Source organism: Lissotriton helveticus, chromosome 3_1 (assembly GCF_964261635.1).
Source record: "Lissotriton helveticus chromosome 3_1, aLisHel1.1, whole genome shotgun sequence".
Taxonomy (NCBI): Eukaryota; Metazoa; Chordata; class Amphibia; order Caudata; family Salamandridae; genus Lissotriton; species Lissotriton helveticus.
Genome location: NC_136061.1, coordinates 668,492,996 through 668,637,174, shown reverse-complemented (window position 1 = coordinate 668,637,174; position 144,179 = coordinate 668,492,996). Strand labels below are relative to the sequence as shown.

Sequence of the window (144,179 nt, the reverse complement as noted above, 5' to 3'; positions counted from 1 at the left end):
GCGGCTATAGATATATAAATTTTTTTGAACATAAATTACTCAAAATCCTCTGGAGCACATATCTTAAGACATAGCAAAGGCACATCGGGCTACCAGTCCCTACAATTTTGCCAAGTTTGGTGAAAATCCATTCAGCCGTTCGAGCTAAAAGTGCGACCGACCGCCCTATGGAAATTAACATGGGGAAAACACGTTTTGGGACCCCCCTTTTATCTCGGCCCCCGCTTGACGAATCCCCCCCAAACTTTCAGGGAAGGACTGGAGCGCCGCGAGGCAAAGTTGAGGAAAACTTCAGGCAGATTCCTCAACCGGCGCTAAAGTTATTCCCAATAGAATGTTGCGATTTCCCTATGGAAATCAATCCTAACTATAACTACCTACTGGCGACCGCCAGTAGGTAATATATATATATATGTATATATATATGTGTATATATATATATATATATATATATATATATATATATATATATATGTATATATATATATATATTTGCTCCAAAAGCCAACAGCCTGCTGCACTCGCGGGCGGGTGCTCTTTAAGGCGGGGGTGTACCCGCCGAAAAAATTACTGCTCCCAAATTTCTCCACGTTCCTTCCGAACAAGAAATAGCACTCTCAGGGGGGGTGTCAGTACCAACAAATCTTTATTGGTTAACCAGCACGGACATGACGCGTTTCGGCACTTAGCCTTTGTCAATTGCAAAATACGAACGCGCCGCCATTTCTTTTAAATCACATTGCTTTCGTCACAGCATGCATGGCATGAACACAAAGAGAGGACCAAACCAAAAAGCAAATATATCGCCATCTTTGAATGGATAATCCACACATGAAAAGAAAGTATATACATTTCATAACTCATGCTCGTATGTGGTGGAATAGGGATAGTAACAAAACACTACCCTAACTCCTCTATTTGCAATATATACAATATTGACAATACTCCAATAAAGCCCTTGATGGGCTAAACCTCTGTATGATATATCATGCCCACAGATGGGCAAAACCAATTACATGTCATGCTGTGTAAGATAAACAATGTACTTTTCCAAGTTTCAGTTCCAAAAGCATAATTTTCATAGATAAGAGATAATAAATCAAAAACGACAAATCCTGAATCAAACAAAATCTCTCCGTTGCAGTAAATTCTTAATATCCCAAATGAACAGCTAATTCCTCATGTGTATTGAGCCCAGCCGGGCTCTTACTCTGTAAGTCTATGATGTAACGTGACTCTAAACGTCACGTTACACGTCGTAATTTCTGTAGACGATCTCCTCCTCGTGGGAGTGGTGGAACACTATCCAGACAGAAATAGGCCAGCAGATCCCTGTTGTGCCTACGTGGTAAAAACTAATGAATCTAATAAAATACCACTCAATGGTTTCTACCCATGTGGTCGATGCAAGGCCTGCAAAATCAGCAAAAGGACCCTTACATATCCCTGTTGTGCCCATGTAGTTTGTTGAAATGTCTGGCCACGGGGTAAGATTCATCGGTATTATTGATAGCACGCATGTGCTCCAATATCCGCAATTTAACAGGATTGATCGTACTACCGATGTATCTTAGTCCGCATGGACATACCAAACAGTAAATAGCATACGGTGTAGTACATGTCAGAAATTTGGTTATTTTCTTAGGGAATTTCAGACCTGGGATGACATATGTAAGGGTCCTTTTGTTTGATTCAGGATTTGTCGTTTTTGATTTATTATCTCTTATCTATGAAAATTATGCTTTTGGAACTGAAACTTGGAAAAGTACATTGTTTATCTTACACAGCATGACATGTAATTGGTTTTGGGCATGATATATCATACAGAGGTTTAGCCCATCCAGGGCTTTATTGGAGTATTGTCAATATTGTATATATTGCAAATAGAGGAGTTAGGGTAGTGTTTTGTTACTATCCCTATTCCACCACATACGAGCATGAGTTATGAAATGTATATACTTTCTTTTCATGTGTGGATTATCCATTCAAAGATGGCGATATATTTGCTTTTTGGTTTGGTCCTCTCTTTGTGTTCATGCCATGCATGCTGTGACGAAAGCAATGTGATTTAAAAGAAATGGCGGCGCGTTCGTATTTTGCAATTGACAAAGGCTAAGTGCCGAAACGCGTCTTGTCCGTGCTGGTTAACCAATAAAGATTTGTTGGTACTGACACCCCCCCTGAGAGTGCTATTTCTTGTTCGGAAGGAACGTGGAGAAATTTGGGAGCAGTAATATATATATATATATATATATATAAAAACACATTCCCATTAATCCAAGAATTCAGGAACACAGGTACGGACCACCGCATGCTGTTGATAGAATCAGTGCAATTTTATTTCGTGAGGATCGGCATGACTCGTTTTGGCCGTGTTGCCACGGCCTTGATCACATGACAAGCTCAGAACCATTTTTTCAAAATATAGCATTTTCAAATTACCCTCCTCCCTTCTGAGCCAATGGTAAAGTACAATATGTATAACATATTATAGATATATATTACATATTGTAAATATATATATATATATATATATATATATATATATATATATATATATATATATATACACATATTTATATGTGTGTGTATATATATATATATATACTCACACATACACATTTTACTGGCGATTGCCAGGAGGTAGTTATAGTTAGAACTAAAGTTTCCATAGGAAAATTGTTTTTGTTTTGCCAATAACTTTGGCACCGCTTAATGAATCTTCATGAATTTTTTAAAAAATATCCCCTTTTTGGTTAAGCTGCTGTACTCAAAGTTTCAGGGATCAAGTGGTGGTCGAGAAAGAAGGGGGACCCTAAAACATGTTTTCCCCAAGTTATGTCTTTGCTGATTTTTTTATTTTTTTAACATGACTACAGCCCAAACCGCTGAGTGGAATTACATGAAATTTGGCAGAAAGCTAGATGTTGATCCAAAAAGCGTGTTTTTAGGATTTGGTCCATTCAGTAGTTTCAGAGATATTTAAGTAAAAAAAATATAGGTATCTGGGGACACAAGTCTTTGCAGTGGACTCTCGGATCCTATTAAAATTTGATTGGCTGCCAACACTTCAAACAGGAAGTGTTGGCAGTCATCTTGGGACTTGACTTGAAGGCAAGTCCCACGAAAAAGTAAAAGATTGAGAAAAGGGAGCAGGGTAGGTGTCCCCTGACCGCCCAGAAATTATGGGAGGGAGGCTCCCACAGAGACCCAGCTGTGGTTTTAAAAGCTTTTATCTTTTTATTTTGACACAAACTTGCGGGTGGTCCGGGGACCCGCATCAAAATGTAACAAAAAAGACATGCGGGCTCTCGCACGTCTTTTCTAAGGTCCAGAGACAAAATATTGGGTACAAAATATCGAATTGCACAAATATCAAGTAATTAATATTGTGGGTCAGGGATATCGACAGCAAGAATATTGTGGTCAAGAATATTGACTTAAGGTAAGAAATATCATTTCTTTAAATATCAAAGTGTCTAATATCGTTTGCAAAAATATCGTTGTTGAAAATATCTTTTTTATTATTGTTATGTATTTTAGTATATATTTTATATGTATGTGATGTATGTTTTTTGTATACGATTTGTTTGCATTTTGAATTTATGTGTTACATTTTTAGTAGTTATTAAAAAAAATTATTTTAATTTTGCGCATTTAGCCCAGTAGGGGGTTGTGGGTGTTTAGGGGAATAGGGTGGGAAGTAATTTAATTATATTAAATATATTATTTTTTATTTGAATTTTGCGTTTTAAGTTCTGTAGCGGGTTGTGGGTTTATAGGGGAATAGGGTGGGAAGTAATTTAATTATATTTAATTTATTGATTAATTTTTATTGAGTAATATTTGTTTAATTGCGATGTTACAGTGTTAGATGTGTAAATTAATTTTGTATTAATTAATTCATAAATGGTTGTTAATTAATTTTAATAAATTAATTGGTAATCAATTATGGTTATTGTGTAATTAATTTTAGGTGTGTGTTGTGGCGTTTATAGGAGTAAAGGGTGGGAAGTAATTTCGGTTTAACTAATTAGTAATTTGTGTTTAATCAATTAATATATAGTTGTTAATTATTTGATATGTATTTTGGGTAAATGTTTATTTTTGTGTTTTGTTTTTACTTTTAAAGGGGTAAAGGTTGTGTATTAAATAACATTTTGTTATTTAATTATTAGTTGTTAGTAGTAATAGTTTTTCTTTAAAAATAATATATAATTGTGTTTAATTATTTTATAGTTTAATTTAGGTGTGTGTTGTGGATATTAGAGTGTTAAAGCTTGTGTACTCAATTAATGTTTATTTAAATGATTTGATAAATAAGAAGTTTTTTTGTTGATTATCAATTATGTTATTGTTGGAAATAAATGTAATAAATTTTTTTGAAGTGTTTTGTTATTGGTGTTGTGTTATAGGTTATGAAATAAAATTAATACATTTATGTTTTACATTTTTTAGTTTGTTAATACGTGCTACTTTAAAATAAATATTGTTTATAAATGTATTTATTTATGTATTTATTATATTAATTGTCGTTTTTTATATGTAATTAATAGTATGTGTGTTATTTTTAATTTTTTAATATATTTAAATTCATAATATTTTATATAGTTTTATTATTATTTTTTCTTTAAACTGTTTGTGGTATTAGTAATTTTTGTTTCTCCGCTATCCAACACTTTCCCTAATGTTACACTCACTGGAGTGGGAATAGTAATTTGTATTCCCTCCACAATCCAACACTTTGCCTACTTTTGCACTCTTTGGATTGTAAATAGTAATTTTTGTCCCTCCGCTATCCAACACTTTCCCTACTATTGCACTTACTGGAGTGGGAATAGCGATTTATACCCCTCCGCTTTCCAGCATTTCCCTACTGTTGCAATCACTGGAGTGGGAATAGTAATTGTTACCCCTCCGCTGTCCAACACTTTTCCCTACTGTTGCACTCTTTGGAGTGGGAATAGTCATTTTTCCCCCTCCGATATCCAAGACTTTCCCTACTGTTGCTATCACTGAAGTAGGAATAGTAATTACGCTTCTACTATCTAACACGTTCCCTACTGTTGCACTCACTGGAGTTGGAATAGTATATTTAATTATTCCACTATCCAACACTTTCCCTACTGTTGCACTTATTATATTGGCAAATGTTAGTTCAATTTGTTTTAAATAGTTTAATGTTTTAATTTATTATAGAATTTTTTTCTATTTTAAATTATTGAGATATATATATATGTATATTTTATTTTCATATAATTTTAAAGTTTAAAAATTAAATAAAGAATAGTTTATTTTCAATTAAATATAGGTATATGTATAAATTATTATGTGTATGTGTTTATATTTTCTAAATGACGTTTATTTATTATATTTAGTTAAAAGGTATATTAAATGTAATTTATTTTGTTAAAATAATATTCGTTTTTAATATATTTAATATGTATTATTTTATTTTATAGAGATTTTTAAATTGATATTTTTTCATCTATATTTTTACCTCGATATTTTTGTACTTACCTGTTAAGGTATGGGAGTCGATAGTTTTTTCTTGATATTTTTTTCACGATATTTAGAACATTGATGTTTGTGACATTGATATTCTATCAGTGAACCTTTTCTACGAACCCCCCGGGTGAGCCAAATACCAGGGGCAGTTTTTTATAATAATGTGGGGATGACCGTGCGGCCCCCCCGTGCCCCAGGGGCACATTCTCATGGCAAACAAGCAAAGTCAGGCAAGGGTCCACATGGCCCTCGCATTCCCAGACACCGCCACCTCCCTGAGGCTATTGATTTAAATTAGTGCAGGGAGGCCCGTATGACCTCTTCCGCACCCCCGACAATGGCCACCTCCCCTGGGTTAATGTTCTATTAATGTGGCGGGCCTGCTAGGCCACACTACTGCCCCGGGACTGCCACCTCCCCGGTGCAATAAATGATAAATGGAAATGCCGGGACCCGCGCTGCCCCCCTGCAGCCCAGGGGCCGCCACGTCCTGGGGCAATGAAGAATAGAAATGTGGGGGAGGACCCACAGATCACCACCTCCCTGGGGCTAAAGTGAAGATTGGAGGTGGGCCGCGTGGCCCCCCTCCAGGAGCCAAAGATGGTCATGGGGCCCAGCATTCCCCAGGCCAGCCTGCTATGTTTTGGGGTGCCCAGCCGAGTCCAAATGTCCTGGGGTGCCCAGCCTAGCCCAAAACTCACCCAAGTTTAATATAATTTTGTAACGTTCCCTAAAATTAACTTTCCTTTAAAATGTTACCTCTAATTTTCAATTTATTTGTATTTCCTTAAAATTGTCTTTTCTTAAAACTGGCTTTCTATGATTTTGTTTCCTCCAATGTGGTTACTCAGTTTTCTTTTTCCATTAATTCACACACATCAATTATGGTGAGGGACCGTACTGTTTAAAATGAGCGTGTTACCTCAGATGCTGCATGTTTTGTATAACTATCCCTCTGCTCCCCCTGATAAATCCCTTACTGTGTTGCAATTTGGCATCATTAGTTAGCTATAAGATGGGGGTACTCCAAGACTTGTTTTCGGTAAATGTGTACAGTCACCCTATGATGGCAGTTTAGGTATTGCTGGCATCAGGCTTTATTACTGGCTTGCTCGGCTACTCCCTATAGATGGATGGCTGTTTGCTGATAGAGCAGACCCTTCTATAAGCTTAAAATTACTACCCTAAGGGGTCGATTCTGATCCGGTAAAAAGCGCTCCGAATCGTCGTACGGAGCGTTTTTTCCCCATACGAATCGTACCTGTAAACGTCCCGTACGTACGTCGAAGTATGATTCGTACCAGGAGCCGTACTCCGTACGAGTCATACAAGACACCGTACGACTCTAATCTCCGTACGATTCTCCTTCGGAACCCGCTGTACGCAACATCTGTACGGTTCACGGCTGGTTTTTACGACCCAGCAAGTACGTGTCGGGTACGCACCGTACGACCCTTTTTGTACGGGAGCTGAAAACAGCCGTAAAAGCAGAGTTCGTGCCGAAACGGGGACGGAACGGCCCCCCCGTACGGTGCGTACCCCCCATGATCGCAGGGGTACGCACCGTACCCCTGCGATCATGGGGTGTACGAGCCGTACCCCCATTGTACGATCGGTGTACGAGCCGTACCCTATGTACGATCGGTGTACGAGCCGTACCTCCATTGTACGATAGGTGTATGAGCCGTACCCCATGTACGATGGGTGTACGAGCCGTACCCCCATTGTACGATTGGTGTACGAGCCGTACCCCCATTGTATCTCCAAGGTGGGGAGTGTCTTGGAAACTACTCACCTGAAGTACTTTGATCAACTGAAGGAAGAGTTTGAACTTCATCACTCCTAGTTTGTCCACTACTTACAATAGGGCACACTTTAGAGACACACAAAGATGGCCTTATGTCAGCTCCTGACTTTAGCCCACTTGAGTCAAAGCTAATAGGGGGTAGGATGGAAGACAAAGATATATCCAGAATTTATTAGGCTTCTCTTAATACTTCTGATCCCCTCAAAGTATTACGAGAAAAACTGGAGTGGGATCTGAGTCTCTTGGGGGAGGAAGATGGCCGCCTGTCAACAGGTTATATTGGTATGACTCATTTCCTTCAGTTTAAATATTTCCACCGAATTACTACACACCCATTAGGCTTTATAAGATGGATTGAAGTCTAGACAGTACTTGCCTTAGATGTCAATCGGCCAAGGGTACCTTTCTGCATGTGTAGTTTGGGAATACCATGAGATTCACTCCTATCAATGGCATAGGAGCGTCGCCCCACTGGCTCAGCCAGCAGCTGAAAAAAGCAAGTGAAAAATAAAACAATATTGTTTTATTTTTCAGCTGCTGGCTGAGCCTGAGTGTGTGGTGATGGGCGGAGTGGGCAATGGGACAGGGGCGGAGTGATGTGCACTGCTAAGTGTGCATGTCTGTTTGGCCGGCCAAACAGGCATGCACAGTTAGGTTTCTCCAACCCAGCTTTATTACACAGCCAGGTTGGAGAAACAGCACACACGCCCTGTGCCTGAGCGAGAGTTAAACAAGCCCGCTCAGGCCAATTCCTGTGCTGCTCTCATGCAGCTTGAGAGCAGTGCGGGGATTACACAGGGAGTCTCTGAGGCTGTCCCAAGGGCTACTGGGACCAGGAAGAAGAGGAGCTCCGCGGCGGCAGAAGCAGCATCAGGTACGTTTTTTTATTCTTTTTTTATTATACCACCCCCACACTCCTCCCCACACACCCTTCACCCGTCTTACCCCTGTTTATATGCATCGGCCGCCACTGACTCTTATTGATCTAAGGTACATAACACATTGGAACAAGTGAGCGGGAGACCATTGATTCAGGATCCCCAGGTCGTTTTTCTGGAAATAATGTGGAATGCGGGTGGAGACTGGGAGTGAAGGAATCTGGCATTCATTGGCTAACTGATTACAAAAAAAATATATAGCACGACGTTGGAGGACAGTGATGGCTTGCCATTGGACGACCGATACAAATGCATGGACATTTCCGCAGTGGAAGAGGAAATGATGTAAAGAGCTGGGGGGTGCCCCGGGAGGCATATCAAGATTTGGTCCAGGTGGTGGAATCAATTCCATAGGATCCGACCAACTGTGTAATGGGGGTAGGTGGTTTGAATCACATCGTTTGTAACACTAAATACAATCGGTAATTGTTCCTTTTTGTTCTCCTGTGAAGAAAAAGAAGGGCTACAAATACTGCCTAAGAGCCTGCCATAGTTTAACATTATTTTATTTTCATTTCTGTTTGCATTACATATGTAATGAAATAACAAAGCGACTTAAAAGAAATAAATACTTTTCTAGGAAGCATGAACATGTCACCCAGCATCCTGCCATGGGATAAGGAAGCTGTTGCTGCCAATGCCAGGCGTCGGAGCTGAAGATACCTCTTACCGCTGAAGGGCAAGCACCTTATTTTTTAAATTTCAAATCATTTTTATTGGGTATTTTTTTTACAAGACAAACAAAAGAGAAACAATAATGCTAATACGTTGAAAAATATGCAGGAACTATGAACAGTTCTCATTTACAAGATTAGTTGATGAGTAATGAGCAGCAGGGAAAACAAAAGGGAAGAAAGAAGAAAACCATAATAGAAATAAAGACACATCCTAGTGTTGAATAACAGTTTAAGGAGAAATGGGCTCAAGAATTTGCCAGCAGTGGGCACGTCAAACTTGCTATTTAGTGCATATTACAGGTTCATATCCTCTAAAAATACATAATTTCAAAGTTTTGAGATACATCTCAAAAAATTAAAAAAATTAAAGTACACTTTTAGTAGGGCAACAGCCTTGCATAGGTAAAAAAAAGGGGTGCAGTATAGGTAGTGAAAAAGAGATCTCCTTGTGATCACTTAGTTGCCTTATGGCAGTGACTTGGTAGTGGCAAAATAGTTGTGTTTTCCAAGCAGAGCAGTTTTGCGATCTCCAGGGAGAGCTTATTGGCTCTCCTTAAGTAAGCAACCCAATTCACCCAGGTCGAAACGAGGTGGCAACTGCATTTTTCCAGTTAGCTAGCACAGAATTACAGCCCCAGATAACAGAATGTCTGCCAGGAGGCTATCATTATGTGACTTGGGTTGCAGCGGTCTAGGAATCCCTGTACTGGGGAAAGAAAGTCCCTTTCCAGATGGACTCCAAGTAGATTGTGAGGATGAGGTCGAATATGGAGTCCAAGAATGGGGAGACCGGGCTGCAGTGGAATAGTAAGTAGAGGAGGTCCCCGTGGTTTTACAGAAAGTCCTATGTAGGAGCCAGTATTACATTTGGAAGAGAGAGGGAGAGATTTTATGGGACACCACTGATTTCCAGATTAGATACCAAGAATCTGGAGACATAGTCCCCAGGGTATCCCAATTCTTTTGATGTTAAGGTCAGGTATGTAGATTTTGGCTTTAAAAGGTTAAGGAATTTAGAGAATTGGTGACTTGTTTAATTGAAGGACTTATGATCTTGAGAAGAGATGGATCTCTTTTGGGGCGCATAATTCTAGATACATTTTCTTTGAGTTTAAGGTAGTAGTATAGATCTATGACTCATAGACTGTATTGATGTTGCAGTTCTCTGATGGAGAGAGGAGCTTGTAGGGGAGTCCAGTTATTTTGGGAAATGAATGCCTTTAGACGCCAAGGAGCACCAAAACATGAGTTCCCCATGAATTTTCATTGTAGGGTTGTTCCAGAGGAAGATCATGTTAGAGTGGGAGATTGGGGTCTTTGGGAGTCTATTGATCTTCAGGGGGCCCCTTTTTGTATTGTTGAGGATGTGTTTGGCCGAAGAGGAGATTTTTGTCTCGCTAGTTAACAGTGTTATGGGGTGCAGATCTCCTAGGATTTCTTTTTCAATTAGTAGCCTTGTGGAGGTATTGTACAGAGTTTGGGAGAACCAAAGTGAACCTTGTTTGGTTAAAAAAGCAGTTTGGTCGTTTTTGAAATCTGCTAGATTAACTCCTCCCAATTTTACAGGCAGGTGTAGTTTTTTAATGGAAATTCTAGGGAGTTTATTTTGACAAATGAACTTGTTTAGCAACCTGTCTAGTTTCTGGGTGAATTTGTCGGATAATATGTAGGGTGACATATGTATGGGGTAATTTACTATCGGGTGACCATCTTCTTGATAGTCTCAATGTGGACCCATCAAGTGAGGAATTTGGGGTTCCAGCCATCTAATAGGTTCTTGATTTTTGTCGAAGTTAGACTTTCATTGTGGTGGAGTGGCTCTAATAAGTCTGAGTTAAACTCAAGACCCAAATATTTTATGAAGTGGGGTTGCGAAGACAGCCTTGTAGCTTTAAAAACAATGCTGGTACAGAGATTAATCAGGCCCATGATTTTGGATTTCTCCCTATTAAGTTTATAGCCTGCAACCCAAGCGTATCTGTCAATTGTCTGCAGTAGGTGGCGATAGACTGGCCTGCATCTTGGGTCATAATTAAAATATCGTCAGCGTAGGTGGCTACCCTTATAGTGGTTTTGTTAAAGGAAATGCCGGTAAAGGAGAAGTTAGTTTGTGATAGGTTTTGATTTCCCGCCCCTCAATTCACCCGACATGATGACGTATAAGTTAGCATAGTGTGTCTAACCGAATGATGTATTGTATATGTATTTAGGACTAATTGGTTATTTTCGTGTTTCAGTTAGCAATTTCTTAGCTTAGCTTTTGTGCCGCCATCTTGGGAACATGTCTCCGCGACCAGACTGTAATGCCCCCTCCCTTATGAGCAGAAAAATCCCTGGTTTCAGCGTTTCTCGTCTTGAGTTAGTATCGGCAGAAAACTAACAACGAAATGTGTTTCTTTGCTATCAGTAATGTTCCCATGCCCGGGAGGAGCGGAGTCTCAGCTCCGTGGCCTTGGGGGTGATAACAGAGTCATCCTCCCGCAGGTGCAGGGGCCTCATGTGTGCGCTCATTGTTCACCATTTCTCCAGTCCTGTACTTTTCTATTAGGGGCGTGACTAATGTTGCTGTAACGTGTTATAATGTATTGTCATTTTGAGAACCGTTAGTCCTCTCGGTGCACTTCTTGGAGTGCAGTCCTGACGGGGCCTCTCTATAGAGAAACTAATGGCCTATTAAATATTTTCTAATTCTTCTCCACTGTCTGGCTGGCTTATTTTATGGGAATGATATCTGAGTGAGGTAAGTTTGCTCAGGTGGTTTTGAGCCACGCTTATCCGTTTGTATCTTATGGAGTAAAGGCACCAAGCTCAGGATCAATAGGGAAGGGAATAGGGGCAACCCTGTCGAGTGCCTCTTTCTATATTAAAGGCAAAGGACAGTAGACCACAGGTTTCACCTTGGCAGAGGGACCACTATAAAGAGCCATGACCATTTTGGTAAATGTCTTTCCTAAATTATATCTCAATAAGTACTCACGAAGGAATGACCAGTAGACCCTGTTAAATTCTTTTTCAGCATCTAGGGTAACTACAACAATGTCTGAGTTTGCTGATTTGGCTCTCTCAATGATGTGGCATAGGACGCGAGTGTTGTCTTTTGATAGTCTGCTCATCATGAATCCCACTTATGTTTCAGTCAGTCAAGCGCTGTAATAGTGGCTTGAGCCTCTTACAGAGGATTTTTGCTTAAATTTGCTCTTCTAGGTTTATTAATGAAATTGGTCTGTAATTTTTCACCCGGGACAATTTCTTGCCTTCTTTTACAATTACCACTATAGTGGCCTCGCAGGCCGTGCCAGATATGATACCTGGGTCTGCAAAATAGTGAAAAAGGGACAGTAGTGTAGGAATAAGGATAGAAGCAAATGTTTTATAAACGTTATCTGAAAAGTCATCAGGGACTGGGGCCTTATGTGGTTTAGGGATTTGATATCCGCATCGAGTTCTTCAGTGGCAACAGGGGAGCTAAGGGCCATCTTCTCTTTGTCAGTGATTGAGGTGCATTGGGGTCATTTTTGTAAAGGGATTGGTAAAAGTCTCAGAGGATATCTTAGCGTTTTGGGGGATTTGTATGGGTGACATTTGTTTTATCTTTGTGTGAATTAATACCTTTGTGGTTCTGTTTGTGTTTTAAATATGATGCCAAAATTTTACCAGCGTTGTTTGCCTCACACAGTTTTAGGCTTTAATAATTATTAATCTTGACCCCAGCCCTCTTGCTCAGGATGCTGTTGTATTCACATTTTTATTGGTGAGGATGTAGAGAGTTTTGATGTCTGTACTAGAAACATGAACAGCCTCTAGTGATGTAATCTCACTTTCCAATTGTAAGAGGCCCTTATTATGGGATTGGTTTATTTTAGATTGTATGTCGAATAGGGTACCTCTGACAGTGGCTTTCACGGTGTTCTAGTGCATGGAAGGAGAGGTATCAGAGGCCAGATTTTCTTTCATGTAATTTAGCATGGTCTTTTTGATAGTGTCTCTGGACAAAGCGTCTCTACCCGACTCATCACTGAATCTCAAATTGTTACGAAGAATTCTTGCACTGGAATCGATGAGAGATAGGGTAATAGTAGAGTGATCCGAAACTAGTCTTGATAATATATCTGTCTAGTAGTCAATCCTGGAGCAGGATTTGTGCGGGTTGGAGAAGAAGGTATAATCCCTAGTGTCAGGTTGTTGTAATCTCCAGGTGTCATGTAGACTGATTCTAGCGCATAGAGAGAAGCAATTTGTGTGGCCAAGAGCGCAGTAGTGGAAACCTGGATTGTCTGTCAATGGTCACATCCATGGGGAGATAGAGATCAATGCCCATGATAATGAGGCCATCATCAATTCCTGGCTTAAAGGAAGGATCCAGGAGTCCCAAAATTCTGGGTCATCAGAGTTTGAACCATACATGTTAGGGAAGTGGAAGGACTTGACATTTTTTTACATTTTTGACTGTATTTCCTTATTGTTTGTTATGTGCGAATCGATGGACATGCCAGAGGATTAGCTGTGTATGTTGGTATCTAAAAGGGCGGCAGACAATCTAGTGTGTTGTTTTCTTATTGTCCAGGTTGAATGAAGGCACTTGATGTGCTCTTACCCGGTTCAAAGTCTTTATTGAAGAACAGGCCTGTCATTTGAGGAATCTACGTTTCTAGAAAGGCGATGCAAGAGTCGGATGAATCCTCCGACCCCTCGGGCAAACCAAAAATGTCAGGTTCCCCCTGTGCTTTCTATCTTCTAACTCAGCTACATCCTTCTGCAAGGTCTTGGTAGTGATTTTCATTTTCTGGATATTCCTGTTAGCGAGGACAATATTGTCCTTTAGAGAGCTGATTCGTGCCTCTGCCTCCAACACTCTGGTGTTGATAGAATTGATGTCAGACTTGATAGAACACAGTTCCTGCTGCATCATATCTGCGCTGAGTTTGGTAGATTTAGCCAGGTCATGCACCTCTGCTAGTTTATTAAGTATCATGCCCATGGTGATGTTCATTTTGTCTTCTCTTTGGTGGGTGAATCAGGGAGCATAGTTTCGACTTGGTACACTTACTGCCTGGTTTGAAATCTTTGTAAGTCATGGTTTTGCCAGGAGGGAGACGATTCAACTTGCATGCCAGATTTGCACACTGTGGTGTTTAGGGTCGTTGATATCAGGTCACAGCTCTACCGTAAGTCGGGGTAGCACATATGTAGGATGCAGCATAGAGCTGAGGTAAAGGCCCTAGATGTGGTCAAGTGATGCTGGTGGGAGAATCCTCTAAATGCCGCACCTCCTAGCAGGAAAGGGTACAGAGCACAGAAAGAAGCAGAGCACAGGATGCCATAGGCAAACGCTCCAGATGTGGTAGTGGTAAGACTCTCAGCCAGAGAAGACCAAATCCGGCTAGAGCCTCCACGAGACTGATCAGTGCTGCCGTAGCAGGGGCTAGCAGAGGCATCAGAGCCAGAAAAGAATTAGATAGGGGTGCTCTTTGGGTGACAGTGTCAGAACTTAAGGATCCTCAAGTGCCCATGCGATCAGCTAGTTCATTCAGCGCTATATAATATAGTACTGAAATATCGCCTCAGAGGTGGTGTTTTACACTAGAGTAGCACCTCATTGCAGTACTTGCTATATTTTGCTTACACTTCAATTATTTGACATGTTATTATTGCAGTCTAAAGTGTACTATTTATTGCTGTGCCTTATAGGTAGAAAACTCTAGTGACTGTAGCTCTGTAAATTCCAACTGAAAAGAACAAGTCGAGTTTCTCAATATTTTCACTGTGCCTCGTGGTCGGCTGCCATTTTAAGGTCAGGCAGAGTAGGGGATTGCCTTGGAGGAATCATTGAAGCAGTCAGACCCCCGACCAGACACTCATGGGTCGCTAGATGCAGGGCACTAGACAGCGACAGCCACCATAAACGAAGGGTGGAGGGGTGGGTGGGGTCGCGCCAGAGGCGTCAAGTGGGAGGGGGATTGAATATACATTTTTTTAAATGTAAAAGTACCTTTTGTCACCCGCCGCTCCAGCGCTGTGTCTCTTCGCGCCACCTCTCCTCTTCCTGTCTGCTGGTCCCAGCAGCCCCTGGGACAGACTCCATGTCCAGTCCCCGCGCTGCAGAGCAGTGCGGGGATTGGTCTGAGCAGGCCGAAAAGTCGCCCTGCTCAGACCATGGAGTCTGTGGGGTTTCTCCAGCCTGGCAGCTCAAGGCAGCTGGGCAGGAGAAAACCTAAATGCGCATGTGTGTTTTGGTTGGTATGAGATGGCCGGCCAAAACACATACGCGCACATAGGGAGTGGAGTGCATGTCGCACTCCTCCTCTAGCCTCTCATACATTGGCCTCTCCCAACAGCGCTGGCTAAGAACCGGCAAATGTAAATTAAAACGATGTAAGAACATTGTTTTAATTTACATTTGCTGGCTATTTGCCAGGCAGTGAGGCGACGCTCCACCTCCATTGCGGAGGACCCGCCACTGGCATTAGTCAATCACATGAGGAGCAAAGGGGCTATTCAAAGAGGCTTACTTAAGTGATGCGGCACAGATTGTCCCCACATTCACGCCTGGTCTAGTCCGGGAAGGTGGATATTTTGCCAGTCATTACACACTTCTCACACGGAGACCGGCCTTGACAGAAAGCGCTGGTAATTCAGCTGAAGACTATGCTTCCTGGGTGCCTGCGGTGTTCCGATACATGGATTTATAGTACCTTTTGTGTGAGTGGCTGCAGGTCGCATTAGGCAGTCATGGCCGATCGCGATGGAGGAAGCAGCAAAGTTAAGCCGCCATACACCATGGCGTCCAAGGCATGACCTCCCCCCCCACCCCTGCTGAAGTAGAAGCACTGAATGGCCCAGAGGCCGCCACTGCTAAAGGCACATAAAACAAGCATGTTTCAATGGAATCGGTCTCACCTTTGGGATTTTACATGTTTTTAGCTATGCAGCACATTAGCCTGGGTGGTGAAACATCTACTTCTACTGTTCTTTAACATGGAGGGAAAGTAAGCACCAAACTGTGTGACACACCAGGTATAGGACCACATGGAGAGAAATATTGCCTTTCAGCGGGAAATGGTAGAATCCAAAGCTCTGTTTTTAATATAAAATCGGGGCATTCAGTGGTCATATCACTGAAAATACAAGATTTGAAAAAATTATTTTCTTTTTTTTTTTAGAGTTTAATAGAGCGCAAACTAGACCCGAAGATATTGTGAATCAGAGCGCTTTACTTAGCACCAGTTTTGTTACATGAGGACATATTCATTTTTGTTAGGCATGTCTACAGGTGCTCATGGAAGACAATTTATACCGACCCCCGGGACCACGCACACAATTCAGCGAGGACATCGCCGACTTCGTCAGCCCGCATGCCCTCCTCTCCACTGACTACATCCTCCTCGGGGACATCAACTTCCACCTGGAAAACAACAACGACCGCAACACCACCACCCTGCTCGACAACCTCGCCAACCTCGGACTCAAGCAGCTGGTGTCCACCCCCACCCACCTCGCCGGACACACACTCAACGCCGTCTTCTCATCCAGCAAAGACATCACCTTCAGCCACGCCACCGGACTCCACTGGACGGACCACAGCTGCGTCCACTTCACCTTCAGAAGAACGACGATCCACCACCACCAGCAACCGGTTGCTCGAAGAAGCTGGAACAAGATCACAGCCGACCAGCTCGCCGCTTCCCTGAGCCAGCACCCCCCGCCAGCTCAGCGAACCCCAGCCAGGCCGCCGACAACCTCACGAAGTGGATCAGCAACTGCGCGGACGAACTCGCCCCACTGAGGACCCCGCCCAGCAGACCCGGCAGCAAGAAGGCCCCATGGTTCACCGACGAACTCAAGAACTCCAAGAAGAACTGCCGAGCCCTCGAGAAAGCCTGGAGAAGGGAACCAACACCGGACAACACGACCGCCCTCAAGCTTGCCACCCGGAAGCACCACCAACTGATCCGCGCCACTAAGAAAACTGCATTCAAGGACCGGCTGGACAACAACGCACACAATTGCAAGGAACTCTTCAACATCGTCAAAGAGCTCTCCAACCCCAACGCCGGAAACAACGACATCACCCCATCACAAGACCTCTGCAACTCCCTCGCCTCCTACTTCCACAACAAGATCGCAGACATACACAACAGCTTCAACTTCAGCACGCAACCGACGCACGCCACAACCAAACCACCGCCCCCCACCACCACCCTCCGCGCCTGGAATCCGATCAGCACCGAAGACACCATCCGCATGATGAACTCCATCCACTCCGGATCTCCAACTGCCCCCTGCCCTCACCACGTCTTCAACAAGGCCGACGCTGTCATCGCACCCCACCTGCGGGACATCATCAACACCTCCTTCAACACCGCCACCTTCCCGGAGAGCTGGAAGCACGCCGAACTCAGCGCTCTACTAAAGAAACCAACAGCGGACCCCACCGAACTCAAGAATTACCGCCCCATCTCGCTCCTCCCGTTTCCAGCCAAAGTCATCGAGAAGACCGTCAACAAGCAGCTGGCCGCCTTCCTCGAGACAAATGGATCCCTCGACCCCTCACAGTCTGGCTTCCGAGCCAACCACAGCACCGAGACCGCCCTCATCGCTGCCACCGATGACATCCGAACCCTGATGGACAACGGAGAAACAGCGGCCCTCATCCTCCTAGACCTCTCCGCAGCATTCGACACTGTCTGCCACCGCACCCTAGTGCAGCGCCTCAGCAGCGTCGGAATCCGGGAGAAGGCACTGGAATGGATCATCTCCTTCCTCGACGGAAGAACACAGAGAGTCCGTCTACCACCGTACAAGTCAGAGGCCACCGAAGTCATCTGCGGCGTCCCTCAGGGATCCTCGCTGAGCCCCACCCTCTTCAACATCTACATGAGCCCCCTCGCGGCCATCGCACGCCAACACAACCTCAACATCATCTCCTACGCTGACGACACCCAGCTGATCCTCTCCCTGACCAACGACCCCGCCGTCGCCAGAGCCAACCTCCACGAAGGGATGAAAGACGTAGCCGAGTGGATGACGACCAGCCGCCTGAAACTGAACTCAGACAAGACGGAAGTCCTCATCCTGGGTTTCTCGCCCTCCGCCTGGGACGACTCCTGGTGGCCCCCCGCCCTGGGCAGCGCACCCAAACCGACAGACCACGCACGCAACCTGGGCTTCATCCTGGACTCCTCCCTCACCATGACCAGACAAGTCAACGCCGTCTCCTCGTCATGCTTCAACATCCTGCGCATGCTACGGAAGATCTTCCGGTGGATCCCCACCGAGATCAGGAAGACGGTCACCCAGGCACTCGTCACCAGCCGACTGGACTACGGCAACGCCCTCTACGCCGGAACCACCGCCATGCTCCAGAAGAGACTCCAGCGGATCCAGAACGCCTCAGCCAGACTCATCCTCGACATCCCACGACACAGCCACATCTCCAGACATCTGAGAGACCTGCATTGGCTCCCCGTCAACAAAAGAATCACCTTCCGCCTCCTCACCCACGCACACAAAGCCCTACACGATCAAGGCCCGAGCTACCTCATCAACCGCATCAACTTCTACGCTCCCAAACGACATCTCCGTTCAGCTAGCCACGCCCTCGCCGCCGTCCCCCGCATCCGAAGAACGACAACAGGAGGAAGGTCCTTCTCCTACCTGGCCGCCAAGACCTGGAACTCCCTCCCGACCGACCTGCGCCTGACCCAGGACCACCTCTCCTTCAGGAAGAAGCTCAAGACCTGGCTATTCGAGCAGTAGCAGCACTCCCCCCCCCGCCCCCCCAGCGCCTTGAGACCCTCCGGGTGAGTAGTGCGCTATATAAATGTCTGTGATTGATTGATTGATTGATTGACTGGAATCTAGAGAATGCTAAAGTGATGCTGGTATTTCACTAACCTCTGCTGGTCGTTTTCTATCAAAAAAGTTAAATAGTGACAGGTACCCGAAAAATCAAAAAAAGAAAGTCCCTCAGCAGAAAGCAATTCTGGTATTTTACAGACCGCTACTGGTTGTTTTCTTTCAAGACAGTTAAAAAGAGGCATTTGAACAGAAAAAAAAAGTCCCTCAGTGGAAGCAGACAAGTCCTAGAGCTGATCTCCAGAGCCTACAAAGTACATACAGATATAAATATATACTGAAGTATATAAGTATGTACTAAAGTATATAGGTATATACTAAATTATATACAAGAGGTCTCAAATGCTCGACCTAAAAATGAATGTGACCTTGTGTAACATAACTGGTGCTCATGTAAAGCGCTCCAATACCTTTGGGTCTGTTTGCGCTATATAAATCTGCAAAAATAATAATAATAAAATAATGTCCATCAACTCTAGAAAGGTGCAGCTGTTGTGACTTAACACCCGTCTGCACCCTGCCTGGAAGGGTGCAAGTGTATTGTCCAAGCACCTATCCGAACTGGGCTGGGAGACCAGATGGGCCAAAGACAAGTGCCCACCGTCCAGGTCTGGCCAGGCATCATTGCTCTTGTATCAAAAAATGGTATCACCTCAGGTGCAAGCCCACAAAATGCGCCTATTGGTGCCACCCGAACTGCATCTGTGTTGAGCAAATGAAGAGGACCTAGCTGTGATCAGCACAAGAGACTCAAAGAAAAGAGAAATGTGGCAAATGAGCTTAAGACTTTTGCCCGACTGAACTCAAGTTGGCATAAGCCATTGCATTTATTTACGCTTCTAACCAATGGGGTAATCCAGAAGTGAACTGCATTACTTAGACAGAAGACTATGCCCATTCCATCCGAGTGACTGTAGACATTACGAAACGCCTACAGTGGGGAGAGTGACCCGGAGGCACGTATAGCATCACACTGAATATCCTTGATGAAATTATAACCCTGTACCTGAAATCTCTACTGAATTGTGTGGTTTTTATTTTTTCTGTGAGATTAAAGTACTTTGTTTTTACTAAAAGATAAGCACTGGGCTGGACAATGCCTTATTCTGCCTGTTGGTTGCCTGTTGAGTTCTGAGCTCTTGCTTGCCACACTGCCTCCCTGAGAAGCCTTTGACTGCTCACCCTCGCCATCCTGAGCATCAAGCATGGAAAGGGTTCACTTGGCCCAGGTTGTAGAGCCAAAGCAAGACTAACCCCAAGTCCCCAGAGTCAAACTACCTCCACCACCATAGTTGGGGTCCAGTAGTCCTGTGCAACACTGTCGAGCCTGGCGAGGCCCATAACTTCTGACAGAGGGGTTCTGCCCTTCTTCCTGTGCCTCGCCCTCACTTTTAGGTTTTTCTGGTCTGCTTTCAATGTGTTGGCCCTAGTTGGAGCCTGAGAAGGGACTGCAGAGGACCTTTCTATTGAAGCTGGTGTGTGACTCGCCTACACTGAGGGGTTCAGGCATAACAGTTTCTAGTCAGTTGCATTCCTTTAGCATCCTAATATATTCTCTGAGTTGAAGTCTTCATGTTAACGCTTCAATTGCAGCAATTCACTAGCACATTGCAAAATTATGCAGAATAAAAGGAAAGCCTAGGACCGGAACATGGTGTGTCTTGGGACATGCAGCCCCCGATACACCCAGCCCACGTCGTGTCCCGATGGATGGTGGTGAGAGGACGGGTTGGAGCTGGAGTTGCAGGTGGGGTGGGATGGGAGGTTGTTGGATAGGGTTAAAGATGGAGCCGAAACGTGGGTTGCAAGGTCGGGGTTTGACATTCTGGGGGATCGGAGAGAGTTTGATGGTGATGGGGTGGAGGATGGAAGGTGTGGGGGGGTGCCTCATTACTGAGCTCTGAAGCAAAAGCCGCCAGCAGCCCACCCCATCACCCCTTTCCCACCCGCCTCTGCAGAGCCAGCCAAACAGTTTCCATGGAAACGCCTCCCATGTGTTTCTGAAATAATTTCCTTTTTTTATCCGCAGTTCTGGTCTTCTCTGAAAAACATGCTCTGGGGGCTTGTGGCGCCCCCTCCGCTCCCCCTCCCCCAACACACGCACACATGCCCACCCCCAACCCCCCACCCCTATCCTTAGGAGATTCCCTTTTGTTAGGCAGGGAGGGCATTCCCTGTCATCCGTGTAAAGGCAGTGCCCGCATTCTCGTGTGCGCGTCTTAGGAGAGACAGCCCCGGTGCTGTGACCTACAATTAGACATGTTTCGTGTATTTCTTTTCTTTGTTCCTGCAGATTCGCGGGACGCGCGGGGGCTTCTCGACTGACAGTTCGCATTTGCCCTTTTTTTGACCCAAAATGCAATTTTTTCAAGGTTCCAATGACTTAAGATGTAATACTGCATTGAGGGTTCCAAGGCAATCTTCCTATAAACACCTGGTTACCAATACTGCATTGCGCCAGTGCTTTATAGTAACTATAACACATTGGGGTGCTCCGGACTGGACCCGCTCCCCCAGGGACACGGTGGAGAGCAGGTGCGGTCAGTTGAGTTTTCGTCTCCTTTCACATTATTTTCAATTTACTGAGAGTAAAAGTTATTATTGTTTTTTTTTCCCAATCTTGGTCTCCCTCTCCATTAACCTCTAAATGTCCAGACGGCATCTGGAATACTGCACCATCTTTAATAGTGTGCCTTTTAGGTATACCTCATCCTGAATACTGCAACTTGTTATGGAATATTCTTTATTTCCGTTTTCTATAGCAAGGACCACATCATGTCGACATTAGAGCTCTTTAACTCAGGGTAAAGAATGCGCTCATGGAAAATAGCAACTTTACAATCAACATGCGTTCATGCGTACATCAGCAAAATGTAGAGTTCGTTTCAAAAATCAATCGTCCCAGAAAATGGGTCACACAGTAATTCAGCTAAAATCCTATAAACACATATGTGCATGTTTATAACGGAGTGCTTGGTTTTCAGATAGTTCTAGAGGACACACGTGGATCTCTCATCTGGAACGGTGAGCCTTGTCCAGGGTGCCTCATCTGGAATACCAATCGTAAACTCAATTTACAATTCTTAATTTTGAGCTAAAATTAATTCACGCTCTTCATAAGGACCAATACTTCAACTTAAGAATTTTTACAATGAAAAAAGGGATGTGCAGGAACTGAACTTCATATTAAACAAAACGGATTTATTTTCATTAATAGAGTTAAATCACTGTACATTTGTGAAGGTTGCTCCAGAAGGGAACGTGCAAAGAAGGGGGGGGGGGGGTGCTCGAAAGTTGGTGGGTGGGGAAATTATTCCCAGAGTAAAGAAAAAGTAGAAAGGTTCGGTGAGAGATTGATCAACCGTATCAATCCTAGTGTCCTGTCCCAATACTATTTTACATGGTCTATTTACATTAATTTGTACAATCACAGACTGTAATCATTTGTGGCACATAGTAGGGATAGGCTGGGTGGGTCCAGGTACAAGGGTGTATGATCATCGACGTTTCGACTCGACTTGTGGCATGTAGGACGGTTAAACCTTTGCCTGCGAGTCTTCCTCAGGACGGGATATGTGGGGATAATTGGAGGCAACCAATTTGTGGTTTAAGCACCTCATCTGGAGGGGAGAAATGGAGGCTATCAGTACAGTATCCAAAATAGCACATCCTCTGGCCATCAAATTATGTAGGCTTACCCGCACACAGTTCTTTGTGGGAATGGTATAGCTGTATCCTGGCTGCAAGACAAAACAGTTGGATGCCCCTCCAGGGTCAATCCGGTGGGCTACACATTTGCACAATTTCTACATGAGAAAAGAAGTCTTGGTATATCAATCTGTAATAAATATAGCCGGCCCTCTAAGTTAAGTGCAATCCTTTTCACAGGCCTAATGCCTAAACCAAATATTATTCACAATCCTCTCTTGGAGCTAATTGTGAGGATCATGTTCTTTCATAATTCATGGTACATAATTGACCCCTTCATTAATCATTGCCCTCGAATGGACCAGCGCACACATGTAATCATACCCATGAAGAACTGTGCATAATACTTTCCACATAGCACCGGGCCGCGTGGAGCACCCATAGAAAGTCTTACTTCCATGTTTACTCATGACGCGCCCTGCATGAGACTGACACGGGCGCAAATAACTAGAGACGCGTCAGTCAGACGCTGTCTCTATTACCGCGAGGACGCACCGGCAAACTTCCGGTAAGCGGACGTGCCGCAATTAGCCCCGACCCTTATTCACCTAGGAGATATTTTTTCCTTTAGCAGCCCCGAACTTCTGCCCCGACCCTTAAGTAACTAGGAGTGGGTATTGTGTTAGCAGCGCTCATTTTTTCGGCCCAATACGAGGGCAATGCCATTGCGTAATGTTAGAAATTTTAGAACACAAAAGTCTTGCCCCACGGAGACCGTTATATCACTGCAGGAATCATGACCATGCAGGGCACTCACGGCATTGGTTGAGGCCCTGATGACCCAAGGGAGGCGGATCTCTTCACTACGGAGACCGGTTTAGAATACAATTGTGGATATTCCACGCATTGGAGACTAGGCCTCCAATAAGGGTGAATTAAGCACTCATGAATTATGTAAGAACATGATCCTCACGATTAGCTCCAAGAGAGGATCGTGAATAATATTTGGTTTAGGCATTAGGCCTGTGAAAAGTGTTGCACTTAACTTAGAGGACGGCTATATTTATTATAGATTGATATACCCAGACTTCTTTTCTCATATAGAAATTGTGCAATTGTGTTGCCCACCGGATTGACCCTGGAGGGGCATCTGATTGTTTTGTCTTGGAGCCAGGATACACCTATAACATTCCCGCAAAGAACTGCATGCGGGTAAGTCTACATAATTTGATGGCCATAGGATGTGCTGTATAGGATGTGCTATTTTGGATACTGTACTGATAGCCGCCATTTCTTCCCTCCAGATGAGGTGCTTAAACCACGAATTGGTTGCCTCCAATTTTCCCCACATATCCAGTCCTGAGGAAGACTCGCAGGCAAAGGCTCAACCGTCCTACATGCCACAAGTCGAGTCGAAACGTTGATGATCATATACGCTTGTACCTGGACCCACCCAGACCATCCCTACTACGTGCCACAGATGATTACAATCTGTGATTGTACAAATTAATGTAAGTAGACCATGTAAAATAGTATTGGGACAGGACACTAGAATTGATACGGTTGATCAATCTCTCACCGAACCTTTCTACTTTTTCTTTAGTCTGGGAATAATTTCCCCACCCACCAACTTTTGAGCACCCCGCCTTCTTTGCACGTTACCTTCTGGAGCAACCTTTTCAAATGTACAGTGATTTAACTCTATTAATGAAAATAAATCCGTTTTGTTTCATATGAAGTTCAGTTCCTGCACATCCCTTTTTTCATTGTAAAATTTCTTATGTTGAAGTATTGTTCCTTATGAAGAGGGTGAATTAATTTTAACTCAAAATTAAGAATTGTAAATTGAGTTTACAATTGTGATTGATTGGTTGGCTGACCATTGTTTTTCTATATTGAACGTTACCCAGGTCCACAAACTTGTTTCGGGTCACTCCTTACCTGTAATGGCTCATCTGGAATACAGTGCCTTATTCTGGGTGCCTCTTCTGGAATACTGAGCCTTGTTCTGGGTGCCCATTGTTCTGGGTGCCTCAATGGGCATCCGAATCATTGTTATAAGTGCCTCAATGGGCATACTAAGCCTTGTTCTAAGATCCTCAATGGGCATACTAAGCCTTGTTCTGGGTGCCTTAATGGGCACCCTAAGCCTTGTTCTGGGTGCCTCAATAAGCATACTAAGGCAAAATATGTAGCGTAATGCAGCACATTATGCAATCCTCTTACCTCATTATTCTGTCATTTACAAGTTAACTCTGACTGGGCGGTGTCTGACCTCCTAAGTGTCAATGTAACACAAAAATTTGGAAATAAGCAACTGAAAAATGACTAGTCAACCATTGCAAAGGGCCTTTCACGGCGCAGCAACATGTTTCGCTAAATGTTTAGAAACGTTTGATCTGTTTGAGCTAAAAACAGGTTTTTCTTGTTAAAATTTGCAAATTATGCAGTAGATGAAGGTTTATATGGCAAAAGCGCCTAATCTATAATCTTGCAGAAAAAGCAGTGGCCATGGTATCACATAGTTCCAGTGGCCCTGAATTTAACTGTAAACATGCATAGGGTTCTGTGCTTTGCTGCTCGTGTGCATGAGGTTATCTTTCTCGAGTTTATACTGACAATCGAAAAGCTGTTATTTGTATGCCTATTTGTAGAATAGTGGAGAGTGGGGGGAGGACATGGTCGGGGTTTGCCTTAGACTGTATAGACAAATATTAATGCCTTTTTGTTTTCTTCTATTATGTTTTGTAAAACCTAAATAAATGTGTTTTGAAATGTTGAATATATTGAGTGGAGCATAGCACCGCAAGAATGCTGAGAGATAAATATAGTCAAAGGCCACTGGATTTATGCGACGGGGACACCAACTTATCCCATCCTCGTCGCCAATGTAAAGATTCAGCCAACAGAGTAAATTAAAGAAAGACACTTTATTAAGTGTATAAGTAAAAGACCCACTGGAGACACAGGGAAAGCGTCTGAGCTGTCCCAAGTGCAACCGTCTTCAAACAGAATACATAAAATTCACCATTCTACCATTACATCATAGTGTTCCATAAATGACATACATAAATTCTACAAAGCAAAACTACATGAACCATCAGAGATGGAAACTAAGAAAAGACTATATTACCACATAGAGTTTACTAATTTGTGCAGCAAGAAAAGGTAAAATATGCGACATAATGTGGCACAATTTGAAATTGAATTAGTTCATTGTATTGCAATATACGTATATTAACACTGTCATGGCAAATGTTTCACCTCAATTGTGCCAGTTTAACTCCAAAATATAACAATAACCAACTGCAAGATGACCAGTTAAACTTTTCCAAGGGCCTCCAGTGCATGGCAACACGTAACACAGCATTTTCAGTAACTTTCGATCATTTGAGCTAAAAACATCTTTTGTGTAGATTATACCGCAGGTGATGAATTATGTGGCAAAATGCAGCAAGTACATAGCTATACAGAAAACGCCACGACTGAGGAACCTCATAATGCCAGTGTCCCTTATTATAGGACTGCAAGAATGCTGATAGCTACTGTGTGCATTTTCTTTTGCTATGTGTGGGTGATGTAGGTTGCAGTGAGAGTGTTGAGAGGTGCAGTGTGAGTTAAGTAGAATTTTTAATTTGTGGTGTACACTAACTTGCAAACTGACTCAACACTTCTGCATACACATACACACCAGCTGACAAACCAATGCACATTAACAAAACCTCAAATGTGCAAGCACTGCAACTTCTACACCTGCCTGTGCACAGACTGTCATATGCTCACCTGCTGACAAACTCACTATGACAAGAAAAAACGTGATGGGTGGGACTCTTGAATTGATCTCAGCCACTGGTAATCACTTTGGAACACATTGCAGTCCAATGTTTTGCTTTTCTGTATACAAAAGAGTATGGATGAGATTCTTGAATAAATCTCAACCACTGGTTATTATTTGAGGCCGCATCCCAATCCATCATTGTTTTGCACACCATGCCACCTCACTTTGGGATCAGCTATAGGCTATTCAGTCTTGACCCTGCGTTAGTGGGAATAGTCCAGCCTGAACTGTCAAGCCAAGTCATCCCTGAACCGGAACACAGACAGACCAAGGACCGGTTTTGCCAAATGTAGGTCCTGTGCACACTATGTCCCTGGAACCAAACTATACCAGCAACATCAAGGCTAACTTAGACAACTGCATGACAGACGTCACCAGCTGGATGAAGGATAACTGTCTGAAGCTTGTAGTACTCAGGGCTTAGGGTGTTCGCCACATTATACTGTGATGTCATGCTGTGATGTGCTTTTAGAATGATGTTGATGCTGGATTCTACCAGAGTCAGTTACTCCGTGGCTGGCGAAGGGAGAATCACGCTACGTCTCTTGTGCTCATTAATAAAGGTGTGTTATACCTCACAAATGTGTGGAGGTGTCACTTCAACATTTTGGTGCTGATTGCCAGCCACACAATGTGACACTGAGACCAGACTTTGAGGGTTGTTGCTTTTAGGCCTCCAGCAGCCTCTCGATGCATAATGAGCGAACAAGGCCTATGACGCAACGTCTACATGACTCCCTGGCTTATTGGGAGAAAGTAGTGTGCGCGGTGAGTAAAGTGAGCAGTGTACAAAGACTTGTGTCCCGCCGTGTACGCCCATTGAACCCTGCGCATGTTGAGGCCTGTCATTGTTCTGAGGGCCCGTTGCCTCTCGTGCTGACGGCCACCTTAAACAAAAGACTGCGCGCCCACCCAGGTTGGCGCACTCTGTGCTGCTTGTCATTTTCTTTCCATTTTTGGCCCATTTCAGAGGAGTGTGGGGCGTGTTTATCATACAAGGCCAGATACTGGCAGGAGGGGATAGCGCTCCTGAAATGGCTTGAATGGAGGAGTGTCACGCCCCGAATGACACATTAGAGGAAAGGTTCACAGGTGCTGAAGCGGGTCCTAACATACTATAAAGGAGGAGTTTCATGCCTCATGTAACATGTTAGAGGAAAGGCTATAAGCTGGTTTCTTTCCTCACCTGTATTTGCTGTGGTGACTTTATTTTAAAGGAAAATACCTTGGGAATTTAACCCTTTGTTAGCTCTTCTTGTATTGAACTATGGCAGTTTCTTCAATTTTAATTCCACCCCCATTTTTGGCACAGCAAGGTCAACCATCCATTCAGTGAGAGGAGTGTATAGACCTTTTTGAGAATTACATTGTAGCACTAGATGGACTGGAATTCCCTCCTGAGAGAAAGAAAGCGTTAAGAGGCACCATTGGAAAGGAGGCTAATCACATCTTTTAATACTTACCCCAGATGCTGGGGAGTGACTATCAGCCTGTTGAGGATTTTTCAAGGAGACCAAGTTGAGTTTTGAGAAATGATTTGCCAAGGAGGAGAAAATTGTAATGTCTCTGTACAAGTTTTATACCAGACCTCAAAATCTGGCAAATCATTGGATGACATTGTCTCAGGCTTAAGTTATCTGTCAATAAAACATAGGTTCGGTCAAATGACGGACGAGTTGATCAGAGACCATCTCAATGTCTAGTGCCACAGTAAAAAAATGCAAGAGCGCCTCTGGGCTGCAAAAAAAGAATCCTTGAATGACGCCATCTATATTGCCAAGGCAGTACAAGAATCTGAGAAATGTATGAAGGAGATGGGTAAGAAACAGGTGATGGAAGGGAAGGTTGCAGCTGTTGGAAAAAAATAAGAAGTCCACGAAAGGAACCAACCTTGATCCCATCAAGCTGCACAGCCTAACATCATTTGAATCAAATAAATCAAATGTATATATATCTTTCTGTATTTTACTCCTTTTTCTTTTCATTGCCTTTTCATCCATTATTCTTGTCTATTTTTTCGATTCATTTTACTCAATTTCTGTTCAACATTCAAACAGGTGCAGGAGTCGACAATGGGTTCCACATGCCATGCTTTATTATCTACAGCCCAATGCAGTTCGGGAACATTTTCCCTTCATCAGGGGCATCTATAAATGCAAACATAATTATATGTTTATGTTAACCATCCTGAATGACATTACGTGATTTCAAATATAAATATAAAAAACATTGGCTCAACATTTCATATACACGAATTCCTATTAAAATCTGAACATTGCGTGTCAAACTCAAAAAGGTTACAACACTGCTTGCTGCAATCTGTACTTTCCCTACCCTCTTCCATCATCGTTACCAATCCTGGTCCAACAGTTCTACATACGGCCGTCCCCTCTAAAGTAGCAAGGATAGTTAAGTGTTTTAAAAAAAACAACAACAGAAATACTAGCCATCCCCTTTCAGTGGCAGAGATAGTTACACTTTATTTAAAACTCAACATAGACGCTAATAATAACAACCATGCGCTTACCATGGCATGTCTATATTTTTGTGTCCATTTCAAACTGCATCAAGGGTGCTAGTACAGTGTTCACATGTTTCTAACTTACTGGACAATCTTCAATCCTCTGTGAAAACCGTTTCCGTGTATTCCTGCCCTTCTTATTCACTATCCCCCAATGATTCTTTCCACCTGGATGTGTCTGTGTAACCGTATTCTGAAGTAAACATAAATGAAGGAAAAAAATAAGAGGCAGCTAAAGGATCAACCAGTAAGTTCAATACCAGAGCACAAAAGGGGGCTAAAGCTAAGAGTTGCTCAAGGTGTGGGAGTGTGTGTCATAGCTGTGAGTCCATGTGGTGTTTTGTTTCAAACAAGGAATGCAGAAGATGCAGGCGTAAAGGCCCTTATGACCAGGTTTGCAATGAGTCTGCCAAATCCCGTGTGGCGGTTACAAAAGACTTCAGCTGGGAGGATGATAATGAAGGATCGTGTATTGATGGCCCTCCCTGGAAGTGAAGAAAGTGACAGAAAGGTTCGACCAAAAGCATCCTTTGGAATTTGAGGCAGACTGTTTGAACTGATGGTGGACTCCGGTTCCTTAAACATGATCTTACCAAAGCGGATGTGGAAGAAAGAGAGGCCACAAGTTCGTCTCTTGCCTAAAGACATTATTCCTAGGAGTTACCAGAAAGAGAATACAGACATGTTGTGATATTTTTTGTCTCCCATTGAGTTCAAATCACAACAGATCATGGGAAAACTCTACGGTCTGAAGATGGACCACCTATTTTGGGATGCGGGCATCAATTTGATCTGCATATTGGTATTGATCCCCATGCCCTAGTCAGATGTTGTCTGTGACTAATGTTTCCACAGGAGAGGTGTTGGGTGAGATGAAAAACATGTTCAGTGAGAAGCTAGGAGAAATGAAGGGGGCCACCCAGAGACTGTGTTGGAAAAGGGTACCATCCCAGTTAAACACAAATTGAGCAAAGTGCCTGTGGTTGTGAGGGGCGAAGTAAAAAAACCAATTAGATAATATGCTGAGAGAAGGGGTTATTGAGCATGTTGAGGCTTCTGAATTGGTATCTCCGGTGGTTATTGCCAAAAAGAGTAATGGCAAGCTTAGGTTCTGCGTGGACCTTCACAGCTTAAACCATCATGTGGTAATAGACACCTTTTCTCTCCTCATATAAACGAGTGGTTGCTGTTGCTAAAAGGGTGTAAGTACTTTTCTAAGCTTGACCTGAAAAGTGCTTACCACCAGATCAGGCTACATGACAATTCTGTAAATCTTACAGCTTTTATCAACATTGAGGGAACTTTCAGTTTGGGATGATGCTTTTAGGTTCTACTCTGCAGCAAGCGTTTTTCAGTGGATCATGCCTGAGGTTTTCAGGGGTTGGACAATGTAAAACATTTTCAGAATGATATTCTGGTGTTTGGCAGGTCAATTCAGGAACATAACAACATCTTGAGATCTGTGTTGGGTAGGCTGAGGGTAGCAGGCATTACCTTGAGCAAGGATAAATTTAGGCTCCTGGTGGAAGAAATAGAATACGCCTTTCATACTATTTCGGAGCAGGGTGTCTGACCCAAAGTTAACTTGTTGGAGGCTATCAGCACTGCACCTGTTCCTCGTGGTAAAGGCCAGTTATGTTTTTTATGGGCTTGATTGAGTATTATACAAAATGTGTTAACAAATTTGCGGCCAAGACTGAAGACCTCAGAATGTTGTTGAGAAAGGGGTGTACGTTTGTTTGGAGCGATGTTCAGCAGGGGGCATTTGATTTGGTAAGGAAGGACATTTGTGAGGCAGGTATTCTTGCACCATTTGACACTCAACTCAAAACATTTTTGACAGTGGATGCCAGTGCATGTGGTTTGAGGACAGTCTTATCCCAGGTAAATGCGGGTACTGAAAAAAAACATAGCTTTCAACTTGCGTTTTTAACAGAACGTCAGAGAAACTATTCTGTTATTGAGGCATGAAGCCCAGTGGCAGCTGGTCTGTCGAGCATTTTAGGATCTTTTTATGCGGTCTAAATTTTTTCATTTCACAGACCATAAACCGTTGGTCGAAGTTTTGAGTCCTGGTAGAACTGATGAAGGCTTGGCCAGGCTGGCTGGATTGGCTTTCAGACTTCAGCAGTATTGTTGCCGGGTTGCTCACATACCGGGATGGAGAAACGCGTAGTCTGACTGCCTTTCATGTGTGTCTTTGGAATGTTCAGGGGGAAATAGACACAGTGTTTCGGCGCAGGATCAGGAAAGGGCTGTGGCTTCATTGTGCGATGTGGAGGTATGCATTGGTAGTTCATTCTTGGCAGATGAGCGGTACAAGTTTATAGATCAGGATTTAGGCCTTCGGAGTCTTGAGCGGAGGGAGGGAATAGTAGCTCCATCAGTCAGACCATTTGTCAAGATTCTTGATGAGTTGACTTTGAGTGACACAAACGTTCTTATGAGGAATGACAAATTTGTACAACTTGAGGGATTGAGGTGCAAGATCACTAGATTAACCCATGAGGGCTACTTATTGTGAGCCAAAAAAAAGAAACGGGTGAGGGAGTATTTTCGGTGGCCTTGTATGATGATCAGATCACATTGTGGGTGGTGGATTGTGAGGTCTATAGGTAGAGTGAAAAAACTCTCAAGACCAGTGTCCACATAGCACAAGGACATATCGAGGACCATGCACACCATGGAGTATGGGGTGCTTGGATTTTATCAGGCCTATTCAAATTCTGGATAATGGAATAAAGGTGCCATGTTTATGCCATGTCAACACGGACAAGACAGAGGTAATGATCTTCGGAAACAAAATCTCGCCATGGGGAGAATCCTAGTGGCCCACAGAACTCAGACGAATTCCTACCCCAACTGACCATGCTAAGAACCTAGGCATCATTCTGGACAACAAGCTAACCATGATGACTCAGGCCAACTCCGTATCCTCCTCCTGTTTCTTCATCCTCTGCATGCTTCGTAAGATATTCAATTGCCTACTCCAAAGCTCAAGCCGCACCGTCACCCAGCCCCTCCTCACCAGCTGACTGAACTATGGCAACGCTCTCTACACAGGAATCATAGCTCATCTCCTCCGATGACTACAGACCATGAAGAAGACTGCAGCCAGGCTCGTCCTGGATCTCCCAAGATGAACCCACATCACCCACTAACTCAGGAACTCCACTAGATCAGTGTACAGAAAAGATGCAAGTTCAAGCTCCTGACCCATGCATACATTGCCCTACGCAGCTGCGGACCCGCCTGCTTGAACCACCGCCTGAACTTCCATCAGCTCTCCAGACACCTCTGCTCCATTTCCCTTTCATTAACACTCACCACCCTATCCAATGTAACAGATGAGGAGATCGCTTCTTCTCTTCGCTAGCAGCAAAGACAAGGAACTAGCTTCCCTTACATCTCCCGACCACCCCATCTCTTCCAGCGTTCCAAACATACCTGAATACCTTACTCTTCGGCTAATTACGTGACCATGCCAGTGCCTGGATACCCTGACAGGTGAGAAGGAGTGCTCCACAAATCTACTGATTGATTGATGAGCCCTAACTGGGGTTAGACCGGACCTGGGTTACTTGTGTTTCGGTTCAGGGAGGACCTGGCCTGGCAGTTCAGGCTGGAGTGTTCTCATTAGAGAAGAGTCAAGACTGATTTGCGTATAGCTGGGTCCAAACTAAGGTGACATGGTGTGCAAATCAATGATGGACTGGGAGACTGCCCCAAGTACTTACCAGTGGCAGAGCTTATTTCAAGCATTCCATCCACCAATTTTTTGTATACTTTATTGTGTTGCCCTGAGTGATACGGGGATGCCCAGATGTGGGCCCTTTGCACACTATGTCACTAGCACCAAGCTATACCTGGCTGATGAGACCTAACTAGGGCAAAACTGGTCATGGTTGCTTGTGTTGTGATTCAGGAAGCACATGGCTGAACTGTTCCCACTGGAACAGGGTCAAACCTGATTTGCACATGGCTGGGCTCAAACTGAGGATGCATGGTGAGCAAAATAACAAAGGAGGGGGGTGCCTCGGTTATTACCAGTGACCGACATCAATTCAGGCATTCCATCCATCACTTTTTGTATGCTTTATTTGACTATCTGTACCATAACAGTCAGGAACCAACCTTAATCGGTTTTAGTTCCGCAGAAGACGGTCCGGACCAAACTGCCAGGCAGATCCCCTATGAAAGACAATAGAGGCCCTATGTACGGGTTTCGTCCTTGTTTGACCCCCTAAATGAGATGCGGGTTGAGTCCGATGGTTCAGCTAGCTTGCCGCTCATGTCTGGGCATACACCTTCGACTGCGGGTGGCTCATTTAGCAGAAGAGACAAAGGATGGAGCGCCTGAATGATTGTCATCCATTGTTAATCTGGCCAGGCCGTGTTCGAGGCAATCGTTTTTAGCTCGTCTTCTGTCATTGCAGGAACGGATCGACTTCAGGCTCATGAACCTGCGCATACACACCAGTTCACACTCGACAGTTCGCTCCTTGCAGGAAACTGTGCTATTTTCGATTTGCAGCGCAATAAATAAACAGATGATTCTATTTTTCCAGGAAACAGGTCACTTATTCAGATGTGAAGAAGGATAAAACAGAGCAGGTGTTTGTTCTGTATTGCAGAATGGCGCGTTGTGCTGCATAATTTGTTATGTTCAGTGCCCCTTTGTGCTCCTCCCTGGTGTCTTCTTGCTGTTCATGCCTGCGTATGTAGTGACTGTGTGCGTGCTATGTGATGTGCTTTATCTGCTATGCGTTGTTAGTTGTGCGCTGAGGAATAGGCATGTGGATGTGTTTTTTCTGGGTAAAACCTGTATCGGTCATTCTTTTAGTTTTGGTACGCGTGTGTTGTCTGTTAGAGCGTGTATCCGTGGGGTACCGCTTCCACCTTAGTGTTTTACGTTTCTACTGGGTGTATGACATAATTCATGTGTCGTCTGTTACTTGTGAGCGAATTTGGAGGTCGAGTGTTGGTCGCTTGAAATGAAATATCATTAACGTTTGAAGCATGAAAGCAGGGGTAGAGTCCCGACCAGAATTTCGATGAGACGTTTCGATTCTCCTTGAGATGCCTTTAGCAAGATAAGGACAGAAACAAGGGCAGGTATGCAGCAGTCGGCGCTCGCTTGTGCCCTGGTGCGTCTCACTCATTGTCGCCCACTTGCCCCCCTGGGAGCTTCGTTTGACCCCAGAGTGACAATAGCACTGTAGGATGGCACGACTGGAAGACTGCTTGAAAAATGAAGGGGGTGCCCTAGGCCTTCGCCATACGGCACCTGCGCACCCCTCCAACTACAGAGGGCACGTGCGCTGCTGCTAGGGGCCGAGCGCGGCGCGAGCGCGCTGCACGCGCACACTCTTCACAGGAGACGCGCGAGCGGCGGCAGCAGCAGCAGCAGGAGGAGCGGCGGGTCCTGCGCGAGCTAGCGAGGTGTTGAGGGTGCAGGCAGCGAGGTGCAGAAGAGCTAGGCATAGAGGCTGCAGTGTGGGCGCGCGCAGGCTGAGGCATCGAGACGCAGGAGGCTCAAGGGTACAGGGCGCTCTGGTTGAGGCGTAGAGCTGAAGTGCTGCAGCGAAGGCAGAGTTAGAGAGGCGCAGAGGTTGTCAGGTGCAGAGGCGAGTCACAGAGCGCGAGCTGCAGAGACTGTCAGGTGCGGGAGCCGCGAGGCGTCGAGGCATAGAGATCCTGCGGCACAGAGGCATTGAGGCGCCGAGGCACCGAGGCACGGCCACGTCGAGGCTGAAAGAGAGTGAGGCGTCGAGCAGGTGCGACCCCCTGGGGGGCCCACACCCCGTGCGCACGGAGCGGAGAGCCTGAGCATACATTACAGGAGAGAGGATCAAGGTAAGAGGTCTGTGGTCACCTGCCTTCCACCCACCCTTGCTGCTCCATCTGCTATATGCCACCCTCCTCGGCCCCTGACCCCTCCCCGACGGTCCCTGTGTCTACTGATTTCACTTCGCAGCTATTGCCCCTTTGCTTTAACTACCCCATGGCCACTGCTCATTTTCTTTACTTGACCCTCGTCTCTCCTCGTTTACTTCTGACCCCCCATTAACTGCCCTTCCCATTACCCACTCAACCAGTGTGTCCGTGCCCCCCTCCACGACCACCCCCTCAATTTACCGCCCCCCTCCCGATCATAGGACCTATTCTCGCCCCGCCACCCCTTCCACATACACGTTCTCCCTTCCACAATAATTGTCACTAACCATCAACTACCAATTCACTGCCCACCCTGCCCGTCCCCTGCCTTTACAGACCTTCCAGTCCCGCCGCATTCACTGATTCCCTCTCCTACCCGCATTCCACATGTTCTGCCCTCCCCCATACACTAACACGCTCTTCTCCATCCATTGCCCTTAACTCTCGACCCCACTGCTTCGTGTTAGTAACTGGCCTTCACTTCTTCCTTTTATTGCCCTGGCACTCCACTGGTCCCCTGCCCCCAGCCTTGCTGAGGTAACGCTTGTTGACGCTCTGTTCCATAGCATGCACCACCCACACTACATGGGAGGAACCATTCTTACTTATAGAAGAACGCATGTTTTTGAGCGATTTGGGGGTCTTCCAGAGATTTTCCGCCCCCAGTATGGAAAAAAGAGCGGAGACAGAGGTCTTCCTTATTTCGAGAAGGAAATGATTTCACAGTTTGGGGGGAATGATGGGTACACAGACAGCATTAATTGCATCTTGTAAGGGTGCCCTCTGCAGTAGGCCAGCGTGTTTTCAGTTGCTAGGAGATGGAGGCTGGCAGTCATTTTGCTGACTGGTTCCAGATCACAGTTCTAGCCCATCCTGCCCCCGTTTGAATACATGCATTGCTCATAGGCAGATTATCACTTTCTGATCCACTTTACAGGTCTACCAAAACACTGTAGTGCTCAGAAGTTCGCTCAGTGCCAGGTGCTATGTAAACAGCCGTAGATTAGTGCAAGGAAGGTGAGTGAAATGCAGGTTGTCCTATTGTGAACAAATTGTATTTGTCTTGTAAAAAACAAAAGTCCGCTGTTTAGAATTAATCAGTTGAGATTTCTGGTTAAAGAAAAATTCAGTTTACATTTGTCACGGGAGCATAATAGGAAACTTGCATTAATGTGTGTCCTAGATTTTTTCCGCAGCTTTTGCATTGCCTGGTGGTTGGGGGCTGGTGGCACCACGATGATGAAAGAGTTTCCGGTTGGGAGACATGACATCAGTTCTCCTCAGTTTAAATTAATATGCACTGCAATATTTTGACTTAATCGGTATTCTGTTACTTCATGTATTGCAATTCCCTTTATAAACTGCCCTCAATCGTGTCTTTCACGCTGTTTTTGATTTTGCAACAGAGGACTCTCACCAACTAGTGTGTTTGTCTTGCAATTGTTGCTGCACCCGTTCACGTTTTTTCTTTTTTTCTGAGCGTCACATCGGTTTCATCAACCTAGAAAAAGCTATCGAGCATTCGGCGCGCACACTTAAAGGAACCGCATTGATGGCTGTTGCAGATAAATGAAACAGGATTTTGAGATTGTATCTTTCTGTGGCATGCTGTTTTTGCCAGAATGCAGACTTTTAATGGCAGTCACGTAGCTTATTCTGTGGCTTGTTAGTCTGCTTTTAATAATCATTTGTTTCAAGTTGTTTGAAAGTCAGAGGAGTTTTTTTGAGGACTGAGAGTTTCTTAGGAGATGGGTTGGCGATTTAAAGCTTTATTGTGCAGGACTTGTAGGTGAGGGCAGTCGGTGACCACCAGAGGGACATGATCATTGACCTATGACCTTCGTGTTTGGGAACCCAGATATTGCTGTAGGACGGCGGTTATTAATCGTTTGTCTTATGTGGACCCCCCTTGAATCACGGTTGAAAGCTCGTGACCCCTGCCAAAGCCACTTCTACGACTTGAACCTAAAAAAATCCCCCAAACTAAAAAAACAAGCATTCACCAAGTAAGCATGCAAATTATGAGAATTAAAAAAAAAAATTACAAGCAAAAAAATATACACAAATCGATATTTTCATGTATAAATTGGACCTTTTCAAAATGTGGTTCTATTTCTGAAAGACAAAGCGATAGGCTAGACTTTAACATATCACTTTGTCTTTTTATGTTCCTAATGAACCCTCTCTTTTTTTCCCTGCACATCCTAGTGCTTCAGTTGAGGCCGCCAATCACATTTACTGCAGTTTGCTATTCTTGAGCTGCTCCCACAAATCAAGTTAAGGAAACCAATTTGATTTTTACCCTTCAATTTCAGATTCTATAACATTTACAGAGCGTTTTAAAATTACATTTAGCTTTTTACTTTGTTATTCTACTTATATTATTTAGTTTTCTAAACAGTCACGAACCCCTTGCTGTAGGATATTCGCTCTGTTTTAGGCTCCCACAATCCTGTGGTTGTTACACTTTTGAGAACAACGTTCCCTTTGGTTGAAATGTGTTTTTTTACTGGAGACACCCTAGTTTACTTGGTTAAGGCAGAGGATTTCCCAGAGTGGGTTGCTGAGGCGGTCTGTGTGGGGTTGCAGAATATTACTGCTTGGATATGTCCTTCTTTTATGGTGATGGAGGTGTCCAATAAATTAATTGGGCGTATATGTGTTTGAAGTTGACTGCTGGATGAAATTCCTTGTAGTTTTTATGATGCTAGTAAAGGCAATGCACATTTGCAGTCCACACTAGTATTATAACGTCAATGTAACAGTAACATTAGAGGTCAGGTTTGGCAGGTACCCGACAGGGGTCATGCTACCTTACATGGCACACCCCATGATTTTGGCTGATATCTAGTTATTTTCAGATGAAAGCAGCTGGTCCTGTTTCCGAATGACTGCATTTTCGCTCTTTGGACATAGAACTCCTGTGCCAGGACACATTGCTGAAATAAGGTCAGAAATGGTCTTCAAGCAGAAACCTGACCTCTGAGGGTCTGCCCTAGTTCGAGAAGAGTAAAGCGCAGAGTATCTGTTGAACCTTATTTGTAACATTCTGCCAGATACAGTGCAGATGTGTAGCTTATAGTAAGATGCATCTGCCCTGTGTCCTAGTTTCTCAGACCCTCTGGGTGCAAATAGGGCAATTCAGTGGGTTGGAACACATGTAACTGAGAATCTACCAACAATTTGACACTAAACATAAATTGTTTTAAGCACCTAAATACCCACCACCCAAATGTGAACTGGATTCCATCCCACATAAAGCTGATGTGATTTTCTGGGGTGTCCAAAGGGACTAGACCAGTTTCATAGGTCTGGTGCCCTAGCAACTGGGCTATGGCGGCTCCTTTGGATGGTGACAAAAAATGCATTGACTACAATTCAGTTTGAAACCTCTTACTTCCCCAGCTGTTTTTCAAGGTCAGAGGTTAAACGGGGGTACTGCTGGGAAAAAGTTACAGTGATATTTGGTATGCTGTTTATGTAGGTAGAATCTTTGTATGTCGATCGCTGTTGAAATCTTCATATGGCGAGGGACCTCAGAAACGTGGGACAATCTTTGAATAGATGGGTCATTTCCCAGGAACAAGTAGGGTACGAATTTTAGGGTTAGTATCCAGTTTTTCTTTAGAAAATAACTCCACCCTGGATTTTCCCAGAGAGGCAGTCAAACTTCTTTCAAAGAAAATATCTTTCAGTCAGTTTCGTCCAGGTGGCTAACAAAGTCTTTGTGGCTCAGGTGCAGTTCTCTTCTGTGAGGAGGCCTCCTCACAGACTTCAGTCAACTGGGCTTGGTTCCTTGTTATCCTCACCCGGGGTTAGCTCACTGTGGAAGAAGAAGCTGCTAAGCAGATCAGAGCATCGAGTTTCCTCCAGGGTCCTAGGCTTGTTCTCAGCCCTGGGTAAGACCGCAGCTTACAGAGTCTTTATCCTGGGCGAGTGTACATCCGTGCTGGAGCAGCAAAGGTACTCCCTGAGTCACAATTACACTGGGACTTGGAGTCTGCATTCCCACGTCCAATCAAGTTTTGTTGTAAGGGTCAAAACTCATAACCCAGACTGCAAAGGCTTTCACAAGAGAGGGTCAATACAGGCACAATTGGTCAAAATATAGCCTGACAGTGTCAGGGGCATGCAACGGATAGCACAAGATGAGGATTGTACCCAACACTAGTCGGACACCCTGAGCAGGGGGATCTGTAGCTAGGCTGATCTGGGAGCAGATCTGCTCGGATTGTTCTGTCACTTTAGGTCAGTCCTTAGTGCTGAGTGAGGAATCGGGGCTGAAAGTGTTATATATTTCAGCCTGAAACCAAACCAGTGAACTGCCATGGTATCTCCAAGGCGCCACCCAGGGCAGGAGCCCTGAAGGTCAAAAGATGCAGGAATTGCCTTATGCTTTGCATGAAACTCCTACCTTATGCATGCAGTATGTCCTTGCAAAGGGTACCATACCTGCAGGTTCTGACCTCCAGACACATAATACAGTACATCTGTGTAGAGGAAAGTGAAGGGCCCAGTTAGTGGGGAGTGAATAGATTTTATATGTAAAGAATTGGTGAACTCCGTCACCAGGAGGTACAGGTAAAAAGGAGTGCCCCCCTTGTTAGACTCTCAAGTGTCACAAGTGTCCCCAGAGCCTGGTACTAGGGGGCAGTTCAGCTGTCGCTCCATCATATGTGGGCGTACTCTCTCAGCGACTTCCTGACCAGCAAACGCTGGTGCTTTGCTAGTGGTACCTATAAAACTATTGTGCTCTCTCATCAACTTGCATGGCAAGAACAGCGAGGGGCAACATAGAACATGCTGGAAAAATGTTGACTAGGGGGAGCAAATCGTAGTTTTTCGTATTATGCAAAGACCTTCAGCCTTAAACCCGGTCACTGTACCAGAGTGATTGTTAGTCCAATTTGTTAGAGAAGACAGATGTGCTATCTTACGAGGTTAAGTGCATACATGCGAAGAGATGTCCATCAAAGAGCTCGCTTGAAAAAAATGAACTTGGCCTCGGGCAAAGTGGCTGTAGAAAGAAAAATGAATTAAGGACTAGGGACATGACAAAGGAAAACACACGGAGGCGAAAGAGCAATGAGGATCACATCTAGGAGGGCTATCTGTGACACCGGAATCTATATGCTAGGCAAAGCTAAACTGGACTTTTTATGAGCAGCTAAATGCAAAGATATACAAGGCATAGGACTGAAACTAACATTTCAACTAATACGAAACTGAAGTCATGAAAAGGGTATCCATAAAACAAAGTTCAAATGAAGTGCTTCTTAAATGGCCACCTTGCCCATATATGTTGCATGCATCAAAAGAGAGAGAGAGAGAAAATGATCATGCAAACATGGAGGCTTCCAGTGCCAACCTGTCTGACAGATTCCAACTGAAGCAATCCTTGTCTGCCTCCAGAGTATATTACTTGTTTAGCTGACAACTGCAAGAGTCAGAATTTTTTGTGGCACAGTATGGAAATGGATTGTCAGTGCCTTTGATTCTGGAATTCAACAGATTATTTTAAAGGCATATTAATAAGGTACACTAAGAGGTTTGGATCAAAAGGGGCTAAAAGAATAGTACTGCATGTTCACTGAAACACTATAGTAGCAGTTGGAATACTTGCAAAAGTTTTAGCTACTGACAATCATTTGAGCTGCCTTTCAATCCATCACTATTTTACCCTCTATGCCTCTACAGAGAGAATTCCACCCTAATCAGTCTTGGTCCGGCTTCAGTTGGATCAGCTCTATCAGAATTGACATTCCAGGTTCCCTTTGGATAGCAACCAAGCAACCCAGACCAGTTTGAACTTAATTGGATCCCATCAGTGAGATGCAGCGTGTTGCACAACATACACTGGACCTATGCCTGGACATACCCTCCTTCTTGTTTATGTATGTATCTATGTAGGCATCAATTTATTTATTTTGTTTCTTTAGTGTGCTGTGAATAACCCTTAGCTTACTTTAAAGCACAAAGTGTTTATGGGTAATGTTCAATTTGAAGAATCAGTGATCTAGAGACAGAAGGCATCCAGTCAGGCAATGTGTGCCCATATGGATGTTTTTCAGTCGTTGGTTCCTGAAAGTTCTGAAGGACCATTTAAGAGCAACTTTAAGTAGTTCCGTTTTTATGAGTTTTCTGAAGACGATGTGATTTGTTTTAGATCTCATTGTGGGGCTGACAACATTCCGAAGTGTTGGACCTTGTATTCCTAGCCACCTTTCTCCGTGTGTTATACACTTGAAGGAATGATGCAGGTTCAAGTTAGCAGATATACAAATGTCTTCGTCCTTCTTCCTTGTGGGCTTTCTGGATGGCCCAGACAACATTGAGTTTGAGTTTGATCCTTGCTTCGACTTGTAGCTAATTAAGTGCTTAAATGCCCCACCACCCTCACTTACATACATTTAGTTACATTAAGGCTGCCTGGTTTTGTAATCTGCATAGTCTAGTAGCCTGGGGGGAGGCCTGTGTAAATGATAATATAGTATTCCAGGATGGAAATGTCGGGGGCTCTGTTCCGTTCCCCACGGTGTTCACTATGGAGTAATGGGAGTATTTTGCAGAGTAGGGAGAGCTTGAAATTGATCTCTTTCACTGCTTTGTTAGGTTTTGAGCAGAATGACAATTCTGAGACGAAGAGTACCCTCTAGTTCCAGGCTTTGGGAGTGGTGGAAGGTTTGGTCCCAAAACTTGAAAGCCAGATTGTAGTGAGATAGGCTTTCTTTTTTTACCATAACTATGATCTCAGTTTTGGTTCTGTTCAAGCAGGGTAGATTTCCTTTAACCAGTGGGGCACATGTTCCAAGTACAAGGCGATGTAAGTATTGTTATTGATCTGGAAGTGAATTTGGGTGGTCTATACATTAATTTGTAAGTTTACTTGATAGTAATTGAGAGACTGAGTTTGTGGGTGTACGTAGATATTGAATACGAGGCAGTAAAGGTATAACCTTTGGGGGACACCACAATGTGCATTGCTAGTGTAAAATGCAGCTGTTCCGATTCTGACTCATTAACTACAGTTGGATGTGACCATTTCTATTTTGGATAGGGTGGTACCCATTGTTCTGCTGTATTTTTCCCATTTTTCTAGCACAACATTGTCAGCAGTTTCCTATCTATTGACAGAAGGACCAGGCACACCGGGGAACCAGCTCAGAAATCTGGCACTATCTGAAGTGCCATGTATCCAAAGAATCACTAAGTCAGTTAAAAAAGTGATGGGTGGAATTCATGAATTATTTTCAGCCATTGGTAATTATTTTGGTCAGCAATCCAATCCATAATTTTCTAGCTCGTTGTTGCTATTAAATGGGTTTCTTTTGTTTACTTTTCAGAACTAGAACCAAATATATATTTCCTCCCCCTTCATCTGACCTGAAACTAAACTTGTTCCTCTTAACCAGAACCAAACTTTGCAAATCGGATCTGGTTCTGGCAGAGGCAATTCCTGTAAATAATTAACAGTTGTTGCATTTTATATAAAGAGTCTTGGCATTACTAAATTCAGGAATTGTTTTAAGCAGACAATGAATCGCATCAAAAGGTCTACTAGATTATTTGCTCACTAGGACATACTGCAGGCGCAGACGTTTCCACAACGAAGGTGGCTGGCAGCACAGTAAAGTTCTGCGACTTTGGCAGATTCATTTTTGCTGCAAAACATTCAAGCACCAGGCACATTAGCCCACAGTTCTCCTTGTTCAAGGGCAGATGTACTCACAGTCAGGCAAAAAGCATGTCCTCACTAGCAAAGTGCAAGGGGCACTTGAGCAGGGTGTCGCCTAGATTTGCAGTATCATTTAGGAATGCTGTCTCCTTATAAGTCGGTGTTACTTGTTCAATGTGCCCCCCCGGAGTGGAGGCATTAATGTGCAGGGATTACTAAGCATGCTAGCTGCCACTTGGTCCCTTTAGTTACTCAGGGAGACCACCCACTCCCAGAAGATGGAAGAATACTGATACTGCTGCGTTGCAGGCAGAACGATTATTCGCAGATGTAACGCAATGTGTGAAAATGCTCCATGTCTGTCTGTCAGAACAGCACCATATTTCTGGTGTTTTAATTCCACCATACATTTCCTCAGTCAATATCCAATCTCTACCACTTTTTTGATTTGTCTTATATAGTACTTTAAGGAGAGACCATTCTCTGCCATTTTATCACTAGCTTTGATGGTTCTTTGAGATGTTCCGTGTCTCTGCCTCTGTTTTAATTCTGGGTCAGATAGCTCCTCACACTGTGCTGTGTCTCCTGTGCTGTCAGGTGCCCCAGGTTTGATTTTGGATAAGATGGTTCCTCATGTTGATTCTGGTCTCTACATTTCTAATTCTGGCTCAGACCATTCCTCGCGCTGTGCCTGATCTCTGCAGTTCTAATTCATAAATGGTTCCCCGTATTGTGCCTGGTCTCTGTCGTTCTAATTCTGGCTGAGAAGGTTCTCCCAGTGATATTCAGTGCCCATAGCTCAGATTCACGCTGGGATGGTTCCTCTTTTGGCACCACAGCTCTCCAGATCTGATCTGCCTTAGGAACCATCTCAATCAGTGTCCAGGCTGGGCTGTTCGAGGTCTGGAAAAGATGGTCCCATAAGTGGTTTCCCATCTCTGTACTTTGGATTCCGGCTCTGCATGTCCCTCAGGTGGTTCATAGTTGCAACTTTCCCTTTTTCTGGTTCAGATATTAATTAAGTTGTATCCAGTCTCTGCCAGCTTTGATGGTTCCTTTAATGGCTCCTGATGTCTTCTATTCCGATTCTTCCAAAGTTATTTCCTTAGACAGAACACCCTGTTTGCTCTTGAGCTCTGAATGAGATGTTTCTTTAGGTGGTGCCTAGTCTTTTAGTTCCAAGTCTAGAAGAGAAGCTTCTTCCATCTTTGCGGTTCCTAATCAAGATGAGGTGGTACCCAGTCTTTGCCATTTTTTTCTGTTTTTTCTAGTTCCTTGTAATGTCCAGTCCCTGCAGTTCAGGTTCTTGCTAAAATGGTTCCTCATTCAAATGACCGGCCATTGAAGTTCTGAGTCTGACATGTTCTTTAAGCAGTGTCCCTATCTCTGTTGCTGTGCGACTTCCTCAAACAATTCATCAGAAGGGGGCAGTCGCAGCTGTTCTTTTTTCTTTTTTACTGAGATGGTTCCTCAGATGCTGCCTGATCTCTGCCTTCTTTCTTAATCTTACTGAGGTGGTTCTTTTTATGGTATCTGTCTGCAGTTTCCTCATTCCTGCTGAGGTGGTTGTCACTGAGCCATCTGGTAACCTTGAGTGTGCTACAAACGCTCCTGTGCCTTTGACCACGTGGTAGATTTTGCTTTACTTACAATTCATACTGCACACAAGATATCTTAAGTTTTTTAGGGGAATTTCTTCTTCGTAAACCTTTTCACTTCTACTACAAATGTAGTAATGTTACATCTCCATCATGTTAACCCATACAAATCAAGTAAATACGTCTGAGCAGTGCCTTACCTGGTTACATATAACCATGACAGAGACCGTAAAAACATAGACTTGAAAAGATAGTCAATATTATGACATCCTTTCAACAGTCCAAAATACATCCATTCCTCTTCTCACTTTTTGTATGTGTTGATTGGTTTCTTATGCTAAACCGTATCTTAGGGCAGTTAGGGACAATAGCTTGGTAAAGCTTGACAGTGGGTTAGGTGCATAGCGACATTTTTGTGGGGCACTATGTGCTAAATATTTTGCAAGTCGGTGTGTTTGTAGACTTTCTTAAAATCTGTTTTCCCGTGCCACCAAATAAATGTTAGCAAAACACACAAGGTGATGGACGTAATGTTGCACATTGGCAAAACATTCTCCCTCAGTCACAGATCTGGGTTTAATCCATCTTTATTTTGCTCACCACGCCACCACAGTTCAGAAATAAATGTTGGCATAATGGGGCATAGTATATTTCATGCTGGGCACTCCTACCCGTAGAAACTGTACACTGGACCCAGATGTGCATGGGTTCCAGAGCCTCAATAACCTAGATGGTACACAAATAAAGCAAGTCCCTTGTCTGCTCACGCCATTCACGAGTGCAGAAAAAATAGACCTGTTGTAAATCTTCCTACATATTATGAACTTTCTCCAAGGACTTCCCAGAGTTTACCCTATTTATGTGCATTCCTATGTAGTGGTGTATTGGCCCCTTCTCCTTGACTCTTATGTCCATTCCGAAAATGCCACTGAAAACAGAAAATGAAACTGTATTTTCCCAGTGTGCACCTGAAGATTACAGGGTCAATAGACATGGTCAGAACCCAATCCTTATCAGTTATTCCTTCAAAGGGTTCCAGAGTGCAAGATAATGGAACCTAATGGGACCAAGGGAGCAAAGCTAGAGGCTATGAGGGTAAGCCATCCATAGTTAAAACTCGTTCTTGTGTGATCCGTTCCCAACCCATGCATAATAAATACTCTAGCATGCACATTTTGATTACAAACCCACAGACATGCATTAAATTGACAATGACGTAGGTATATGAATGTTTCCAATTCACCCACCTTGGTCGCTACTGCCCAGCACTCCTAGGTCAAAAACCACCACATATACAAGAAAGGATTATTCTGGGTCTTTGGGGGAGCCATCACGTGAAAACTAAAGGGCTTGTGTCAGAGCTCTGCTCGCAATTTCTGCTGCTCCAAGTAGAACCCAGGGAACCTCTCCTATGGCTATTGTGAAGATACGCATGCCGGTCATGCAGACATGGCTTTGAAATTTGCTTAACAAATTTCAAATTAAAATGACCTTTAATATGTCCACACAAATCCACCTCACTGAGTGCAGTTTTGTACTTTTATGCCTTGATGGGCAGCTCTATCTTTCTAATCCTGCAAAGAACTGGCCTGCAGTGTTCATGTTGGGTGGGCTTCCCAGGCCTGGCTGTATAGGGGTGTACAGCCAGGATCGGGCTGCAAAGATTTGTTCATCCTCATTAGCACCATGGTCTTCAGGCTGGACCTATAGGTGTAGTGTATAAGGATACCAGGAGGCAAGGCGCAATGTCCAGAGTTTATTCTTGACACCCTTCGAACAGCAGCTACACTCCAAGTGCTCCAAAGCTAACAGGCAGCAATATTGGAAGAATGCCAATGTGATCTTGAATCAAAACACACTTAACAAGCACGCACAGAGTCCACATTACAGGCATCTGCGCAAGCAGAAATTGTCCCTACACATTGCTCCCTCATTACACTTAAGGCCGCAAATAGTATGAACAATTACAGAGAACCAACAACAGAAAAAAATTGTGATAACACAAGAACATAAAAGGTAATTATACAAATTTTGGAGGGCAGAAACAAGTGCATCACTCAATGAAATACTCTTTAAACATTTTTGGGACTGATACCCCTCGCCTTAATTTAATGACGCACATTCCTGTGTTTTCATGCAAACAAGCATTCTCCAATTTGGTGGACTCCAACAGTGTGCTCACCTGCTTCAGAGACACTTGCATCACAACTTGGTTCTCCACTTGCAGTGACTAGATCATTCTGACAAGAATCATCTTCAGGCACACCCTCCCACAACATCCAGCCACCACCATAGGACATCACAAATCTCTGCATGCTCCTCCCAATCATATCACCAGAACATCTAGACAACTTGCTAAAGCACCACACCCTACCATCACTCAGCTTAGTAAATTAGAATTGCGATCCACAATTCTGTCTGTACTGATCTTGAGCTTCCTTGATGTCATTCCTTGCCACATCATTAGGCCATTATTTGTCTGTCAGTAGACATTCAACTAATGTCTTTAATGAAAGGTTCCTGTCATTTCATATTTTCAAGGGATTGAGCCCAGTTAAAGTGGTAGTCACATGATACGCCCAATTCATTCTTTTTTTAACTTTCCAGTACCCAACATTTCCTTTTTGATAGCCCTCTGTATCACACCCATTGTCACCCTGTTGAAAAACTCACAGCACTAGTTCCAGAATGGTCAAAAAAAGAAGTGCTCCTGCGTAATATACCAATGAGCGAAAAAACAAAAACAAATTTTCAACACTCCCGACTTGAATTGAACCTCACTGTCACTGAGAATAGACTTGGGGAGCCCTTCCTTTTGAAAAACACCATCCATGAGTTTCATACATCATTGGAATCTACAGTGTTTTGCTACACAAATCTTGGGCCATTTAAAAAACAAATCCAATAGGGCAATCACATATTTAGACACACTTCCCTTTCAGAAATGGGACCTAAATATCAATCCCCAAAGACTCCCAAGGTGAATCAGGATGTGGTATGGGAATCAATGGGGTCGAAAGAGAACTTGTGACTTGTCTGCACCGGAGCACTCATAAAACGGACATACAAACCTGCCACACATTATGGTCAATTCTGAGGATGAACTCAGAACTCCACTAGTATTCCCTGAAGTGCTCCATTCCCCAGATGCACGCTAGCATTTCTCGTTTGGTGACAGAGTAATGCCCTTCAGAGGGAGAGAGAAAACACGAGAGAGAGGGCGAAAAGCAAAAGTTACACTGACTTCATTACCATTGAGTTCACCTTGTGATAACATAGTTCAGAGACTTCTCCCACCGGTGTCCATGGCCAACACTTACATAGCATCAGGATCAAAACCCTGAAGCAGTGTTGGCCTACACATATCTTCTTCTATTCACTCAAAGCCAATCTTGAAGAATATGTCTCCACTAAAACATTTATTATTGTTTTAACAGTAGTACTAATACATTCGTTTTTCTGGAGAACCCTTGTACAAATGTTTAATAAAATTCTGACTGTCCAAAGAAGAATCCTACACCATCCTTGGGCTGGATCATCCCTAGCAGCATCCACCAATTCTTTCTTGGACATGATCGCTTCTTCACCCACCTCCTTTCCCAAGTAGGAAACAGATTGCACAGTAAATTTACATTTTGCAGTTATCCCTTTTTTCCTGTTAATCACAACACCGTCCTTAACCATACACCATGCTCTTGCCTTGTCTTCTATGACAACAATTTGATCTTGAAAAAAACAATGCCCTTACAATTTCTTAGCAACGGGTACATGAGTCTTTAAAAATACAGCTGCTGCAGAGGTCAAACCAAAGCGAATGCAGACCAATGATAGCACCGTGAGGGGGTAATGAAAGTACCTAAATATTTGCTGTTTTATTGTAAAGGTACCTGGTGATACTCTGTAGATGGTGGAAAACGTCTTGATCTATTTGGTCATGGCCAGAATCTCATGAATCTTAGGTGATGGAAATGTATCAATTGAAATATTTGTATTCAAATCTCTTAAATCCTTGCACAATCTAATGCTGCCATTGCCCTGTCTGGCCACAACCAAAGAAGAAAGGCAATCCGTAGTTTTCATAACTTCAAGGGTGCTGGCTTTTATCAGTTTTCCAGTTCCCTCTCAACTTTATGCTTAATGCTTATCAAAATATTTCTTGGCTGGAGAGCAACTGATGTAGCTACTTCAATAAGTGTGAAATTGTTTGAGAACCCTATCAATCTTCGAACAGCTCCCAAATACATTATTCGCAAATCCTCCATCAACTCTCATGGGCAAAACTTAATCATTGCTATTTGGATCCAAGGTAATGTCAAGTAATCGTGCTCAAGCCATTCAAGAACAGTTGGTCCATTTTTTGCTCATGCAGTTTCCTCTGTGCCTCCCTTTCTTTGACTTCAAAAGAAGTCCCATATCCCTGTAGTGTAATCAGTTCACCAGTGAAACTTTCAGGATGTATATCTGAGACTCTAATTCCTCCTCAATCACATCCTTAAATTTCTCCTCCCACATTGTCCTGTCAGTTACAGTAAACGGTGAGCCCAAGTCCGTTACAATACTGAGAAGTACACCACCAATTCTCATCTCATAAATTGACTAGTCTCTGGAGTTCAGATTTAAACTTAATACATCGTCATTAATACTCAGAAGACCATCACCACTATTGACAAACAACATGAAAGGGGAGTTCCCAATGATAAAAGTAGGGAAAAATCTCCACTACAAGGAACGCCCACAGAACAGCTAAGTGATATCAAATATTTCTTTTTATTCGCATAAAAACATTTTTTTTTTAATTATCAAAAATAGTTAATGCACAATATATTTCTTTCTCATATTTTTGTATACATTTTTCTTAGAAGAACATTTATCAAGATTCGCAGGAGCTTTTATACTCAATATATTTCAGCTAGCAATGTATCATGAACCCAGAGACACAAAAAGAAAACCTGAAAAAACAACGGGATGACAGAATAAGTTATGCTGCTTCTTGCCTGTATTGTCAACTCAAAAATCACCACTGGGTCTGGGCCCCCAACAGTAAGGCTGAGCCACGAAATACCAATTAACAACAAAGTGCCAGTACTGTCAAAAATTATACTTCCTAAATTGACAAACCATAGGATTTATACACCATGGCGAATTGACACCCAAATGTCTGATTGAATCTGTTTTTTTATTATTAAATTTTTTTTAACAAGGATTATTGGTTATTATTTCACCAATTCATCTTACATAAACAAGACCTCATAAACATGTATGTGTTTACACAATATTCACAAAATATATACAATATCAACGATGTCAACAATTTTAAAGTTATCAAAATTATCAAAACAATCACACCCATTCACAAACATTCACATCTTCATTCACACCACCTGGAATAAAAATATTCACAGTAAGCCATATACATTTAATTTTTTATCAATGAAAGATATTTTGGTAAACTGCTCCTTTATTTTAGATGGCGTATATTGTCTACGCGTTTCGAGCTCACACTGTTCTAGGAGCTCTCATCAGGACAAAAAGGAAGCTCAGCAATTTCAAGAGCTGTCTAGGATATGGAGGAAACACCCGTCGATACAACAAATAGATCCAATCTAAACTTCAATCTGGTATACACCCGTTACAACGGATCTTTTACTCCGCACTACCATTACAACGCGACCATTACTCCGCATACCATTACAACGCATTGCGCTGGGGGGCGCTCTAGGATAGGGAATAAGTATAATTTACTATCCAACACCTTCCCTAGGGTCCACGGGGACTGGAGTTAGAATAGTAAATTATACTTACCACTATCCAGCGCCCCAAGGCGCTATGCGTTGTAACGGTATGCGGAGTAAAAGTCGCGTTGTAATGGTCTGCGGAGTAATAGTATGCGTTATAACGTCATACATCCCTTCAATCTTTGTATTGCAAGATGAGGTCACTGGGGGAAGAGGAAGCCCAAGCGCAGCCACTCTTGTTAGCGTGTTTCAGCTGACCTCACCAGTTGTGAACCGGAAGCGGGTACTCGCTGTTTGGGTCTAGCGGTTAGCCTTCCCGCTTCATTCTAAATGTTTATTTTCGTTGGATTGCCGGTGACTTGACTTGGTTCACCTGGACCGCGGGGCCACTGTCCTCACGGAGCGGCAGGTCTCCGCATTAGTCGGAGCCCAGTTGTTGATTCCGTGCTGCAATCCTTTCCTGCGTCGGTCCCGTACCACACTTCCGGTTCCGCAAGGGTTCCGACGCAGGAAAGGGGAGGCTAACCGCTAGACCCAAACAGCGAGTACCCGCTTCCGGTTCACAACTGGTGAGGCCAGCTGAAACACGCTAACAAGAGTGGCCGCACTTGGGCTTCCTCTTCCCCCAGTGAGCTTCCTTTTTGTCCTGATGAGAGCTCCTAGAACAGTGTGAGCTCGAAACGCGTAGACAATATACGCCATCTAAAATAAAGGAGCAGTTTACCAAAATATCTTTCATTGATAAAAAATTTAATGTATATGGCTTACTGTGAATATTTTTATTCCAGGTGGTGTGAATGAAGATGTGAATGTTTGTGAATGGGTATGATTGTTTTGATAATTTTGATAACTTTAAAATTGTTGACGTTGTTGATATTGTATATATTTTGTGAATATTGTGTAAACACATACATGTTTATGAGGTCTTGTTTATGTAAGATGAATTGGTGAAATAATAACCAATAATCCTTGTTAAAAAAATTTAATAATAAAAAAACAGATTCAATCAGACATTTGGGTGTCAATTCGCCATGGTGTATAAATCCTATGGTTTGTCAATTTAGGAAGTATAATTTTTGACAGTACTGGCACTTTGTTGTTAATTTGTATTGTCAACTCAGCAATCTGGTAACATGCTTATGGGTTACAATATGTAAATAATACTATATCACAATTGCATAACGGTATCCAGTCAACTTAGTGTTTGCGGCTTATCTGACCATGTCTAGTCCTTCTATACAAATAGACCATATTCATCCATTTCATAATAACATAGTATTGCACCCTGTTTAGGGTGAGCTAGGTATCTGACTTCCCTTCAATCTTATCCAAATATACATCCCACATTGTATATCTAGCACCCTGCTCTCCCTTACTTTGAGGACCAGAGATCATAGCTATCTCTGCGTATGCCCAAATCCTTACATCATTCAATCAGTCAAGGATAAATGGTGTTGATGCTTTCCAATGCATTGCAAAGCATCCTAAGCAAGGATTAACACTAAATCTATAAATTTACACACAGCTTTTGTTTTCTTCGATCTGGTCAGTACTCCCAGTTAGCATATCCGCACGTCTTGTGGTCTGAGTCTACCTGTCAACTCAGTCAGACAGGTAAAGACTTCATCCCAATAGTGTGAAATCACTGCACAGTGCATTCCATGTTTACAAAGTCAGCTTTCTGAGGGGCGCATCTGGAACACCTGTTGATGCTTCTGTGTATAGTCAGTTAATTTGTTTTTGTGTTAGGTAAGTGTGGTGCATGTCACTGGATTGTGCATATTTGAATCTAGAATATCGACTATGCACTCCCCAGACATCGCTGCAGGCCATTTCACTTGGGAAGTCATGTGCCTCCTTCTGCACACTCTTGCAAAATCTCCCGCCACCTCCCAATTGAAACACTTTTCTTTTTAATGAAGACAAGATTTCTCACTGTCCAAATGTTATTTATTTCCATATTTGCAACAGCTCGTACTCATTTTTCTGGACTTGGTGAATTTGTTCCCTGAAAATCCACTATCTGTGTCCTTCCTTCTATTTGGGACAAACATTTTGGGGTCGATTAGGATCGCGGTTTTTCCGCATCCTCGGGGCCGGCGGAAGGCACCGCCGGCCCAGAGGATGCGGAAAACCGCAGCGGACTGACCAAAGACCCACCGCCACATTAGGATGGCTGGTGGGTCCTGGTTTCCGTCCGCAGCTTTTCCGCCGCGGCTGGCTTACAACCGCGGCGGAAAAGCTCTAATATGGTGATGGTGTCTGTCAGACACCGTCCACCATATTAGGATGGCCTGTAAAGTATGCCTTTCCGCGGCGGGTTTTCCGCCGTGGAAAAACATACGGAACTTCACTGCGGGGGCCCGTTGCGGGCCCCCTAGGTGAAGGGGGGGTGGGGGGTGCACATGGGGGGTACCTATGGTACCCCCCTGCATTTGCATGCAGAAAGCGGCAGGCACCGCGCGGTGCCTGCCTCTTACTGCATGCAAATGCAATGCGTGCATTTTTAACATTGCGGCGGGTGCAGCTTGAAGCTCCACCCGCCGCAATGTTAAAAATAGAGGATGTGACCGCAACCCTTGCGGTCACATCCTAATTGCACAGGAGGGAACTCCGCATGCCATGCGGAGGTTCCCTCCTGCTCTGGGGTCGCGGACGGACGCAAGTCCGTCCGCGATCCTAATGACCCCCTTTGTCTTTATTCCTCTCAGAAAGTTTCCCTTGTGAAATATTATTGACTTACTCATTACCTACTGTTCTACCTCTGCACATTGTGTTAAAAAAAGTTCTGCTTTTTAATTATAGGAATAATAGTCTTTAAAGAAGAGTCTCAATTGACTCACAGTCTCTGCTCCCCATGTGAGCATTATTTGAGTGCATAACAATTCGGCCACTAATCAATTTGTCGTGTACCAGACTAAACTTACAAGTGATCTCCAGTTGTTTCCGAGTGGAAACCTATTCCTGCGCAGACACTGAAAGACCCGATTTCCGCTGAAAAAATGTACCTGTCTGTGGCAGCTCCCACAGAAACCACAGAATGTGTCCAATCATGTAAAGCATTCTTAAAACTATTTGTCTGTTCTGCAGGTCTTCTGTTTTTTCCATGTTGTTGTACAGTCTGAGGGCTTCCAGTCCTATGATTTACAAAAAGATTTTCTTTTTTCTTAACGGTCGGGAGTGAAGTGAATTCCTTATCCTCTAAGCTGGAAATATAGCTAATAAAATACTCTCTGCACTCCTCCCATTTCATTATCGGTTCCCCGGGGGCAGGCAGAAATGCGTGGAGAGCTGTCACCATAAAGGCTTCTGAGGAACTCACAGTTATGCAAGCACTGGCAATGCCAACAGGTCTGGCCTGTAAGGAATGTTGTATGGTAATATAAAACATCAGAGGTTGCTAGCATGAGAATACATATATATACATGTGTTTAGAAACAAAGGGGCACAAGCATCATTCCAAATACTGGTCGCAAAGGAGCAGATTTGCTGATTCTTCCTATTTACAACTGATATTTTTGCATTTGGGATACATCAACCCAAATGCTAATTCGCATTTTATTTCATCGCAAAATTTGCGATTAATTAAATTGCTAATGCATTTAGGGAATTGCAAATTGCAATTCCCTAAATGCAATGCATGATGCAATTTTAAATTGCGATTTCGCAATTAGGGATTGCAAATTACCATCAATTTGAACTTTGAAAAATGCACTAAAATGCATTTTTCAAAGTTCCATGTGACACACACAAATGCTCTTGGGGCATGTGTGCTCGCAACATGTGGTCACATGGCAATTTCAGGGGTGCATGAGGGTGTCCTTTTGGCACCCTTGCACCCTTGAAATTGCATGCGCAATTTGGGAGTACCTATTTGGTACTCGCAAATTACACATGCAATTCCCATTCATTCCTATAGGCCTCTAGGCCCATAGAAGTGAATGGGAAGCTATTCCTTAATTGCAATTCCCAATTTGCGAGCCGTAATTAAGGAATGTGTAGGAATCACAATTTTTTTGCGATTCCTACATGCATAAGGAATTGCGATTCCTCAATTGCGATTCCTTAAAAATCGTCATTTAGGAATCGCAATTACTTACTTTGATGCATGTGGCCCAAAGAATTGTGGAATAGTATTGGTGTAGGTTGGAAGGTCAGATGATAGTTGTAAAAACCCATGTAGGTTAATGACTGCCATCTTCCTATCTGTGCTGCTGCTAGAGAAAAGCAGCATACATTATCTAGTTGTTACAACACTTTAATAGCATTCCAGTGACATGTATGTCCCCCGAAAGTTCAATGTTAGGCAACTGCCTAAATAAACAAAATAATCACAGCTGAATGGAGGGAAGAACCTTTTTTGGTGGAAGCACACATCTTATGCCCAATCAAAACAAGTACTCCTGGCTTCCAACATGTGGGTGTTCCAAAGCCCATCTCTGGAGATGCTCATATAATTGTCTAGCGACAGCTGCACTGTCAAGCCAGACCATAAAAACAAAATGGGACGTACTTCAGATGCGCAGAGTTGCCATCCGGCCCAGCAAACAGCACAAGGAGCTATTGACATCTAGCACAAGTGATTGGTACACCCCCTATGAAATTATGTTGTTCAGAATGCAACTATAGATAATAAAACTGAATATAACATCAACAAGTCGTCTGCAGCCCCCTCTTAGTTCTTTAAGGATCTGATTTCTGAGTGTGCAATGATAAACTAGAAGGCTGCTGGGGTAATGCACCATAACCTGAGTGAGGACACTTGAATGCCGACTTTGCAATCTTTCCTGAAGCAGCGTTGAGGATGGTGTGTTACAATTCCTCCCTGGAGTAACATGTTGCAGGTGCTTTCAGGAGACTTGCTTTGCACTAGCACGTCAGCTGGACAACCATATGAACTGACCGTTGCGGTAATTGTTTGACCTCCAGTCGGATGACATCTTTGCAGATTCCAAGTCCTTTTTTAGGTTTGGATTGATAATGCACATTTCACCATACCTTGTGTGATCAACTTAAAAAAAGAGTTTTGAGCAATACTACTGAGGGGCTTTGGCTCCACCCACATGCTGGTGAAAAGAAATGCTTGTTTTGATTGGGCAGAAGTTGTGTGCGTCCTGTAAAAAAATGCTTCCCCTCCATGCAGCTGTAATTATTTTGTTTGTTTATCCAGCTGCCTGAGCCAGCAACATGGCTTTTTAAGGAGGATTTACAAATCAATCAATCAGCATTGGTAGAGCGTGGCACTGTCACCCTATGGGCTATCTGGGCGCTGGGTGGAAACAGCAGAAAGAGGAAAGAAACGAGCAAAAAAAGGCAAAACAATGCTGCAGGCCATTTCACTTGGGAAGCCATGTGCCTCCTTCTGCACACTCTTGCAAAATCTCCCGCTACCTCACAATTGAAACACTTTTCTTTTTAATCGAGCAGAAAAACAACCAGAAAACACAAAACAGAGCAAAAGAGGGCAAAACAGAGGGCAGAAAAATTAGCAGAAACAGCCAGAGGCAGAAAAACAAGAAGAAAAGGCAAAACCGAGGGCAGAAAAATGAGCAGAAAAGGCAAAACAAAGTAGAAAACTAGCAGAAAATGCAAAACAGAGCATAAGAGGGCAACACAGAGGGTAGAAAAACAAACAGAAAAGGCACAGCATGGGTAGAAAAACAAGCAGAAAAAGGCAAACCCGAGGGCAGAGAAATGAGCAGAAAAGACAAAGCAGAGGGCAGAAAAACAAGCAGAAAAGGCAAGACAGAGCCAGGAACTTGCACAGGAGGCACAGGTAAACAAGCACTAAAGGCAAGTGGACTGAGGGCAAGTTGGGCAGGCGAACTGTTGTAGGGCTAGTTGGCATGAGGATCTGGGCAGGGTGGGGTGCTGGATGTTGAGGGGAGGGAACCGGCGGGAAGATGGAAGAAGCAAGCAGAAAAAGACAAAACAGAGGACAGAAAAACTAGCAGAAAAGGCACAACAGAGCAGAAGAGGGTAAAACAGGGGCAGAAAATTTGCAGAAAAAGCAATACAGAGCAGAAGAGGGCAAAACAGAGGGTAGAAAAAGGAGCACCAAATGTCAAATAGAGGGCAGAACAACGTACAGAAAAAGGCAAAACAGAGGGCAGAAAAACGAGCAGAAAAGGCAATACAGAGAAGAAAAGGGCAAAACAGGGCAGAAAAACAAGCAGAAAAAGGCAAACCAGGGCAGAAAAAAGAGCAGAAAAGGCAAAACAAAGCAAGAAACGAGCAGAGGAGGCATAAACACTGCGGGCAAGCTGGACTGGAGAACTGGTGTACAGGTAGCTGGCATGAGGACCTGCAAGAAGTATCACACTTACAGCAGGAGTGGGTTTGACTTTTCAGGGGCATACATGGCACTCTAGTGCTGTTAAAGTGTCTTATATACGTAGATCATTTATGGTGTTTATTATTCCCTGGTAGCAGCACAGATGGGAGGAGAACAGGCATGAGGAATGCATTGCTGTTCTCCTGTCCCAGCACCCACCCCTTTCCTTTCCATCATTAACTTTAGACTTCAGAGTGCAGTTATGTGTTTCAGAGCAGTATGGGGTGCCCAGAGCGATACTAATATACATTCATTTTTAGGTCTGGCTTAACACCTCAGCGAAGGATTTAGGCTCCACCCACATGTTCGTTCCTTTGAGTATGGGATTTGCTTGGATTGAGTTTGTGTACTTCCACTAAAAGAAGCGCTTATATTTGACTTTTTGGCTTAGGCAGAACTGAGTTGGTTATGGTGACAAGCCAATGATCATCGCTATATGCCTGATCTGTTTATTATAGGATGTTACGATAGAGGCAGAAGGATTGACATATTTACTCTAAACAGCATATGTTAAAGTCAATAGGCATTTATGGTTGGACTTCGGCGAGCCAGCGGCCGCCCGCTGCGCACGTCAGCTGCGCTCCCGCTTCTCAGCCTGCATATGAGGAGGCTTGGGAGGGAGGAGCAGCTGGGAGGCGGGAGCGGGGAGGCCAATGGGTGTGCTGGGGGCGGGGTCGCAGGGAGGCAGCGGCGGGAAGGCTGGGACGCGAACTGTGGGGGGCGGGGAGGGGTAGAACTGGCGCGCAGGCAAGGGAATCCCAGGGACCAGGAGGCGGCAGCAGGGGCACAGGAATCAGCCGGTCAACGAGTGACGAGTGGTGGTGTGGGGGCGACCTGCCTGCAAGCAGGGTCAAAGGTCGTACAATACAAGTACAGTACACGTAGTGTCAAGACAGTGTTAAAGTGTATAGGCCTTATCGGTTCACTTGGATCAGTTCTGTTTATAATGAAAAGTTGTGACAAAACTGGTAGGCCTGACTTACTGTGAAAAGCAATTGTTAAGGGCAGTATGTGTAAAAGGTGGAATGTTATTACACTGTCCTAAAGCCTCTAGGCAGATACTTTGTTATACTGTAGTGGGCAAGGGTTTTTGAGTAGGTGACGCACCCGAACAAACCATGTTGATAAAAGATTTGCGCTATGGCAATTTTTTATAGGTTCTATTGTTTTGACAACTGTAATTTTGTAAATATCTGTAAATATATTATAGCAGCCCTGATTGGTGCCTTGTGGCAAGGCATATGCCCAATTCAAGAGGTCTGGGTTGCTTATGGTGACAAAGCAATGATAAAGGTTATACGGCTGACTGTTTATAATGAAAAGTTATAATAAAGGCAATAGGCCTGACACCTGGTTGGGAAAAGCATATATAAAAGTCAATTGGCATTTAAGGGTGTCTTGTTATTGCTCTGTATTAAAGTCTACAGATATGTATTTTGTTACATGAAATCTCACAGATTAACGCAGTAGGCTAGGGTTTTTGTGCTCATTACCCCTCAGATGAACCATGGATATAGAAGATTTGCACTGCGAAAATCCTTGTTATGCTTTCTTAGGGGATATAGTATTTTGCTTTGCTAACTATACTTTTGTAATTTTATTTGTGAATGCCAGATGGTTGCTGTGTGGGAAAGCTTAATATGAAAATGTGAGGTATGAGTTGGTTATGGTGACTAACCAATTATAACAGGTAAGACTTGATTGATTTATTGGAAAATACATTTCAGATGACATAAGTCTGATCTGTTTATTATGAGATGTCACAATAAATGCACTAGACCTTACATATTGATTGTGAAAAGCATCAGTTTATGTCAACAGACATTTATGGGTGGATTGGTATTACTCTGTATTAAAGTCTTCCGCTAGGTGTATTGTTACATTAAATCTCTCCGATTACCTTTGCATGGAAGGATTTTGGTGTTGGTGACCTTCCACCCCATACCCAACCCCAGCCCAACAAATCCTAGGGGTAGTAGATTTGCACTTTAATAATTCTTGCTAGAACCCCCTCAAAAGACCTAACAGGTGCTTAGCTGTCTGCCAGGATCTCATAAAAAATAATTAAATAATACATACACGGCCCTTGGTCTTCCTAGGGCCATTTACACTGAGCTTCATCCATGCCTCCAAACTGCGTAAGGTAATGGTGCAGTCCACGTAAGTCATTGGCTCTCTGAACAAGGTCATTTTCTGATGACATGTGCATAGCCATCTGAACATGAGTGATCTTCAGTGTCGGGCTGGTTGGCCAGTCCTGTAGTTTTCTTCTTTTACAGTTCCCCTTTTATTTCATTGCTTCTGCTGCTCTTCTTTGTATTTTCATTTTCCTTAAGAGGATACTACAACTCTCCAGGCATTGCTAATTGATCAACTGCATGTCGCTCCTTTCTCTTGCTGTTCGCAACATCTCACATGGTCACTTTCTCTAAACCAGGTGAACATTACAGAATGCTAGTGTATCATTGTTTTACTATTACAATATTGCCAAAAGATTGATACTATATGTGGCGGTGAATTGATGAATGGATGCAAGGGGGCAAACATGAGTGACACAGTGCATGTTTAACTTATTGAGTTCCTAAACCCATCAGTAAAACAAAAGTCACTTTCATTGATAAGCCAGACCTATCGACATTGCCAGTGTTTTTTTTAAATAGTAAACACTGCTACAGTTGGATTATGGCTAGACCCATTACAAGCAGAATGGCGATTGCAATTACCACCTGATGACACAACAAGCAATGGCACTCCTTGTGCGAATTCTTCTAGTCTGCATTAGCATAATCTTATCTTCACAATTTCATAATTTGACTCCAAAATTGTAGCATTTAATTATAGCAAGAGGCAAGGGGAACACCTATAACTTTATGGATAAGGCCCATAAAAAAGCAGCTGCACTCCATTACCACTCAAGCTACAGACTAGAGCAAGAATTTCTGAAGGATGCCATTGTGATCTCAGATCAAGCGCACATATAAGCGTGGACGCGTGCTCACACTCTACATTATAGCACCAGCAAATGCAGAATGTGACATTACAGGGAGGGCGTTCTCTGAGATCCCAGTGAACATCTGATGGCTGACCTGGTCATTTTCCAGCCGCTCAGCTTCAGCTGCCATTTTACCCATCAAAGGTCCATTGTTGCAGTGTACTGAGGCACGCGTTGCCTTTTAAACCACCTAACCAACATATCACAGCAGAAGTGAGGGTCAGACATGCTTGGGCTGTCTTGGCATGCTGCCCCTTGTAAGCCATTCTGCGTGGCCATTGTGGCATCCGCTATTCTGCATGACTTGCTGCTCGGAAGCACCCGGCACCATGGTAACCGTAAACACAGTCTGCCAACATCCCAGTAATTATGCACCAGTTTGGAGGCGAAATGCTCTGCAGGTTTAGAAGAATAACAGACAACCCGTTGTGAAATCAGGTTTTGGGTGGTGCTGGTAAAGACACTAGGACAGGGCCTCAATTGATACGAATGCAAGTCCCAAATGGACACTGGATTAAAACCACACTGCAGCAAACTCTGGTGTGAGTCCATAGACTTTGCCCTTGTGTGGCTTGTCATAGAATGCTCGCGACTACCATCTTATTTGTTTGAGGTGAGCCTTCAGTACAGTGCAAGCACAATACACAGCTTCAAATGAAGCTTGCCCCAAGCACTGTATGTAGCTAAGTTTGGAGCATTGTATGAGCCCTGAATATAGTTTGCAGGGTACAAGTGCTTAAGTCACTGAGCCTTGAGCAGAGTATGGGCACCATAGCTGAGCCTCCAGCAAGACATAAGCACTGTACGAGGCTGAGCCTTGAGCAAAGTGTGAGTCTTATCCTGTCACTGAGTCCGTTCCCTTCACCTACTTGGCTCATCAGAGCAACGTCCAAGTGGTCTGAGCCAATCAATACTCTGCGCTAAGCACACCTCGTGGGGCATGCACCCGGCAGACAAATGACGCCCTTTGACGGCTGCCTTGAGACATATCATCATGGGTCGAGTAGGTGGATCAGGCCCTATAATGACTGTCACCTGCTAAGAGACACGAGTCCTGGGGGCATGTGGTTGATGGTTTGCTGTTCTCAGTGTCCAGTGAATACATTTGAATTAGGATCACTGAGTTCCCCTGAGGTGTGCAAGTCTACTCTTGGAAGACATTTCAAGACTGCACCATCATCAAAGTGACAACTCTGTTCACGAGGCTGTGCAAGCAGGAGGCCCCCCTGAGTAGTGATTGTCGCCAATCAAATGGAATAAAGATAAAAAACGGAAAGGTATGTATCTAGCACCAGTTGCCACAAGATCCCCGTTTTGGAGTCTTGTAAATAGGACTAGTTTGCAGTACCTGCGATGAAGGTGTCCACATTTCATCAACCTATAAAGTAAGTATGAAAAGTTGAGTCCGCCCACCGGAATCGTACCTGGGTTTGCAGGTGACACTTATCTGTAAGCAGTGGGTGCTCCACCTAAAAAGCTACCATACTGGTATGTGACAGGTTTCCATGCACAATGACTCTTTGCTTGGAAGGAGAGGGCCAAATAAGCTCTTTCTTTTCCATACTTTATGCAGAAAGGGAGGGAGCTGAGCCTAGAGGCTTTAGAGAATCTATGAATTGAAGCTTCTGTTTGTGTTTTATGTATACTTGTATCTTTAGAGTTGGTGGACCAAGAATACACGTGAGATCAAGCAGCTGATCTGAAGCATCATTGAGTGAGCCTGATGCTTGCAAAGTATCTGAGAGATGTCTGTTCCTAGAGAGTCTGCGACAGAAGCCCGATTCTCCTGCAGTATCTGAGAAACTCCTGTTCCTTGGGAATCCGAGTGGCTGGTGGTCCAGAAGCATCTATCAGACTTTGGGAGCTGTAGTATTTGTGAAGCTGGTCTTTCTGGTGTAAATGCAAGAAAGTTGGACCTGGATTATTTGTTAGCCGAGTCTGGTGATCACATTGAGTCCTTAAGATTGATGGTCCTAGTGTGTCTGTGGCCAGACCTCAAATCAGAGCGCTAAGAGCTATCTACCCCAGATAAAACCCTAGTTCTATTGAATCCCCCTCTATTACCTTCTTCTGGGTTCAGGGGGATTTGGTGAGTGTTTGTTTGGGGGGGGGTATTCCAGGAACTGATTAAAGAAAGTCTAACAATTCCTTCGTTTCTTAGCAGATTTAGAAAGTAAACTATAATGTCAACCTGTTCAAATTCACCAGCTGAACTCCCAGCTTCCTGATACACAGCCACTGCTATAAGGTGAAGTTCTCCGTCATTATTCCCATTACTTGCTTGACCCAGTACTACAGGCCATAGTTGACTGTGATCTGAGGAGTTCCAGTTTCAGTGCTGAGAAGGATGAGGTAGCAATAACAGAGGGTGCCTCCTATAGGCCCCTTACAAGGAGAGCTAGCATCCAGTCCAAATTTAGAACAGAATGCAGTTTTGCAGGCACACGGCCTATTCCATTCAGCAGCATTTGAGAATGGTGGAGGGGATGGGAGCCATCCCAAAACTCAACCTACGTCCCAAGTTCATTCATGTAGACCCATAGCAAATGACTTTGCCAACCTGAAAAAAGACATCATGGTGCCCCTACTTGTTTGCATCAAGTCTTTAGAGTGGTGTCTAAAATGTAATAGAAGTCTTTTAGGATTAGATGCAGTCATCTTGCAGCCGGCCTCCTCCCCAGAGATTGAAATTGTTTGTTTGTCTTTTTTTGGTGATTTACTATCCTGCAGTAGTATTTGCCAAGACCGTTCAAAGAGGACATTACTCGCCATGCACATTGACCGTTGGTCTTTGTGAACAAGAGTTGACTTGCAAGAAGTTCCTTTGACCAACACAGGGACTTCCAAATTGACCAAAAGAGGGAAATGTTAGGTCATGTTAAAAGTGATTATGTTGTGCCAGCAAGAGCCCGCTAGATGTGTGGGATGATCCAGATACATTAGTCGAAGGGTACAAATGTACTCTTTTGATCAAGTTGGAGGCCTGTTGCCTAGCAGCAGAACTTTTACTGTTCAGGTGCAGACCAGTACTTCATTGTACCATCCACAAGTGTAATCGGCACCTAAGCAAGTAAATAGGACACTTAAAGTTATGTTGGGACCTAAACTGACCAAAACTGTGGATGCAAGGGTACCATCATGTCAAGATTTTAGTGACCATTTTTAGAACTGCATTAGGATTTAAGCCATTGAAGGAGGCCAATAGGCTGATTTTTGAAAATTAAACCCCAAAATGCTGAAGGGAAAAAAGTGCATTGTCAGAACTAAGGACTACTACCTGGAAACCAAATGCTGCTCCATAATCTTGGGCCTAGAGGGGAGAGTAGGATTAGAGACTTTGTACTCTGTGCTATTAGTAGTGAGTGCAGCATGCTAAGTAGCAGGCGTTGGAATAGAGAGTGTTTTTACTTGTTATATGGCCTTTTACCACTTTGATGCGTAGCTTGTCTGTGGTCGTAGGTTTGCCCTTTGCATGGGGTCTCCATGGGCTATGAATTGCCATGGATATGCCCTTGCCCAGTGAGGAAGTGTTTGGTGGCACAAGAGTAATCTCTGCATGCAATTTATGGTGTATTGCGGCCTACTTTGCATATGAGTTAAATGTTTGTGTTGTCTGTGTCTGATGTAGCACAGTGGAGGTGCACGTCCTCTAGCGCTATGCCTAATGGGAGGTGTACGTAGCCTGTCGGTTGGTGTCTTACCAAAGCCCACTCTGCACAGGATGGTTACTGAAGGCGTCGTCTGTGGCCCTCGAAAGGGGTGAAATGCAGGCCACTGCAGACCCTGCGGTGCAGGGGTCCTCAACAATTAGGGGGCCTCCCAGTACTTCAGGGGGCCCCCTTTCAGCTGAAGCTAATGACTCTCTTTGAGATATTGGAGAGTCAGGGATCCCTCGTGACATTCTGCGGGGGCAGGGGGGCATCGTCCCGTCCAGAGGCCCGGGTACCAAGGCCTGTAGTCAACACAGGAATCCTCTGGTGCGAATGTTGGCGCATTCAGAGGTGTATACAGGGACGACTGACAGGCAATGCTCAATCGTATTCACCATGACCTTGGCAGTGAAAACGGTGCGGGTACCCGGGGCTCTTAATAGGGAAATGAAGGTTCCTTTGTGAGAGCGCGCTCGGGGTTGCGGCGGGGCTGACGCAGGGCCCGTGGTACTGTGCTTTGAAGCCCTCAGTCGTGTGTGCAGCGGCGCCCTCATGCAGTTGGAGGGAGAGACGGGGAGCTCCATAGCTGAGGACGGGACGTGTTTCGCTGACATACGCCAGAGGACGGGCCTCGGTTGTATGTAACGGGCCCGTGCACCTTGACGCACGCCGTTATTTTTCATCTCTCAATGAAAAGGTTGGTCACAAGTGTTGGGGGGCGGGAGGCAGTGCCCCCGGCTTCTTCGCTTCAGGGATGCTAATAGTGCGGGAACGGGCTGTGCGGCAGTAACTATGGCAACCAATGCAGCAAAGGCTCCAAACGACTTCTGCCTCCTCCGCCCCCATCAAGGGTAGCGCGTGCACTCTGCACACCTTCACCTCCGCCCCACCCCCCCGCGAGCCGAAGCTCGTGCACGCACAGTCTTCTTTGAAGGGGGAAGGGAGGGTCTCCTATACCCAAAATAACGCCTACCCCACCCCCAGCCAACTGCACTCCCCCTTCGAATGAGAGCGCATGTGCGCACGACTTCTCCTCACACTCGAAAGGGAGCTTACGTATTTAAGGCCTCTCCCTTCACCCCACAAAGGGAGCTCGGCTCTAGACCCCAACCACAAGGGCAGCTCCTGTGCCTCATCTACCCCACGGGGGTAGTACTAGACCCCTGCTAGGGGGAACTCGTTACCAAGGTGCGTTCTTCACACCGGCCTCCACCGGCGACAAGGGAAGCTGCAGACCAACGTGACAGGGAGTTCGTGTTCACAGATATCTCCCCCCTCACCCCAGTTCCACAGGCACGCGCAGCTCATGATCCCCAACAATTTGCTTGCCCTTGGCACCTCCTGCCATGCATGGCTTGCTGTTGTGTCCAGGTACATCGAGTCATCGACTCGTAGGGGGCTGTTCATGGACCCATGGTGTTCATGGACTCGAGTCATCGTCTTCATTTTCTTCCTGCAGCCCCACAGGAGGCAGCTCGTGAGGGTTTGTGCCGTCTCCCTCACCGTGTAGTCGCCCCCCTCTAAAGAGAGATGCCCGGTACCTGATGCAACCCCCTCATCTCAGTCCCAGCCCCTTCAAGGCCCATCTCATGGTACTTGGCACCATAAGCTAAAAACCTGTGAAATTGTGTGCGCAGAGCACATGTTTCTCGGGTCCCCTCTCCATCCCTACCCCATCCTGCACTCTGAAATTGAGGGGAGGAGAAGCGTGTTGCAAAATACTGTTGGCACCTGTGCCCCTGAGCCTCCAACATAGCACAGTCTCTCTTCATGGTGGCAGTGATGGAGGGCAGTTTGTTTGGACTCTTGTCAATGTGACATTTCGGTGTCAGTTGCTCTATATCCTATTGCACCCCACAACTCCCATTGCTCAAAGAAAACATGTGTTGCTGTTATTTGTAATCTCAGAATGTTCATGGGGAACAAGTCTGACCTTTATATCCCATGCAATGTTTTCACTTCACCTTTTTACAGCTCTGCAATTTCTCATGCGTCATGGCACTGTCAGCACCATTGAGAAGAGGTTTCCAGCACAGGGATAACTTTAGCACTGGTGGTGCCCGGTGTGACAACCCTTTTTGGCGCCCCCACACCCCATAACTGCCTTCTCGGATTCTCTCACTACCACCCGGGAAAAGTGCCCCTCATCTCTCCAATCCTAAATTTATGCTAAACACAGCGCTCCCCTGAGGTCAGTGCCCAGTGCATCCGCACCAGTTGCAATGGCCTAATGCCGGCCCTGTTCCAGCACATGTCCACTGGCACCCAAAGTACAAGCCTAGTCATGGTTATCAGAAGTTCTCTTGCAGTTCCCATCTCATCTAATCTCCCATTTTTTATTTCCTATCCGGGATTCTTGTACCCACAGCCACACAGAGGGCACAATAACAACTTCTTCTGAATAGCCATCTTTGGGCATACATAGTACAGTTGTAAAAAGCCCATAATTGCCAAACATAGCTATCACAATTAAAAGACAGAACACCCAACCCCCAACTCGCATCACACCCAAAAGTGAGCCTACCTGGGTATAGCTTTTTTTCCTTACTGAGCTGTGAGAAGCGCTAGGGCTTCTAGGCATGCGCTACAACCCGCTTGGTTCATTGATGGTGTAGAAGTAGAACGTCTACGTTTTTTGAAGATTTGCGATCGCTTGGGATCTCTCTGATTTGGGTGAGTGTTTCCCAGCTGAATGTTGGTCCCACAGGGCCAATCAGTCATAAAAAGGAGACTCAAGCCAGCAGGGAGTGCGTGACACCACTTAATTAAAATGAAACACGTTGTGTAATCAATGCGAATGTACTGATGTTAATTCATATTCATATTTTCCCAGTCTCTTCTTATGGAGGAAGGGTGTTAGTTAAACACTGTTAATATTCACAGCAAGTGCCCCTTCCTAACAGCTCCCTTTAGCGGCTTGAGGTACATTTGTCTTTGTTTTCTCGTCGACTTTCTTTTAATTCCAATGCTTGTTCCTATGAACTGCATGAGGATCAAGCCTTGACTGGTGAATGTCAGACTCTAGGTGTGTCCGCCTGAATTTTCTATTGGAGTGTTTTTTTTTCTTTTAGGGAGAACCACGTATGACCAGATTCCTAGCATGGTTGCGTGGTACTAATCTCTTGTTTTCTAAATAATTGCTGTAAAACCCGCCCCTGTATCAAAAAAGACCCCCACTGGTCCAAAACGGGCCCCACCCTTCCGCCCCCTGGGAAAATGCCCAGTGCCCGCTGCTGCCGTGCTTCTCTCTAGGTGGATGTGCTCTCAGTTCAAACCTACACAGCCTTGTCACCATTCACCCGCTCGCTTTAAACAGACGCATCAATCTAATTCCACAGATTCATACACCAGCCATAAACCAGACATTACCAAAGGCAGGACAAGTAGCAACAACCAGTCTGCAGGCACCAGGGCTGACACGTCCTTTCTAGTCGATTCTAGCCATATCCTTGGCAACTAGTAACAACCAGTCTGCGAGCACATGGGCTGTCACGTGCTGTTACTGGCAGACTCTAACTGCTCTTTTCGATTCTGCACAGTTGGTGGTCGACTTTGTTTATCATAACTGGGTCGTAAAAAAGGTTTCTTGCTCACCTTCTGTGCGGGGGCTGATCTAGTGAGTGGAAAAATGGACTGAGGTCAAACTGGATAGAGGGGGTCTTTAAGTCCGCCTAGGGGAGCTTGTATTTGATTACCCCTCCTGTGTGTGGGTTCATGTAAGTGACCGTGCCTCACCTGTGATATTCGAGTGAGCAGGCAACCAGATATAGTCAGGACCTGCTGAAGCCCCTGCAGCTGGAATATAAAACAGCACTGTCCTCTGCTTAATAGTAAGGTAATACGTTGCACATGTTAACAATACACACTCCAGAACAGAAATACAGACTAAGGCAGGTTAGGTAACAAGTAACTCTACGACAACTTCGTCGACTGTACGCCCGACTCTGCAGCCAGCCTGCTCTCTACGCACACTAGCCAGCCCACCATCTCCTCCTGGACACCGATCACGACCAAAGAGACCGCCTTGACCATGAAAGGCATCCACTCAAGGGCCCCCACCGACCCCTGCCCACCACACATCTACCACAGAGCCGCCATCGCACCCGAACTACAACACACCATTAACACCACCTTTGAAACCGGCACCTTCCCAGACAACTGGAAACGCGCAGAAGTCAGGCCCCTGCTCAAGAAGCCCTTGGATGATCCCACGGACCTCAAGAACTACCGGCCCATCTCGCTTCTCCCCTCTGCTGCTAAAGCCACGGAGAAAACAGTTAACGCGGAACTGACAAGATTCATCAAAGACAACGCCGTCCTCGACCCATCTCAATCCGGATTCTGAAGCAACCACAGCACAGAGACAGCTCTACTCGCCTCCACCGATGACAACCGCACCCCCCTCGACCAAGGACACACCCAAGCCCTGATTCTACTCGACCTATCAGCAGCTTTCTACACTGTCTCCCATCGCACACTTGTAGCCAGACTACACAACTCCGGCATACAAGGAACCACCCTTGACTGGATCCGATCATTCCTCACTGGCAGACGCCAAAGGATCAGACTGCTGCCCTTCCTCTCCGATCCCACGGAAATCAGCTGCGGAGTCTCACAGGGTTCATCTCTCAGCCCGACCCTCTTCAACATCTACAAGGCTCCCCTCGCCCCCATCGTCCGACAACACGGCCTCAGCATTTTATTCTAGGCGGACAACTCCCAGCTCATCTTCTCCCTCACCAGGGACCCTGCCACCACCAGACTCAGTTTCCAGAAAGGAATGCAGGACATTGCAGCCTGGATGACCAACAGCTGCCTAAAGCTCAACTCTGAGAAGACAGAAGTCCTCGTCCTCGGAACCATCCCTTCAGCATGGGACAACATCTGGTGGCCCTCTGCCCTCGGCAGCCCACTGACCCCCACGGACCATGCCAGAAACCTCGGTAACGTACTCGACTCATCCCTCTCCATGAACCGACAGGTCAACGCCGTCACCTCCGGCTGCTTCAATACCTTCCGCATCCTCCGTAAGATGTTCAAATGTATCCCCCCCGAGTCAAGGAGGACAGTCACCCACGCACTCATCACCAGCAGGCTGGACTATGGAAATGCCATCTAGGCCGGCATAAACAACTCCCTACTCTGCAAACTCCAGACAATACAGAACACCGCTGCCAGACTTGTCCTCGGCATCCCTTGACACAAGCACATCAGCCAACATCTACGAGAGCTCCACTGGCTCCCCATTGAGAAGAGAGTCACTTTCAAGATTCTCACCCACGCCTACAAATGCCTAGACAACACCGAACCCAAATACCTTGACGACAGAGTCACCCTCAACGTACCCAAAAGAAACCTCCGATCAGCCAACCTCGTCTGCGCTGAAACCCCACGCATCCTCAGAGCCAAGGCATGAGGAAGATCCTTCTCTTACATTGTGGCCAAGACCTGGAATGAGCTCCTGAAAAGACATCAGACGTGCCCCCTCCCTGAACACCTTCAGGAAGGCTCACAAGACCTGGCTCTCCGGCTGAACAGCATTGGTCACCGTCCCTCCCCCCCCCCCGAGTGTCTTGAGAAACTCAAGGGTGAGTAACGCACTTACAGTTCCCTGATTGATTGATTGATTGACTGCAAAGGTAGGCACCAAGCACAAACACAATCCCTTGAGCAGTTCTAACCTAGGAAGGCACTCTTAAGTGGTGTAGGGTCCTGTGTAACTGATGATGTTGGTGGTTGTTAGGGCTGTTGGTCTTGAGCCTATCTGGAATGGAATACAAGATAGGGGTGCACAATGGTTTCTCAAGAATAGTGAAACAGCTTGACCCCCCTCCCCCCCCCACTTGAATTTAAGGAGGAGCAACCTACGGTTGTGGACCAAAGATGGTGGCATTAGTAGGCTGACAACCACGAAATGTTTCAGCTGTGAAATTGCTTACTTGGCTCTTGATGGTGGCATGTAAACAAAGAAAAGTGATAGGAAAGGCTGTGATGGAATTCTGAAATCATTGCCTCCAATGGTGAAAAGGGAAAGTTCTTTCTCTTGTGGGTGAGCATATTGAATGATTCCTAAATAATAAACCATTGGCAATAATCTCTGCCCTATTCATAATATCTTCAATACATTATTTTTACTCTCTGTTAAAACTATATATCATATCTTCTCGCCAGACCCAAATGTCTTTATTCAAACCTGCTATCTTCCAGCTCAGTCTTAAATTCTCACTTGATATGTACCTTAAAATGTTTGTTGAACGTCAATTCTGTTTTAAGAATATGCCCTGGTATATTCCTCTAAATCTTTTCCCAACTTTGACGCAAGTCACCTAGCTATATAGCTCTCAGAGTCCACTTTATATTCAATCTAAGTCCCTGTGCCTGCATTTCCATTATTTTCTAAATTGACTTTAATTCCTTGATATTGTCTTTAATCTACATTCCGAAACTGAGTAAAGAGCATGGGTTCCTGCCTCCTTTAAAAATCATCACTGACTGTATGTATAGTTGGGTGGATGAGAAATGCATGTTTCCTTTTGAAGCACCACCAAGTGTCATTGAGAGACCCTCCTTAATCACTTGTTAGCACAGCAAATCTCTTACTCAGAGGCAAAGTACTGAAAGGTCTCAGAATATCTTAATTTGTAATCGTGGTTTGTTGGGGTTTTTAACCGAGATGTTGTCACTAATACGTTTTTCTAGGTGCCCATCCTAGATGTTGTGTGCCACGCACGTCTAATTGATGCCCCCAACCCATTTGCAATAACCACGGATCTGATGTGATCTGTGACCAATTTCAGGAGAAAGTGGACAGGTCTGTTCTAACTGTTTTGGTGAAAAAAAGGAAAATGTTGAGGCTCTCTCTCTGGAAGCAACGCAAACGGAACACAATCTGCTAGAACGCCATCTATCGGAACTGCGTATTAGAATGCAGGAGAGTTATATGGTCTGTTTTCGTTTAAAAAGTGAACTCATTGAATGAAGGAATTTGTGTGTTAGAGTCAAGGGAGATACCTTTACTTTGGTGGATCTTAAAGAAAAGATAAGAATGCAATTCTCCTCCACCTTTAATTGGCTCAGCCTTGTCTGGAGCCCTCATTTGACAAACAGGCCATCTGTGGGGGCCTTAGTATTCTCAGAAAATGTATTATATAGTCCGATGAATCTACTCTTCTCATTCTTACTTAACTTCATCAGAAGAAGCTGCATATGCTGCTTGTGCCTGTATTAAACCCACATAACTCCGTTGAGAGAATGGGAAGCAATCACAGCCCTTCGATCGCTCAGCCTCACAGCAGAGGGCCTCCCTATACTATCCTCCTGTTCTGCTTTTGCACAGTCTTACACAAAATGGCCGGAAAAACTTCTTACATAATTGGCAGGCATACTTAGAAACGGTGTACAACTTGCACTGCCAGTCCCTGATTGTTATTGATTTCGGGCACGGACCATTTCATTATAGGAAATGTATATTTTTTCTTTACCAAAAATCTAAAAATGTTCATGCTTTCCCTTACTGGCCGAGAGTTCAATTAAGAATACTACGACTTACCGGTTCTTGTAGTAAAAAGATAATTTGCTGGTGTTTATTACACGTACCTGCTACCAAGAGTCAGCCTGGTGGAAGTGTGTGTGTTAGGGCAGGTGTAAATTCCCTTCACAGATGCCAGAGCCCATTCCTTGTGATCATGTACTCCCGTTTAGTGTGTCTAAGAGGCATAATCTTTGATGTGTTACCACTGATTTGCCTTTTTCCTGTGCTTTTCAGTTTCTGGGGTCCAAGATTTAGCAGGTTTGTTGGTTAGGGGTGATAGCTCTGGTACCATGTCCTTCTGCATCTTGTGCTAACCTTGTTTGTGGATGTGGGAGTGCGAGCCCTTTAATTCATGATTTTCTATTTTTGAGTCTGTTGCTCACTTAGGGCCCCATTAGGATGGCCGGCGGATCGCCCCCGCCGGGCCGGCGGTGGCAATCTGCCTGCCATCCTTCCAGCAAAGACCCCCCGCCATATTACTATGGCTGGGCTTTCCGTGGCGGCCGGAAAGACAGTCCGCCGCTTTTCCGCCTGGTCGACAAGTCGACCAGGCGGAAAAGGGTTCAATATGGTGGCGGTGTCTGTTAGACACCGCCAACCATATTTGGATGTTGCCTGGAACATGCCTTTCCGCTTGCGGAGTCTACTTGCGGGGGTCCGTTGCGGGCCCCTAGGGACTCCGGGGGGGGTTCACATGGGGGGTACCTTTGGTACCCCCCTGCAGTTCCATGCACAACATGCCTTCCTGCCATTGTGGCGGGGGGGTGCTTAGTGCACCGCCCGCCACAATGTCAGGAATGCAGGATGCTCCCGCCTGTGTGGTGGGCTCATCCTAATGTTTGCAACGGGACCCCCGCACTGATGGCGGACGGTCCTATTCCACGGGAGCATTGTCCGCCCCCCATCCTAATGAGCCCTTTAGTTTGAGGATGAGCGACTGAAGGCACCACTGGTTATTGTCTGCTCTTTGAGGTTGAAGGCTTTCTGCTCTCCAATCTTTTACTCGCTCAGTTTGAAGACTGAGGGGAAAATTGGTTACGCGTTGTTTCTTCTCTCGATGGCTCACCAGGTTTGAGGATGGAAGACTGATAGTGCTGTTATTAACTCCATTGTGCTTCATGTGTTTAAAGGTCACCTTGTGAATTAAGGCTGCCTGTTGTTCACACTCTCCTCCCTGTCTCCTGTCCCTAGTGCTCACAGAGGAACCATGGGTAAGCATAACAGTAAGCTGGCCCCGGAGATGCTGGATGACCTGGTGCGCAGCACGGAGTTCACCGAGCAGGAGCTGAAGCAGTGGTACAAAGGGTTCCTGAAGGACTGTCCCACCGGCATCCTCAACCTGCAGGAGTTCCAGCAGCTTTACATCAAAGTAAGTGGGGGGCTGGGGGTTCCAGGGGAGCAAAGGGGTGGGGACAGAGAGCAAAGAGTGAGTATCTGGAGAGAGAAGAGCATGGACAGATTGAGGAGGTGAGCACATAGGTATTAGCATAGAGGAAGGTGAGTAGACAGAGGGCATAGAGTGGCTGCATGGGATAGTGAGAGGGACATAAATATAAGGAAAAATGAAATATTAGGGAGACGGAGGGGAATGAGTGGTCAGAGAGGGAAAGGAGGTTAGTACCATTTGATGAAAGGAGGAAAGAGCATGGCAAGCAAATTGTCCAAGCAGGTGGGATTGGGAAGTGAGTGATGAGAAAGTACTGGAGGCTTTTAGTATACATGGACCGCTGACAGCAATCTGCTCTGACAACGGACAACCCTTTCAGTACTATCCCAAGTCATCAAAGAGAAGAACTAGATACTGTCCATCTACAGAAATTCTTGTAGATAGTCCATACCAAACAGCTACTCCTGCAGTTCACCCATGTCCTTAGGGCCGCAGCATCACAGCTCCAGGCGCTGTACTACATGAGGCTTAAAGTCACTCTGTGACACGAAAGCTTCTTGCTGGTTTAAACATTTTTTTAAACCAAATGCATAAAACTGTCGGTAGACCGCCACCTTTTTATCTCCAAATATTAATTTCTTTTAGTCTGTTGCGTCGACCGATGAGATCATCCAAAAATGTATCTAAGATACACCCATAATTAAGAGAGCCAGGTAGTGCTTACCAAAGGTTAAGTGTAGTGTGTGCCAAAGCCCGAAACACATTACCAACTCATTAATGAAAATCTGAATATTTTCATTGAAAAAATCAACTATAACGCTAATTGTTGTAATTGATGGTTAAATTGCCAGTGGTCCTCTCGTTTCCTCTCCAATTACTCCAAGGATAAGGACGTGCTTGCATATACCCTGTTCGGCAAAGTAGAAAAAAATCAAGTTGAATGGCCTGTGCCTCCCAGTCCTGTCACCAGATGATGTCCTGAATTCAGAAAGTACGAGGTGTTCCCATACTTTGACACTCACTGTTCCAGGAGGTGTTTAAGACCTGAGTTTGACAGGGGAGGCCAATTCATTTAATGGACAGTCATTCATTGTCCTGTTTCTTTCGTGATTAACCCTTCCCTGCTGCATAACTATAATCAGTGCTTCTAGTTCTAGGGTCAAGTTCACCACCTGTCTCTTGGACTACCAACAAGTGCTGATTTAGAAAATGGGCTTTTATGTGAAAAGGGTATGTGAGGCCCGAAAGGCCATATGTTGGTTCCGTTGTTGCTGTGCTGTCTTGCCTTTATTTTGCGCAGTCTTTCCTGCCCATTGCAGTACAGTCTCAAGCCCTCTGAAAGGTATTCTACATAATGCATGTGGTGGTTGCTCCTCTAGCAGAGTACGAATTCTGCTATATTGAGGGTACTCCCAAGGTGTGCCCTCAACCCCAGTCAAGGGAGGAGTGGTGATCCTCTTAGGAGGAAACGGTGACTGTGAAGCAAAATAAACAACCTGTTGAGATGAATATAGGAAATTCAGACTTCTCCCAATGCCCCCAGATACAGGCAAAGCTTCTACCTTCCCCCGCTCCATTACAGTTGGAAAGACAGGTCTGACTGGCTTTGCCTGTGCCAGCAGTCTTTCATATTATTTTCCTTTTCCTGTTTTGTTTTTAATTGTCTGACTTTGGTCTCCCTCTATATACAGCCCAAAATCTAGAGATCAGGAGTACAGTGAGCCATGATCAGGCTCTCCCCCTCCCCTTTTACCTGTACATGTGGTCAGAACCAGAACATATGCTGAACATCATGAGTTTAGGCAAATTACATCCTGGATGGGCGGACTCAATACGCATCCCAAACCTTTTACAGTTCTGACTTCCCCCACCATGTGTCTTGTGGTTGAATTATATATTCATTTGATTTTCAAAACTGGCCTCCCCTATTACTGGTCATTGGTTTTCCCTTCATTTTCCAGAAGAAGCCATCTGAATTTGCACTGAGAATGGCATTGACCCGTTGCAGAACGGTGTTTTTGCGGGATCCTTAAAAGGCAGTGGCGTAACGAACCTTGAGGGGGCCCCCCTGCAGGGTACATAAAGGGGCCCCTCCGGACTCAATCTAGAGCTCCCCAGCAGAAGTGCGGTGCTGACGGGGCCCCCTGGAGGGTGAGGGCCCCCCCGCACAGCGGGGGCTGCAGGGGCCTGTGTTACGCCCCTGTTAAAAGGTTGGTAACTGCAGAGTCTCTTCAGCAGCAACATCCTGAAAGGAATAAGAAGAGGTACAACTTGATGAGTGGACTGTACATACTCCCAACGTTGTTGTCCAGACACAAGACCCGGATGACAGTGACCGTCTATGGGAACCTACTGGAAAAGTATGTTTCTAATATCCGACGTTCAGGTGCCTAGTTGAAACCCAAAGTAAGAACACTATCAGTCGGTACAAAGACTTGACATGGAACTTGAAATGACAAGAGAAACATGATGAGTGTGCTCCCCTTCTTTGCCCCTTCTCTTTTCACTTCTACATTTGCATTCTGCAATCCAGCAGTTGACAGGCTAAGCTCCTGTCTATGTGGTATGTGGGCATTGATTGGAGAAGCCAGCATACCATCTCAAGCCTCCCCTTCGACTCCCCTTGTGGAGGTGAATCTTGTACACCTCCATAGATTGCAGACCCCTCGTCCAACTTCCCAGAAAGAACCCTTTCTGTATATGCCCATTAGGTTGCTACCTCTGCAACATTTAGAAAAGACACAATTTTTCTTAACCTGTGGTTAAAGATCACTTTTCTCCTAAATTCCTATGCAGCTTAACAACTATGAAGGAAATGGGTCCAGTGATAACTTTAAGTGGCAGGTTTATTTGTAGGATAAGGGGTGTTTGCAAACCTCAAGCTCTGCCACATTGACCCAGGATGCCGAGCTACGTAGATATGATTTGGCTGGGGATTGGCTGTGAAATTACATCACAAAACCCCAAAAAATATGGCAACTTTTATATTCCTTCACCTTACTGGAATATATAGACTATACCTCTAGGAAACAAAAAGCAAAAAAAGATTTTCGGATGGAAAGGCCTCACCCACTTTTTTGTGGCATGCTTCATCATTGGCCCGTCTGTCTCACCATGTTGGATTAATACCAACATGGTGGTCTCAGCCTCTTGAGGAAGGAGAACAGAAGAAATGCTTTTCTGGTCAATGGAGGGGTCCAGATATCGCCTTATCATATTTCTTTTGAAATATCAGTTGCCAATGCACATGACATAGTTCCTCTTTCCTGTATGTGAACTGGACGTTAGAGACTAGTTCAGTAGACGTTAACATAGTTCTGGGCCACCTGCACATTACATAGAGAATGCTAGTTATGATTTTCATTTCCAAGTAGTGAACTTGGTATATAGGACTCAGTCTTATGCGTTAATAGTGTCTCGAGTCAATAGTGCTAAAATAGCATTTGGGATCTCACCCGGAACCCAGAAAGTGCTAAGACCTTCCGGTTTGCTTAGGTGATAATTATTTGTGATGTTATTAATCTGTGGTGTAAATAATGATCTATATGATTCTGAAACTATAGCCCTGAATGATCGATTTTTTGTGCCATGCTATATCTAAGTCACAATGAAGAAACCTTGACTTCTTGGTTTTATGAACCTAGGAGTGTCAAGACCACTTCCGAGCAGTATGTTGTTGTTGCTGGTGTTCTACTTATAACACACGCCCTGAAGCTCCATTGTTGAATGACAGATGCTGGATTCCATAATGATTCGGACAAAATATTTGGCTTCTTAGAGGCATGGTTCTGCCCAGAGAGAGAGAGGGAGGGGTAGTGAGAAAAGGGAATGTAACAGGAAACAGTGGACTGAAGATAATAAGAGATCAAGAAAGATGCAGATAGAGTGGAATGTTAAAGGAGTAAGTGGCAGTGAGAATGAGGAAAAATTGGAGTGAGAAAAAAGGAAAAATAGAGGAAGGTGGGAAAAGGGGTATGCAAAAGTGCAGGTTATGAGTAGGTTGATGTGGGTAGGAATATAGACACGGGTGAGGAATGAGGGGAAAAGGCTAGAAGAAGCGACTTCATAGTAGCACAGAGATAGAAGTGTGATGGAGGTAAGGAACTAGGGTGGATGAATAGAGTTGCTTGGGGTTTCTTATCGGGTACTGAAGGGCATTGCATGAAGCAGACATAGAATATGAGAAGTGAAAGGGTGAGTGATGTATAATAATTTTGGAATTAGGGCTAATGTATAGGGAAAGAGGTCAAAGAAGGTAGTGAAGAAAACAGGATCAACGTTGTTTGAGTGAGTAAAGTATGGGATTGTTACAAGTGAGTGAGGTAGAGAAATATTATACATGGTATGAAGGTGAGTGGCATATGGAAGTTGATGGAGACAATTGAGGGAATCTTGGGAATGCAAGGGCAGGAATATGGTAGGCGGGTCTCAGAAGAGAAAGATTTATTATTGGGAGTAATAGGAGGAGGTATAAAGAGATAAATAGGATATGTGGTGAAAAGTAAGATATGGGGATTTGTGAAAATGAATCGGACACAGAGAATGTGATGCCTTTTTATCTTCGGTGCTGCTGGAAAGTGTCTAATTCACTGAATGTTGTAATAAGGCTTAAGAGGTTTTAAAAAATAACTGTAAACTTAACTAAACCTGATTTTCCAGCAGAACCAAAGCCAAAAGGACAGAGAACGATGGTTCAATTTAGATCCAAACAATGCTGTAGTAAGTCTTGTGTTGTTTCTGAGCACACTTTTGGGCTCATGCGAGGAAGGTGTTCTCCCCCTCATTATATATACTTATGTATTTGGTATTTCTAGAGCCCAAACCTAGCCAAGAGGCAGCAGTGTGATGTACATTGCCAAAAACAAGCACAACATTTCAAGTCAAAACCTGGCAAGTGGCACCTCTGGAATCCACTTGTCTCTTAATGTTTGACACAACATTCCTGATCCTTATATGAAAGCTGCTAAATATGGGCAACTGGTTATTCTTGGTTCTGGAAGCTCAGGACCAAGCATTTGATCATGTTTTGGGTTTTTAGTGGAGCAGGGTGTAGTGTGAATAGAATGTGTCACATCCTCCTTACTTCATAAATAACTACCCACTAAAAGCCTGGGCTACATAATGCCAAGCTCACTCTCCTTCTCCACGCACTTCCCTTCTCACAATTTCTCACTCGCCTACGCCACTCACTCTAACCTCTCATAAGGCCATAGTCTCCTCCATCTACACATATCTTCCTCTCCTTCCATTCATCTTTCCTTGCACAAACCTTTTTGTTAAGACTAGCGCAGCCACCACATCTTGTGACTTTACACTTTTTCATCTGATTCTTTTCATGTTTTCAAATTTTGTCACTTGATGGTTGGCAGAGGCCAGTCAGGTGCCACCTGTCACAGGCAGAGACGGTGCTCATTCTTTAGTCCAGGTCTGTAGCCAGAAGTATTTTTTAGGGGGACATGGCCCTCAACTACGAATAAACATTAAAGCGGTGCTCTATAGGTGCATACTTTCTCAAATACTGGTTGTACTACTAAGTAACGACCCCCCAGAATATTGTATTACAAGAATATCGAGGATAGAATATTGAAAAGTAAGTGCATATAGGGAAGTATAGAGTTACTATTCCAAATTCCACATCTACATATATCGTTACATATATCATGTGTGTGTGTGTGTGTTGCAAAGTAGGCTCACCTTGTTCAAGCTTTGTGCAATGCAAATCTTATTAAGTTCTTTTTTTTTAATACATAAGCTTGCCTCAGCTCAGAGCCTCCCCTGTAACACCTCTTACCTCAGGTGGTGGATGACCCGCATCCACACCCAATTTTTTTTTGCAGGAGGATGTCCTTACTGGGACATTCTGCATCGGGAAATCATCATGCCTGGAATGCCTGAAAGGATAAACCCTACCTCACGTAAATGTAGGAAACTTCAGATCTTCATAAAGTGCGGAGTTTCCTAATTCCAACCAAATTCGAAAGTGAAGGTTTAATGTAACTCCACTAATTTAAAATAACTTTACCTTGAGGCAGGAGCATATCCTATATAGAGATATTAGTGGTGAACAGTGTGTTTTAAACATTTTAGGGCTGCAAAAATCGTGAAAACTAAAAAGAATTTAAATGTAATTTTACAGGGGGTCACATAATGAATTTCACAAAAAGGTTCTGACAAAAGACGGATAGTGCAATCTCATTTCCTCAAAAGCACCATGTTAAACTGCATAGACTTAAAGAAGGCTCCAACACTGGCCTACACACCTCATAGTTACAGGTAGTTGTGCGAAAGGTGTTTTACAAAAGGAGACCTTTGTTAGATATTGCCAGCAAACAGGTAGGCATGATAAAGGATAGGTTATTGTGTGAGCCCGGGATGGGTCCATTAGAGGACTGTGGCTGGGCTAAGGCACTAGTTCCATCTCCAGTTAGATGAGCCCCAGATGGGCATGCAGCAGCATTGCTTCTAATGCTCTGAGTGGTGGTTTCATGGTTTGCATCTAGGATTCTGCTTTGTGATAACATCTGTCTTTGGTGCTGCTTGCATAGTATCTCCCATTTGGATGTTACAGAGCCCTCCTTTTCCAGAATTGTGGACAGTCTCTACTCTTTCACATGCAGTGGACCCCTTGCATAGCATCTGAAGGTGGCCCCATCTATGTGGCTAACATTTCCTAGACAAGCATGCACTTTTCTGAGTGGTAAATGCAGAAAGTATGGAAGCCTGCTATGCGTAGTAGAAATGGAAAATAATTATTCGTAGTAGAGGGATAGTTCTGCATTTCTACAGGTGCAGATAAAAATCAAGCTTCATTTTATGAAACTGTTAATAAAAGACTGCTGTATTTAAATGTACACTACAAAGCTAAATCCCCTCCTTAATGGAATGTGGATTTCTCAGCAAATGGGTTGTACTTTCTAGCGAATATACCAGCAAATGTAGACATTGCTGATGTGCATTAACAGCGAAGGTGTCAGTGCTCATCACCAAGAGCATATAGTAGCAAATAACAAAGGGGTGCCATTGTTAAGCAATTCACCAAAAGCAATGTGGATTAAGTAACAATGATTAGACCTTATTAGGATTTTAAATGTGATTTTTGTATCTTACAACAGGATCTATTTTAGAAAATAAAGTGCAAACTTGTGCTTTGAAATCACATTATCCCACGTTTGATTTTTTGTTTTGCTGTATTGCCCAGCCCGATGTGCGCACTGATGTTACACAGCAAAACAAAAGTGAAGACAGACAACCCTAATGGTATTTGAAGCAATTCACAAATGTCCTACCACACAGGGTTCCAACACTTCTCCTGCTAACAATAGTAACCTACTTGTGTGGCTAAGCTATAGCCTGTAAAAGGAAAGACTCACTTAGGCCCCAAGACATAAGAAATTATCAAGATTTTGCCTTGCAAATTGATAAATTCTAGTGATGTGGGAAGCGGCAGGATTTAGGCCAGGAATCAGTCTGTACCCAGAGAAAACTGCCAGGCAGAAACATTTCTGAATACAAGGTACTTAGTGTAGTCTGAGGTGGTGTAGCTTGCATAAATCCCAATACCTTTTCTTTCCCAGAGTGCACAGTAAACATCAAACTCTGGCGAAATCACAGATTTTCCTCATATTTCTGTGAGGTAAATTCTGAAATCAATGAGGAGTAAAAATGCTACCCCAAATGTTCACCAAATATTATGCATTTTGTATGTTAATTATATAGGACCTCATAACAGCACCTTATTTGTTATGGTCATACATTAAATAAAGATAATGGAGAATTGTAAAAAGTGTCAATAAATTAAAAAAAACGGATTCATACTACACAGATCTTAAATTACAATATACAAAAATCTGAAAATGTTAGTTGATGTTCTGCAGAGATGTCTAGAGAGGTCCATTATAACACAAATGCTTTGAGCCTCAGATGCCCTGATTGTGGTTTCCACAATATTTGGTTCAATAAATAAATCTGTATTTGTAAAGCGCAAACCACTCACCCTTATGGGTCTCAAGGCGCTGGGGGCCGTCGTGGAAAGTAAGGGAGCAATTGCCCAGAGTCACATGGTGCTGAGCTGAGCTGCCGCTGTAGCTGGGGATTGAACCATGAACCCTGTGCTCTGAAGGCAGCTGCCCTGGTCGCTGCACTACACCTCTCCGCACTTTATGCTGGGAGATGAATCCTCAGCATGTTGACCCTGGCAAAGTTATCTAGATATTAAATCATCTTTGAAAGAAGTCTGTTATATCAGCTCTTTGTGACATGATGGGCTAAATTGGGTCATTTCAGATTCACACTAGTGCTAGTTTGGGTATTTGCAGTCGTCTGCAGCAGGCAGATTATCCTAACAAACTATCTGGTTCCTGCAAACAAAATTAGAATCTGTAAGGCAGATACATTTTCTCACCAGGCTATATTTCACCATAGACCAGTGTAGGCTGGAGCAAAGTTAGTCAAATATACGTCGTACCTGACCTATGATAACTCTTTCTCAGCACAATAGGCTAATCAAAGCACCATGGCGTATTAGAATCTTGAGTTTCCTGTTTGGACATTACTTCTGAATGACTGGTAGATTTATTTAGTGACACCCACTTACGTATCACAAATCGGAAAGGACATGAAAGTGTCTAGCTTAAGAATAACAGGTCTCAATGTCCTGTACAGTTGTGTAATCTCTTCATATGGCACAGTCTTGTTTTACATTCCATATGTGAAAGGTGAGAAGGGACTTCAGCTAATGCCCAGTGAATTCTTGGCCTCTCAGCTGTGACAGTCAATTAGTCTGGGTACCATCTTTCATATCAGCTCCTCACATACAACAATGTGGCTTCCAACAGAGGTGCATCATAGTCCTTCTTTTATTTAACATCTACCTAACCCCCTTATCAAACTTGATTTAATCATTCAACCTCACCTGTTACAACTATGTAGGTGACACCCAAATAATTTCTAAAAAAGGATGGTTCAAAAGAACTGTACAATTTATAACTTGATGATTGTCTTTGGACCATAAACACATGGATGATGAATAATAATCTAAAGTTAAATACCACAAATATAGAGCTTATGACCTGTGGACAGTGGCAAAAATACCAGTCTACCACCATAAGGCCTAAGTAACACGAGGCCACTTCAACAATATCAAGAGAAGTCAGAAACCTACCACCTCTTACATTCAATGAAGATATATAATCTATAAGGCTTGTCCATCACTAATAAATCAGACATCACTAAATGAACATTCGTGGAATAACCTAAGAGTTCTGTCCCACACTGCGGGTCAATCAGGGGACTTTAGGCTAGTCAATGACTGCAGGTCTTGAATATCTATACACAATGGCCGCTTCTTTACAACTTACAGTGGCTTTCAGATATGAGATGATAGTAACAATGCACATCCCAGCAGATCTCACCACTTCTCTCTCCCTTCAACAATGCCAGCTAGGGTCCAGAACTATACACTAGGGGGCAGATTTACAGATTTTACGTTGGTGTTGCATCACTTTTGTGGGGTAGCCCTAGAAGAAAATAATTTTGGGTATTTACTAAGCAATGCAGAGCCACTTTGCTTGGTTTAGTACGTACATAGTTATGCACAGCAGTGCCTATTACGCTAGGACAGTGTTAGGAAGGGATTCCATGGGTGAGGCAGGGGCAGTCCCAGACATTCATCTATGGATTTTGGCACATTCCGAGATTTACTAAAGCTAGTAAACCTGGGAATGCATCAGAATGCTGTGATTTCCCCAGTGAGGCATAACAGGGAGAAATAGTTTGACTTCTCATGTTGCATCCTCTTTCTATATGCGCTGCATTTTGCAGAACACATATTCCTACAAGAATTGTTTTGTGCAGTAAGGTACCCCTTCCTACACAAAAACAATCCTGCTCATAACACAGGCAGCCTTGCACTATGACGTAAGGATACTAGTGTTGGCACTTGGCAGCACACAGTGCGCCAGTGCTAGGAGACATGTAGAAATGCGCAATATCTTAGTAAATATGGCACAGTTTGCTGTCTATCTTGCACGCAACGCAGCACTGCAAGTTGCCTTGCTGTGTTGCGTTGCATGAAATGTAAGTATATCTTCCCCACAAGCCCCACCCCTTTCCATGGCTACAGCCCTGAAGGGATGCAGGAGCGTAGCCACGGAGGGACATTTGAGGGCCGCCACCCACAGATAAACAGTTTGTAGTTTTTCAGTACACTAGCAGCTTTAAGCACCTCTGCAGGTCACTTTATTGTATTTCTTATGATTATAGTTAGCGTAGCTGATTACTGCCCCGGGTTGTCCAATCATAAATATTGAGGAAGATATACTTACATTTCACACAACTCAGCAAGACAACTTGCTATGATGCGTTGCTTGAAAGTCAGACAGCAAAAATGTGCTTACCAAAAGTAGTTTGCTGGCTGGATTGTTGCCAATCTGTGGATTGCAAGCTTAAGACTGAGTAAGGGGCTGTGACTGTCTTTCCAGGTAGTTGTGTGATGGTGTAGTTGTCTTGGAAATAGCCATGTTTTCAACTGTCTTCTGAAGCTTATATGCTCCTGGATGCTTCGAATGCTGGATGGTCATGCATAACAGAGCCTGGCAGCTTTGACTGGGAAAGTCATGCTTCCCAGTGATTTCTTATAGTAAGGCGGTATGATGACAAGTGGTGCAATACTGGAGAGCAGTGACCTGATTTGTTTGTATTGATAGAATTTAGCTTGCAGTTATGGCAGGTCTTTGCTTGGAGGCTCCCTGAAAAATGTAAAGTTCCTTAAACATTGCCTTTCGTGGTAGCCAGTGAAGTGACTGCAATACTGAAGTCATGTGTTCTCTTGGGTGAAGATGTAGATGTCTTGCAGCAGCATTTTGGATGAGCTGTACTTTGCGTACGATGAATACAGGTGTGCCAAGGTATAGGCTGTTGGTCTAGTCATGCTTCGAGATTACGAGTGTGTGAGGATGGCTAGCAGTTTATGTTGGTATCCAAGGTATGAGAGGATGCAATGTAGAGTTTTCATTTTGTATAAGGCACTCTGTTTTACGTTGTTAACATGTAGTGTCAAATATAAGTGTGAATCCATGTTTACCCCTAGGTTTCTGAGTTCTCTTGATTTTGTTGGAAGGGCCTCATGTTCCTTAGGCCATATGGCAGTAGGTTGGTATTTCTGTCATTGTGCACAGGCCATAAGCTCTATATTTGTTGTATTTAGTTTTGGATGATTATTCATCATCCATGTGTTTAAGGTCCGAAGGCAATCATCACGTTTTAAATTGTAAAGGTCTTTCAAACTTCCTATTTCAGAAATCATTAATTTTGGTGTTCATTCGTTGTAACATGTGAGGTTGAATGATCAAATGAAGTTTGGTAAGGGGGTTAGGTAGATGTTAAATAATAGAGGGGATATGATGGACCTCTGTGGGATGCAACAGTGTTGTATGTGAGGAGCTGATATGAAAAGTGGTATGAAGACTTGTTCACTGTCAGAGCTGAGAGGCCAAGAATTCATGGGCACTAGCTGAAGTCCCTTCTCACCATTCACATATGGTATGTCAGGCAAGAAGTTGCCATGTGAAGAGATTGCACAATTGTACAGGACATTGAGCCATGTTGTTCTTAAGCTAGCCACTTTCATGACATTTCCTATTCGTGATACATAAGTGGTTGTCACTACCTAAACCTAGCAGTCATTCAGAAGTAATGTCCAATCAGGAAACTCCAGATTCCAATGTGGTTTTGTGCTTTGATTAGCCTATTGTGCTGGGGAAGCGATATCCCAAGTCAGGTATGATTTATTTGACTCACATTGCTCCAGCCTATAGTGGCCTGTTGTGAAATATAGCTTGGTGAGATAATGTATCTTCACTACAGATCATAACTTTGTTTGCATGAACCAGATAGTTTATTAGGTTAATGTGCCTGCTGCAGACGGCTGCAAATACCCAAGCTAGCAGTAGTGAGAACCTGAAATGACCCAATAAAGTGTGTCACATCGCAAAGGGCTAATATAACAGACTTTCTTTGAAAGATGGTTTAATAACAAGATAACCTGCCAGGGTCAACATGCTGAGGATTCATCTGCTTGAAGCACGTTTTTTGTAAACCACAATCAGAGCATCTGCGGCTGAAAGCTTTTGTGTTATAATTGACTTCACTAGACATCTCCGCAGAACATCGACTAACATATTCTGAGTTTTGTATATTGTAATTTAAAGATCTGTGTTGTATGAATCTGCTTTTTGAAATGTATTGACACCTTTGAAATTCAGCTTTATCTAATTTATGACCATAGCAAATAAATTGCTGTTATGAGGTCCTATGTAATTAATATACTAAATGCATATTATTTGGGGAAGATTTGGGGTAGCATTTTGTTGGAAGAAGTTGGGAATGGTGGGTGGTAATAATTTTAAGGATCCTCACTGATTCCAAATGTTTCTTCACAGAAATATGGGAAAAATCTCTGATTTAGCCAACGTTTGACATTTGCCATGCATTCTGAGCACTAGAAGGTAATTTGATTTATGCAAGCTACATCAACTCAGGCTACCCTAAGTACCTTGTTTTCAGAAATGTCTCTGCCTGGCAGGTTTCCCTGGGTACAGATTGAGCCCTTGATAAAATCCTGCAGCTACTAACATGGCCAGAATAGGACCGTTTGCAAGACAAAATATTGATCTTTGCTTATGTCTTACAGGCATAAGGGAGCCTTTTCTTTCACAGGTGATACGTCAGTCACACAAATAGGCTACTATACTGTTAAGGGTAGAAGTGTGGAAATGCTGTGGGGTAGGACATTTGTGGATACCTGCAGATTCCATTAGCACTGTCTGCTCTTTCACTTTTGCTTTGCTGTGTAATTGCTGGGCAATACAGCAAAACAAAAAATTAAACCTGTGAGATATATATTATACATATATATATATATGTTCCACCAAGTCTTGTGTATATATATATATATATATATATATATATATATATATATATATATATATATATATCATCACGAACACAGGAACCCATTCGAAGACAGCCACGAGAGGTTTGAAATAAGCATTTGGTTTAATGGAAGCTTGCTAGCAGCCAAACATGACAGGAGATAACTTCAACAAAATCCCACGCCAGACGCGTTTCGAGAGCTTCCTGCTCCCTTCCTCAGTGGCGTTTGTTGAAATGAAAAGCAGCGCCAGTGCTGATGCACAGTAAATATTCATCACCTGCCTAGAAAGGGGGCGTGGCAGACACCACGGCCTTCTGGACAATGTAGTCATTTCAGTGTCCCCAGTGGGCGCGCTGTTTTTACAGATAAAAACTCAATAAATTCCCAAGTGGGATGAAGTCACCAAACAGTCTGCAAGCTGCTCTGCTTTGTAGCCCCCATTGTGCACAAGCGCATGTCTCCCTGCAAAGGCATTAGCTCGAACCTCGAAACTCGCTCCATTACACCGTTTATTCAATGAAGCACCGCCCTAAGTGGGCGTGGCACAGTCTTGACTCCCAGCAGCATGCTGGTATTTGCAGTCCCAATGGAGCGAGTGGTGAGTTTGTCATTTCCCCTGTGCTGAGTCCATGATGAAGGGGCATACCAGCCTTGAAATGCGTCGACTGTGGAAGTAATGTTATGAAGGAGGGATTTGTGAGTGACAGCGAGGCTTACACACCGGAGGTGGGGAGAGCGCTGTGTGCCTTCTCGGAGCGCGAGGGCTCTTTGGTGGAACACACACACACATATATATATATATAGCGGTGGACAGGCTGGAAGGAGCGGTGAGGAGCGGCGGACAGGCGGGGAGGAGCGGTGAGGAGCGGCGGACAGGCGGTGAGGAGCGGCGGGGAGGAGCGGTGAGCGGTGGATGAGGTAGGTTATTTATTTATTTATTAAGGAGCGTGGAGCGGCAATGACAATCGTGAGCAAAAAAAAATACAAGAGCTAGCAAACGGTGCATTAGCGTAGCAAACGGTGCATTACAGGAGAAAAAAGGGACGTGTGCAGGAGCGGCAATGACAATCGTGAGCCAAAAAAATATAAGAGCTAGCAAACGGTGCATTACAGGAGAAAAAAGTGACGTGTGCAGGAGCGGCAATGACAATCGTGAGCCAAAAAAATACAAGAGCTAGAAAACGGTGCATTAGCGTAGCAAACGGTGCATTACAGGAGAAAAAAGTGACGTGTGCAGGAGCGGCAATGACAATCGTGAGCCAAAAAAATACAAGAGCTAGCAAACGGTGCATTAGCGTAGCAAACGGTGCATTACAGGAGAAAAAAGTGACGTGTGCAGGTTACAAAAGCATACAAAGTAAACATAAAGGTATAATACTGCAATATATGGAGGAAGGCTCCAGGGGACCCACGGACAACGTCGGGCCTGAAGCCTAATTGCTCCCGGACAACTTCGGGACGGGCTGCTAGTATATATATATATATATATATTCCAAATGAAAATCATGCCGTATTATAGCACAAAAGAAGCCCTCCATTCGAGAAAGCAGGTATCTAAAGTTGTTTTAATTTATGGCCAGCAATCACAGAGTACAGCATAACGCATTTCGACCGTGAATCGATCTTAATCATATGCAGCCCCGAGAACCAGCTGTTTCCCAGTTAAATATGCTAAGGTAATGAACAGCAAAGAGGGGAAGCAATGCGCACATGTCAAATTTAAAGTAACACTTTCCATATGTTTTTCTTTTGGTTAACAAACACACACTGTCTGCAGTCAGAGCTCATTTAGTAGTTGTATTTCCCAATGTTATTGTATAGTACAGTCAATTCAGAAAACAGTTCCAACTTATGAGACTCCAATACCCGTGACATCCGAAATCGGACCCCAACAACCATAGTGCTTTGCTGTTGTTATTTAAGGTACGACATGGCATCCACCCCAATTTCAGTGTTTTGTATAATGAATTATTGCATTAGTCACCCCACGTGGGAGGGGTATGCCCAGACGTGGGTCCCCTGCTCTCCATGCCACTGGAGTCAAGCTATCCTGGCTGATGAGGGCTGAGAGCCTGAAACCGGTCCTAGAATGCTTGTTTCCAGTCCAAGGAGGACCTGGCTTGGCAGTTCTGGCTGGACTGTTCCCATTGGGCGCAGGGTCAAGACTGATTTGCATATGGCTGGGTCCAAACTGGAATGGTATGGTGAGCAAAAAAACAATGGATTTAGGCCCAGATCTTGGTACTGGGGTGAATGTATGACATTGTTCTGCATTCTGCCCATCAGTTGTTCTTTTTTGCATTTGATAATCAATGTCATCTTTAAGGAAGAAAAGTTAGTCATCTTTATTTTCGACGGAATGTTCCTTTAGCCTTACTTGTATTTGGGAATAGTTCCCATGATGATGACAACCATTCCTCCTTTCATTGCTGAAATGCTTGGCCTCGTGTCCTGGATTTCTTAGTGAGTATATTGTTTTCCAGCTGCCCTTGAATTTTCCTTTCTTTTTCCCGACGTGTGGCATTGCTCTCCACAAACCCTGGCTGCTTCAAAATGTTCCACAGATTCTCAGCCAGCAGGCCTCCCATACACTCAGTGGCAGAGCCTCCTGCTTCAATAGTGGCACCACAGAACCAACCATGCATACATATATATATATATATATATATATATATATATATATATATATATATATATACATATATATATATATATATATATATATATATATATTTTTTCAAGATATTCACGATATGTAGGTGTGGAGTTAGGAATAGTAACTCTATAGTTCCTTATATGCGCTTACCTTCCAATATTCTATTCACAATATTCTTGTACCACAGTATTCAGTGGGTCATTACTCAGTAGGACAACACTTATTTGGGAAAGAAACCACCAGTATTTGGACAAAAATCCTCCTACAGAGCACAGCTTTAATGTTTGGTCATAGTTGAGTGCCATGCCCCCCTGAAAATATATTTCTGGCTGTAGTCTTGCTGGCATGTTTGGGAACAGTGTTGATAACAGTAGGAGAATAGATTTTTTCTGTACTCCTGTACCTCCACACGATCATACACCCACTGACACATTGACCCTGAACTAGAGACTTCATAGGCTATGTTGGGAATTTTGACCCTTGGAAACACTGACTCAGTTTAAAAATTTTACTCCAACCTGTAGTAACCCACAAGATAAATGTTTTTTGAGCAGGCGGTTTCTGGGTGTTGATGGCCCTGGAAGGTCTAACTGTTGGGTGCTAAAAAAATAACATATTGGCAAACCAATCGTAAATTATTGATCCTTTTTATCTGCCTAATATTCCCACGATACCAAAAATCCCTGGATGGCCTTTAAATGCTTTGTTGGCAGTAGATGGACACCGCTGAACCTTTAGGCTAATACTTGGCAACAGCAGCCACATCTACTCAGCTTCACTTAACATTTACTACAATGTTGTGCTAGATGGAACTGGCCCCCATAATACATTTGATTCCATTCATTGACTGTGATTCTTGGAGTAAATATTGTAGTGTCCCCCAAGACCATTGACTTTCAAAACACTTATGAAGTTAGCTCATAGCCTACCATTGTTTCGAGTTTGGCCCCAAAAATAACACGGGTTCTTGTTTGTTATTGTATCTCAGCAACCAAATGTGCTGTTTTTGTGATTAATTTTAAACTCAGTCAGAAAATGTATTCGGTCATTACGACCATCAAAGTACGAGGAAATACAGTACAATGGAGTCACCAACGCATCCCATGCACTAATTCATTATACGGAAACAGATAACTGATGGATCAAAGTGTATCAACTTAACAAAACATTAAAAACAGTTAAAATTGGAACATGGGATGGTGAGTATACCAGAGGAAAAAACTCAAACACATTGGAGCCCTAAAAGAATTCCATTAAAAGTGCAAGTGCGTGTAATGCAACAATACATTGTTGAATGCTTGGTATTATTACAATGTGAGTACAACGTTCATGTTCCATTTAAATAGCTCCATCAATTAAAACAGCGAGCCTGGAAATTAAAACAGTAATTTATAAAAGCAATGCATTGGTAAAAGTCATCACACAAAAAAATGGAGCCTAAAGAAGAATGTACTCGGGAGGAGACCACCGGTTAGAGCTCTTGGGGAAATGGGAGGAAGTGCAAATGCGTTCAGATGCAAGGATACAATGTAGCAAGCATATTGGCGAAAACGTTAAGGGCACAGCTTGTATTGTTGAACATTTTGCTCCATCGGAGATGAGCCTTAGCTCCATTAACAAAGAAACAACAATATCTAAAAGAGCTGTTGATCCATAGCGCCGTAGTACAGGGAGTGCTCAAAAGATTTTTTACAGGTGACCCTTGTACTTGGTTTCAGTAACCTAGGCATAATTTCGAATGCTATTCATAACATAAAATATAAATTATAGTTAAAAACTAGCTACAAATAAAGATCCATATGCAAGCTAAAAATGCTTTTTACCCATTCTGAAATGCAAACCTCCTACTAAACCGCATTTTCCCCAAGAATTTGGCTGCTGCACAAGCTATTAGTGTTCTTGAATCTGTCTTTTAAATACTTAGTGATTCTTGATGGATTCGGGTACCCATCTCCCTGCAGACAGGGGCTAACCATTTGGCTCTTGGGGTTTTGTAAAGGGGACATGCAAAAAAAGGTGCTTGATCTTCTCGGGGACTCCTGGGCAACAAGGACAGCAACATGATGCGGCCGAGGATCCCAGCTGCCAGGCCGCTGTAAACGATTTCAGAGGGAGGGTGCCAAATCTGAATTGAATGTACAACTTTCTATCAGCCGGAATCGTGACAACCTTCATGTACTGCTCGTACATGCCTTGCGACTTGAACTCTAGGAATGCAGATGTAATACGGCCTCATATTGTGTTTGTGGCATTTCCCTGTTCTACCCAATTACAATAGTGTGTCTTAACATAGTTTCTACTAGGCTGCAAGGTGGCATCAGACTCGTCCCACTAATTCCCCATGCCTATAGTGGAAAGTAATGAGTGGATGTTACTAAACCGCCTAGTTTTTTTGAACCGATCTAACTTGAGGACTTCTTGAAGAGCGGACGCGTAATGGGTAAGCTCAGGTGTTTGTTTTAAACACAGCCAGAAGAGAAGGGGGCGTATCCTTCGCTTTGCCCATATCAAACCTTAGCGGAAGACGCTGGGTACTCTGGGGGAGTGAACAGAGCGACCTCCGGAATGTATTTTCTGTACGAAGAAGGCCCTTTAGATTGTCAAACCCCCAGATTTCAGCCCCATACAAAGCTGAGCCTGCCACCTTTTGATTGTATATCTGGAGCGGGCCTGCTATCGGCCTGGTTTGCGAAACCCTATGCTCCATAATCAGTACCCCCATGGTTTTGCTCTGCTGAAGGATTCGCTTTGAAATGTGGTGTTTCCAAGACATTTTCTCCGTGAGGGTTATGCCCAGATACTCAAAAGTGTCAACTCTCTCCAGAGAAGTCCCCCCCCCCGAAATTGTTTGCCCCTGAATGATTTGTGGGGGTTCATCAGCATGACCTTTGTATTAACCGCAAGCCCTCTCTATCCACAAAAGGCCATAAAACGATCAAATTGCAGCTGAAGGCCACTGGGGGTCTTTGAAACCAGCAGAGTGTCATCCGGGATCAATAGAGTAGTTGTTTTTACTCCCCCCATTGAGGGGGCATCAGCGTGGACCTCTGCTAAATGTTTCACCACTCCATTAATGAAGAGCGAGAATAGAGTGGGGGCTAAAACGCAGCTCTGACGTACCCCTCTGACAACTATAATTGGGTCTGATAGCTGCCCTTGGTCCCCCCAGCACACCCTTGCATAGTTATCCTCATGCAATCTGATTAAAAGTGCCATGATGTTAGATGGAAGCCCCAGATCATATAGAACATGCCATAGTTTGGGCCTGGAGATAAGATCAAAGGCTGACTTTAAACCAATAAGGCGGTGTAGAGACTGTCCTGCTCTAATATCACTGTCAAAACCAACAAGGTAAAACGAAAGACCTGGTGAATGGTGCTGATTTTCCTCCTGAACCCCGCATGGAAGGGGGATAGTATGCTTTTTTCCTCCATCCAGTCAGTGATTTTGTTAAGACAGGCACAGGAGAAAACCTTCTGTACACCATTGATTAGACTGATAGGCCTATAATTGGAGGACTGTGACAATCCCCCTTCTTGAAGACCGGGATAACCTTAGCTCCCTTTCATAACGGAGGTATTGGGGCCCCAGCAGCAATTCCATTCACTAGTGTTTGGATATAGATAGACCAATTCAGAACATCAATAAGAAAGAAATCTCCAGGTACTCCTTCAGGACCGGAAGCTTTGTTTTTAACTATGGGGTTAATGCTTTGAGTTATTTCATCCAGGGAGAATAAATCACTGCTGAACTGGAACTAATATGCTCCTTGAAGGAGCCTTCAGTATCTGTCTCTCCAGATCTCTTATAAACTTTTGAAAAATGATTGAACCAGACAGCCTCTGCTATGTTATTAGTTGGTGGTTTAGATTTTTCAACATCACCCCTGGTAACAAGCAACCAGAACTGCTGAGAATCTTTCCTTTGGCATGCATCTCGAATCTGTGACCAACAGTTCTCAGCCCACTCCTTTTTTGCTTCTGCCTGTGCTGTCTTGTAAGACCTCCTGGTCGGTCTAATGTCTGCTACATTATTTGCTTTGATTGCAGCTGCCAACTCTAACCGCAGTTTCCTACATTTTTTATTAAACCAGGAGAATTGGGAGTTATCTGGTGTTTTATTGTGGTTAGAACTCGGGAGGCTGAAATGAGAAGCTAACTGGGTGAAAAAAGAGGTATCGGTGGTCGTGACTGCTGGGAGCTCATATATCGTGGAGTTGTAAATTGTAAGTTGTAAGTGCTTGTTTTATGGCTTTAGTTTGCTGGTATCAATAGCTAAGCGCGCCCACTTAAGGCGCCTGTTATCGTTCGTGGGGCATATGGCCTTGGACTTAAGCTTTGCGCCGGAGCTGCTGGTGTTCTTGGTCCAGACGGTGGTCATGGCAAGATTAAGCGGGTTATGGTCGCTGTCCGTGGTTACTCCTACCTCCATGTCCAACACTTCGGACCATAATCTCCGGTTTATTAATACATAGTCAATTCGGCTCATGCTGGCAGTTCTATTGAAAGTGTTTGCCCCATCTTGTCGGAGTTCGTATGACTGTTAGCTGCCCTAAGCCCGTTTGCAAGTGTTAAAGCTTGAAGTTGCAAGGCAGACTGTGTCCATTTTTAAATTGGTTGTAGGTCAGGGGTGGGAACATCCCACAGTTCATCTACCCTGCCATTCTCTGTTAAGTCTTCAAGGCCCATCAGTTCATAGGTAGTGTTAAAATCTCCTGCTATTAATAGAGGGCATAAGGACTCTCTTTCCTCAAGACAGTCATCTTGGGTTGAGCCCCCCTTGACACCACAGGCATAGCCAGTGTAACTGTCCAACTCCCTACCATTCCTACCCCTGAGATTGATCACAAGGATGTTCAGGCTATTATTCTTAATCTCTCTTATGGTACATTGTAATGTAAGTCAATCTTAACCCAGATCAACAGCCCCCTTGCCGGTCGACCTGTCCTAGTGGTGACTGCTGGGCCGCTTATCGTAACATAGCCAGGGATAAAAACAGGTGCAGTAGCCCACGTTTCCTGTATAATACAGATATCAAATTGTTCTATATACTGGATCCAATGGGGGAGTACCACCTTGGGCCTTAGCCCTGCCACGTTCCACGTCAGTATGCGAAGTTTGAATGCTGGTTCTTCTAAGCCATTATAGGCTGATTGATGGTCCTCTCTTGGGCAACTCATCTGTTGATGAGTAGTGCATGCTTCCTGATCTGGAATTACCCTTGATGAAATGCCAGTAGTGGACTGCGAAGGGTCTGTTGTCTCCATAATAGAGGACTGCAATAGAGGTGGCGAGTTGCGTGGAGGATCCTCAGTGCGCTATACAAGTATCAATTTACATAGGCATGCCACTAGAATGACCATTTGAGTGCCAAATCGGATAGATTGGAGGGAGAGATTTTAACACCTGGACTCTGGGGGCCAGATTATGACCCCACTAATGATTAAGATGTACATTCCATGGCCCCATGGCAGACAGGCCTACAATTTAGGAGAGACATTTGTGGTTCGAAGGGAAAAACCTAACCCCCCCAACTTCAAAGGCACCCAACAATATAGCTACTGGTGCCATCCTTAACGAAGGGTGAGATAAACTTGTGGAGATGCGGGAATGGAGAACCCGGACTGCGTGGTCACACTGCCAGAGGAATGTAATGTACACATGGAGGATTAATGCCCTTGAAGGGGGCTGCGTTCCCTTTTGGAATAGTGACTGTCCTGGGCCGAAGATCTGCTGAAGTGTGGCATCCTGAAACGAGCTCTTCAAGGGCCTGTCGCCAGGTCTCCTGTTCTCCCGGAGACCTCAGGGAAATCAAAGATCTCATGCAAGACACCAACACCACCTACCTGTAACATCTGGAGAGCGGTGGCCACATCAGCTACTGAATCCCAATGGGTAGTGTAGTGTGAGCGTGGAACTAAGATGTGTGCCTAGAGACCATATTGTCTAGTGTGGGCCCCAGAAATCTTGCCCGTATCTAAGGTGTACAATTTCTGTACTTCAGGGAGCCTGACACTCATAAGCATCTGGTTGGTGGTGAGTGGTTTTACCAGTTGCGAGACCCAGCATGGCCCATTTCGTCGATCGTGTGGCATCTCTCTTGTGCATCACACAAAGTGCATGCTCATTGCGTGCGGTGTCTGATTCACAAGGTGCAACCCTCAGAGGCAGGGGTGTACTCCTAGTAGTGCCATTTTCTACCTCATGTGGCTCTGCTGAATTTGGTCATGTGTGTGTGTGACTGGACTGGTCTGGTGCAACCTGTGTCATCGTGCAACAGACTTTGTGCCTCATTTTCAGGGAGGTAGGGAATTTCCAAATCTTTGCTGTGTGCAACTCTGTGTTTGAGACCTAAAGTGTCTGGTGTGACCCATACCAATGCACATCAGATGTTGTCCCCGAATTGCCTGGGTATGACCCGGATCGTGTACCAGGTGAGGTTCCTCCTCCTACAGAGAGGTTCCCAGTGTTAGTCCCAATGCACCGTTTGTTCTCCTTTGACCCTCAGCACGGTGGACCAACTGCCCTCTCCACACCTGGCCCCTCCCAAAGACATCTTGGTGCCAGTTAGTAGCGATAGAGATTGACTAGGTTGAAGGAACGCTTACGAGACAATTCGGAAGCGGGTCAAGAGACTGCATGAATCCGCTGCTTTTTGAGACCTGTAGGTGAACTTCCCCAGTGGCTGCTAAACGGCCCTGGTTTACGTCTACATCCTAATTAAAATGTGCTACTTATCCTCACGTGCTTCCTGAGGACCAAGACTAAATGTGACTTAGGCTGTGTGCGGCCTCTAGGAGGAGGGGCTAGTTATCTTCCATCTGGGAGTATAGGACAGACAGGGTGAACCAGAGGGTGAAAGGAGGCAGGGGACACGGAGGCTGAAAATACTGTGTTATCCATTGACCTGCTGGGTACCAGTAGCATGCATTGGGGTGCTGAGTGTGAATGTGTGCAAGAGCAGTCTGTACGGACTGGGCTGATATCTGTCACACCCTGCAGTGGTGCAGAGTGAGTGTGTGTGAGTAGGAGACTATCAAGAACCACCTGTAATTCACGACACTGGCCGCCGGGGACGCTGTATTTGTTGATTTCCTGCCAAAAGCACAATAAATTTGACATTGGGTTTAATCGCATGGCTCAGTCCTGGGGTGCTGCTAAAAAGTGTTCTAGTTTCATGTATGTACATATTTTTTATATAGTGTCCTGGGGTGCACCCTAACATGTGTGGGATTGCATTATCAGGATTGCTAGGGTGGGCCGGTGGGGGGGGCAACGTGTCGTAATGCATAAGGGTGCTCTGTGTGTAGGGGAGGGAATTAGATTCAGAATTGTCCACAGTGTTCATACTATTGATATCATAACAATACGAGTGGGCCTTGTTCCGCTAGTATTATTTCCAAATGTGTTTTATGCCCAAACGTATAAGATGTTCATGTTATAAAAATGTAACATGTGTGTTGAATACAAACGTTATTTACATACAGTCTGTGTGAAGTCTCTTTTGTGACGCTCAGTGTATTTATCGCAAGTAATTGCTGTGCCTTTGCTTTACACATTGCCTTTGTGATAAGCCTGACTGTTCAGTGCCAAGCTACCCAAAGGTGAGCACAGGTTACACACGGAGTGTAATTACCCACTCATGACGGGAGCGATAGGTTCTCCCTGGCTAGGGACATCCCTTCAGCTAACCAGTAAGTGCCTGTTCCAAAAATGTCCAACAGATATTTACTAGACACAAAATCAGTCACTCACAAAACAACCATTGACACATACTCACATACTTTAAAAGTTTAAAATAGTGAGTTCCTGTCCACCAAAGTATTCTACACAACTTGTGATTCATACACTCTCTACAATTCCATATACAGACAACTCTTTTTAAAAACGTCAATTCTATGTTACAGACAATTACCAAACCATTTGAAACTACTTTCTTCAGGACAGACTATAAAACTTGATTATTTCCTGGCATGTAACTCAAGCATTTTCGAGGGGAACAATGGGAAAATAGATTTTTTTTTTCATTTCACACATAATCAATTTACATTTCTACAATACTTTTACACAATATCATTTTCAAATTTTTCTTATGAGAAACATTATTGAGCATATTAAATTTAATTTAAAATGTGACCAACAGTCTATAATGAAAGTGAACTACATTAAAAACACTGCCATTCTAACACCAAACCTCGTGAAATACTCACCTTGATTGTGATTAAATTCTAACCAACAACCCCATTAATTCATATTGCAGAATCATGCTCCAGTACCCTACATGCTCACATTTCTCAGTAAGTCTTAGAGTTCTCCAAGTCCATTTTTCTAGTATAGCACTTTATACATTCTTCTACGGTCGTACATATTATCTCTCTTGAAGATTTGCAAGAGTTATGCTATTTAACTGTTATTAAAGGTAGCCCTCTCATTGTTATCTTCATCACATAATGCCTACTTGAAAAATCAGGCAGCTCCAAACTATTAAACAGGTAATGGCTCACCTCACACTGAACCTTCTTCTTCAGACTTGGAGGGATTCTGAATTCCCGAAAAAGAAATCTCCTCAGTTTAAAAGTTAAATGTAGTGCTCTCATCAAAAGTGGTCGTAGCACAGCTCCGGTAATTCAAAAAAGGACAACACAGTTCCATTATTGTCTATCATATCTTTGCCATATCAGGGGTTCTAACTCAAATGTCTTCCTGCTCACAATATTGAGTGCTTGTATTGTCACCGCTCCGTCCATCGTTTCCTTTGGTTTTTCTTTGTTCGCCAAAAGTTGGCAGGGTATGCTCAGACGTGAGTCCTTGCTCACTTTGCCACTGGATTCAAGCAAGCCGGGCTGAAGAAGGCTGAAATGCCAGAAACCGGTCCTCTGTAGCTTGTTTCCGGTCCAGGGAAGGCATGGCTTGGCAGTTCGGGCTGGACTGTTCCCATGAGGCACAGGGTCAGACTGATTTGCATATGGCCATGTCTGAACTGGGGTGGCAGAGTGGGCTAAAGAACGGTGATGGATTAAACCCAGATCAGTTGACTGGGGGTGAGTGCTTGTATTGTCAACGCTCCGTCTATCATTTCCTTTGGTTTTTACTTGAAAAATCAGGCAGCTCCAAACTATTCAACAGGTAATGGCTCACCTCACACTGAACCTTCTTCTTCAGACTTGGAGGGATTCTGAATTCCTGAAAAAGAAATCTCCTCAGTTTAAAAGTTAAATGTAGTGCTCTCATCAAAAGTGGTCGTAGCACAGCTCCGGTAACTCAAAAAAGGACAACACAGTTCCATTATTGTCTATCATATCTTTGCCATATCAGGGGTTCTAACTCAAATGTCTTCCTGCTCACAATATTTTTTACCAGCCTATATGTCACAGATAAACCAACAACAGGTGAACCCGGCATGGCTCTCACAAAGCCACGAGCGCAGACAAGATGCTAAAACATTAAATGATCCATTAAAGAATCCTGTTCTGTGATACATCACAGCATTAGACAGTAGCTCACTTTTCCCATACTAAAAGGGGACCATCTTTTAGAAGGTAAGCAAGGGAAATTAATTACAGTGACCTACACCATAACAAGCACTGATCAGACTCAATCATTGTGCTTTTATATCAGTTATGAACCAACACCTAGTGAGCTCTAATAAAGTACTTTGTGCGCAGCAATTCCTAAAAAAAACTTCCTTATGAGTAGAAAAGAAGGGGTCTCGCATCTCCTATATAAACATTGGAGCCATCATGTAAGGGATAAGAAAAAACAAATTTTTATATCTGTATTAAATAGCTAGTGGCCAGATGTATGAAGTTTTTTTGTGTTCACAAACAGCTGGATTTGCAGAATCGGGTTGTTTTTTAACACAAATGTACAAAGCCCAAATTGCGATTCCGTAACCTGTTACTGAATCATAATTTGGGATTGTGAATTGGTATTTGGAAGGGGCATGTTTAGGGCATTGCTTCCTAATGCCAATTCGAATGTGGATGTACAAATGTTTTGCAACCGAAATGAGGTCAGAAAACATATGCATTTTACCACCAACTCGAAGATGGTGGTAAGCCATTCGTAAAAGGTAAGGGGTCCCGGGTGACCCTTCCTGTTTGAGAATGAAACATATATATTTTAAAGAGCAGGCAGTTGTCCTACAGACCACTGCCGCTCTTCAAAAATGAAACAGAATGCCTTTTTTTAAACACATTCTTTTTTAAGTCAGGCATTAGAGACCTCTTGTATATACTTCGGTATATACTTGTCTTGTGGGCTCAAAGCCCTCCCTCTGCTTTTCATTTGTTTATTTCAGTGTCCTTTAAAAATCCTTGCTTGCAAGTGGTCAGTCCTGCCTCTTTGTCCCTCCTTTTTCTCTTTCATATCTTTCCATGAGATTGGGACCAAGTAGTATATCTTTACGGTTTGGTTGTTTATGTGTTTTTTGTTTGAGCATTCAAGACCTCTTGTATATACTTTAGCTTATACCTGTCTTGTGAGCTTAAAACCATAACTCTGCTTTTCATTTGTTTGTTTCTGTGTCCTTTAAAAATCCTTGCTTGCAAGTCGTCAGTCCTGCCTCTTTGTCCCTCCTTTTTCTCTTTCGTTTTCCTGCTAGGAGCAGGGACCAAGTACTGTATCTTTACACTTTAGTTGTTTGTGTTCTTTGGGAGACTATTTTTTTTCTTTCTTTTCTGGTTGTGTTCCTGTTTGCCTATGTTTGGTGTTGACACTCTTAGCTGCTTGCATTTTAACGCAGCATTCATCCCTCCCACCTCCTCCAAGTGTGGTATGACCACCCCACATACACCCCTGTTGCTGTTCTGCCGTGGAACGCATGAGGCACTGCAGCCCCTCCCACACCTCCTTGTTAGAATATACTATGAGTAATTAATAAATGGATAAATAGCCTCGTGTTGTACAGCTTGCATCAGCGCACGAAGAGCTGTCACGACTCAGCCAGTTGTCTAGAACAATGAAGGATTTCGACCCTTTAATTCTAAGCAACATGGGTTTGGCTGTTGACATGTCACAATCCTACAATCACACTCTACTTTCTTTATGTGAATGACAAGTTTTTTTTTTAAGGGAGCCGAACCGTTACCAAACATACAACACAGATGATCTGCCGAAAACAAGAGAGGCATTCTAACCTCCCCACACAGTCTCTTAAAATTGGTGGTCATACTAGAGTTGATTCTTTAGTATGATTTTAAGAAATACATCTTTGAGAATATATACATTGACATATGTGTGACCTCAAAACCATATTTTCTGAAAATAAATCAAATGGGAAGAAACAAACGACTAGATGATCTGTTTTATAGCAACACATTTCCTTTTGTCGCTGTCATGAAAGATTCATTGGACAACTATGCAATTGGCCTTAACTTCCAGGCTGGCAGCAGGTAGCTTTGAAATTTGTTTGAAGTCTTTCACCCGTCCCAATAATCACATTTACAGTGTAGCTTACGCTTTCACAGAGTGTTGCTTTCCAGAATAGTCCATATTTTACTTCATTGTGCGAGACTGTGACAGAACAACCACATGTACGTGATATTTTTAAGAAATGTGAATGTCCCGTGAGTGCGCACGATAACTGTATGCTAGGGTAACAATGAATGTGGTATTGATCAACTGCAATTTTATTTCAGGCATCGAAATTAGGGCTTTGCGGATTTTCTATATGCGGATATTCTTTCTTTGATTCTTCATTAGTCTCATTATGTTTGTAGGGATTCATTGTTTGTTTTATTACTACAGTCTTTCAGGAGTCCAGCATACTCCTTGTGAAAAGTTGCTGTCATTATAGTCTTTTGTCACCGAAATGTTGGCCCCGGGGCTTTAAGTGTGATGGAAAAAAGAGGGGATGTAGGAAATCTAAAAAAATTAACATGATATAAGAAACTAAAGAATAAGAGGAGTGACCCATGTAATTAAGGGGCGTCGCGTAAAACATGGAACGAAAATTCTTTGCTTCTCATACCATGCTTATGCAGTTAGTATTTTAGTGCCTCCTTGAGAAACTTCTCCTTTTGTATCCAGACATAGCACTTAATAACGGACATGAACCTAAAGCAATCCATGGGCTTGTCTATGCTTGTTACCAGTGTTAGATAAATGAATAACAAGGAACATTTTGTTGTGAACAGTTACAATAAAAAATCTTTCAATTCTGAAGAAATAAGGCTGTGAATTTAACATTACTAAGGTATATGAGGGAACACTGGGCTACGTAGTGTCTCCCCTTCATGCCACTTTCCCTTGTAGTCTCTTTTACACATTTAGGTCGTTTCTCTCCACATCTTTCTGAAATCCTACGTCTGCATATCTGACAACTCATCTCTCTTCTCTTCAGCATCCCCGTTTAACTCTCTGGCACATACTTCTTTTAGGGTGACGAGCCGACCTACGTTTGGCGGCAGGGTCCATGTTTTTCATCACCTGCCCTGGCAAATTTCACTAAATATAGCACCAGTCCTGATTTTCATGCAGGGTTGCCTTAAATCAGAGGGAGGCAAGTTTTCATGTGTCGCAGTGCAGAAAATGTTAGCAGCCTATTGCAGAAAGCAACTTGCTTAACAGAGATGGCATTCTTTTAAAAGTTGAATTTAATTCCCTCACAGTAGCATTGTTTGTGTTGTTGACCGCTGTCAGGTGAGTCATTGTATTCCCTTTAGTCAATGCAAAAATGTACTTGTACATCTCTGTTTGTTGAAAATCCATTTTTTGTGTTTCAAAATCTGGTCACCCTAATTCCATGCCTCTATTTCGCCTCACCATCCTCCCCCACACACCACACCCTTCACACACTGTCACACAGAATCACAATTACGCAACTGCCACACCTGACCAATACTGCAGAGAAGCCATGTATTGAATGCCTATGTATTCTGCAACCCTTCATGAATCACTGACAGGTAGGGTTGCCACCTTTTTCTTTTACTGGTTGCCATAGAAAAACACCGGCCAAGCTGGTAAAACCCAGCCGAGGTGGGAATCCTACTGACAGACACCGTGAGAAACCACATTGCTTTCAGCCTGAACTCCAGAGCCCTCTTTCCTGGGCCATTATAAACATCCACCCACATGCAGACCTCACCCAGACAGCTACAAGCGAATTTGAAGCACCCACTAAAAAAGAGTCATTCATGTGTTACATAAAAAAACTACAGAACCACAACATCCTGGAAAAAGAAAATACTCTTAAGATAATGGAAAAAGTAAAACTTGTGAAGTGTAAACAGCAACAATATCACTTATATTTTTCCTGTCATTGTCCAGAAATCTATGTTTGTTTTTCCTGTAAAGTTAAAGGCTTCAATATAGGACGGGGTCGGGATTTGTTACAACGTCTGTTCTTTCATTGCTGCCAGATCTGAGAACCCAGTGCTTAATTTGAACCAGTGATTGAAGGTGGGGTCCATCAACTCTGACTCTCTACTCCACTCGACTCCACAGCACTCTACTACACTCTTTGCCATTCTATGACACTACTCCATTCTACAATGCTCTACGCATCTCCCTCTGTGCCACTACATACCACTGTACGCCACTCTATTCTGTGACACACTTCTCCTCTACACTACTCCCCTCTATGACAATGTACTCTGCTTTACGCCACTTTACAACACTCTACTCCACTCTCTGCAACACCCTCTATGCCACTCCACTCTGCTCTACACCACTCCACAGCACTGCATGCCACTCCACTCTACGATACTCTACTCAACTCTGACACTGTACTCCACTCCACGACACTCAACTCTGCGCCCTTCCACTCTACGACACTCTACTCCCTCCACAACACTGTAATCTTCATGACACTCCACTTCAATCCTCTCCATGATACTCACCTCTACTGTACGCCGTTCCACGCCACTGTATGCCACTCCCTAACATTTCGCTCTACTCCATTTTATGACACTCCGCTCCACGCCACTCTCCTGTACTCCACTAACTTTTAGCCATGCTGAACAGCAGTCACTCTGGTGTACAACATTGCTAAAACATATTGGCAAAGATAATAGCTCTTGTATAGGCGAGATCTATTGACTTTGCCAATCAATGCTTGTTCCTTTAGGGAAAATGGGCTGCATTAAAAAAAAGATTGCTGTATTTAAAAGCAATCACCGACTTGGTGGTTTGCTGACCACCATCCCTGTGATCTTTGCGATTCTCAATGGGTCGCAAATTGAGACCTACCTCATTAAAATTCATGAGGTAGATCTATTTGCGACCCACTGGGAATCACAGAAAGTGTAAAACACACCTTCGTAAACAAGGTTAATGAGCATTATGTATTTTTACATCTTTCATCTTTTGTAGAGAAACTTGGGTAACCAACTTTGGTCTGAGGTACTTTATAAATTTACAACAAGCCTTTGATGAATTCTCCAGACTGATTGGAAATAATCTTAGGTAGGCAGTCTTTAGTTGCAGTAGTTTTATTAAGAAACTCTTTCCCATCAATAATAAATTTGGGAAGCTCTTTTATTAATTGGATATATGAGCCAGTCACAGGATATTTTGGATTAAGTAGTCTCAGTCATTTATTTTAAGTATGGAACCGAAATACCGCTTCTGTCTTGAGGATAAAGAGAAGGAAAATAAGGAAATATCTGATTCTGAGGGATACTGGTAAATGCAGATTCCTCGCGTGAGGAATCCCCTTCAGGCACTAGAGTGAATATGGAAAATTTGCAATAGCTCTCTCGTGCCTCCACATGGTGCCATGCCTTGGACTTGACTGGCACCTCCTGGATATGATGTCACAGCACCATGTATGGTGCTACCCTCAGCTCTTATGTCAGTTTATTTTTTTCCACGCTCTTCAGTGCAGATCGATGTGCTCTCCTTTCATGTTTGCAAAAGCTTTACGGTGCTATAGATTCTGCTTCCTGGCTGTTTCAGCATCTCTTGGTGTCTTTGATATTCCTGTGTCTTCTCCCAGGTCTCAGCCTTCCCGTTCCTTGTGTGGTTCAGGGATATATCTCTGTAGTCTCCGGTGGATGGCTGATGATGAAATTCAAAGGCCCGCACAGGACTGGGAGGGGGGTGTCAGACCTGGCCTTGCTTGGGATCCAACTCCTGAATTACTGTCAAGGATTTACCTCCTCCTCATCCAGGAAGTCTGTAGTTGATGCTGAATGAGCTCTGGGTCTTCAGTTGGCTGATATTTCTTTTCATGAGACTCTGTGCAAGGCTGCTTTGCCCATGATTGAAGTTAAACTTAATTATTGATGGCAGTCCTCCAGTCGGGTCGTCTTCTGATGCTTTGCTGCCCTTTCATGAGTAGCTGATGCTTTGCTGCCCTTTCCTGAGTCGCTGACAGAATCCGTTAAGTTTATTTGGAGCAGGCCGGCCTCTGCTCAGGATTAAAGGGACAAGTCACACAGAGCTCCTTAAACCCTTTCATCTTCATCAGTTCCACTGGATGTAGAGTGGAAGGGTATTGATGGGAAAGAAAAGTTTTCTCATCTGGTGCTTTGGCCCCTGCCCCTGTAATACCATGTGCCTCTAGGACTGTTACTCCCATGCTCTTTGGGAAAGGGTGCAGATGGTGTCTCTGCTCCTTCAAGATTATGTGAGCAGTTACTTTGCTGAGATGGTTTGAAACAGATTTAACACAGTGTATTTAAAGAGCAGATCCGTGAGCACCTGTGACACTCTGTGCTGGAGTGCTTGATTTGGTCCCTCAAGGCTATCTTTTGATGGATAATATATTTTTAGAGTGGAAATTGATTGGTCGCGGAGAAGCACAGAAGGAGGGCATATTCCTTCCCTTTGTAGATAGCTGACTTTTCCTAAGAGAGTTTGGGAGACTGTCTAGGCTGACTGATGGTTGTTCGGATGTTAGACCTTTTGCAAAATGCTCTTCTGTTCCTACATTCCCTAGTGTTAAAAGGGAGTGTTATGTCTTGGGGAACTTCTGGAATTGCTTTATGAGCCCATGTGGGCCCATGTGATGTGCTTTGCTCCTTTCTTTAAACTGGTTTAATGTCATCGAGTGTTGATGGTAATGTGCTCGTTGACATTGTTCGTGACTTTTTGGGACCTTTTACAAGTTCTGGAGGGACTTCCTGCCGCAGTCCAAGCCTCCTTGAAATGGCACACTGTGCTATGGGTAAGCTTGTTCTTTCCTGTCGGTTAGCCGTCAAGAGTATTGCCCTCTTGGGGGTTTCTGGACCTGGAAGTTCAGTTGTTCTTGTGAGATGACCTCTTTGACGTTCCCTTCTGGTAATGAGGATTGTGTGTTTCTGCCCTTGTTGAGGCCTACATCCAGCTCATTGCCACCTGTTATAGCTGATGTTGGACTTTTTATCGAGTCTTCTGCCAGACTGTGGTGAAAGGGTGCACCACACAGGTTTGATCTATGGCATGCTGCTTGCCCATTTTAAGCTTCCTATACACCCCCTGGTCTCTTGCATCATCTGGTCTCCAGGGCAAGTCTCTGACCTTCTTGATTTTCCTCTGCAAGGACCCTTGCCAGTTGTAGTTCTGGACTCTGGTGACATTATCTAGGTGTTTGCGGCCTCCTGTTCCCAAACCAGCAGGTGCTGTTAATGTGGTCATGATAGGGGCCACTGCCATTGTTCTTTGTTAATACCTTTTGACTTGGGAGCAGTTGACCTCTAATGTTTACCTCGCCTTGTGGACATATATGTTGGATCTTCAGAGTTCGATTTGCTTTTGTTGTGAGTTGCAGGATGGTCCCTGCTCAGTCAGCTGCTTCTCTTTTTCCATATGTTGTTGCCTTTTGCTTCAGAACAGGAGCTGACTTTGGACTACTTTGATGCTAGGGTACTTTGGTGTGTGGGTTGAAGATTTCCAATAAGAAGCACCTGTGCCCTACTGTCACTACTGCAGATGGTTATTTGTCACTGCTTTAAGTTTTGAAGCCCTGCTACTTTGCATTTGCTTGGTATCTATTGATGTTTCTGTCCTTCTAGCTGTTTTCTTGATTACGAACTTGCCAGGACGTTGACTATAGGGAGTCTTCTTGTCATCCTTATTCATGTCACAACTCAACACTTTTGGATGTGCCACAGAAGGTGTGGTTATCTTGATCATGCTCCTGATGATTGGTTTCATTGCACATGCTTTCAGACAGTGTCTACACATAATAATCTGGATGGTTCAGTTTTGGCACGCTCTTTTGTAGTTCTTCTCTTCCTTCATCTGGTGTAGTCCCTTATATTCTGTCCTGTACTGTCTCTGTTTCTGATTGTCCTTGGATAGTTGCTGCGCTGGCCATTAGTTTGTTTTTGGAGGTAGTGATCTTCTGTCAGTGATGAATTTGTCCTCCTATTTGCGCCCCTAGAGTCAGGATCATGATTTCTTACCATTTTTGAGTGATTTTCCTTTTCGTCACTTGTTGGAGTCACATATATAGTTCCCTAGTTAACTCGTTGGGTTTGATGGTATTGGGCATTGCTGTTGAGGCATTTTATAATTTCTTGCTCCACAGTACGGTTGTTGGCTAGTGCCCAGGGGTTTGAGAGTATATTTTATTTAGGTTAGGTTTCTGCCTTGATGTAGTGGTGCTGCTATTGGGCCTACTGCCAATCTGTCTCATCTCTGGTATGCCTTCAAGATGTGCTTCCTGTATGACTGTGACTATAGTAGGATAATTAGTGTATTGGCAATGGTGGCTAGTTTTTGCCTGCTCGGACCCTTCTCCAAGGAGTACTGCTTGGTATCGATTTCTTTGATCTGTAGGCAGAAGAATTCATTACTGTCATTCGGTAGCGACCTTCTCATAGAATATGTGGGTGTAGACACGTGCTCATGCCTAATCCTACCTTATCGCATTACAACTTGTTTTTCATTGAAGATATTTCGAGGCCTGGGACGTTGTGTTACCCTCCCTTAGTCCACAAACGTGCATGGGCACCACCTACATCAAAGATGTTTTTTTTCCGCCATCTGGTTTGGACATCAACAACTACTCATAAAGACCAATGCCATCCTCACTGCTTTTTTGTGCGTAATCACTCTACTCCTCGAATCCGACAATTTGGACAACAATCATAGTGTGAACAGCACATATCTGATGGTTACCCCAACTAGAACACTTCTCTACCGCCAGTGACTGCAACTGCTTCACCTTCATGTCCTGGCACTTCTGCTGTCCTTTTTGCTATGGTCCACAGAGCTTGCCCCAGAGAATGTATACTGGAAGAGGATGATGGAACATACACCCTTCCAAATTTGTCCAAGGTGCAACGCAAAATATACTTGGGTGGACGATATGGCTTTGCAACCTTTGCCTATCTCCTGACCATAACGAGTCCCCCCCTCCATGAAGGCTGCCTCGCCTGCTGTAGCGAGAAGACCTTAAGGTACTGAAGGGAACTGCATTGGACATACTCCAAAATGCAGCAGCAGTCATCCTCAGAGACCCCAACACTTTCAGTGAGCAACAGCCCCTCAGCTTCAAGAAGAAAGAGGTGGGTTCCTTGGGGATACTTGCGGCCATCCGACACCTGGTCCTCTTATGGTTCCCTTGAGTGCTTCTGAGGCAGAATACCAAGGCTGGTTGTCGCCGCATCAAAACCGGCAGGGCTCCTACACCACGGGGAGTGAGTACTACTCAAGCTCAGCAAAGCCAGGAGACAAAACCCTGCTCCGTTAAGTACCACCAGGCCATGCAGAACTGCCACTGGAGTTGAATGTCTGGCCTCTAGCAAGATAGAAAAACTCCCAGCCCTTGGCCCACCACCACCCTTGGGCTCCAGTCAGTTCTGAGAGAAGGCTTCAACTTCAAGCTCACTTCTAGTGAACGGTGTTGAGTCACAACAATCGTCTGCCCGATCTAGAATGAAGGCTGATGACGCTTCCCTTTCAGAACTAAAATTGATGCTGAGAGGGCTTCTAAGCACTAAGTTGATGCAGAGAGACATTGGATAAGAGAAATCTGAGGCTCCTTTCCTGAAAAAGACAGTCCGAGGAGCTCAAACCCAGGCAAAAATGGCCCTTCATTCGCCCAGAAACTAGCAAGATCACCACTAAGCCACCCCCAGTCAGAAACACTGCTCCCCGATCCTAAGGAACAGCGGATAACCTTGGAGGAGGAGCCCACCTTCAATGTACCACGATGTCTGATGACCAAGAAGAACAAGGACAAGGCTACAAGTCTTCCATCCCAACCTCCCAAACTCAGGCAGTCACCTCCACCACAACCATCACTTCCCCTTTCACCTCTTCCACCACCACCATGCCCAATACTCAGTTCCCCTTCCGCCACCACCAGAATCTCCTAACCTGTCAGGGCACTCCTACTCAGATCCAGGCAGAGAAAGACCCTTATGGCCCCCTCTTGGGACAGAGGTGACGATCTCTGGGATGAGTATAGTGTCACCACTGCAGATTACCATCCTCTGGAGCCTTACCCAGCTAAGCCATTCCCACCACATGATATCACATGTATCATGCTATGATTCAGAGGGCGATACCCCAACCTAAAGTCAACATATGTGTCCTACAGGAACCGGACAACCTTTTACTGGAGACCCTCTCCACGACTTAACATTCAGTTTCTTTCCATGCATGCATCCCATACATGTATGTTAAAGTCAGCCACAGACAATTTCAGGGATCCTTTCCAAGGACAAGGTGTTCACAACACAGGGGCAGAGAAGAAGTTCAAACCTTCTCTCAGTGACCCACTCTACATCCTTGGCCGGGTGCCCCCAGACTCCACAGTGAAGAATCAGGCCTCAAATCAAGCCACGAGTCAAATAAAGCCCTGGTCAAGGAGAGCTTGCGCCTCAACATCACCGTCTGACATGTGACTGTGGAGCAACTATCCAGTGGTGTATTACCAATTTAGTTAGCTTACTGTTGTAGTACAATGGTTTTCATTGGGAGGAGATGAAGAACCTGGGGCAGTACCACCCTGTAACCTACAGGAAAAGGTGGGAAGAACTAGTGACTGAGGGAAAGATCATCTACATCAATATCCGATATGTACTTGATGCTGCCAATTCTGCTACTTGTAATGGAGCATCCTACTCCACTGCCATGCATTGCGGAGTTCAGGCTGGAGGTACAACAAACTTCCTCAACCTCCCACTCAATGGGGAACATTGTTTTGGGCCCTAAGTTGTTCAGATTCTGGAAAAGGATACCAAAATGACACTGCAATTGCCAGGTTCGGGACTGCACTGCAGTCCGCAACTCCCAGGGGCACCTTTTGTAGGCAACAACCCAGGGGCAGGACTAAGACCACCCCCAGGACAAGCACACTTCTACCAGTGCCCACAGCTAGCCTTTCACAAATCTCAAGCAGGCAGAGTATACAGCAGAGGTGGCTGCCAAGCTAACAAGGGAAAGGCTTGAGATGGCTATTGCACTCCCAAGCACGAACTCACCCACTTCTCCTCTCCACAGTCATACAACACCTGGCAGGGGCAGAGTAAACAATGTCCTCCCTCGCTGGGAGGAAATCACCTCAGACCAATGTGTTATAACAATATTTCAGAGGAGCTACTGCTTAAAATTTCACAACACCCCCTCACCCTAAATACAACCTCCACCACATCCTCATCTAAGACAATCTTGCCATCCTAGAGGAAGAGGTACAAGTGCCTCATCAAAACAGCGTATGGCTGATCAAGAGCAGCGCAGCAGGCAGCAATGCTTAACACACACTCAAACAACTGTAACCATGCCTTCACTACTTAGAGTTAAACATAAATACAAAGGAGTCCACCTCCAAACCCAACAGATGCGGCCCTTTCTGGGATTGGTGCTAAACGCTTTCACAGGGAAAGCAAATGCAAACTAGCAGACGATAATGGCATTAGAGCAGCTGCTGCCTCTTTTTTAGTCCATTTGTCACATTACTGTAAGAAATGCAAACAAGTGTTTGCACATGATGGCATCCTGCGTAGCAATTATGGCACACGCTGGGCAACACATGCGCCTACTCCTACAGTGTCTTGCAAGCAGTGGTCACAAACAGGGGGACATTGGGAAGATCTAGTGTTGATAAAAGCCAGCATGCAGCGTCCTGTTCATTGCTGGAATAGCAACAAACTGTTGCTGGGCTGGTCTTTCTTAGACCCACACCGACGCATCACTCACTCAGTGGGGCACACATTTAGGCAACATGGTACCTGGAACCCTCAGCAAAAGGGTTGACACATCAACTACCTGGAGCTGATGACCGCCTGCCTAGCACTCAAATCCTTCTACAAATGTATTCAGAGCAAAGTAGTCCTCATAAAACTGACCCCATTATGGCCATGTATTACATACAGAAGGAAGGGGGCACTCCCTCCACGTGCTTAGGTGCAGGAAATCTGATACTGGGAAAGCTGCAACAATATCAACCTGTCAGTAGAACACCTGCTGGGAGTGAACAATGACTTTGCAGACCTTTTAAGCTTGATGCATCAACAAGACAGCAAGTGGGAACCTGCACGTTCTGCCCAGGTATTTCCAACAATGGGGAACCTCAGCCACTAACTTCTATGCCAGACCATAAAATGTAAAATACCTAAACCTCACCTTCAGGCACCCCCACCCACAGTCCATAAGCATTGCACTATGGATGATCTGGTTAGGGAATTTTCTTTCTGCTTCTCCTCCTCTCCCATTCATCCTATACATGGTTACGAAGAAGAGGCAAGTGTCTATGACCCTCATCCTCTTGACCCACCTTGGGTAAGGCAGCTCTAGTACTCAACGTTCCTGGAGATGTCCATGACGTTCCACAAAATCTACCAATCAGGCAAAAACATCACACACAAGAGCACAGCCAAATCAGGCATCCAGATCCGAAACAGCTCAGCCTAGCTATCTGGCACCTGAGGTCTTAGAGTTTGGCTACCTACACCTCCCTAATGTGTGTATGACCATACTGCATAAGGCACGCTGGCACACTACATGTGCATATATAGCAGCCAAGTGGAAGAGACTTGTGAACTAATGCATCTTGAAGCAACTAGACCCCTTCAAAGTTACAGTTACAGACATCATCTTTTACCTTTTACACCTTCAGAAGGCAGGTATTGCATATACCTCAAATGTCTCCACTTAGTCGCTGTTGTGGCATACATGCAGAAAAGGCAACACTCATCTTGTTTTAAAATCTCCACTGTTAAGGCATTCATGGAGGAACTTCAGAGGGAATACCTCCAGGAACACCGGCTGCTTTGTTGTGGAAGCTTAATATAGTTCTCATAAGGCTTATGGGTCAACCTTTCGGACTCTTGCAGCCCATAGGTTCTTTCATGGAAGGTGTATTTTCTAGTAGCCATAACCTTGTTCGGTTGTAACAGTGAATTAAAAGTCCTCACCATTCAAGAACCATTCATTCAGGTGCAAAAAGAAAAGGTAGTCCATAGATATAATCCAAAGTTCTTACCAAGGTAGTCTCACCTTTCCATTAACCAGACTACTGAGCTGTCCATATTTTTACCACAACCTGATCCAGAAACTGAAAAGGCGTTGTACACCTTAGACATCAAAAGACCACTCATGTTCTATATTAACTAGGGCTAAGGGCCCAATTTATATTTAAGATGTATGAGATCCTCCTCCAGGGTGCTGAAGTATTTTAGTCTGTCACCCTGGCAGAGGCTCCAAAATTTAGAAATGTTGATTGAGTCAACCGACATTTGTAGCATTTATAAGAACCAGCATCAAAGCTGTTTCTGTGAATGCGTTGTAACTTTGACACATGGCTTTGTCAAACACAACAAAGCAGTACGGTAAATTTACAAAGTTTTCTATATCCAAAAACAAAACCCCAAAGTGGGATTTCGTTTTTGAAAATAAAAAAAAATAATGCCTCCCTTGTCATGGGAGTCATCTTGTAAGGCGAGTTGGCATTTTTATGTTTTTACTGCCTTACCGCAAAGGTTTTCATGGTGGTGTTGTTACTGCCCCTTACCGCAAAGGTTTTCATGGTGGTGTTGGCCAGTAAAAAACGACCACAAGCCAACCCATCTACATAAGGCCGGGGCAGTTAGCCAATTCTCCGACGACCCTTACTCAGTCAGGCTATCAGAGAGGTTTTGCCGCAGTGGAGAGGGAGTAGTTTCCGCCTTTGCCAAACTATGGTGTGCCTACTTTTAAATTTGCCGGGCGGACCTTTATATTTCCAGTTAGGATACTTCATTGCCATTGCGATGGAGTACCATTTCTGCCAAGATTTAAATCAGGCCCTAGGTCCTTCTTCAAAACTACCCTGCTCTTTGCAGCTTTTTCTAAATCTCACAAAGCTCACCCCATTTTCAAAGGTGGTAATTCAAGGTGGATTGTCAAGGGCACCCAAACTTGCTATGCAAAAGCTAAATATGTACTCACTGTATTTCCTAGAGCACACTCTATACGCAATTACTGACAGGTGCCTACTCCAAGAAGAAGGCTATCCTCACTTAACCACTGAGTGAAGATATAGACTATGAGAAAGTAGACCCACATAGTAAAAGAGAATACATTGAAGAGTAGGTACTCGCCAATGGCAGCACCTACATGCTTTCACTCAAATTGCCATTGCGTTAATGTTCAGCTAAAAACCTCAATTTTGGAAACTCCTTTGTAGTTCTCAGGCAGGTTACTTTCAACCGCGAACATCGAACGCCATGAGGAATGATCCCGGTCTGTTTCGGAGATTTACTCGGCACGAATGAGCCAGCGTATAGCAGGAAACCCTTTGTTGCCGTTGAGGCTTCTGAAACCTTGAGAGAATTCGACTGTGAAGTAGCGGTTGGGAAGCTCTGTTGACCGTGGAACATCGGTGCTTGCAGCATCACTGCCTGCCAGATGAACTAAAGAATACAAATTCGACACGTCAAGAGAAGATAATTGTATATGTTTAATGATCATTTCTTTTCCCCTGAAGAAGGGTCGCTTGCAGACCCGAAATGCATTGGGCTCTCACAGGATGATGAGAATGCAAACATTTGTGATTTGTTATCCCATCAATTTGTTTGAAATTAATTTGCATATGTACAATTCTGCACATAAAAAATCTTTTTGGATTACCAAGAAGGAGCATTTATGTTTACTATGTCAGAACTAATCGTTTATCATTTATGATTGGGATACAAAAATGTTTAACATTTTGAAACTTTAGGGACTAAGTTGAGCTTCTCACAGATCAGGGTGTTCCCAGATCTCGTCAGTGCATACACAGTAAGGGGCTTGGGCAGTCCCCTAGTGAGGCAGCTCACTCACTTAGACAAAAGCATAGAAGATTGTTATAATAAGGTTAAAGGATTGGTGTGCAGTTCTACACATACAGAGCAGGCTGAAAAGTCAAACATATGGAGTAAATTGATGGGAAAATGTGCATCAGCAATCATGTACCCACACTATAAGGGGCAACATATGTACCCACAATGTCTTTAGCAATGTACTGCGGGGTCCGTGCTGTGTGTACCAGATATTTCAGAAGAGGGTCAAAACATTCACCACCCACAACCCCTTACATTTAGGTTCAACTCATTCCATCTGAAATCTGAATAGTAGTGTGCTCTTGAGGAGGTAGCACTCTGTGGCATGGGGGTTTTCTTACTTTATCCTCATCCTAGCATGAACTGCCAAGTAGTGGGAAGGCCACTACAGAGTTCCAACTTGCTGCTGTCAGTTAATGCACTTCCAAAAAAGGGATCTCTGCTCCAGAAGATCCAGAGCCAGGAATCATTTGTGGTGCACTAGATGGGCTTGGGAAACAGTGACCTGTTCAGAAAGAAGCAAGCCAACGCATGAGGGGAGACTATTGATCACTGTGAAGAGTCACTGTGCCAGGGTGCTTACAATCCTCCGTCTGATGTCTACTCTTTCTTTTGTCTGTCTTCTCATCTGCAGTCTCACTTTCTCCCCCACTTTGCACTCACACGTTCATGCCTGTCCTTTCCTTTCCAAACCACCTGAGATCTGCTCTCTCTCACTCATTCACTCTCTACCCCTCACATGCACTTGTACATTCAGTTTCCATACTAGCTCTTTGCCACTCATTTACACTTTTGTACTCGTTCTCCTCAACGCACTCACTCACTCTTGTGCACTTGCACTGTCATGGTGAGTCTTCATAATCACTATCACCCTCACTCCACTTCACATACAACCTGACAGTCACTCTTCCACCTCATAACACACTCTCACACATCTAATTTCTCTTGCTTTTCCGTTTGTGTCTTGCAGTTTTTCCCGTATGGTGACGCATCGAAGTTTGCACAGCACGCCTTCCGGACATTCGACAAGAACGGAGACGGCACCATAGACTTCCGGGAGTTCATCTGCGCACTATCCGTCACTTCCAGAGGCAGCTTCGAGCAAAAGCTGAACTGGGCTTTTGAGATGTATGACCTTGATGGAGACGGGAAGATTACCCGACTGGAGATGTTGGAGATCATCGAGGTACAGAGGCCACACCCTACTTACCCTGTTCCTTTAACTCCTTTGTCCCCATCCTGTTCCTGGCAGCGTGGGCTATTCGACAGGTCTAGGGAATGTCAGTCACAACACCAAGAGGTTAGAGTCATCACTTCCTACCCTGCGGCTGCTTGGATTTATAGCAGGTACATTCACAGCAGTGTAACCATTAGCATATTTGGTTACTACTACTTAATTCCAAGATTAAAACAACCCACCCAGTTCACTAATAATTGTGAAACTAGCCGGTCCATTGATGCCACGTGTCTGAAATGACAGAGTATATCACTGATGCTCCTGTGTGAAGTTAGTCTGAGCTTACTCAGTTACATCTTGCATTTAGTGACTGAGTATCTCACTGCTACCCCAGTGTACATTGGAAAAGAGGGGGCAGCACCATTGGCGTATCGAAACTTGAGAGGTCCTCCCTGCAAGGCACATGGAGGGGCCCCCTCCGAGGTCAATCAGGAGCTCTGCAGCCAGAGTGCTGTGCTGCAGGGGCCCCCTGGAGCTTGAGGCCCCACGCAACGCAGGGGCTGTGGGGGCCTGGGCTACGCCCCTGGAGAGCACAGACCACTGACAACTGGGTTGTGTGAAAAAGGCCGCTTTATTGAGACATGTGCACACTACAACATAACCTGGGCCTTTGCCTTACAAAACTATATCCTCACTATACATCATTACTCACCTAAGATCAACACTCTCCACCCCTAACAGATCCCTCCCCCCGATGACCTCTTCAAACTTGAATAACATATGTGCATCAGAGCTGCTCAACTGAAAGTGGGACCTTTAAAAAACGTTCCCCTTTTCCTACCTCAACTACCCTTTTAACCTCATTGAACTTCCTACCTAACGTTTTAACTTCCTATGTCATCCAGGCATGAACTTCCTACCCTTCAGCCTGAACTGCCACTGATAAACAATAAACTTGTGTAAATCCTGGCAACCTCTCAGCCCACCGCCACCCAGGTCCAGGGACTACACACCTGGTCCTGCCCCCGCCCCGTCTTACCTAAACAGAAGTGAGTCCCTTCCTCAGGGCCCCTTACTCAACCCCCAACACCTTGGCTAGTGCTAACTTCAACTGAAGAAGGTAGAGCTCCATCCCCATAAAAGACTGGTGAACTTCGTCCCCTCTAAAAAACACCACATCCTTAAATATAAAGTCTGAATGCTGTATCCTGCCAACACCGTTATCCCTGCAAAACGTCCTCCTTTCCTTGTTCAGTTTCCTCCTGGCTTTTTCGATGGCTGGTGGGTTAATATCCCCCTCCACACTCTCCTGGGAATTAACTCTGTCCACATTGTGTGGCAGCCTACCCATAACTTACCAGCCTGCTTAAGGCCCCATTTCATCTCCTTAATTAAGGCCAAACCCTTTTGAGTCACCAAATCATTTCCCCCCAAATGAATGATAAGAACATTCGGACATTTCCCTCCCCCTTTGAGCTTGTTGAAGCATGGTATCAATTCCTTCCATCACATTTACCATTTTCCTTTCCACAAGATAGAGTATACGTCCTTATTGAAACCCAGGTTGTGACTGTGAAAGCTCGCACTAGCGTGTCGCTCCTCCTGTTTTACAAACGAGTGGCCCACGATCCAGACCATCATTCCGGCCTCCAAAGGACTGGCAATCACACCTGCAAAAGAATAAAGATGACAACCTGTCCATTACATCCCTTCATCACCCTCCCCCTGATATATGCCAGAACGCAACCCGATTTCCAGCTCCCCATTTCTCTTATTCTATTAGGCCCCCAACCCCGTCTGCTAGCTGCGCCAATCCTGCAGGAATGAGTCCCAAACTGGCTGGCGTCCAAACCTAATAGTGTTAACGCCTTATGTAGGATAGATAACAATTGGAAAGCTATTACGGGTTTCCCATCTCCGTGTATGAAAACTCTGCCCGAGCGAACCGCCCACCTCTAACTCTCTCTACGCAGCACCTTGTGCAAACGAGTGACACCGGGTAAGCCTTCAAGAACAGCAGTGTCTTCCCCACTGCTCTCTGATCAGTCTTGGACTTGTATAACCATACCTGCACCCCTTTGTCTTGTAAACACACCTCCTCCCAGAAGAGCCCCCTGCTACTCTTCCCCCCAGTAGTTCTGAAACCCGAAATGCTCCAAAAAATAGCCAGGACATGATGGTCAAAAACAACCCTGTCTCCTGGTCCCCAGTGCACACACTTGGAAGGCACTGAATCACGTGCCTCAAAATATCCAACATCATAGGCCTCTGCTTAGTCCCTGCAGGGCCTGTCTCTCTTGCCCAACCCATCAGGATTCTTTTCCCCAACTCTCCGCAGATGGGGGGGGGTACACCCACCACAGTTTGCCCATAAAAGCGATGTCCGCCAGTTTCCCTGGAATCCATGTTGAAATCCTGCAGCCTTTTCCCCCGCAGGGAATCACAACACGGTCGTTACAACGACCGCGTTGTGATTCCGCATACCATTACTCCATTAAAATTACTCCGCAAGTCGGAACAACGACTTGCGCAGGGGGGGCGCTGGATGTTGGAATAGTATAATTTACTATTCCAACTCCAGTCTGTGAGGACACTAGGGAAGGTGTTGGATTTTGAATCCAACACCCCCCCCCTTCGCAAGTCGTTGTTCCGACTTGCGGAGTAATGGTATGCAGAATCACAACGTAACAACCGCATTGTGATTCCATGCGGGGAAATAGTTTCGGCGTAAATGTTGTTTACCGTTTCCCTGAAATCGTCCCCCTGGACTGTCCTCTTTCAATAAGGCCCAGTATGAATTGGAAAACGTCTTTTACTCTGTCCCATTCGTTCGCCTCTTCTGAGCCCCATTCTTCGGGAACTCCCCCCAGGCCTGTAGGTAATGACGCTCCCCTGCCCCCTGATGCACAATATACCCTGCTTGGGGACTTCACAACCAGCTGACGGCCTGGAGACTCCGTCCCGAGCCAAAACCCCCCTTCCCTCTCCTCCCAGTTCTTCCCCATTGCTCCATTCCAAAGAATCCAGTCCCCCTCCTTGCCTAGCGAGACCCCTCAGCCCAACAGCCCTGGATCTGAACTGCCCTGTGCCCTCCCTGGTGTCCCCCTTTTGAAACCCTTATGCAGCCCCTGTCTAGCTCCCAAGAGGGCTCTCTCCAGCCATGAGTCCCCTCCTAGGCCGCTCCCTGCCCTCCGCCCCCCCCGCTGGCGACTCTCCCTCAATTCTCCTCCAAGCATTGCTCATAGACCTTCCTGAAATCCACCTCAGGCTAAGGGGCCTCGCGGGCCCTCACTGCCCTGAGGTGGCTTATTTTCTCCTCCAACCCCTCCCCCCAACAAACCCTTGCTCTTCCCTGCTCATAACCCCTCCCTCCCAGCTCCAGGAATCAGACGGGCCCGTGGGCTCCTTAACTGCAGCCCCGCCCTTATTTCCTCCACGAGAGGCCTCGCCAGATATTGGCGAGGCCTCTCGCTGGTTGGTCACGCCCCCTGCTACATACTGAGAGTCCTCTGTAGCGTCGCAAAAGGCCTCACAATTTTCCATCTTTATTTTAACTGGCGAGGCCTTCCTGCCCCCGCCGGGGACCTCGCCCGACACATTTCCACATTTTTCTCTGCCCCGCAGCAGGGGCGGGCCACATGCGCCATGGTACCCCACCCGAGCCGACAGCTTCCTTCATGACCTGAGGGGCTGCTCTCCGCTCACGTGAGCTACCCTTCCCTCTTACCTGGGGCAATGCCCATATTCAAGCCTTGTGTGGGAAAAGTTTTGCCACACTAAAACTCTTGAGAAGACTCTTTGCATGGATCCCCTTGGAAAGTAAGAAATCAGCCACACAGGCCCTATTAGTTAGCAGGATGGACTATGGGAATGCACTCTTTGTAGGCATGCCTGACTACTTATTTCAACGACTGCAATTAGTGCAGAATGCTGCAGCTAAATTAGTATGCAGGAAGGGCAAATACAGTTCTGCCAAGGAATGCCTGAAACAACTCCATTGGCTGCCTATGCGCCAAGGAGCCTGCTTTAAGCTCTTGGGCCATGCCCACAAGACACTTAATAATAAAGGACCCACTTTCCTTCAGAATAGGATACACTTTTACCTTCCTGCTAGACCTTTAAGATCACAACATCTTGCCCTTGACATAACAAAGAAAATAAAAAAGAACAAAGCAGGAGGACGCACCTTCTCTTATTTGGCTGCTCGTCACTGGAATGAACTTCCAGTGGAACTTAGATTAACCACTAACTATAATCTCTTCAGGAAGAAACTTAAAACACACCTTTTTCCTAAAGACTGACCCACTACAATTGTCTAAACCAGCTTTTATCTGTTACCAGAGTCCTTAGCGCCGTGACATCCTTTAGGATAAATGATGCGCTTTATAAATAAATAAAAATAAAAAATAAATAAATGCTTGGGGCTTGCGCTTTGGCACACAGGCCAGAACAGCAGCAGCCACCCCGCCGGCAGGCTTCCGCGGCGGCGGCCTGTCCTACTTGAGGCCTCCTTCAGTAGGTTGAGCCTTCCTGCAGCCCTGCAGCCATCATCAGGCGAACCGAACCGCCTGTGCAACTCGATCGTCCTCCATAGGTTAGTACGATCGCCTATTACTTTAACTCTGTGCCTCGAACCTACCGCTCCCTACCCGAGAACTCACTACCAAGAGGACAAAAACGGAAGTGTGTGCCAGTCACCAGGTCACTGGCGTCATAAAAAGTGAGGGGGCCTCCCTGCACGGTATTTAGGGGGCCCCTCCGGGCTCAATCAGGAGCTCTCCCGGCCAGAGTTCAGTGCCATGGGGGCCCCTTGGAGCTAGCGGCCCCCGCACCGTGTGGGCTAAGGGGGCCTGTGTTACGCCCCTGCACCAGGTCACTATGTTAAAATGGTGGCTGCCACACAAAATGGAGGGTATATATGCTGGGCTATAACATGACCCAAAAATAGCCTAACCTGCTGTGGAGTCCTCTGTAGTGCACCAATTCCCCAAAGTCCACGGGGGCAGACTTCCCTCCGGTCGGCTGCCCCCCAAATCCCCATTTAGCTTCCACTGCTGCTGCCTTTGTGCATAGTAGGTACGCAGACCGCTCCCCCTGGGTTATACACCCACTATAGGCTGTCTGTGAAGATCGTTCCAGTATCTCCATTGATGCCTTGTAAATTGAATCTTGCACACTGCTGGCTTGTGTAAGGTGAGTCTGAGTGTACCAATGCTTCCCCTGTGTGCAGTAAGTAACTCTGAGCTTCCCACGTTTGCCTCTATGTACCCAGCTCCCCTGCGGTGTAGTGAGTCCGACTAAACCTACTGCATCTTGCGTCCTCGTCTCAGTCATAACTATTGAGGTGAGTCACCACCTAGAGAGAGACAATTTACTTTGAAAACACAACCCAATTTAAAAAAAAGATAACCCCTTCAAGCTGTGGATTCCTCCTTGTGCCTGGCCATATCCAGTTTTGGTCTGTACTTTTAAAGATACGTTTTTGCTATGTTCCCTTAAGGTTATTGTGTTTTCCACCCGGATATTGTCTTGCCTCTGAAGCATCAGAACACACTGAGCTCATGAGGCATGTGGTTGCCTGGTTACAGAGAATGCTGGCAGCCATGTTGCTTCACTTCTGTGCATTCTCATGGTTCTCATCTTGCCCACTGTATCTAATTAAGACATGGTGGTTGACAAACCTATAAAGTGCTAGTGATGAATTAGAGGTAAACTGAGAGCTCTCCTTTAGCACCTTTGTGAGAAACCTGGGGTTTCCACCCTTGAGACGGAGGAGTGTCACAGAGAATTTTTTGCACTGTTCTGGTCCTAGGAATCTGCTTCCATGCCTGCTTATGTAACGGTTCGAGCATTCTAGAGAAGGAATGTGAAAACACAGGGAAATCTTTCCTTTACTTTGTAACCAAACGTATCACATGGAGAGCTAAGAAAACAAAGCCCCAGCCACAATCAAGGTGATCCTTCTAATCTCCTTTAGGATGCTACTCTGGTGAATGCCACCAATTAAAAAATATCTTGCCCTAAAATGAGCATATTTTGCATCTTATTTTGCCCTGATGACTGGGACTTAATCCACTTATACTGTACACTCCTTCCTTAAGGATGTTCACAATTTGGGCAGATAGGCCGAAAGGGAAATACTCTCTACCAGTGCTTGCTTTATTTGAGTAACAGGGCCATTTCTATAAGAAATAACATCTGATGAACTCGGTGGCTGCAATGGCTGCTTCCGAGGGTACTGTCACTATGCACCATCATGTTTGGCTGAGGTCCTCGTAGCTTGATTCAGTGTATATTTCTTTTTCATCTTCCTTTCTAGGGGATTGTTGCTATTGACTCCTCTGTTTGAACCTTTGATTAAAAAAAACATCTGTGGACCCTGTTGCCACTCCTTCAAGGCCCTACTAGAGGCCATTCTTTTTCCAACTCCCCCTTATTTGTTTGTGGACATTTGCAGCAGTGTCAGCAACCTAGTGATTTCTTTCATTAGAGGACCTGAGTCCGGGGTCCTACTTCTACAATAGATACTGATCCATTACGCCTGCTTCTTCCACTGCCTCTCCTTCCCCCTCTCATGCATGATTATAGGGGGGATCCTGCGGTTCAATTGAGCCTGCCAGTAGGAGGTAGATTATCTTTCTGTACGACTGTGTGATCACCGGCTACTGGGTTCTTCAGGTGGTGGTGTTCGATTGCTGTCTGGAGTTCAAGGTTTGCCATCTTCCAGACTTTTTTTGGCTAACTTGTCTGCCCCATTCTTTGATTAGGCAGATGCTTTTTTGAAAGGTACTGTTGATGGTTCGAAATGTAATATGATTAGTCACTCCTATCAAAGAACGTCAGGGCTTTTGTTCTGTACTCCTTTTAGTGGGCAAGGCCAATGGGAATTTTTGACCCACGCTGAAACTTAAGTGTCTAAGTAAGTCCATTCAGCTTAGATCATTTGAGATAATTACATTGCATTTCATTGTGCGTTTGATCTGTTTGGGGGATTTCCTGTTTTCTCTAGATCTAAAATATGTTTGTTTCCATATGCAAACCCACTGCAGTAATCAAAGATTTCTGAAGGTTTGCTGTGCAGTTCTCTCACTGCCAATTTTTAGGTTCTACCATTCTGGTCATCTCCAGACCCTTGTGTTTTCTCAAAGTCTACCTTCCTTGGTTGTAATTCTGTTTTGCAATGGATAAAAGGTTTTCCTTATTTATAGGCTTGGCTGATTGCCGCCTCTTCTTTTTTCTGAGCTCAAGAGGAATCCAGTTTGGTGTGTCAGACGCTTTAGGATCATAGCTCCCTGGTCAATATTAAGAAGTCTCATCTTTCGTACTGACCTGTTGTGGGTATTTGTTCTCCTGGATCAGGTGGTTCATCTACATGTTGTCCAGATATACTCAAAACAATGGGGAACATAATTAATAAAGGATTATTTGCAGCTTCAGGGACTCAAGGTTTCTCTCTTCCCTACATAATGTTGGTTTGTAATAGCAGATGCTGGTCCGGTGGATTGGAGGGGCTACTATGGGGGAGCTTTACGTGCAGAGCCGCTAATCTCCTTTAGAACTTTTCCGATCCTCCAACTCGAGGGAGCCGAGTCCCATCTTGAAGACCCTCCAGATCTTCTCTCAGCATTTAAGGGCAGCTCCAGCTTGGGAGGACCAATAGTAAGGTGTCAAGGTCTTAGATAAACAGACAAGGAGGAACCCGATCTTTCTAAATATCAAATTGTTCATGAAATGTTCCTCAAAACGGAAACTCATCATCCTTCTCTATCTCTAGTTTATCCCCCAGGAATGGAGAATGTTCCTGCTGACTTCCTCAGTCGCTGGCATCCCTCTTTTGTCCACTTCTGCCTCCACAAGAGGATCTTTCTGCATATTTGTTGCCAGGGGAAAACTCCTCTATCGAGCCTCTGTGCCTCGTCAGTAAATGGTTATCGTCGTCTGTTCTGCATTGGGTATGAATGTTCCACGGCAAATGGGTGCATACTCCTCTATCTCTGGGCTTTTCTACCCCTTTCTGCTAATGCCACTCCTGTCTCTGTTATTGACAAATGTCCAATTGAATCTGGCTGATTTGATTCTGGTGGCTCTGCTATAGACCAGCAGGCCCTGATTTCTGCTTCTTTGGTCCTTAGCATTGTGGCATCTTCAGTCTCTCCTGAACCTTCAACAGCTTAACTTCATGGTTTGGAAGCGAGGAGGACTGTTCTCCAGTGCTGATGTTGCTCACGGATCTCCAGCAGGATCATTGTCCCTCTGCCTTAAAGTCTTATGCACATTTGACATCAGTTGACAAATCAACATTCCTATAAGAGGTTACAGCCTAGATAATTGAGATCCTTTGGATATTCTTGATTTCTTGAAGGATGTAGTTACTCTGAGTCAGGCAGTTTTCTCTCAAAATGTCCAGTGAGCGGCAGTTCAGGTTTTTTGATCTCCTTGGCTTGATTTATCTGCTTTGCTCTTTTGGCCTCTCACCTTTTCTGTAGTTTTTCCAATCACGGACTAGTATTCGCCTCTCCGGTTTCCCCAAGGGATCTGCCCTTAATATTGCGAGCTTTACTGGGGCCCCCTGTCAAACAGCTGTCTTGGATCTCTTTATATTTGTTGTCTGCTATGAGTCCTTTACTGTCATGAGCCATGTTAATTGAAGTTTTTTTTTCACAAGGTGGTTCTTCGTACGAGCGCATCTTTTTATCAAAAGGTTTCTCTTGCGTCCCATCTTTCATACAAATTGGTACTGCCTCTTACTTTATCCAAATCTTGCTTCTACTAAATATTCTATATTGCACTGTTGAGATGTCCACAGCTCTCTCCGTTTACCAGCAATGTACTTGTGCTTTTCGATTTTCTGAAGCAGTCTTTGGGAATGATGGTCCCTTGAGGAAAGCGGACTAAACCTTCTGTTGGCACTTGAAGCTCATTGCCATTACTTAAGAGCGACTTGCACTAGCATAATCCTGTTCTGGTATTTCCCTTCTGAGTCTCATTTTGAGGTTCTCTATCCAAGGGTGTCATCCTCATGGGCAGAATTAAGAGGTGTTACTTTACATGACATTGGGTGTTGCTTTACCTTACCTTTGTTGTGCTGCCTCCTGCACTCATACTTTTCTGAATCATTTTTCATTTGGCAGGGGGCTGGCGTCCAGGGTTTGGCTTGGGTATTTTGAGTGTTGTTCACAGTGGAATTTTTTAAAAATAAATTCCCATGGTGCTGCTGTTCATCTGTCGTCAGGATGGTGTTTGTTTATATATACATATATATATATATATATATACGATTTTGATCCCTACTGCCCTACAGCTGCAGTGAAGAAGGCAAATGAGATGGTAATGTGCAGATAACTTAGTGGTAATCTTCATTACTTTGAATCTTCACTTCCTTGTCTCAGGCTTACACCTTGGCTAATGCCTCTTTGTATGTTTAATATTTCAGGATATAGTCAGGGACAGGCAGGGTATATTATAGCTATGGGCGGAGAAAATACCAGTTTTTTTGTAAATTGCTGTTCTCCACCTGAAGATCCACCTCAATAGTTGGGTCTGGGATGAGTAAGTGAAGACTCAAAGTAATGAGGATTACTGCTAATGAAACAGGCCATTAACAGAACTTGACTAGGACCAAACAAGAGAAGGAAAACGTGTTAATTGCTTCAGTGTGTTGGATGAACCGTTCATGCCTGCTGCATTATGTGGTAGTGCCAACGTGGTGAATGTTTTATCCACCACACTAGCAAAGAAAATCTCTCTAGTGCAAGGGGATTTTTGGTTTTAAAAAAAAAAGGAAATCTTGACACGAGAGGAATGGTTGAAAAAAGTAATCATATGAAGTCAATATCGTTTTTGCATGGTCACTTGTTTGTTCTATTTTTGTCTGGGGTGCTGAGTCTAAACACACAGGTGGTGTACCATTTTTAATGGGAGTAGGGTGGGAACACTGGTTGGTAGGAAGATTCGGGTCCTCGTAGATTTTGGACCTTTTGCTTTGAAAAATTCCAAAAATGTGCGATTTTAGCCAAGGTTGAGGTTTGCAGGGGATTCTGAGTAAGGAAACATAGCAGGATTAATGCAAAGTGGGTTAATTTTGATGGCAATAATTTGATATCTCAACATTGTATTTTTGGGTCTTTCATGTTATGGACGAAAGGCCAGCCCACACAAGTGCAGTAGAGATTTGTTTTTTTGTGGGAGTTCTATATAGTACACACTTGACCTGAAGGTATCAGAGCACTTTACAGGAGCACCAGTTGTGTTACAGACAGACACATTCATTGTATTTTGTTAGGCATGGGGAGATTAAGGGATTTGCCCAGAATCACAGGCTGTGGAGCGTCCCTGCAGAGACACGCACCTGGTTCCCCACATCAAATGTTGAACGTAAGTGTCGGAACACAGAAGAGTAAGCATTTGTTATTATCAATCGAATTCCTCTTCATTTATTGCTTCCAAGTTTAAGACAGTGTGCAAGAAAGAACACATTTTGCAAAACACCCTCTGTATCACATGATAGTATGGGAAAGGCCAAATTCAGAGTTTCACACATCGTACTATTCCTAAACTCAGTAACTTGGGCACATTTAAATAATGCATAGGTTTCCTCATGCTCATTTTTGATTAATTAAATGTTACCATAAATTGAAGCATAGTCACTACAGAATGAAAAATCATTATAAGCTGCAACTCAGGTGTTGGCTCTGGGTGTTGTGTGTTGTTGGACAATACATGCAACCAAAAGGGTCTGACTAATGAATCAGTATACTGCTTTTGTAAATCTGCCATTGGGCAAGAAATTACAGTTGAAAATGCCAACTATATATATATATATATATTTTCTATTTTGTTTACAATATTTTTTATTCCAAAAAGTATTTTTCTGCAAAAACCATGAGCGATCTGCAAAAATTATTACCCCCTAGCTGAATTTGGAATTATGTTTAGATTTCAGAAATGTATGGACTTCCCAGACCACTTCTAGGTTTCACACATGTTGCTACGGCAAATTTCAAGTAGGTTGAAAGCACAAACAATAGAGAACACGAACCACCACTAAGAAAAATTCAAAAACAGTGGTTAAGAAAGTACTTTTTTATACAACTCAGCTTGTTCCTGAAAGCTGGAAAGATTGTAACATTAGCAAAGCAAACCCATTGTTGATTACATTTTTATTTAAAATAATATATGCCTTCATGCACAGCACTTTTTTCCATTTAAAAGAAGAAGAAGAAAGACACACATTTTGCTATATTTAGGCTATTTCTCAGTCCCCTCCAAGGGATTCCACATACATTGGGTATCTTTAGAATCCTCATCATATAGGAAAAAGAACACAAATTTGGCTTGGGTACCTTTGATTGAGAATAAAGTTATGAAGGTATAAGTGCCAAGTGCCCAAATATCAAAAAAGGGGTCAGCATGCAGGTATAAATGCCTCAGTAGCTATGGCGCCTAGTGAGAATAGAGTAGTGTTTTGCTTGGGGTGGTCAGCTATTGCTTGACGTATTGAGAACCCAACCGGGGGTTCTCTTCATTGGTGAAACCAACCACCTTCTGGTCTGCACACTGATACTCTCTTTGCCTTCCAGATTTGTACCAGATTTAAGCTCTAAGCAATTGTTGCCTGTACTATTCCGTTTGCAGAATACATTCCAAGGGAGTATAGAAACAGCATGCATCAAGAGAGAGACACCGCTGAATCTCAGGCTGTCCAGCTGCCATCACCAAGAGGCTGCGATGCTAAACTTTGACGTTCTCCATCCAGCCGAGTGCCTCCTAGGCTACCATTGTTTAACCCCTTCGACGCTCATGACGAGCTGGGCTCGTCATGAGGTAGCCTCCTCGCACGCTCATGACGAGCCCAGCTCGTCATGAATAATGTTTTTTTTAAAACATGAGCACAGGAGCGGAATTTCGCTAGCGCTCATGTGGTTAAATAAAAAATGTTGTTCATTAATGTATCCAAAAATGAATTAGCTGGTCAAAGTCTTCATAGGGAGGGATGTACTGAAAATGTGATGTGCAAAGGCACTGGTATCTGACCCGCTACTGACTGCTACTTGCCTGATCACTACACAGGCAAGAAGTTTCATTTGAAGCAGGATGTGTAGAACATTGAGACATGGATTGGGCTATTGGGTACTTTGAGGTGTATATAGTAGCTGCATGGCTGTGTGTTCCCCATTCAGGTGCCAGATCTTCAGGACTGCTTGCTTCACTGGTAGTGTCCACAGTGCCTCATTTGGAAACACATTGACTCAGTCTTCAGATGTAGGGTGAGCATCTGACTATGCAAGAAACATAGCAACAGTTAGGTTGCTAGTAGGATTTTCTAGATAAATCATACGTTGGGTTTACTGGAACTTAATGGTATAATGCACAGGTCACGTTTATGATTCTTTCTAGTAAAAAAACACTGAGAATCAGATGTTGCATCACGTGGGACACATGTTCTTTTCTGTTTTTGCGGTGAGAATCGCACACAGTGGTCATGATTCTACAGACCTTTTTTCAAACCTCAAGAAAAGGGTGTAACTACTTCAGTGCAGATTTTAGCTGTATGCTATTTCTCAGGTCTGCGATTGGGTACGAAATTAAGGACAGGAAAAAGGGTGCCTTAATTCTAGCGACTTGAATATCATCAGGCACTGGCTCTCTGTAAACTTTCAACAGATGGCCAATATAGCACCACTGGTATTGGTAATAAAGGCGTTAGAATGGAGACTTGGCAGAGTTTCTTGTTCAAAACGCCCCTGTAGCCAGTCTCATCCATGTTTTTGGTTACACAGTGATGTGAGGAATTCAGAAATTACAAAGGTTTTACATTTGCTTACAACTAGAGCGACTGCCTCCAGCTCGAGACACAACAAACAACATTTTAGTAAAACAATCACCTAGTACCAGAAGAAATAACAAACGCAAATAGAGGCCAGAGAATACTTGACATTGATTGTTACTAAAAGACATGAGCTAGCAAACTAAACACAAATGTAACAGCAGCACCGCTTTATCATTACGACTTTTAGGTTTGACAGATAATGTGTAGTTCCAAAAAGCCCAAAAGCTTGATGGAAAACCTCTCACATAAACACATCACCCAACAGTATAGGGGGTAATCTAACAGTGCTGCTTGAATCAGTTACCCAAAACACCAGTTAGCAAGCAGATACTACATATAGCCTCCAAGTGCTGTCTAAAGTATCCAGCACAGGCAGACTCATAAATGAATCATATCACATTGAACGAAGTGGAGGATTTAGACACCGCAATTCCTCCTGAGATATATCATAAATAACGAGTGAGGCGAATCTGTTGGCAGAACAGGTAATTCCTATGCCTGACTCCTTGTCTCCAGGTTATTGGACCCCTTGACCCTTTTGGGTCAAAAAAAGAATTTGGATGTGTGTGGGTCTCACCCACATAATTTGGCATGGTTTATCATTGCCCCCACCCACCCACTCTGGTAAGATTGTACCACAAGGGTGGACTCGACCCCAATTAATGGGGGACTTCTTAAGATCGATTATTTTCCTGGATAATACAGGGAGCCAGTTTATATTAAAAAATACCTTAAGGAATACCACAGGTATATCCTTTACCATGTGGTACCTTAGGAATGATTAAAATGTGAATAAAGAAATGACTGTATGTTTAGAGGTACTATGGCCCTATCATCGGTTGAAAGTGCTGATATAGTTTGGCCCACTCTAAGAGCCAGATAACTGATAAGAAGCATTCCTTGGGCCAAAAAGGATCCATCACTCTAATTCTATGAGTGTATGTTAGTATATGTATGTATATATTAGTAAAACTGAAATTTCCTACCTCTCCTTATTTGAATTTCAAGGCCTAGGGTACAAAGGAACATACGTTTAGACCATATGATACCATCCATCATGCTGGGGTGGGGTGAATTTGCGGAAAAAGCATTCAATGACACAACACACGTGATAGGGTGGTACTGTAAATCCCTTATCCAGGAAAATGATATATATCTTAAGAACTCCCTAATTAATTGGGGTCGAGTCCAGCCTGATAGTTCCATCTCACCAGGGTGGGATGGGGTGGCCAATGATGAAGCATGCCACATTACGTGGTTGAGACCACCACATCCAAAAGCGCTAGTATTCCTGTTATTACCGGAGGACCAAAGGACTACATTGACCAGAGAGCCACGGGGCCGCCAAGTGATCGCCTGCCCCTCACACCTGTACCGGGACTCCTTAAACTTCTTACGTCTCCCGCTCCGCGGGAGATGCTGCGCTAGTATTCCTGTTGTTACCGGAAGACCTTTGGGGTGCTGCGGGGCCTCAGACCTGTGTTAACTTTTTTTGATGCCCCTACCAGGCAGCTGGTGATTCAGGCGACGGTGATTTCCCGGCTGAATTACGCCAGCTCCCTCCTGGTAGGGTCTAATCAGGCTGAACTTACTCGCCTGCAGCGCGTCCAAAATGCGGCTGCCAGAGCTATAGTTGGTTTGCCTAGATTCTGCTCCGTCTCTAACATCCTCCGTTCCCTGCACTGGCTGCTGGTGAGGATGAGAATCCAGTTCAAGGTCTTATGTCTGGCCTTTAAAATTCTGAAGGGCACTGCCCCTAAGATCCTGTCTAATCTTTTATCTTTTTATGTCCCGTCTCGCTACCTCCGTTCTCTGGGCCAGGCACTTGGCATTGTTCCCCGGTTTAAGCTTTGCTGTGCCGGTGGCCGTTCCTTTCGAGTGAGAGCGGCGGTTATTTGGAACTCCCTTCCGGTTGAGATTCGACTCCTGGAGGATCATCTACAGTTTCGTAGGGCTATCAAGACCTTCCTGTTTTAAACTCTGTCCTTCTTTTTCTTTTTGCCCCTGATGTTACCGGTGTTGTGTTCACCTTGTCATGCGCCAGGACGCTCCTTTGCTGGAGCAGCTGTGCGCACAATAAATACCGATAACATAACATAACATAACTAAATTGCCCAGAGAGCCGCGGAGGCCGCCAAGTGATCACCCGCCCCTCACACCTGTACCGGGACTACTTAAACTTCTTGCGTCTCCCGCTCCACGGGAGACGCTGCGCTAGTATTCCTGTTGTTACCGGAGGACCGAAGGACCAGAGGACTACATTGCCCAGAGAGACGCGGGGGCCGCCAAGTGATCGCCCGCCCCTCACACCTATACCAGGACTACTTAAGGAACTACTCGCCTCCGCTACGTGGGCGCGCGCCGGTCGAAGCCCGGTCCAAGGGCAGGCCCGTTTGAGCCTGTTGGAGGCCGAGCGTGGACGGGACGGGGGCCTCCCTCTTTCATCAGAAGTCTACGACGTCGGATCAGGTCAGTCATAAATAATTGTGATCTTGCCTGTAGACGGGAGCCGATATTGCTAAATTTATATTATTTCCCGCAACAAGTCTTTGCTGTGAACTTCGGTAATGGCGACCACAAAAGCGGGAAAGGGGAAGAAGCTGAGTCCAGGGGGGTCGTTTATCGGAACACTGGATCAATTTTTAATCAGGGCGTCATCCATGTTGACCCATCAAATCGACATCACGGAAAAAAGGCTATCACTGGACTCTAATTTTGACAAACGATCATCACTTGGTCGCATGGCGCAGGTATCAACGCCACACCGGCAAGACTCCCAAGGTATATCTGCAAGGGGGGCAGGTACTGAGGGTCTACACGTGGTCCAAGTAGAAGCAAGCCCCCCGGATTCTCCAAACCGGTTGGATATTGTTTCCCCCGTTGTCTGACCTGTGGTTCCATCTACCCCGGGCCTGCCTTCTAGGAACCAACAAACTAGCCCTGCAACCAGATCTGGGAGGGATGCGGAAACAGTGGTAGTAGTTGCCAAAAGGAAGCGAGGGGGTTCCTGCACCAAATAAAAGAAAAGCCAAAATTCAGAAACCCAACACGGGTGGAGAGGGCCAAATGTCTACGGTAACAGAAAGCCCAGCTCTGTACCAGTCGCTCGAACAGTTGCCCATGACTCCCTCAATTAATAATGCCACACCATTAAATGAATATGGAGATGAGTTCTGGGTCAAAATGGAAAACATCTTTCTAGAGACTTGCAGACCCCTGCACGAGAGACTTAATGCTATTGAGAACAGACTGTTGTGTGTGGAACAACTGCATCTTTGTGCAGAAGGGGGGGGGGTGTTGTTCAAAATACAGATGCTAATACTATTAGCACACTCCCCTCGAGGAGTGCTAACGTCCCTTGTAATCATCCTGCCTTGCTAATAACCAATTTAGATGGCCCTATGCCATTAACGACCTTGGCATTGGGGCAGTCGATCCAGCCGAGGGAGGTTGCAGTGACTAATTCTAACAGCAGTAGAACTTTTGAGTCTGAGAGGGGCACTAAACTCCCATGTTCCATCAAATGTGAACTACCAGCTACAAATGAGAAATGCTTGGATCTCCCCCCCGATTCTGCCCCGTATGTAATAGTTCTTGCGGGGTGCCTTCTTTAGTCCAGGGGAAGAGGGAGGACTATGGTGATCTTAAAAATAAATGCATATACTGGCTCAATCACAATAGGCCTCTTCCACAGCACGTCTCATGTGAAATTCTTTTCGTGAGATGTGTTGAATGGGTAGGGATACGGGAGAAGAACATTAAGGGGGATTGTGTAGTTGTCAATTGTAGGGATCATAGGGTGGTGGAGTACATCGCTAACTGGGTACCATCAAATCCAGGCACACAAATCCAATCACTCCCCCTGACCTACTTCTACCCAACTCCAATGAGGGCCAGAGGACAACCGCCTTGGGGCATCCGTGAGACCTGGGGTTCCAGTATCTGGGATACACAAGCTGCCCGGTTGGGAACTAATACCAACAATTGTACCCCCAGGCTTGATCTGTTGGTACTAAGTAAAAGATATAGCGTCCTCGACCAGATTGACTGACGGCAGATCCCTGGTCCATTTCAACCCTCCACTGGGGACGCGGAGGGCTTATCTATTGCCCTCAGTCGCCCAGACCCCTGTGCGTGAACAAGCAAGGTACCTAGCCCCCAGGAGGGTGGGATGGCTGGTAACAATTCGGGGTGTGCTGAGGGAGGGACTGGGCAAGGTAACCAGGGACTTGATACAGTCAGGGGAGCTCCCAACCCAGTAACTCAGGTGGTCGCTAGAGGCACAGTTTCCACAGTAGAGGTGGGAAGGACCACTCAGTGCGAGGGAATAGGGACTGGCGAAATCATCACTGATAGTATAGCTGAGCTCCCAACGGCCGTAGGGGATGATGCAAACCCAGTGGAACCGGATACCGGGGCGGGTAAAACAAAGGAAACGATTAACATCCTCTCCTGGAATGTGGCTGGGATCAAGCACAAACTGGTGTGCGCAGAATGGGGTGCATTTGTGGAGGAGAGTGATATCTGCCTATTCCAGGAGACTTGGGCCCTGAATGGCATACAAAGGAGAGGGTATTCTACCTTCAGTGTACCGGCAACTACGAAGGGGAGGAGTAGACCAACTGGGGGTTTTAGCATTTGGGTTGGTACACACTTGGGGGCCCAGGCAGCTCAGATTCCCACTGGGTCATTAGACGTCCAGTGCGTCTTGCTCACATTTCCAGACAATAGACAAACTGCTATTATAAACATCTACTCACGACCAACTGCGAGCGGGAAGGAGTCTGATACTATCGACCAACTTAGGCAATTTACATTAACTCTCGACCCATCAATTATTCTAATTGTGGGTGGCGATTTTAATTGCCAGTTTGAGCAGATGCCATCCATGATGGGCTAGACGATGAGGACCAGCTCTGGCATGTTCCGGAACCACACCTTCCAGTAGTTAGAGCCTGGACTCCCCTGGTGCTACAAGTCAATTCATATATTCTCGGGTCCTCCCTTAGAGCCTGCAATGGGCAGACGAAATGAGATAGACCTGGGCGCATGACATTCAATAGAGAAGGTCATAACTCTATTTTGGATTATATCCTAGTAGAACCTAGAACCTGGGGAATGGTCCTGGATTTCAGGATATATGACAGGAAAGATAGTGACCACAACCCCTTGGTCCTGATGTTAAAACCAGAGAGCATGGGTATGTTAAATCTACCACTGGATCAAAATCTGGTTGGTCCGCCGCTTCTACTTACCAATAACAGACGGAGAGTCAGGTGGCCGCAGATATTAGCCTCCCCAGATAAACTTGCGGATGTGTATCGAAGGGCCCTGCCATGTTTGAGCGACATGGGCAGGGTCCTGGACAATGACATCCACGAAGGGTTCGGCAATGATCCCTTGAAGATACATAAGGGCCTTATCCAGAATCTCTCTGATGCGTTTTTTACTGAAGGAAGATCTAGGGCGAAATCAGTGGCACCACATCCCTGGTATAATGCCCACTGTAGAGAAGTAAAAAAAGAATTACTCCATGTGATTACGTCACAGGACAAAATTAAGATCAAGCACTGTCGGCGCCTCTATAGGCTGGCCATTCAGAAGGGGAGAAACGACTGGGAGGCGGCCAACTGGGAAGATCTCAGAGTGGCACTTAAGTCCAAAGATTTTAAATCCTTTTGGACAATTATTAGCTGTGGGAGTAGGACAGGTAACCTGGCCAATGAACCAAATATAGCAGCATCGGCCTGGGAATTGTACTTTGGGGCTTTGTATTCCTCCCCGAGCAACGACAGCCCTGATTTCATCCTCCCATGTCTCCACCCTGAGGATTACAGGGAGGGGCCCTGGGAGATTACTTTGATAGAGGTAGAGGCTGCTATTCTGAAATTGGCCCCAAACAAGGCCCCGGGTTGGACAAGATACCGGGAGATTTATATTGTTTCGAATCAAAAATATGGGCCCCCTATCTATGCATTCTTTTCAATGCCATATTAAATGGTATGGATCTCCCGGATACATGGCGGATGCTGAAATAGTTCCAATTTATAAAAAAGGCTGTCCCCTCAAACCGTCCAACTACAGGCCAATCAGTCTTATTGATGTAACGCAAAAACTGATGGGCCGATTTATTCTAGGAAGAATACAGAGTTGGATGGAGGATAATCAGGTTTTATCTCCTTTCCAGGCTGGTTTTAGGCAAGGGACATCCACGGTGGACCAATTATTCAGACTGCAGGTCTTATACTGGAAAACTGCGATTGTGGAGAGTGGCAGTCTCTACATGATCTTTGTTGACCTGCGGTCAGCGTTTGACCTGGTCCCCAGAAACAAACTCTGGGAGGTAATACATGAATTGGGTTTACCATGTTATCTACTCAATGTCCTAATGCGACTTCATAGTGGTACTTATGCGCAGGTAAGGTGTGGGAAGCAGGGAGAAATGTCAGGACATTTCCCGGTCACCCAAGGGGTGCGCCAGGGCTGTGTCCTGGCTCCCACCCTATTCTGCCTCTATATTAATGGGCTGGTTGATCACCTCCTTGGTGTAGTGAATATTGATGCCCCGAGATTAGCCACCGGTCGGGTGCCCGCATTGATGTTTGCGGACGACACCTTGTTGCTGTCTAAGACCGCAACGGGCATCCAACGAATCCTCGATGGCTTTGCAGATTTTTTTATATCAAGGGGACTTGAGATAAACTTAGATAAAACCAAGTTCATGATTCTCAACCCGCCGAGGCAGTCACGACAGCACCCTTGCCTGGGCGGAATTCCACTTGAGCGAGTGAAGACCTTTGAATATCTGGGTATCACCTTGGGGGAACACTTGGAATGGGAGCCGCATATGGCCAAAGCCGTGCTAAAGCTGACAAAGGTGGTGAGGGGCATCCAGAAGCTGCATAGAAAGTCCCAATTCAAGCCTGCGGGTCCAGTAATCGAAATTTATAATGCCCAGGCTAGATCGGCAGCATTATATGGGGCTGAACTCTGGGAACACCAAAAATATCAAAATTTAGTTAAGGTGGAACACGCATTTCTAAGGAATATACAGGGTCTTCCTTTTAGCACCCCACTTGTACCACTGCGCATGGACCTAGGGCTACTCCCTATTGAGGAGGTTATGTCCTTATGCCCACTCTTTTATTGGAAAAGAGAGTGGTCCGTGCCGGAACTCCTCTGTTATAAAAACGAATTTATGGAAATTTGGGATGCACTGAGAAGTAAAAACATCAAGTGGCTGTCTCATATAAAGTTAACCAGTTGTATGCTAGGCCTACCGGAGCTGTGGGAATCCCCGGAAGCTGCCTATCCGGAGATATCCAAAGCTGACTTGAGCCGCCAGTACAAGAACCATAATCTAGCATCCCTGCATGCGAGTACTGATGGGGGTAGATTGACCTCGGAGTTCCTCCAGGTTAAAACAGAATATAAAAGAGAGGAATTCCTAGATCTAATATTCCCTGCAGTAGCAAGAAAACTGTACGTGCAATTCAGGTTTGGCACACTACCGCTCAGAGCTCTTACCAGTAAATGGGATGGAACAATGTGCAAGGAGTGCCCAGCGTGTGGTTTCCACCTAGAAAATGAAATTCATGTCCTATTTTTCTGCCCAGCATATCAGGGTCCACGCAAGTACTGGCTAATTGCTATATGTAGAAACATAGGTTTCCGCCAGTGTGTGCAAGCATTCAGGGTGTTAAAATATGACACGCATCCCCCCATCATTTTCGCTGTCTCCCGTTTTCTGAATGCTATATGGCACAAAAGTAGGAAATTGATTAGCGCACGCAGCGTCTAGTACGTTTTATTGTATTTTAAATGTAATGATGTTCGATAATGAATTCAAAGTTTAATATTTTTTTTATATTGAGTACAGTATTTGATGTATTTAAATTGTGTACAATGTGTTACTTTTATTTATTATCTTAAATACTGTTTTATATGTATTTTATGAACTTCTATGGTCTTTGGTGGCCGAAATAAAGTTATCGAACGAACGAAAATAATTTTTTGACCATTAAGGAATCCAATAACCTGGTGACAAGAAGTTAGGAAAAGGAATGACCCATTCTGTCACTAGATTCACTGTACTAGTGATTTATGATGAGACTCAGAAACTAACACCAAACAAGAGCGAGCATAGTAAAAACATTGACCAAGCCACATTAGGGTAAATAAGGGTAGCAACTTTTGTCAAGAAAGCCAGCTAACATAACAAGGCAAGGCGAGCACTGCAGTAAAGACATACGTTTACATAGTCATGAAGCGATTAGGACAAATTTAAGCAAATTGCATGAAAAAAATTAATATATCACCAAGATATTGTGAATATCTGACAACAGAAGAGCTTCCTTAATGTGAATCATGACAGACACGCTTCTTTAGATGTGTGGCGTTGACTACCTTCTACGTATGGGTTCCATCCTTGAAAAAGCAGATGTTTGCTGCTTCCTGGCATGGGTTCACTTAACGACTCAGCAATACTATATCTTCCTTTTTTGGATCTCTTGGAGTTGCTGGCACACAGGCAGTAGAGTCCAGTGATGAATATAATTGTCCTTAATGAATTCCACTAAAGAATCCCTTTCCCACCCAGGGTCCAGAGGGAAAAATATCTTTCTAGGGTTGTTACAAGTAGACACATTGCATGCCTACTGCTAACCCAGTGTGGCCTGAGTCTGTCTGTATCTTTTCAGGTCTGTATTCACCAACTTACAAGCAACCAACTAAACTCAACCTTGATGCCCGTTTTCTAAAGTCAATCATACTGTATTACCTTTACCTTCCCTTGGCTTGTATTGAATTTCATTGCTCTCTTCATTGAACCTTTTCTTTCTCTGTTTCTCTCTTTCTATGTCTGCCCTGCTCCTACTCTAGGCCATTTATAAGATGGTTGGGACCGTGATTATGATGAGAATGAACCAGGATGGATTGACCCCCCAGCAGCGTGTGGACAAGATCTTCACCAAGATGGACAAAGACAAAGATGACCAGATCACTCTCGAGGAGTTTAAAGAAGCCGCCAAAAGTGACCCCTCCATAGTCCTGCTGCTGCAATGTGATATGCAGAAGTAAAGACCCCTCCCCTAAGGAGTCCCACCTGGAACACTGGAGCCAGAGAGCACCATGACATACAAGATACAGCCTCCCAACTCCAGTGCCCCCACATTGCCAAACTGGGATGCTTGAGCCAGAGTGTACCCCAACATACCAGATACAGCCCCCACCCAACTTGTCCCTATACATTGCTAAACTGGGATGCTTGAGCCAGCGTGAACCCCAACATAACAATTACAGCCCCAAACTTGTCCTCACACATTGCCAGACTGGGATGCCTGAGCCAGCGTGAACCCCTTCCTTAGCAAATACACCATCTGCCCAACTCTTCCTCACACATTGCCAAACTGGGATGCCTGAGCCAGTGTGTACCCCAACATCCAGATATGTCATAGCTGCGCCCTTACTTGTTCTCATATATTGTCAAACTGGGTTGCCTGAACCAGTACCCAGCACATAATGTGAGTTTCAGCTTCCTGTACACCATGCAAAACTTTCAAGCCAGACACCTGAGCCTTTGCTCGATGGTACGCATGCTACCGTTCACCAATGTCTCATCTGTTGCACCTCAATTTCAAGAACACCAGGCTGGACCATACCATTTCTAAACCGGATGGGAGGAGCCCATAAACACAAGACAATATTATTGTGAATCGTCTGGTTTACAGAACTGTCATTTCTGGGGCCAGTATGTATCCTGCCATGCTCACATATTCTCATCTCCTTTACTCTATTTCCTCAACTCATGCGTCTAAAAGCAAAGTCCTGAAGAGTCTCAACACTTGCATGTGACAGCTATGGCCTAACCCCCGCACGTCTGTGTGTTCCTCGTGTTAAGTCTCCACAAGAGACTGTCCCTCAGTTTCTCCTGAAGCCTGAGTGAAGCACAGTATGGCTGCTTTGCCCCTTTACCTACCTCCTGCTTCAGGAGTTTACTGTGGACACAGGTTGCATTCACACTGCATTTGCTGTTTTCTTCTGGACTTCTTATTTTCTCTCTCCCCTTCCAAGATCCTCTGCCCGCCCACTCCTAGACGATTTCATGAGGCGCTCACACCGGACTCCCTCCCGATACCTTCCCCTTGATCCATGCTCACTCTGTGGCATCTCCCCACTCGAGATACCTCTCCTCGGACACTGTCTAAATGTCTCCCTCCCTAGGCCCTTTGTTTACGCGAGGCCCTTATCTCCACCTTGTCCTCTCCTGAGGAGCTTTTACAACACTGTTGATGAGTTCCTGTGTAACTCTTGAAGAGTACACAAATGACGCGCATGGAGCGTACATCTTACCCTGGGATATATCACATGCCTCTCTTGAGGAGAACCTTTCTGTTTATGGGGTACACTTCACTTTGCTTGCTAATGCCTCTGATTAGTGATGTGCCCTCATTGTGATAACACCATCTGTGCCAACCATAGGCAGCTCCTCTTCAGCACTGGCCTCCTACAAGGGGTTCCGCAGTGTTCCTCACTTGGCTTGTGTTGCATTTTCCGTAAAAATCTTCCAACTCTAGTGTTCCTTTTCCCAAGAGTGTTTTTCAGTGTTCTTCAAAAAATGTACATATTGAAGCTACCTGCAAATGCAATGTTTCAATGGAACTATTCCATGTTGTCCTTGCTGTACATATTGATGCTATGATCACCGGAGGACTTAGTTTTGGGGTCGCCCTCAAAGGTCATGACCGAGAGTATTATTTAGGGGGTCTGCTTCCCAGCAGGCCCTCTCCTCGTGTTTCTGCCCTGCCAGGGAGATGAACATCCCCCTGAATCCAGTGTGCAGACCCAGCCCCTCCCTGAGGTCCCTGCAGCCGCCTGACGTCCCTCACTTTTCCTTGCCCCAGTCGGTCCTCACCGCTCCTCGCCCTTCCTCAGCTGGGATGCTGTTCCATAGGGGTCACACGTTCTCCCTTGCATATGGCAGATGCGATCAGGCCCCTGGCACAGTACAGAAACTAATTATGAAATATTTAAGAAATGTAAAATGTTGTTAAACTGTCAAGAGTGGGTTTGAACCGGGGCTGTATCAAAAAGGCAAGAGGTAGAGGAAGTTGGGTTAAATGAAGCCACTGTTAGGAGCAATTGTCCAACATGGATAGTGGGACTTTTAAAAGAGAGCTTGTCTTTTGCCTGCATACCATAGACACAAGCTGATGAGAACTCTACACACAGGAGAACTGTGTCCTGTCCACACACCAGTAGACCCACGCGGAGGAGGGACCCTTACAAGAGAGGATGTGGTTCATCTGCATACCAGCAGTTCCAGACAGAGGAGGGATGCTTGCAGCAGAGAGATGTGGTTTGGCGGCTTGCCTGCACACCAGTGGACCCATGCCAAGGGGAGATCCTTACATGAGAGAGATGTTGGCTGACCCCATACCGGTATACCCAGGCTGAGGATAGGAGAGAGATGGGGGCTGTCCAGAGACCAGCATACCCATTCTATGTGAATATTTAACTCATCAAATCGCTACCATTGGTTGTGTATCAATAATATTGCCCACCAGTGTGACTATTAATTGTGGTGCCTCCACTCATAGATTAATTCACACCCAACCTGTAAAGGCTTCTGTGATACCAAGTGGGAGCAGTACTTGGCCTGCTTGTATATGGTCTAGACATGTGGCTAGCTAGCTGAACCGCTGCTTGTATATGGGGCATTGGTAGACATTGCTCTAAAAATAAGACCAGAATAGCACACTATAAATGGCCTGGAACACTTCCATACATAGACTGTGGCTCTCTTATTAAGACTTTAGATGGAAGGACATGCCATATGGTGGCGATTTGTCTGTGCCAAGGAAAGTGGGTCACAGCAAAGCAAGTATTAGTGTGTGCAGGCAGAAAAAAGAGGTTGAGTGAGAGAAGGGGTACAATTATGCGAAATGGAAACAATAAGGGGCGAAGGAAAACATAGTGCAGGGAGTGCTTATCAGATCTTATCAGATCACAGGAATGTGAAGCAAAGAAGGCATGAGGGTGAAGGCCAGAAACAAAGGCCTCTATGTATTAGTAGAAAGGCAAGAGGGAGTAGACAGATGGGTGCCAGATGGATGGATAGAGCAATAATGACGACTAAACACAATTTAATGGAGGAGCAATAGATGGGAGTAGATGATGCATGTGAGATTTGGATGAAACATGGGGCCTAGAGATGAAGTGAGTAGATGTTAGAAAGCACTGATTGATGGCAGATGGAGAAGGAAGATACTTGTTGCGACGCCATGTCTGGAGCTCTCTTTCCGGGCTCCACACATGATCCCGAAGCTCAGCACTAACAGATCACATTACTCCTATCACAATCACCTTTCTCCTATCAATGGACTACAGATGTAGTCATTGCTCACTGGAACATTTGAAGAAGCACTTTGGTACTTTGACAAGAGATGTGAAAGTGCAAAAGAAATGCCACAGTACAATACAAACCCTGCTAGATAGAATTGGATAGTGAGTGAAGGGTGGACTGGAAGAGAAGGTGAAGTGACAAGTGAATGAATAGGTCGGATCCAGATTGAGAGACAGCTTTGGTGGTAAGGGAGTCAGTGAGGTGGTGGAAAAGGGACTTGTTCAAATGAGGAATGAGGAATCGAGTAATCTGGGAGAGCTGGAGGGAGAGAAGGAGTCAGTGTCTGTACAGGGAACACAGGAAATTCATCTCGCACCCATCCGCCTCTTACCAGCTCCAGAAACCCACCCTTGACAGATGTTTCATTGCACATGTGTTTTGGTCTTCTTATTGTGAATTTTTGGTTATTGTAATAATTGTTAGAAAACGTGAACTTGTTATATTTTTTTAACTGAAAAATAAAGTATCTGACATGAGTCGTTCACAGAACGTTGTTGGTGTTTAATTGACCCGCGCCTATCCAGTTCATTGTGGCTTTGGGCTCAAATTGAAACTTGTTTTGCTCTCGTCTAGTTGTGTGTGCTCTAGTTTTTTATTCATTAGAATCGTCCGACTGTGTGCAAAGGTGACAGCTTGTTTCCTGGATGACTCAGGGATTGAAGAAGTTCACAGAAGTTCAAATGTCCACAATTATCCCTGAACAATATGCGGAGCCTGTGTTTTACAGGCGTGCACTTGTTTTTTTGACAGGTGTGGTTCTTGCCTAGCGAGTCCCAACTGGTCACAAAACTCAGGTGACTGAAACAAAGAAGGAAAGAAACACTAAGTAGTATCAAGGAAGTCAAGGTTAAACACGGAGAAATATAAGACAGAAACAAATGCATCTTGTAGATTAAGAAGGATGCCTTACAACACCGACTGTGCCCTGTAATAATATTTAACATGCATTTGTAGCATTTAGTATAATGTATGCAGGTTAGAAGAAAAAGTAGTTTAGGAAAGGTCTGACATGGCCTAAGTAGCCTGTGACTATCTCTTTTAGACTCCAGACACGTGCCTGCTGTGGCCGTTGGGGTGCTCCCTCTCTCCCCATTAGAGAACCCCTGTCCGTCAAGTGACTATTTTGAGCAGCAGCACCTCAGCCGGTTAGCGTCCTGCTCAAACGTGATTCCACATTGTAAGACAAATGCAACAGGTGTATGTTTCTTTAAAAGGCTTGCACAAGAAGCCCTTCATCACAAGTTCTGTCTCATTCCTGATTTGACTGGAAGCACACTTTCTGGACGAATCATGAATTACCAAGACCTACAACATTGACATTCTCAGCAGGCTTACAATAAGGGCCAAAGTGCCTCTGAAACATTCCATTTCACTTGCTTATTATTCACAGTGCTGGTTCTGCGCATGCTCCTACTGAGTTAGAACCACACCACAAATGTCTATAGCTTCAGTAAAGAAAGCTCTAAGGGCTTGGTGTAAGACTCTATTTTGCTGTCACAAACCGTGCGACTTGCACAATCCTACGATTGGCACCCCTAAAACAGCGTTATGAGATGTATAACCCCCCCCACCCCCCTTTCAAGTTTTAAACATCTTTCCAACTCACAGAAGTTCTGTGTCTAGGGGCATCCCCCTCCTATTTGCGATTTGCAGTGGGATATTTACGACCGTGTTTGTGGCTGCAAACCATTGATGAGATTCGAACATCCAGGTTGGGGTGGTATCTTATTTGCAAAGATAAAGTTGTCCCTGTGGGGCAGCTTGCTTTTTGAGAATCATGTCTGGGGGATAATGGGCGAGCAAGTAGTGTTTCAGGGCGAGGACCACTGCCTGTCCCCACCCCAATATTTTTCGAAGTAGGATTTTGTTTTAATGAAGCACCTTACTTTTAATGAAACTTGGGCTTTTAAAAAGTTATGACCACCGTCTCTCCACTCCTTATCTATTGCAGGTGGTTCCAAATAGTGACCTGTCTAAATAAAATGTATTACACGGGTCGTTTTGAACCCTTTGTGAATGGGCATAGTGTGGTAAACAAAGATGCGTAGTCCACTATGTAAGTTAAGATCCTTTATTGGAAGTTCCTTCCAAGACAAATAGATAAGAAGTACAGAAGTAAAACCCCACCAGGAGCAAGCTGTTAGCAGCTCAGCCTGAGTTGACCAACTGCCACAGACAGGTAGAGAGAGACACTGTGAGCCAGAGAGTCACCCAGGCATTCTATGATGTCACAGATGACATGGTACAGTCTATCAAGTGAAGAACAGTGGAGAGGACATTTACTACACATCCTCTTCCCTTATGGAATAAGAGCAGAATAGAGAACACAATAGGCAAAATACCTAGACCAGTGGAGAGGAAATTTACTACACATCCTCTTCCCTTATGGAATAAGAACAGAATAGCAAACACACTAGGCAAAATACCTCAAATGCAACATCAGCAGGAAAGTACAAAAATAAGGTGTTCAGAGACAACATTAGCATGAGGTATCACTTGCAGAAAACATATGAACGAAGAAAACCAAATTTTAAAACTATATGCCACTCCCTTAACGAAACGACATGGTTTCGAAAAACAAGACCAAACCAGCTAATCTAAGTGGTCACACTCACAACCTCCCCAGACATGGGTACACCACAGGGTACACACCCTAGAACTAAAAGTGAGTGTAGACTGAAACACTTGAGAGAGACACAAAAGAAGTGAGATTCACACAAGAAAACATCAAGAGAGCAAACCCCATTTACAAGAATGCACCAAAAACCAACTACCCCCTAACAATACATGTCGACCTCAAAGTCTTACGAACATTAAACCCTGGCCACGAGCTGCATGAAGGTAGACTTCGAACAAAACAAACTCCACCAAAAGCAGGGAACAACACAGAGTATAAATTACAAACTCAGAATAGGGTTCACTACAAGACAACATGGGCACAGACTACCCGCAACCAGTCCACCTCCCCTGAGAAGGGTGCACCGCAGGATAAGAACAAAACCCTGGGAACGAAAATGGGGCATGGACTACCCACAAACACTCAACCTCCCCTGAAAAGGGTACACCACAGTATAAGGACATAACCGTGGGAGCTAAAATCGGGCATGGACTACCCGCAAAAATCCAACCTCCCCTGAGAAGGGTACACCGCAGGATAAAACAAAAACCCTGGGAACAAAGTGGGGCATGGACTACCCGCAAATACACCACCTCCTCTGAAAAGGGTACACCGCAGGACAGCAGGACAGTAATCCTGGTAACAAAAATGGGGCATGGACTACCCGCAAACACTCCACCTCCCCTGAAAAGGGTACACCGCAGGGTAATGACCCTGGGAGCAAAAATGGGGCATGGACTACCCGCAAACACTACTACATGGGGCATTGACTACCCACAAACACAGAATTTCCCCTGAGTAGGGTACACCGCAGGATGATAAACCGGGGAACAAAACTGGGGCATGGACTACCAGAAACAGCACTACATGGGGCATGGACTACCCGCAAACACCACCACATAGGGCATGGACTACCCAGACAGACACCACCTCCCCTAGACAGGGTACACTTCAGGATACCAAACCCTGACAAGATGGATGGGCATTGACTACCCCACATGACCAAACTACGACACACTCTCTTAAGAAGCACCAGGAATTTCCCATGCTAAAAACACACACTCCTATACAGAACAAAACTGTGTTAAATAATATGCAGTGAAAACTGCTACACAAATACATTAATAATGTTAGCTCCGGTGAGCGATCTCTCACCCGGATTCCCATCGACATCTTCTCTTGATAGTGACAAACACCAAAAGCGCAGTGCACACCGAAGGCTTGAAGTGTTCAAAAACTGAATAGTCACAAAAAAACTGTGAAGTGGACCAACGAGTTCCATTTCTCACTATACGCTTGCCGCTGACAAACGAATCATCCTCCGTTGAGACAAAATCTTCCCCTTCCGCATGCCACTGAAACTGTCAAGAGACTGGCATATAAACTGTTGTCGTAGTAACTGAGCTGAAGACAAAATGGCCACCACGTCGACCGTTGCGGCGTAAGCAGCGTAAGAATCAAGCTCGGCATGTCTTCAGACGTCACAAGGGTCAGAGGAGCGAAGACCTTCACTAACACCCAGATGAATTCCAGATACGTCATCAATTGGACGCTAGCAGGGGAACTGAGAAGAGCTCTGCTGCCCAACCGTCACAAACACAACAGACGGTGAGTTGACGAACTTTGAAAGGAACAGTGGCTCGTTTAAAATGCAGCAGTTTAACTGTCACTGCCAAAACCACGTTGCCAGTGCGCAAAACACATCGAAATGTCCCTCACTCACCGGGAACATACAGTCCGACTTTAAACGAGATGCAAAACAGCTCACATACAGAGCGATATGCCAAAGTTCGTACCAGTAAGAAAGAGAGCCGATGCCCTCCTCCAAAATGTACGGCACAGCTCCAAGACTCCTTTCAGTAAGCGCCCGCTTGAATGCGCGCACAACGCTCACCTGGAATAGTGCTGCCAGAGCAGTGAAACAGATGTAACGTCTCTCAATAGACCAATGCCATATACCAATGTGCGGGGTACATGTGATGCTCAGTCCAGTAAACGCCGGCTTTTACACACAAGGCAGACACAGGCAGGAGCAATTCCTACACACAATCGGTCCCTCAGAAAATCTTCCAGATGACATGAGAGAGAGCAAAAATCACCCACGACCAGGTTGTAGGCTGTCCAGACACAAGCAAACTTCAAAGTGAAGACACACGCCCAGGGTGCAGGCTGTCCAGGTGGAACAGGACACTGGTGGGGTCAGCTGGGCATTACCTTTTAGTTTCAAATTTGAAGTTTAAGTTCCTTTACTTGTAGTTGCTTAAATCCTTAGTTGACCTTTGTCTTTAGTGCACACGCAGGTTCATCCTCTTTAAATTGTCGCCAAACTGTGGTAAACAAAGATGCGTAGTCCACTGTGTAAGTTAAGATCCTTTATTGTAAGTTCCTTCCAAGACAAATAGATAAGAAGTACAGAAGTAAAACCCCACCAGGAGCAAGCTGTTAGCAGCTCAGCCTGAGTTGACCAACTGCCACAGACAGGTAGAGAGAGACACTGTGAGCCAGAGAGTCACCCAGGCATTCTATGATGTCACAGATGACATGGTACAGTCTATCAAGTGAAGAACAGTGGAGAGGACATTTACTACACATAGCACATAGGTCATATTGCAAATTGCACACCTATTTGCAGACCAGTTGGTGTGCAATTTGCTCAGCCCGGTTTGCGAACAGAGATCAGTACATCAAGGCCAGTATATTTTATATTCCTGTTTGTCATATGGCATCTAGCATGCTGTCTGTCATCACAATCCTCACCACTTGTGCCACATGCATCTCTTCTCCTTTGTGCACTTTTTCTTTACTCACCTTTTCACATGTACTGCACGCCACATTAATACATCAAACCCACCTGATACCAGCTGCAAACTGACAAATTTTACAGAGGCATGAAAAAATGCCCAAGGCCTTTACAGTAGTATCAGCTTAATCAGAATAGCACCCACCTCAATGTTCTTCTGGAATGGATGGTTGCACGATGGTACACACAGGTAAATACATTGTGGGCCTTTGCCACACATTTTTTTAGTAATCATGTTTTACTGCGAATATGCATTTACAATGCATACCAATGCCACGCATTGTTTTTAGATTTTAAAACAATGTATTTGTATCTGCTTCCGATCAGGTTTGTGTGAAGATGGGTGGATGCTGTCTCGCGGCATCCTTTACGGGCTATCAAACTCGATGCCAAAACATGAGGCTCTTTTAGGTCAACAGTCACAAGCTATGTATATGAAGATTGGTGCATACATTAGCCATACAGGTGCTACACCCCTCTACTGAAGAGGTCTGGGATCTTATTGGACTTCCTATTCTGACCCTTATCCTAAATAGCCCTGACGAAGTTCAAGTAACCACAGAACGAAACCCGTTGGTTGGATGATTCTTTTTGATGCAATGAACTTGAGTTTACTTAATAAAGGAGATGACTAAAAAGAACATATTGCCAGACTCTTTTTCCTATTGACTTCGGATAAGAAATGTTTATGGTGCACCATTGCAAATACCCTTTATATCTGTTCAGCGTTTGCAGTTGCACCTAACAACGGAACAGGAACATCTGTGCATATCTTTTGGATATAGAAGAAAAGGTACAGTGAGGTGCAGCTCCTAAAGCCTGTCGTTGTGGTGCTTTATTAATGTTTTTGTGGGGGGATACCCCCACACCCCCCAACTTACCTTAAATGTGTGGTACTGGCATGCGTTGTAAATGCATATTTGCGGTAAAAATATGCATGCTAAAAAATGTGTGATAAAG

At 44.5% G+C, this 144,179-nt stretch overlaps 1 protein-coding gene across 1 annotated transcript; it reads left to right on the top strand.

Moving 5' to 3' along the window:
- Positions 1 to 34,398: 34,398 nt before the first annotated feature.
- On the top strand, positions 34,399 to 138,291 carry HPCAL4 (hippocalcin like 4). The gene is made up of 4 exons (XM_078680773.1): positions 34,399 to 34,648; positions 71,436 to 71,613; positions 112,364 to 112,579; positions 134,280 to 138,291. The coding sequence occupies exons 2-4, from the start codon at positions 71,452 to 71,454 to the stop codon at positions 134,475 to 134,477; spliced, it is 576 nt and encodes a 191-aa protein (XP_078536899.1). The 5' UTR covers positions 34,399 to 34,648; positions 71,436 to 71,451; the 3' UTR covers positions 134,478 to 138,291.
- The last annotated feature ends 5,888 nt before the right edge of the window (positions 138,292 to 144,179 follow it).

Excerpts from the sequence above, each read along its gene's own strand:
- HPCAL4 (XM_078680773.1), top strand. The coding sequence starts at position 71,452 with ATGGGTAAGCATAACAGTAAGCTGGCCCCGGAGATGCTGGATGACCTG. Across the intron at positions 71,614-112,363 it reads TCCAGCAGCTTTACATCAAA|TTTTTCCCGTATGGTGACGC; the intron begins GTAAGTGGGGGG and ends TGTGTCTTGCAG. Across the intron at positions 112,580-134,279 it reads AGATGTTGGAGATCATCGAG|GCCATTTATAAGATGGTTGG; the intron begins GTACAGAGGCCA and ends CTCCTACTCTAG.